This window comes from Gymnoscopelus braueri (genome assembly GCF_963280865.1).
Source record: "Gymnoscopelus braueri genome assembly, chromosome: 1".
Classification (NCBI taxonomy): Eukaryota; Metazoa; Chordata; class Actinopteri; order Myctophiformes; family Myctophidae; genus Gymnoscopelus; species Gymnoscopelus braueri.
Window position 1 is genome coordinate 51,077,240 of NC_137603.1, and position 144,179 is coordinate 51,221,418.

The 144,179-nt window shown below is 42.5% G+C and overlaps 3 protein-coding genes across 7 annotated transcripts; 1 reads left to right on the forward strand and 2 right to left on the reverse strand.

Moving 5' to 3' along the window:
• Nucleotides 1-14,541: 14,541 nt before the first annotated feature.
• brd7 (bromodomain containing 7) lies at nt 14,542-38,411 on the forward strand. Of its 3 annotated transcripts, none has more exons than XM_080444517.1 (17): nt 14,542-14,655; nt 16,129-16,331; nt 17,022-17,115; nt 17,825-17,882; nt 18,097-18,241; nt 18,577-18,687; nt 19,648-19,847; nt 23,503-23,617; nt 24,495-24,570; nt 26,240-26,347; nt 29,159-29,294; nt 30,876-30,987; nt 31,387-31,431; nt 33,746-33,836; nt 35,795-35,938; nt 37,312-37,452; nt 38,242-38,411. In XM_080444517.1, the coding sequence occupies exons 1-17, from the start codon at nt 14,607-14,609 to the stop codon at nt 38,307-38,309; spliced, it is 1,896 nt and encodes a 631-aa protein (XP_080300643.1). In that variant the 5' UTR covers nt 14,542-14,606; the 3' UTR covers nt 38,310-38,411. The 3 variants fall into 3 exon arrangements, with proteins under 3 accessions (XP_080300643.1, XP_080300644.1, XP_080300645.1); XM_080444518.1 differs by having other exon boundaries at nt 30,876-30,975; nt 31,384-31,431; XM_080444519.1 differs by having other exon boundaries at nt 30,876-30,975.
• A 3,748-nt stretch (nt 38,412-42,159) lies between these two features.
• On the reverse strand, nt 42,160-96,862 carry adcy7 (adenylate cyclase 7). 3 transcript variants are annotated; one of them, XM_080438078.1, is made up of 26 exons: nt 96,695-96,862; nt 89,260-89,457; nt 88,470-88,637; nt 84,890-85,039; nt 78,768-78,928; nt 75,225-75,336; nt 73,764-73,891; nt 73,079-73,237; nt 71,365-71,497; nt 71,021-71,200; nt 69,797-69,834; nt 66,078-66,137; nt 63,699-63,776; nt 63,098-63,167; nt 61,921-62,018; nt 61,087-61,171; nt 59,149-59,286; nt 58,452-58,556; nt 56,142-56,338; nt 55,537-55,651; nt 54,030-54,188; nt 51,609-51,755; nt 50,761-50,868; nt 50,502-50,616; nt 45,037-45,161; nt 42,160-44,116 (listed from the first exon to the last, which is right to left on the reverse strand). In XM_080438078.1, the coding sequence occupies exons 1-26, from the start codon at nt 96,857-96,859 to the stop codon at nt 43,970-43,972; spliced, it is 3,339 nt and encodes a 1,112-aa protein (XP_080294204.1). In that variant the 5' UTR covers nt 96,860-96,862; the 3' UTR covers nt 42,160-43,969. The 3 variants fall into 3 exon arrangements, with proteins under 3 accessions (XP_080294204.1, XP_080294205.1, XP_080294206.1); XM_080438079.1 differs by lacking the exon at nt 66,078-66,137; XM_080438080.1 differs by lacking the exons at nt 88,470-88,637; nt 89,260-89,457; nt 96,695-96,862 and adding an exon at nt 88,309-88,323.
• An 11,142-nt stretch (nt 96,863-108,004) lies between these two features.
• LOC308089033 (nuclear pore complex protein Nup133-like) lies at nt 108,005-111,313 on the reverse strand (the record flags this gene model as incomplete). The annotated part of the gene is made up of 1 exon (XM_080433612.1): nt 108,005-111,313. The coding sequence occupies one exon, from the start codon at nt 111,311-111,313 to the stop codon at nt 108,005-108,007; it is 3,309 nt and encodes a 1,102-aa protein (XP_080289738.1).
• Nucleotides 111,314-144,179: the final 32,866 nt, after the last annotated feature.

The window sequence follows — 144,179 nt, forward strand, 5'->3', positions numbered from 1 at the left end:
CACAGTTCCACACGATTCTAAGATGACCCTATGGTATTTTCAATAGGAAAAATTATTCTGTGACTATGTCTGCAAATTACAATTGAAAATTTGATAAATCTACCAGCATGCCCCCAGAAAGTAAACAATCACACTCTGTCAGCAAGCAAAGGTTGTTCCTTCTGTAAATACTATTGTTGCTCCTGGTTTTGTTGATGATATGTATTGTATTGTATTGTATTGTAAGTCTGATGAAATGAGTACATAGGCACAATGGAAACAAGCCCTTTTTGTGTTATCCTTTTAGCATAGCTTTTTTTTTTATTGTACTTGCCGTATTGTTTGCAATGTGTTAATAGGTAGTTAAAAAAATTCAATCAATCTATCAATCAATAAATCAATCAATCAAAGCTTAGAGACTTATATTAAACTCTGTCTAGCCTACTTTGATGTACGTCGCAAGCAAGCTCCAAGCTCCCAAAAGAGCTTGTAGATCTGCAATTTTTGCAAGTTCTATGACATGAAAGTGTCATATCGCCCCATCCCTAATTATGACGCCCAGAATGGAGATGCCAGGGTTCATGTGGTTAACAATGTTCATTATTGGACAAGAACAGAAAACATTTAAATGAAGACAGGATAATATACTGTATTGTATATTTTTGTCTGTATTCCATAAATCATCTTGTCCCCCCCCTAATTGTTTTAGATTATTCCTAAGCATTTGCATTCAACATCTCAGAACTTTAACTACATCATTTTACTTGATTTATTTTTGTCAAATTTTGGCTAAATTCCGTTTTTGGTGGAACCCATGAACTTTCTCTCGGTGGCTGGCGCTCTATGCGGTATATGTTTGGCCTGCAAGCTGACAAGCTAACATTTCCCAGTGCTCTAAAGCAATCAAAGCCATTCACATGGTTACGAATAAAAGGGACCAGATGAAAGTGATTTGCTGGACGTTGACAAAGCAGGAGAAAATCTGAGCTGGCCATGAGGAGATGATCGATCTGTCATCATCTTTCAACATCATACAAGCCTATTTACAAGCTCATAACTCATAACTTGAGCTGGTAAATTATTTTCAGCAAAGAGATTTGGTGTAGAGAGGAAAAAAGAGCGAACCAAGTACAGAGCTAAAGGTCAGTTTTACTAACTATTTAAGTGATTAAATGTCTGAAAATACACATGAACATAATCCAAGATTAATAGAAAAGATAATGTGTAAACAAACAAACATAAATGTACACAACACTGATGATAGTGCTGTCAAACAAGATTTTTTGGAAAAACAATTGTCCTTTTTTGAACGTTGAAGAGCCCTGTATATGAATCGGTTTGCTGTACATGTGGGTGTGGCCCGGGGGAAACGTTCTGGTGCCATGTCATTATTCCGATGGCCATTATAACTGACCCTATCCCAACCCTAACCTCACTTACCTAACGGTCGGAATAATGGGATGTCGGAATTATGAGTGGACCCCAACGTTCCATGGACACATACAGTACGTATGATAAAACAGGTACATTTTAGTCATGTTTGGTATGGTGCACGTTTATGGTAAGGATGTGGGAATGCACTGTGACATACATGTATGCCTGTACACCCAAATCCATCCATTCTTAAATCTATGCCATAGTGTTATGTATTTAACTCTATGGTGTACACTCATAGTTACTAATTATTACATATATTATTAAATATACATTATATTGTGGTGGGCAGTGGTTAAACCAACCAAACCCGTTTAACCAAACAGTTTCATATTGTTAACACATACATTTGTTTACATGTCTTTACGGCATATGGTTTTGTGTGTGCTAACCGTATGTAAAGCTGCTCTTTGATGATTCCAGAGTTACTCTCTAATATGTTGAGTAACAGGGAGCAACAAGCTCCAGTGTGGTTTGCTGTATAGCCAAGGCTCAGTTTGCACTACCACGAGACATCAGCACGATTGACCCGAAATACTTCCACATATTGTCACGTCACTCAGCAGCCCCACTGTGGCCAGGGTGGTGAGATTGCTTACAGACCGCTCAGCCTGTGACAACACTGGGACTTACAGCACTGTTTCTCAATCAGAATCAGAATTGTCACAACTTTATTGTCACATCATTGGTTTACAGGTGTAAAGAAGTGGGTGTAATTAGTTGTGTGAGTAAGCTCCAACTATGTATTGGAGGTTGTCCACGACTTTGTGTACCTGGGTTCAACAATCTCTGACTCCCTCTGTATTGACCAGGAGCTCAACAAGCGAATTGGCAAGGCAGCTACCACCATGTCCAGACTTACAAACAGGGTGTGGACCAACAGTAAGCTGTCACAGCAAACCAAGATCCTGGTCTACAGAGCATGTGTCATGAGCACCCTCCTGTATGGCAATGAGTCCTGGACATTGCACGCTCGGCAGGAACGTAGACTTAATGCCTTCCACATGCGCTGCCTTAGAACGCATTATGGACATCACCTGGCAAGACAAAGTGCCAAACAACACAGTCCTGGAGAGTGCTGGAATCCCCAGCATGTACAGCACTCTGAAACATCCCTCCACTAGCGTTGCCAACTACCACAAATTCTATAATATGGGGATACCCAAAATGATTACCTGAATTATTATTTTAGTGAGTAGGTCCATGAAGGAGAGAGGAAGAGGTCTCCCCAGGACTACCATGTCCACTTTGACGTGATTCATCCTGTGTATAAAACTCACAGAAACTGGTCGCAGCAAGAGTGAGAGTGAAGATGTATAAGACGGTATTGAGACCAGCCATGCTGTACGGCTTGGAAATGGTGGCACTGATGAAAAAACAGGAGGAGAAGCTCGAGGTGGCAGAATTGAGGATGCTACGATTCTCAGTATGGATTGACAAGGATTGACAGGATCAGAAATTACTACATTGGAGGATCAGCCCAGGTTAGAGGGTTTGGGGATAAAACAAGAGAGGTGAGGTCGAGATGGTTTGGACATGTGTAAAGGAGGAGGGATGAGGGGTACATTGGGAGAGGGATGCTGAAGATGGAGCTGCCAGGCAAGAGGAGAAGAGGAAGGCCAAAGAGGAGGTTAATGGATGCGGTGAGAGACGACAACCAGGTGGCCGAAGTCACAGAAGGAACATGCATAAAACAGAAGCAGATGGAAACAGATGATCCGCTGTGGCGACCCCGATGGGAATTAGCTGAAAAAAAGAAGAAGTAAAGCTGGTCGCAGTTTGTATGGATTGGACTGTGGAAGGATGTCCGAGGTTGTTGGGCGGCCTGTGGAGCAGTGAGCAGAGATTAGCCTTCACATCAAAGAGCCATTAGGATCATTTGAAGTGTCAGAATGGCATTTTGATCAGTCAGGACCAGCAGGTGGCCCCGGGCTGTTCCTCTGATGTTGATGAACCACTCTGGGTGCTGTGATGCTGTCTCAGACGGCTGTCTCTTTTCCTCCTGGTCAGCATCCCTCCACTATAGCGTTGCCAACTACCACAAATTCTACAATATGGGGACACCCGGCCGGCGTCCATTATTTCCAAGAAAATTCCATGCATCCATACTCTGGAGGGATGGGCATTAGCCAAAAATAGCCGATCTACAAGCTCACAACGCATCGCGACACGTTGTGAGCTTGTAGATTGTCTATTTTTGGCAAAGAGATTTGGTGTAGACAGAAAAAAAAACGGTCCAATTCGACTCGAGTCCAGTTTACTAAGTCTAGATGATTTAAGTGGTTAATAAACTGTATTATAGTATATGAGCTGTCAATGTGGGTGTTTTTGTTTCCTTTGACCCCCCTCCCTCTCTGTATGTGTGTGCGTGCATCAGTCTAGCGATGTGTGTAATAAAAGTGTTTTTTTTTTTACAAATGTCTCACACAAAAGTAGTAGAAAATAGCTGATCTACGAGCTCACAACGTGTCACACTGTAACATGTCTGTAGATCTGCTATTTTCATTGGAACACAGGTTATTTTTTCCTCAAAAGTAACAGTTTTGGGACATACAAGGTTTCGACCCGACAGAGACAATAAAGGAACCATATGACACAGCTCTGGGGAAAGGTCATGGTAATTGTCTCATTCACAGATGTGCCCACAGGTACTAGGAGTAATTATGGAAGACTATTATTCTCTGCTGTTGTGTGTGTATATGCGTGCGTGCGTGTACGACCACGCGCGTCAGTATCTGGGTATATGTGTTTCTGTGTGCCGCGGCAGCCAATAATCTCTCTAAGGCAAAGGAAACCGGCAGGAGATTACAAAGGTGTGGCTTCTGCTGCGACACCCAAACGCGACACATGAAAGACAAAAGAGCAAACAGGATCAACAGAGGGCACACGGCATGCCCCCGCGCCATTCCGTTGCTGCGGCATCAATCCCCACAGATGGCAACGGGGCCTTTTCTCTGAAGCCACCGGCAATGAGGAGCGCGTGGCTTCAAAGGAGCCCCTCTGTAATCTGCTGGAACATCACAGACCGGCGAGGAAAGTGACTGTGTCTGTCCTGTGGCACACCGGCTATAGCCCCGACTTCGTCGTACAGTACGACGGTGTAGCACGGCCACAAAACAGCCGACCTACAAGCTCACGACGCGGCGCATCCGCAATGCGTCGTGAGCTTGCAGGTCTGCTGTTTTTGGGGAGCGCGACACCGCCCATTCGATGGAGCCTGAATGAAGCGCACAAGAGACGGGCAAGGAAGGCACTAATGAAAGGCAGATAAAGGTATCATGGGCAGAAGCACGTGTGGGGAAGGCTTTTCTTTCACCCCCCCTCCCTTTCCATTCCTTTTCCTTTTAAGAATCTGGAGATATAAATGGTCTAGTCAGTTCCTTTGTATCTGCCGAATGAAAAAAGAAAAAGAAAAACCAGGACACACAATAAAGAGAGTCTATCTTCAAAGCAAAAGTCCCGGCCGCTGTTGAGAGTGACTCAATTCAGCCTAAATGGCCAGAGCTGGGTATGTATGGGGTAAAGTTTAGTGGAGATGGAAGAAAGAAAGACAGAGATTGTGTGTGGGTTTGTTTTATTTATTTTTTTTTTGCTGGAAATGCCACCAGTTTCCATGTGTTTGTGGTTTTCTCTTTTTGCTTTTATGTGCCAGTCAGGCCTGGCACTCGCTGTCAGCCCCCAGTACTAATCAGAGGAGAGCTGCAGTCCCTTTGTCACACCCAGATGCTGGATTCATCTACCCCCCCCACCCCCTGCATGCACAGGAGCCACCTCCCTTCATTTGGGCTCATTAAATTCTGTCCTCTGTTGAGTACGTCTTTCTTGGTTCACTGCAAGTTCACATCTCATCCTAATGATATCAAAGGCCTGATGTTTTCTTTCTTTTTTCTTCTTTGATCAATTGTTTTGTTGTTGTTTTTTTCATTTTCTCTCCAATGTAGTCATTGCCAACCCCCCCCCCCCCCCCCCCCCCCCCACCTCCTAAGGGAGAGTGTAGACAACCACACTATGTCTCCTCCGATACACAGGGAGTTGCCAGCCACTTCTTGTCACCTGACAGTGAGGAGTTTCACCGGGGGAACATAACATCCGTAGAGAAACCACCGCTTGGTATGGGAACCAAGGGGACAGCTCAGCTCATCGTAGGAGGTGAGCTTCCCTCGCTCCATGGAATACGCAAGAAACGATTCGTAGCCAAGGCTCAGAGTATCATCAGGGACAGACATCACCCCAGCCACAGCCTGTTCACACCACTGCTGCGCCCTCGACCTGGCAAGCGATACAGTGGTATCAAGAGAGAGCCATAACCACATATACTATACTGATGCACACAAAATGTGATTTAGAGATGTGGGACTTTCTAAGCTAGATACTGTGTTTGTATGGTTACGTTTAGGCATGGGTTTGGTATGGTTGGGGTACGGATCTGAGGGCCTTCATGCATGCCCAGCGAGTGCATTTATCTCACCAGGCGTTACAGTGTGCACAGATTCAGCCGTCTGTCTGAATAGCCAAATAAATCTAAAGTGACACAGATGCGTTCCCGGTCTTAATGGGTTAAACCCTCTATACTTGATCAAATAGACCTGTAAAGAGCGCATTTGGTGCGCTCTTATTTCACTCTACACAAATCGATTTGCCAAAAATAGCCGATCCACAAGCTCACACTGCGTATTTTTGACGAACATTCCCCCAGAATAGGGATGCTGGGAGTTCAAATGGTTAACAAAAGTGGCATTTTAAGTTTTAAGCCTATTTAAATTATCACGATGATATCATTAATCGCAATTATTTTTGCCACAATAATCTTGTCATTTTCATATCGTCCCATCCTTACAAGGGATTACAGTACAAGGGGAAACAACAAGAATTGTCGAAAGATCTGGCAAAGTATTTAAAAGCATGAATAATGTGAAAGATTGGTCAAAAAACAGCTGCTTTGCTTACTCCATTTAAGAAGGTATACTTTGATTAAAATTTCCCTGTAAAATCAATGTGTGTTGTTCAGTGTGTGCACCTTTAATGGCACAGACCTAACTGTTATGTGCTGGTATAATCTACCAGCTTGTCACTGTCTGTCGTGTCGGGTCGCAAGTTGCAGGGAAGCATCGAAAGCCGGTCGGCTTTTGGCCGTCGGATAGCAGCGGGCTTGTTGTTGAAAAAGACATCAAGCCATATACAGAAGGCTATTTTTAGCATCATAGTAGCCGTTTGTTTGTGTCGGCTCTCAGGTGCATTCAGCAACTTTTTTTTCACACCTTCCAACCGACTGATCTCCCGACTTCATTCGACTGCCAGTCTATAGTAATCTGTAGTAGTCTGTTTGGTGGAGAGCTACCGGCTCTTTAGAGTCTTTCCAGTCTCTCCCCACTGTACTGGAGGCTACTATCCACTGTACTGGAGGCTATATCCAGGCAAAGCAAAAGTTTGCCATCAGAATCATCTCCAAGATGGACTACAGCAGGAGTGTTGTTCCAGCACAGACATACAACTGACAATCAAAGCATTACATGGGAAGAGTTTTTGGCTGTGGATAAAAATAGAGTCAGTCAGTGTATACCCATCATGCTTTGAGTTGAGATGCGTGATTGATGCTCAAAGATGGTTGCTGTGGCAGACTGAGAAGGGCAGAGAGAAAATCCTGAGACAGAATGATTGGCCTTCGCTCTTTGATGTTCCCTGTCTGTCTCGCTTTCTGACAGCTGGCTCCATCTTCAAACCCCGTTCTGTGTTTGTCAGCCGTAATGACCCCTAAACATTTCATCTGTCTATATCAGAGGGGGGCTTCTGCTAATTTCCAGTCAAAGTAATTACTTCTCTGACCAACCCACGCAAACTGCTGTGCAATTTATTTTTAGGAATTTGGCCAGTACTTTAATCCATAGCAATTTACAATGACAACACCAGGAGATTTAGTGCATGTTCCTCGGTTGTGAATATGAATAAGCAGCCAATAATAAGACATGCATGGGGGTGAAAGTTCCATTGCCCAGACAAAAGATGTAGCAAACATTTATTTAACTTTCTCTACTGCAACTAAGAATGTTTAGAAGTGCTGGGTAAACAAAAGCCAGGGGGAAATAATAGAGATTTTTTTTACACAAGGCAGAAACAGTGCAAATTGAACAAAGGTGAAAGAGAAAGGACTGTAATTTGATTAGCCATCATCGAAGTCAAGGTAATGTTTTCTCTATTCATTAAAAAAAAACTATTAACACAAAATAAATTGATGATGAGGATTGTCACAAAATCTATTTCGCAAATATCTTGAACATTTATGTTTAGTTTTTGTTACATGCTAACCCATATGTCGTCTCTGTCAGACCTGTGGAAACCTCATGTCCAAAACTGTTACTTTTCAGAATTCAAATTCGAAAACAGCAAAAGTAGCACACTGACAAGCTCAAAGCGTGTTGCTTCACGCTGCGTTTTGAGCTTGTATATCTGCTACTTTTTATGGTTTTGTGTGTCGCTGTTGTATGATCAAGTTGGGCATTAATTTACGGGGAAAAAACACTATGTTAAAATATGGAGATAAGAGGTTTCTGCCTGACAACAATTATTTGCAATAAAGCCTCTAAAAGGACATTGATCAATAATATCGCACATAAAGCTTACAGTGTGTGCGAGGTCGCCCCGGCTGCAAAGATGGAGGCCCTGCAAATTCCCAGACTGCATTTGACAACGCAATTCAAACTGGATTGTTCCAGTGCCTTAAAATGGCCTGTGATCATGGTGCCGTGGCTTAGTGGCCAACAAACACTGTGCATTAGGTTGAAAGTCGGCTCGGTCAAACCGTGTGCAGGACAGATAAACTGCTCAAAGCTCCTCCTCTCTCTCTCTCTCTCTCTCTCTCACACATGGCCATCTCCCCGGCCCCCCCCCTTTTTTGTATGCCTGTTTGTGTTTTTGTTGTGTATGTGCGGAAAGAGACCAAAAAATATTCAAATTTGGTCCAGGCCGCCGAGCGGGAAGCGGTTTCTCGTGGTTCCGCTGGGACGGCACTTTCATGTGGAAACAGAATCTGTGGATCCCCCTCCTCTGCCCCTCTGTTGTGACAGGGGATAATGAATTTCACAACATCTGCCATTTGTTAGCCCTGTTTGCTGTAACTGATCTCCTTTTAATCCTGAGACCTTCATGGATCTTCCAGAGCGTGTGTGCAGCTCTGCAGGCTGAAATGAACCAGATGGATCTCGTGGCCTCGGTGGGTCTGGGAGTTAACGGGATGCTAGCCTAGCAGGCCCTGGCAGAGGCTGGCACGTATTCACTCAGAATATTTGGCTGCGGACTCCCGAGATGTTGTCCTCGGGACCCCCATAACAGAATGAACATTGTTAGCATCTTGGAAAGAGTTGTCAACATTTTTCGAAAGTATTTTCCTAGAGATGAAAAATAAAATAGGGTGTAAAATAACTACAACTATTAATAATTTCCTGGGGACACCCTGGAACCCCATCAAGGACCCCAATGGGGGTCCCGGAAACCATAATGAGAACCAGTGCTCTATATCAGTGGTTCTCAAAGTGTAGTAAAAAATATATAGCATCACTATCATTTTAACCAATTTATCCATTTACTGTATATTGTCTATAGAAACATTTTAAATCTCAAAGATGTTTGGAAAATATTGAATCATTTTGATTTGTTTGAACACAAATCCTCTATTCTGGGGGTCCCTGACATAGAACATTTTCAGATGGGGGTCCACGGCCAAATACATTTGGGCGTCCTTGGAACAAAATGGTTTGAGAACCAGTGTTCTACATGTAGTGATGTGGAGCTGTGGCATTGACCCCTGCCCTCATGACTCATGGTTGTTGTTGTTGTTTTTTAAACCTATCATTACCTAAAACCTAATGACCTACCTATGACCTAGGTAAGCTTCTTATAGCAATTATAAAATGATATGATAATAAAAACCTACACTGATTCCCATGGGGGTAAGTTGGGTGAATATATGCGAGGAAATAGGGTAGGGAATAGGATGCATTTAGGGTATGTATTTTAATTATCTTCATATAATTGGTCCTCAATATGGTGACATTTCTCTCTACTGTCTGTGTCTCAGAGCCAGAGGAGGGCTGTGGCAGTTCAGAAACCTGCCTACTAGTGGTAGGCAGGTTTGGTTTTATCTTTTATCAATGCGAGAACAATGGCTTTTATTATAGCATGCTAACTATCCAGGAAGATAAATTGTGCAGTTTCTATTAGCTTGGATTCCCCATCGATGATGTCACTGGTAGGTGGGTTTCGGAAATGTCCACAGCCCTCCTCTGAGACACAGACCGAGTAGACAAAAATGGTACCATATCATAATGACCATTAGTGAGGACCAATTTTATGAACATATAGGTTGAAAATGGGTGAAGTCGTCCTTCAATAAAAATACAAAATAATAAACCTGGTCAGCTGGGTGGGCCGTAAACGCTTTTGGGATTTTCAAGTGGGCCCAGAAAAGGTTGAAACACTGGTGTAGGAGAAGCGAGGAGAGGAGAACGTCTGTCCCCAAAGTTATCTGAATAACCCAACCATGAGATGTCATGAAAATTAAGTTTCAACAAGCTTCAAAATGTTTCAAAATGTTGCTCACGACGTGTTGTGACGTGTCGTGAGCTTGTAGATGGGTTATTTTCGATATTCGTCATCCGACAAATTAAAATGTGTATCATCACCGTCGGGTTTTAACCTTGTATGTCCAAAACCGCTCCCTTTTATTATTGTGACAAAAAAATGGAAATAGTGAAATTAGCAGATCTACAAGCTCACAATGTGATGCATTGTGAACTTGTAGATCTGCTATTTTCACTACTTTTGTGCGACTCTCTTGTATGATGACGTAGGGCATTCATTTACGGGAAAGGACACATAAAAAGTTTAAATAATGGAGATATGAGGTTTCCGCCCCGACAGAAACGAAAATAAAGCTGAAGTGGTTAGGTCTAATCGCTATGGAGGAGCTCCAGGCCTGATGATGATTTTGCATCTTATTTATGTGGCTTCTGACTTTGGAAGACATAAGAGTTGTTCACAAATATTCAACGAGCGTTCCAAGACCACGGGAACAACAAAGGGCCAGTAGGAGATTTGAAAATCTATTGCCTGGTGGGGATCCCCTGTCACTGCGTCCAGTCACAACTTGCTTCATCACTCACAGAAATGGAAGGCGGAGTGGTATTTGATGACATCGGGGGTTGATTCTTTACCCCGATAGGAGTGGCACATACAGTAAACAGAACCCTCGCCTCTACGTTTGAAGGCTGGAATGGTCGGAATTGCAAGATTTTTGCCTTTGTTCCTTCGAAAAACATTTATGCCCCCTTTCTCTTGCCTCTTCATAAAACCTGGAATGTGGTTCAAAGAATGTGCAGAATTCTTCTGCCATGAATAAAACATCTGTCATTCATCGGGCCTGTAGACAAAAGTGATGATTTAACACAGTGCATAACAGTTGAGGATTGAAAGCACAGAGGGTCTTATAGTAGGCTAAACCATAAATCGAGCGTTTCTGGTCTGTCTTTCTGTGAACCAGTATAGTTATTATCAATGGTTTTCACATTGGATTTGCGCTATAGCCATGAAGTCAGGGTCAGGCCTATTAAATATCCATGTCATCAAAGTTGTCTAAAACCCTATTACTATGCAGAGAAGCATACTGGATTCATACTCTTAATACTTTGGAGCCCTCTCAGGCCTAAATGAGGAACTAAGCCTATCATGCATTTTATATATGCATTTCTACCGATGCTCCCGGTCCCTTAGGCTGTGCTGCTGTCCTCTGCTCTCGTCCTCCCAAAGGGGTTTGTAAATTGTGCTGTCTGTCCCTGGTCTTGCAATTCATGCTTGGCCCTTAACTAGCATTCTATTCCCACATTGTTGGTCTTCTGCCCTTAGTATTTTTTTCTTAATAATATCTGCCTTTTTATATAATATCTGTAATAATTTTACATGTGCAGTTTAATTTATTATATACAGTTAAAATATACAGTTCATATTCCAGGTTTTCTTTTATACTGGCCAAACTTTGGCCCTTATATTGTTGGTATTCTATATGTTGATTGGTCCCATTCAGTTTGCACTTTGCATGTCATATTAATAGTGATCTGTAACTTGAATCTTCCACGTGCAGAGAGGTGCACCTCCCATTATTGTTGGCCTTTGGACTAATTGGCTAATTATGGCCTGCCCCTGCCTCTCACCTCACCTGTTTATGAATTACTTGTGGCCTGTATCTCTTTATGACCTGATGAAGAGGTAATAGACATCGAAACGTTGTCGCTCTTGCCTTGCACCCTGTTGCACTATTAAAGAGAAAGGCTCCAATCGTCCGAGTTGCTCCAGTGCCCTCTTTATTCAGCTTTTGTCTAAAACCTTGTCGGATCATCTCCTCCCCTGGGATGGGGGACGATATGGAAATGGATTTCCTTTGATTCCAGTGTATGACAATTTCAGGATAAATTCAAATGTCTGCGATACGATTATTGTGAGCAATTCTTATAATTTTTTTGTCGAAAAACAATAAAAACGATTATCGTGTCATCCCCACTGGGCCTTGAGGAATACTGCTCCAAACCAACTGTAGTGACTTTACCTATAGCCTACCTACTACTGGATTGACTTGAGTCAGACATGTGCACAATAAAAAATCAATCTCCAGAGCTGTTGCTTTGGATATCGTTGCTGTCGGGGCAGAAACCTATTATCTCCATATTCTAACTTTTTGTGTTTGTTTGTAAATGAATGCCCTACTTGATCATACTACAGCGTCACACAGAAGTATCAAAAATAGAAGATCTACAAGCTCGAAACGCGGCACAAAGTGACGCGTTTCGAGCTTGTAGATCTGCTAGTTTTGCTGTTTTTGAATTTGAATGCTGAAAAGTAGCAGATTTTGACATATGGTGTTTCCCACCCGACAGAGATGATAATGTCAATCAATTTATTGCGATCAAGCAGTTCAAAACTGTTTCTTTTCCACCATTCACATCCGTAAAGATGACAAAGACAAAAACTCACAAAAATAACATGGCACGGTCAGAAACTGTGGCCTTCCCCCATTGCACACCTGGCTCCCATCACCCACTGGCCACTGCCAGGTATAAATTAGAACCACCCACTGTGATTAACATAACGTCATCGTCATTATTACCAAGGCCACACATATGCACCATTAATTTAAATAAAACAAAACTAAATAAACAGAAAGGTATTTTGGATCCAACACCAACGCTGCTGAGTTCTCAGAGATAGTGCTGAAGTCATTGGTTTGTGGCAAAAGGCTCGTAAAAGTAGCACAACAGCATGATGTATCAAAAGTTGCACTTTAAAGCAGGTGTCCGGTTCAAGTGGCCTCTGTCTGTAACTCTAGTGAAGTTTATTATGCAACATGATGAAATGTAGCCTATGTAACCCTGAAAGAACAATTACCATTATGCTTTTTAATATCCTACATGAGAAGGCATCATTCCCTAATGAAGAACATGGAAGAGAAAGGCATCCATATAGAAAGAAGATAAAGGAAAAATATTGAATACATATATATATTTTAAATCTGTATGTTGTTGTATGGACATACAACAACATGCAGATTTTAATTAAATCAAATGCGATCGTGATCAACTGGTTGTTTACCACTGTCCTACATCATGGGGTAAACACTGGTGCATACAGGTGCTTTTTGCACCTGTGTGCACCAGTGCAATTAGAGAGTGCAATTAGAGATTTAAGCTACTTTAATGAGTTAAAGAGTATGTCTAAAACTTTGTGAGCAGGGTGTGTTTTATTAATCTTAGTATTATCATCATTATTATGTTATTATCATTGTTTTCATTGTTGGCTTTTGTTGGTTGGGAGGTGAATTGTAGCCTTAGCCTGTATGTAAGTTTGAGTACTATCTAAAAAAGAGGCATATGGATATTACCCTTTCCATAATTGTCCTTCCCCACTATGCTCAAGATTAAAAAAATGGAGGGAAAATTGTTGGCTATATACTTTTAAATAAGACTACCTACCTAGTAATTGTTATTAATACAGCAAACATTGTTAATACATACTATGTATTTGTGTAGCTGTGTGACACACCTGTTGTCAACAAAATAGCCGAATCTTAAGGTAATTGGCAAAGTAAGGATTAAGATGGATTGAGTTCTAAGGTAATTACGCACCCTACTGTCCATAATGGTGAGATGTATTATAACACAACGTTTACACCGCCTGGCCTCCAGAGAGCGCTGTAACTCCCTACAATCACCGGGATAATGAAATAACGTGTTACACTGCAATTGGTTACCCTATCGCATTCTGTGACGCCAGGGGTCGTTAATTTGCAATTTCGCAAAGGTGATCTGAAAAGACGGTTGCCAAAACTACTAATAATACGGTAATCGTCGACATAAAATATTGTATGGCAATATTAGTAGTGGTGGGAAGTAACTAAGTACATGTACTCAAGTTTTCTCAGATATTCGTAAATATTATTTGACAATTATTTTAAAACTTTAGCTACTAGTTACTTTATAGATTTTGATTATTATTACAAAACATAAATTTACCACTTCAGCCCTATTTAAACTTTGGCTATTTTCAAAAGATTTTTTTATACATTTGAAAACTTGTGAAATGGGACATTCTGCACCATAAGTAGGCCTACTTTAGTATAGTATATTTCGATGCTGATACTTTTGTACTTTTACTCAAGTAACATTTTGAACACAGGCCTTTTACTTTCTACATTGTGGTATTGAAACTTTTACTTAGGTAAAATATCTGAGTACTTCTTCCACCACAGAATATTTGCATCGAATAAACTCTGGGGTCACGGCATACGATGGGTCACCAATGTAAGTGTAACACCACTGTAGGCCCTCTTGCAGGGTTGCCATGTCTTCTTATTATACGCGACTTTGGGTTTATTTTTCCTGTAAAGTTGCTTGTAAATATTGGTGGTTGCGGTTTTGTGGGACTATTTCTATGGCATGGAGGGCCACATGAGCACTTTATGGGTGTGGCTACTCTTGGGCTTGTTTTCATCCATAGATATATGTTTTCATCGCCCTGTCTCCTTGTTTCTCTCGCAAAATCTGGCAACGCTCACTGCGGCTCAGCGGCGGTGTTTCTTCTTCCGGGTTACAGAGATCACACAAAGAACCAGCAGCCGGTAGACAGTGTTGTTGATTTATTACCAAAACAAAACAATGGGCAAGAAACACAAGAAACACAAGTCAGAGAAACATGGATACGAAGGTAAAACACTATTTAACACTCTTCTTATAGCTGTCTTCATTCATGTTTTCTATTGGTGTGTGTGTGTGTGTGCAGGATAAGCGCTTGTTAACATGCTAAGCTAACCCCTGTTAAGCTACTTGGTCCTTTTCTGCAGGTTTTATGAACTCTAAAGTAACTGTTTTCTGCTCATATGACGTGCATACCTCATCTAAATGCATTTAAATTGAAATAACAGCACCCAACTGAAGTGGTGTTTATTTATTTCGGGTAAATAAAAACTGATTGCTTTTGGTCCTTGAATGATGGATTGAATACTCAGGACCACAATGGAAACAAGCTCTTAGGGCTTTCCATTTGTGTTATCCTTTTTAGCACGATTGTATAATTGTACCACTGCACTATTTGCAAACTGTTAATTAAGTGTTTAACAAATCTATGAATCCACAGATAAGATACTACTTTCATCATGACTGGTTTCTTTAACCTTCCTGCTAGATTTTTAGTTCACTGACAAGAAAACAAATCAGTATAAAGCATAACAAAACAAGGGGAGAGAGAGAATATTTGGTAACACTTGCTACGCACCCCTTGTCTATAATGGTTATAAACATACGAATGATGCAATCTGCTTATAACACTGTATAATTAATTAATAGTTTATGAGCACTCATAACGCATAATTATTTACAACAATAATCATACATTTTGTAATGACTTATTAAGGTCAAATATAAAATGCATGCACTAAAGCTGGTGTTAAGTTGATTGTTTTCCTGTTGTGTGTGTGTGTAGAGTACGGAGAAAGGCCGCAAGCAACTTAGATGCTATAATGCTATCTGGCATCTAAGTTGCAAAGAATACCAACCCTTCGACAGCCCATTCATTGATACCGAAAAGTCCCATCTGATTGTGTTAAACGACGTGAAACTCACCAAGATTGCAGCTTTACGGGAAGCTTGTATTATCTTCTTGGTATCTGCCAAGATTTTGTTTCTTAAACATCCACGTAGACATGTTATGAGCTACTTTCTGTCAATAACTTCCGTGCAGGTGATTATTTTTTCTAAGTCTTGGCGTTTTCAATAACGCAACGTCCTGCTGCCTCCTGCATTATGTGCAGTTTAGAAACAGTCAGGTGGTACGAAGGACCGTTGAGTGATGAACAACGACTAGTGCTTCCACACTCGAACACAAAAATAATCACTTGCACGGAATCTATTGACAGAAAGTAGCTCATAACATGTCTACGGTGGATTTGTATGAAACAGACTTAACAGATACAAAGAGGATAACCTAAGCTTTATGACAGCTGCAATCTTGGTGAGTTTAACGTTGTTTAATACAATCAGATATGGGCTCATTGGGCTGTCAAGGGTTCGTATTGCAACCTAGATGCCAGATAGCATTATAGCATCTATGTTGCTTGCGGCTAGAGAAAGTTCACTAAAGCTGTTGTTAAAAGTTGTTTGTTTTCCTGTTGTGTGTGTGCAGAGTATGGAGAAAGGCCACTGAAGCTGGTGTTAAAAGTGGCTGGAAATGAAGTGACAACCGGGAGCTCCAGCCGTGACAACTCCTTCTACGAGGAGAAGCCGGCGGTGGTGGACTACGACAAGCCCAAGGAGAAGAAGAAGAAGAAAAAGAAGGACAAGGAGAGGACCTTTGGATCGCCTCCCGACGACAAAGGGAAGAAGAAGGTAAAACCAGTGAGAAAATCTTGGGTAACATGTTACTTCAAGGTCGGGTCTATAATGCAGTGGTTCTCAAACTTTTTCATGTCAAGGTCTCCTAAATTGATATACGTATCCCCCCCCCCCCCCCCATTTGAAAAGGTTATGTGCCAGGGACCCCCAGAAGAGAAGATTTAAGTTCAAAATGATTCCAAAAATGACTATTTTTCAAAAACATCTAAAAGATAGATGTATACAGTAAGCGCGGCACAAAGTGGGGGAAGTGAGTCCTACTCCCACCCGCCTATGAGCACTCATCCTGGGCATAGACGTGAAGTCCTTAACTAATGATATATTACACTTGGTTAAGTTGATGGTGAGGACCAGGAATGAAAGATGAGTCAATGATGAAGTTCATGATGAATTAAATGCATCAAGCGTTAATTAATTGTGTGCAGGATGTGCATTACGTGTGACCCATTGCGTGTGTCGTTGTCTCTCCATGCTGGAGTGTCTCTGCCAGCCTACGTAAACTGCAGTGCTTTATACAGCCAGCTGTCGATACGTACAATGCGTTGGCAAGTCTCAGGTCAGATTTCCACATGACTCCCAGCGCTAGGGTTTACGTAAAAAAAAAAAGAGCTGTAAACTTATCCTTTATACATCTCAATTTTGACCTTATCAATCGTCATTTTCTGTGATTTATTTTTTTTTCAGATGGGAAAGAAGAAGAAAGGACAGGATGGAGATTGGGAGGAGCGGGAACAACAGAACAGGACTCCCATCCGTGCAGAAATGGACAAACTAGAAGGTAACACCACACTGTTGAACTGGAAAAAAACGTTTGCAGTTGTTCAAGGAATGACAGCCTTGGAGAACTAGCATAATGCTACAAACTATAGTAATTAGAATAACTGTAAAGACAGTCATCAGTAGAGTGCACACATCCACCAGCACTATGCAATTGTGAACCGCCTCTCGATTATTCGATTAATGGAAAAAAGTAATCGATCAAATAATCGCTGAGAAAATAATTGATAGTTGCAGTTCTCAAGTTATTTTGTTAACAGCCAAACAAACAACAGAATGGGGGGAAAACATAAGCACATGACAAGCATCAGTCTGCAGATGACAAGGAGTGCTCATCTCCCATTTAAAAAAAGTATCTTTGCACAAAGACGTTCACGGTTCTCAAACGTATTCTTGTCAAGGACCCCCAAAATTATATGTATTTGGTCGCTGACCGACATCTCAAAATATTTTGTTCCAGGGACCCCCAGAAACAAAGATTTGAGTTACAAATGTAATTCAACTTTTTTAATGCTTAAAAAACATAAATATTCAAGGATTTGCACAAATGTTCACGGTGTTCACAGATGCATTTCCGGATTTAATGGATTTAAAGTGTCAATATATGGCCAAGATCTTGGCCATATATCTACATTCTAAAGCCTTATGTTTTAACCTTCAACCATTTCCTTTGGTTTTGATGTGGTTTATAATTGTATTTCTCTTCCCAGAAAAAGATCAGAGCCCTCTCCAGGAAGCTTTGAACCAGCTCATCAGGCAGCTACAGAGGTGATTATTGTTAATTGGTAGGGATGGGTCCAAATAATCGACATATGTCGGCCGCTAATCTCACATAGTAATAGGCCGATCAGCACCATATTTATTGTACACACTGCCCGTGCACAGTCATATTGGAGAAATGTATGTATTGTGTGTGTGTGTGTGTGTGTGTGTGTGTGTGTGTGTGTGTGTGTGTGTGTGTGTGTGTGTGTGTGACACATAGGAAAGACCCCAGTGCGTTCTTCTACTTCCCAGTGACTGACCTCATTGCACCTGGCTACACTTCTGTCATCAAGCGGCCCATGGACTTCAGTACTATGAGGGACAAAGTCAAGAAGAACTTCTACCAGTCTCTGGATGAACTCAAGGTCTCTCATCACCCCTTATCACACACACGCACAGGGTTGAGGAAAGGGCTAAAAGGATTGTGAATGACACTAAGCTCACACTGATTGGTCAATTACTGTATCTTCCCATGGGGCTAAATGGCAGCTGACAAAAAAATGCACGCAGCTAAACTTCCACCTCACACTGAACCAGCACCGTATGTGACCTCGCTACGTGTGGAACTCACCATGTCAAACATGGATGAAACTTATTTACAACTTACAATGACAAAGATAATGTGTATGTGATCTGTGTGCATTCTTTGTTCCATTGACCAGTATAAATATCTAACATGGCTTTTTAATCGCTGCTGCAGGATGATTTCAGAGTCATGTGTGAGAACGCCATGAGGTACAACAAAGCTGAGACCATCTACCATAAAGCTGCACGCAAGCTGCTCCACTCTGGAATGAAGATCCTGAGCCCGGTAGGAACAGAAAAGGCCATTTTAAGTAAAAAATAAATGAATTTGTGTACATACGTACCTAAAAAAACATCACATGGACGCACCTGGGACGTATCATCAGTGTTGTAGGGAGTACAAACATAATCTTTTCTTTTTAATTCTAAGAACTCTGTGGCCCTGAATCGTAAGTGTTTTAATTTGTGCAATAAGTACAGCTTTGACTTTTCTGTTACACTTTGTAGTGAATTCAGTAGGACAAGGTCATTATTCAAAATTAACCTGTATTGTGATTTGTATCGTGAGGTTAATGTAGACAATACCCACAATGGGTCGCATATGAGCTTGTAGATCAGCTATTTTTAAAATGTTTTCAACAGGGCTTAAGTTGTTAAGGAAGATGTTGCTTGCAGTTGCCACAGTTCTACAGCAGGGGGTGGTGATGGCTCCAAATAATACTCCTCCCAAAAGCTTTCAGTCATTATCACTGTTTGTCGTTAATGTGTTTTCATTAGTAGTTAGTAGTAATTACACTGTCACATGTCAAATTGTAATTATTTGTGATTAAAGCAAAACATTAATGAATTGTAATGTACAGTTAACAAAGCCTATAATGAAGGGTGCCATTAGGGATGGGACGATATGAATATTTCATTTCACGATTAATGCGGCCAAAATAATTGCGATTAACGATATTAGCATGATAATCAAAATATGCTTTAAACTCTTAAAATGCCACTTTTGTCAACCACTTTCACCCCAGAATTCATATTCTGAGGGAAACATTAGCCAAAAATTTTTGGTGAAGAGATTTGATGTAGACGGAATAAAAGCGGTCCAAGTACAGAGCCGCCTCAGGTCCAGTGTATGACCTGAACAATTATTGTGAGCGTTTGTATCACGATAATAACGATTATGGTGCCATACAGTACTGTAATCTCGTCTCTCAAATGGTTCCCCTTTTGTCTTTTCCCTGTGTCAAAGGAGAGGCTGGACAGCCTGAGGCAGAGCATAGACTTCATGTCGGGTCTGGACCCCTCTGGCAAGCCAGGCAAGGTGGAGGAGGAGGGGGCGGCCTGCAGTCGGGACCACTCCAGAGACGGGCACGCCGTCACGGATGCCAGTGAGAGCTCCCAGTCCCCCACCGTTGGCAGACCAAGGTTCCCTATCATTGGCACACCAAGGTATCTTTATCTATTTGTCTCTCTTTTAACCCATTTAAGGTCAATTCTACAGATGCCTTCTAAATCAGTAGTTCTCACACTTTTCAAACACTTTCAAGATTTTTCGAAAAAGTTCAAAAATAGCAGATGTACAAGCTTGTACATCTGCTATTTTTCAATAGCCAATGCAAAGAAAAAATAAATGACACTGATGCTTTAGGAAAGTAGCCTTGGGAACATAGGGGACCCAGAGGGCAGGAGCCTATCTCCTGTTACTGTAGTGTGTGACGGCTTGATGTACAAGACCCCCTGGACATGTTGCTAGTATGTCGCAGTATGCCGAGTGCCAAGCAGGGAGGCATCGGGTCCCATTTTTATAGTCTTTGGTATGACCCGGCCAGGGGATTTAACCCGTACCTCCATATCTCAGGGCAGACACTCTAACCACAAGACCACAGGGCTGGAGAAAAAAAGCATGTCCACAAATGGACATACAGTAGTGCACACACATAGGGTGCCGGGATGGGGGGTGTCTTCTTCACCATTAATGATGGCCTTGGAGGCTGACCTTAGGATTGAATCCAAGGCCATCCATCCAGAGCATGCATGGAATGCGTGTCCACAGATGGACATGCTTGCCAAAAGTTTACAGAGAACGCACGCAAGCCACGCACTGGCTGCCTCCCCAATTAAATCATGATGAATCGTTGGATTGAACCATCGTAATAAAATATTACACCACACTGCAAAGAACCTGGTAATGAAATAAAATGCAAGATGTATAAAATTTGACCCTTGAAAGGGATATATTTGTCTGTCATGTCAGAGACCACCACGGTACATAGAACCGAGCAGAACCACTGAATTTTACATGACTAGAGCAGTGTCAAACAACAATCTCCAAAACAGGGTTGAGAGTCCGTACCACAGCGGGCCCCCTGGTTCCTTTTTACTTTCCTCTCGTTCAGTGGTTCTCAACCAGTGGTCCGGGGACCACCAGTGGTCCTTGGGGGAGTACTAGGGGGTCCCCAGCAAAATGAGTTAACATAGCGTCACAATCATTTTAACCACTTAGCTTTGGCTCGGTGCCGCGCTATGAGCTTGTAGATGTGCTATTTTTGAAAAATCTTGAAAAGGTGTGCAAATCTTTGAAAATATATATATATATTATTTTTTTTAAAGCAAATATTTGTATTTGCTTCTGGGGGTCCCTGGCACAAAACACTTTCAGATGGGGGTCCGCGGCCAAATGTATATAAATTTTAGGGGTCCTTGGCATGAAAACGGTTGAAAACCACTGCTCTAGTGAATCAGTCCTTTAAATTGTGCCAAGAAGCTGGAGGCAGAGAATGTACGGAATGCCTCGTGTGAGCTGAGCATGCTCTGTCTTGCAGTCAGTCAGTCAGTCAGTCAGTCAGCATGTCTCCCATGTTTTCATGCTAGACGTTCAATGCTCTCACTCTTCTAAACCTGGGCGTTGTCCCCAAAGGTACAACACTGACTCATAACATCCTCAATACACTGGGAATGGACTGGGAACTTATTACCAGTTGTTCTCAAACCTTTTCATATCAAGGACCCCCAAAATGATATGTATTTGGCTGCAGACCCTCATCTCAAAAATATTTTGTACCAGGGAAGCAAGGATTTGAGTAAAAATATTTCGCTTAAAAAAATATATAATTTAAAATATAATATATAATATAAAAATATAATGTTCACTTTGGCTATTCAAAAATAGCAGATATACCCCCCCCCCACAAAATGTTTTGACTGATATTCTTTTTCCAAAAATTACAATATTGTATAACTTTGTGATACATAACAATAAACCGATGAAGAAGTTCATTTTGCTTTAACCACTACGACGCATTGTGAGCTTGTAGATCTTTTTTTCTCTTCCCATTTAGACCTGAGGCCGATTTTAAAAACGCCTTCTAAATGAAATACATTTTCAGAAAATCTTTTATTTGGTATTTTTTTATTCCTGCTGCTATATACATAGCAGCATCTAAAATGACACAGGTGCTGTCCCGGTTTTAAAGTTATAACAATGTATAAGCTTTCCCGGTCTTAATGGGTTAATAGAATGACATACTCAAAATGGGTAACAAAAGTTGAAAGGGGTTAGAAATAGGCACACATTGGCTGCATAATTGCCGAATGCAGATACCGTCAAAACATCATATAAAATAATGACTGATGTATCTGTTGGGGTCTAGTACAAACTGTCAATTTTCAATTCAGTTTTATTCTCATGCCAAATCACAAGTTGTCTCAAAACACTTTACATAAAGCAGAGACCCGAAATTGTCCCACCCTAAGTAAGCAGAAATTATGAGTCCACAAGCAAAGGGCACAAACAAGGACAAGATAAAATAGCTTTTTTTTTTATTGATTGATTGGTTGAATTAGTCAAAAATGTAAACAGCATGGAGGTACAGTAAAACATTTAGGGCCCTATTTTCGCTGGTGCCTTACCCATTATCCCTAAACTTCTTTGCCATTTTTTACTATTTTTAAAAACATTTTCAAATAGCCAATCTACAAGCTCACTACGTGTCGATGCAGATCGGCTAGTTGAACTATTTGCCATCTTTTACATTAACATTTTCAAAGAAGTTTAGTTTAGGGATAATGGGTAAGGCACCGGAGAAAGTATGGCCCTTAGGCTAAAAGGATGACACAAAAAAGTCTGGTGGACTTGTTTCCATTGTATGCTATGTATTTCCTTTGACTCTCATTCCCAGTTAATATGTTCAATAGACATGCCGTGCAGTGCTGTACCTGATGAATAAGTGGTAGGAATTCACATTAAAGTAATGAAGGGCAGATGGGATAAAAGGCCTCATGGGCAAATTCTTTGTGGTTCTGGGCATTCTGTTGCCTCGCCCAGAGGGCAGCTTATGAAACTCATTAAAATTGGGATATATGCGTATACTGTATACAGAACCGAACACAAATGACCATGAAACATGAATTCAGAGACTTGCTGTGTTTGTGAAAAATGAAGTTTATTGTATGCTAACTGACTGATGTCAGAGGATAGAAATGGAAGGTCTACTCTGCATCTCACATCGACTCTTTCGCATTCACACAGCTTTAACCACATATTTTATACTTTTCAGCAGAGAGGGAAAAAGTAGAAAGATGCAAGAAATTGCAAGTGTGGTTGCCCCGACGCGAGTCGTGGGTTGCGGCCACCGGGACCTGAGGAATATGCTGGGAGGAATAGCGTTGGAGGCCATGCAACATGCGATTCAAATTTGGTGCTGATCGAATCCTGCGTTTGTGATATACGTTTAGTTATTAGGAAATAGACCCCTCCCACTCATTTTGCAATTACATTGTCACATCACGCTTGAGATCATGTGTATTTCATTTTGAAGAGATTGACCCCCCCCACAAACGTTGACATTTTGCACATTTGTGGTGCCCCCTATGGGTCAAAGTGGAAATGCTTTTGGTGCTGCATTGAGTACACAACCCTCAACGTGTGATTCAAATTTGGGGTTGATTAGACATTTCGTTCATGATTTTCTGGGCACATTTTGTAAACTAACCCACTAACACTAATTCATAGTTTCAGACCCATTTTCATTCTCAAAATAAAATGGCAATCCTTTTCATCGGAGGCCGTCATGTGTGAGCTTCCACTTTGTGTGTTCATCTCCAGACAGGACAAGGACTCCAAAGAGGAGGCCCTGAAGGCTGAGAAAGAGCTGCTGGAGATCCGCAAACTCATTGGAGAGTCTAGAGGCAAGCTGTCTAACAGGGTGTTCCAGTGTGAGGTGAGAGCTGTTACACAACACACCAAAACTAGCTGTCTAATAGGGGTACTCCAGTGCCATGTGAGAGCTGTTGTCACCAGAGTAGATACATGGGTTTTGTTTAACCCAAGACAAAAAAAGAGACTGGCTTTTACTTCCCGTTTCTGTGTGACGTACAGTAGGTGGCTGCCTCTTTAGGAGACCAAAAGCAGCTTGGAGTCTATTAATTTCAAAGGGAGAGTGAACAAGAACGCAGTTTCTGACCCATTCTTTAGCCCCATGGTCACTGAACTAAATATTGGACCCAATCGGCTCAAGTCACACAATTTTCCCAACATTCACACTCAAATCATGAGAAAATCTTTTTTTTATTGTCGTCCTTTCTTTGTCCCAGCAACACACTCACGAGATCTAGCACCGGTAAACATAGGACGTTTGCGAGATCTGCCGTCATACGGCGCCCACTTACCATTTCTTACATAGTTGCGAAGTGCGGGTTGGGCTATCTTCCTAAATTAAGCATCTTTGGTTTAACCAACTGAACCCCAGCATCCATATTCTGGGGGGGAACATTTTAACTTCAAAGGGGTTGTGCACCGAGTTGATTGATTGGGCCATTAAAGTGTCAAACTCGTTCTGTGCTCGTTAGTGCTCTCTCTAATCAATGAATGCATCCAAGACAGTAATCACTTTGATACCTGTCAGAGGGGAGGGAGGTGTACACACACACACACAGATCTGCGATCTTACCTAGTATACCTTTAATGTGGGAAATATACCCTAAATTAGTCTCTTAGTACTCTGGTATTTGTTTTACTGAATTGCAGAAGAGTGAAAATGTTATTTGGATATTGTCCCCCACTGAGAGTCGACCCATGTCATCAATGTTTTTGCGTAGCTGGAGTTTGTCAGAAGGACGAACAACGGTTCAACCACCCTGGGCATCCTCAACCCAGTGGACCTATCAGTTGGAGGTAGGTGACACAAGCTGCGAGAGAGCGGCCTAATGTATGCAGGACGTCACGTGACAAAAATAATAGATCAACAAGCTAACAACACTTTGCACTGTGATACATTGTGAGCTTGTAGATCTGTTACCGTAAAGGCGGTTACACACCGGCGAATATACGCAAAATTCGGACTCGTTCCGAATAATTAAAAGACACTTTTTCGCTTTGCTTTTTCGCTCCATGTAAGCTTGCATTGACTTTATAAGGTTTTTGAAAAAAAACGTATTATTCGCATGAAAAAAATCGCCCCGGTGTGTAAGGACCTTAACTCTTACCCTGCCAGAGTTTTTTCAGAACAGTCTGTAGCCTCTGCCAGGGTTTTGACCGATTTTGGTACCTTTTCGCATAGCCACAAAATATTTTTCTCAAGTATGATTGATCCCCAGAAAATTTCTAATCACAGATGAGATTCAGGTGTGGTTTCACAAATGTCAACGAGGTCAATTTGACCTTGTTGTCATGTGTTGTTTGATGTTTGAAAATAGCTCAAAACCAGTGGTTTCAAACCAAAAAACATTGTGAATTGTTTGTCCGTTTCAATTTTAACATCGAAGTGGATGGAGCAGCAAATCTTTGGAAATTGTTATCTCCTTATTCGTTTGGAATATCGAAAAGGTGTCAATACTAAATAAATAGAGAATCTTTTTAGATTTTTTTTTTTTTTTGAAAAGTTTTTTTTTTTTTTTAAACGTCTTTGGCAGGCAACAGCTAATTTCTCAAAGACGTTTATAAACGTCTTTGGCAGTTATAGAGTTAAGTGTTTTCACGTGTCTCCTTCGCTCGAGACTGTCTTCTTGGGGCATAGCACACTGGAGTAGAAGCCTCATTATTGCACCATATGAGTGCTATAGGCCTTGAAATGGGGGGAATACTTTGGAAAGGTTTAGAAAATTCATTGGTAAAAATGTGTGAGTATAAACTCCCAACCATAGTTAAAAATACCGGATATCCCCTCCCATCCACTTGCATTGAATTGCTCACCCAGCGCATGGGCCGAAATCACCCCTTCTTCCGGGTTGGGAAATGTGATGGGCGAGGCCTATTTGGGGCTTCTGCGACACGTTTCTGTGACGCGTTTTGCGTCACCTCTGTGCGCAGGCCTGTTCGCAAGCTTGTGCGTCGAGCCCATTGGTCGAAACCGTTTTCGCTCGTTCATGTACAGTGGCCCCAGTTGCAGTACGTATGAATGGCCAGCATGTCCAATGCGCTTCAATGCAACCTCTGGGTTCTGGGTGCTTGCTCCCAGTACCAACGTACTTTTATTTATTTTTTTCTAGCACCTTAACTAACGTTCATAAGTATATCATACACAGTATACATCTGCTGCTATACTGACGCACCTTTATATCTTATCTCAGGTACTATAGTACATATAGTGTGAATATGTAGATGACTAGTTTGTTTGTTTTTTCTCTTGTTTGATCTCCTTTCCCACTTGCCCCCCCCCCTCTTCTTCTTCACCCTCTTTTCTTCTATGGAAATAAAGATGGGAACTATGCACGAAAAATGAATTTCACCCACTTTTTTACTTCTGTAAACCTGTGATGTGACAATAGAGCTGATTCTGACGTGTAGTTGGTAATTGTGTGTACATTTGTGAGAGAGACTAAGGTGTTGTATGTGTGTTGTACAGATGTGGGCTACTGTCCGGTGAGGCTGGGCATGATGTCCAACAGGCTGCATAGTGGAGTGAACAGCCTGCAGGGCTTCAGGGAGGACAAGAGGAACAGAACCACTCCAGGTAAACACATGGACCATACAGAAACCTCTTGGCTCCATATTCTAACTTTTTGTGTTTTTGTTTTTTCATACAGATCTACAAGCTCGCAACGCGTCACATCCTGACGTGTTGTGAGCTTGTAGATTGGCTACTTTTGCAACTTTGGTATGACATTATAGTATGACAAAGTAGGGCATTAATTTACGGAAAAAAAGACTTAAATCCAGCCGCTGTGAATTAAGAGCGTCTGCTAAATGCCTAAATTGTACTGTGTACTTGATCATACTACCGCGTCACGCAAAAGCATCAACAGTAGCAGATCCACAAGCTCGAAACGCAGCGCAAAGCGAGCTTGTCGATCTACAAATTTTGCTATTTTTGAATTAGAATCCTGATAAGTAACCGTTTTGGACATATGCGGTTTCCACTTGACAGAGACCATTTGTAATGGTCCCCCGTGGGAACATACGTAGGTAGACACCTTTATTCATCTCCCGCTTTCAGCTTCACCCGGCTGGCGGTTGCTCAGATGGTCACGCTTGGGGGGGCTCTGTAAGGGGCCAAGTGTCTTGCTCAGGGACACATAATGGTGGCCCAGGGGGCAAACCCATAGATGGGCATAATATATGTAGACGCCACATTGCCCAGAATGCCCACTGAATCGTCTGTCACCACCATATTGGTCAGGGCAACTTGCCATACTGTAACTCCACCCCAAGAAACTAAAACCTTTTTTCTGTTCTATAACCATTGCTGTTACTATCTAAGTAAGATAACATATGAACCATTTGTACATTCTCGGTTACAATTCTCAGTGCTACAAAGGAATTGTTCTGTGTATGAACACGGACACACACACACACACACACACACACACACACACACACACACACACACACACACACACACACACACACACACACACACACACACACACACACACACACACACACATCTGCATTAAATCTTTCACTGTAACCCTTGAACCAGCTTTCTTGTAATTAACAAAAGCGGGGACTATCCATACATATGAGGTCTTTGTTTTAGACGTCTTTGTTTTAACTTCTTCAGGGAGGGTTTGCAGACTAGATGATATTTGTTTTCCCACGACAAGACTGAAGTCATGTTTATTTGTATAGCCCTCAATCACATGTACGGTCTCATTCGCATGACCACATTTAACAAAGAATAAATAAACATTGGTAAACATTGTAAATGTTAAGACCGGAGCTTTTCCTCTCTGCCCTTTTCTTTGTCACCACTTTATTCTATGGAGGAAAGCATGCAAGTCTTTTCTCTGCCACCATTCATTCTATGGAGGAACTACTATAAATTACAAGTATAATTTGTAATTTATACAAATTATACTTGTATAAGCACTAAAATTCAAAAATGTGGTTGACCTTAAAACAGTGCAAATAATGTATAAAGCAGAAAATAGATTATTACCAAACAACATCCAAAAGTTGTTCCAAGCGAGAGAAAGTCATTACAATTTGAGAGGAGTCTGTATGTTTGATCAGCCATTACTGAGGACGAATGCAAAATATCACTGTATTTCTGTTAAAGGAGTTACTTTGTGGAACAAATGCAGAGATGAATTGAAACAAAGTGCGACATGGAATGCGTTCAAGCTAATTTTTAAAATGGTCATACTAAATAGATATAGAATAGAATAACTACATAACAAATGTACTGTAGGTTGGAACTGAGCATAATTTCGACTGTCTAGTACAGGGGTGGGCAACTTTGTTGATGGTGAGGGCCACAAAATTTCCGCACTCACTCTGGGGGGCCGCATTGTTTATCGCATTGTTTACCCCCATTGTTTACCCCCCCCCCCCCCCCCGTTGACAAAACGGACCCCCCCCCCGCGTTCGCCAGGGCTGAATTTTGGTCCCAGCCCGCCCCTGTTTATCGGCACTCTCGCCTGTAGTACCCCATTACTCAAAAAGCCCATAATAGTCACATATGTGATAAATAAGGGATATTAACTATTATTATTTGTTATAACTTTGTTTTTATTTAGCATATAGTAATGCTTCTATCAACTTCCTACAGCTGTACTGCTAAACAAAACTTCACATTCCTGAGTATGCCTTTCAGAGTATTGCTGTAACCTTGGCTTAAAAATATACAAAAATGAACACTAGAATTATAGTTAATAAGGCTTCTATTAAAATAAACGAGAGCGCGCTCTACTGGTGGACTGTTGTAACTAAAATGGTTCATGGAAAGTTGCATGTTTGGAACAGCTGAAGGCAATAGTTCACCTTTTCGGATATGTTTAGATTACTTTGTTTTTCTTTGTGATTTCAAAAGTGGAAAAAAAAAAAAAAAAGTATTATTCTTTTATTTTTGGGGGATTTTGGCCTGGGGCCGCATTGAGTGACAGTGCGGGCCGCATGCGGCCCCTGGTCTAGTATGTTTTTTGTTTTTTTTTGCTTTTTTAACTTGTTTTTGTTGTTTAAATGAAAGTGTGTAAACACTGGGGCGGAAAGCCAAAATATATTTTCTTAAGGTTTGAGATATTTGAGACATAAAGAAGGGGTAGGACCTGATAAGTTTTCACAAAACTTCTTCCTACTCCTTTTTCGAACATGGACTATAATTTAAGGATGTTAAAATAATTTTGGCGCTGTTTTTTTAATTTTTATTATCAATTCTTTCTTCTTTTTTTCTCCTTTGTCTTTTCTCATTTATATTTTTTAATATGTTCGAAATAAATAAATAAATGAAATGAGTATAAAACACTGATATATATACAAACAATCTGGAAATAAATAAAAATACACATTTTCAAATGACATTCCTTGTGTCCTACGTCCTCAGTGGCCTACATGAGCTACGGGCCGTACACCTCCTACGCCCCCACCTACGACTCCAGCTTCGCCAACATCAGCAAGGAGGAGTCGGACCTGGTCTACTCCTCCTATGGAGAGGAGTCCAGCCTGCAGGGCTCAGAGAGGTATGGCACCTCAAATAACACACTCTATATCAGTGATTCTCAACCTGCTGTGGGCCGTGAGGATAATGCAAGTGGAGAACCGAGGACCGTGTGTGTCTTAGCTCCCAGTAGAACACTTTATTTAGCTTGACAAGCCAAATAAAACTTGTGGGGAAAAGACCCAAGACAATTAAAAGTTGATTCGTTTTTAAAATGGGGGTTTGCACTTTGCAGCCAAATGATTATGAATTTGGGGATCTTTGCTATGAAAGTGTATGAGAACCACTGGCCTGAGGCATTCCTGTATGATTAGCCTTCAGATGACTCTTTAGTCTTCCTGGCTTTGTGTAAGGAGGAGGAGGAGGAGGTGTTTGTTTATTATTGTTGGGCTTTGGCTCCGACCTAAAAACCACACGTTGTGTCTGGTTTGACCCCAGTATTCTGGGAAGATAGAGTCTGCTTACTTTCTGTGTAATTACCTTGAGGTTCAACTGAAGCACTGCAGTGTGTCTCAGCTGTTGTTTGGGTCTGGTGGTGGACTTGTGGCCCACAAGTGAACCTCGGAAGAGGGTTCATGGCCTGACAATAACATCTATAGGGGAACACTGGGTTATTTCTCTGTAACTGTGATGTTGTGATCGAGTGGAGCCTGGAGGCTGGAAAGCAATCAGCAGGGGTGTGCAACCTTAAGGGCCCATGATCGGTGTTGCCATGTCCACGTATTATAAGCCACTGGTTCTCAAACCTTTTTGTGCCAAGGACCCCCAAATTGATATATATATATATTTGGCCACGGACCCCCCATCTGAAAATGTTTTGTGCCAGGGACTCCCAGAAGAGAAGATTTGTAAAAATAGCAGAAGTACAAGCTTGCAGTGCGGTGACGCGCTGTGCTTCTAGATCTGCTATTTTTGAATAGCCAAAATTGATAAAGTGGTTAAAATGATTGTGATGCCATATTAACTACTTTTGCTGGGGACCCCCTGGAACACCCCCAAGGACTCCACTTTGTGAACCACTGTTATAAGCAACGTTGGGCTTGTAAAGTTGCATGTAAATATTGGTAGTTGCGCGTTGTGTTTTTTTTGGGGTGCTTGTTTCTAAAGTGTAGTTGCTTATTTGTGGTTGCTTCCTAATGTTTAAAACCAGTGGTTTTCAAACATTTTAATATCAAGGACCCCCAAATTAATATGTTTTGTCCACAGACCCCCATCTGAAAATATTTGATTCCAGGGACGCCCATACAAGATTATTGTTGTTAAAATGTTTCAAGATTTAAAAAAGGAAATATCTGACCTATAAGCTCACAACCCGTTGCGTCGCATTGTGAGCCCAACCTAAAAGACCTGTATTACTGAACAAACACTCTTATAGCAATGACTACAGAATATTCAGCTCTATATTCAGAATAATGTCAGAATATAGAACTATTTAACACTTCCATATTCCAGGAAGAGAAAGGCTGTAGTTTCCATTAGCTTGATGTCTAGCCAATGATGTCGCTGACAGGTACATTTATCCACAGCGTACTTTTGAGACTCTGAGCACGTAGAAAGAAATGCAATGAAGAAGTTATAATTGTGTGTGCGTGTGTGTGTACAGCATCTCTGAATTCCTGACCAAATCAGAAGAGTACACGTACAAGCTGGCAGACAACCTCCTGGATGCCATGACCAACGGAGAACATTCAAAAAGCCTCAAGGTAACCGAGCCGGTATGTAGGGCTGTGCAAATTAACCGAACATTTAGTCAAATCAGGAGAGAGTATCCATCTTTTTATCAGCCTCAATTTAATAGTGTTCCAATTTATGTCTGCACATTTCATGGGGTCGTCATTCATCATGTATCCTGTATGAGTTCTCTCTTCCTCATTGGATGAAATTGGTATCCTGACCTAAAAATATATTTTCTGTTTACTAAAGAGCTGGATAGACCTGGAGACTCCTGTTACTGAATGTCAATAAGTACATAGAATATAGTCCGAATATAGAGCTATTTAACACTTATTTTAACTATCACTTACCCTACCTTTAAGAGACACGTGCAAGGCCAAGACAATTATTATTATTTTATTTTTGTGTTAATCATTTTGTTTCTCTGACTACCCCAGCAGGCAGAGGAGCCAAAGAAAACACAGAAGGACAGAGATGACATGGAGGTAATGTTACATTTCAGTCTTACATTGCACTTGATTATTGTCACTTTATTTATGTGTTTATAAAACCCACAGACACACTTTACCACTTTCACTTACAAAGTGTTTTCCAAAAATAACTGATCTACAAGCTCACAACGCGTCAGGAGGTCTCTGCCCGACAACGACCGGTCTCTGCCCATCTCCATATTCTAACTTTTTGTGTTTTTTAGTAAATTAACGCCCTACTTGATCATACTACAGCGTCGCACAAAAGCATTAAAAGTAGCAGATCCACAAGCTCGAAATGCGGCGCAAAGCAACACCTTTTGAATCCTGAAAAGTAACAGTTTTGGACATGTGAGGTTTCCACCCGACAGAGACAATATCAAACTGGGGGTCCTTGAACTTAAAAAGGTTGAGAATCACTGCCTTATTAGACCACATGAACCTAAGCGTTCCCCTCATCGACTGTAAAGAAAAAAAGGGAACAGTGACGTCACCCATTGGTTACTACAGTTTCCAGTCCCAAAAAGCAACTGGAAACGAATGCTATTGGTTGGAACGGCAGCGAACCACTCAGTAGACCCAGTAGAAGCCCTAGAAGCATTACCCTACTTTATCATTTTATTCCCATTAATTTTAAAATGAATGGGACCATCATTTACAAAAACTCTTATCATGATAATTGAAAGAAGACTTTAAACTATCGACTGAAAGCATAAAGTATTTATGACTGCGAATGTTTTCTAAGGTAATAAAATCAAATGTAAAGTCTGGTCAAATACCCATTCACTTGAATGGAGTATTAGTGCTTCTTCTGTGGCCAGCAGGAGGGGAAATGGCGATTCCTGCGAGGCCATTAATGAGAACTGCAAGGAACTCGGCACTTCCATATTGGCTTCATTTTAAAAAGCGGATGCTTGCCGCCTGGTTCACCGCAGCCCAGAGGTTGTGTAAGGCCATAGTCTTCATCTCCTGACAACCCCTCTCTCTCTGGTGGATTGTTTTAGTGCAGGTAAATAAATCACGGTTGGTCTTTGATTACGTTATCATGTGTAGAACAACTTTTTAACTCATTAAGTCACCAGACTGCTTGCGCACATGGCACCCAGCTGTGTCAACACGGCGTGACGTCGGGTCTTGAAGCAGTGAAACAAATCCAACACGTGGAAAGAACATTTCCCCTCACCTCACCCCATGAGAGCGCCGCTGCTCAGACAGCCACTCTCAAGCAGTGTTGACAGATTTTGCGAGAGAAGCAAGCAACCAGGTCTTACGAAAAAACTGCCCAAAAGAAGCGACTAGACTAAACATCATTAGGAGGCAACCCCAAATAAGCTACACTACACTTTAGAAACAAGCCCCGAAAAAAAACGACCAATATTTACAAGACACTTTACAGGAAAACAAGCCCAAAGTTGCGTATACAAAGCGGACATGGCAACAATGCTCTCCCCCAGGGTCGACGGGAGATGGTGGAAAAGGCAGTTGTGTTTTTCTTTTTCTCTGCCTCTTCTTGGCCTCCGGCCGCTTGAATCGCCCCTTTGACACAGCGAGGGCAGGAAGCAGACGCACGGGCCACTCAGCCCAGGCACACACACAGCAGCCCCTCTGTCCTGGGCTGTTTGCTGTGTTTGGTGCCTGTCCAGTTCAGCCTCCACTCCCCCCCCCCACCCCTCCCCGGGGCGCCTGCATGGATGTTAGAGCCATTTCATTACATCTTCATTTTTGTTGGAGAGAGCGAGGGAGCGGCGATGACTAAAGAGGTGCTTCACACACAAGGCCTGGCCCGATCCCACCGAGTGTCAGCTGTCCTTCTGTGGAATGCACGTCAGTGACTGACGTGTGCTTGGCAGTGTTGCCAAGTCCGCTTATTATAAGCGACTTTGGGTTTGTTTTTCTGCAATGTCTTGTAAATGTTGGTTGTTGCTTTTTTTTGGGATTGTATTTAAAGTGTAGTTGCTTATTAATATTAACCCATTAAGACCGGGAAAGCCTATACGTTGTTATACCTTTTTAAAACCAGGAAAGCATCTGTGTCTTTTTTAGATGTTGCTATGTATATAGAAACAGGAAAAATTGTCATAAAAAGATTAAGATTTTCTCAATTTAGGATTTAGAAGGCGTTTTTAAAAATCGGCCTCGTGTCTAAATGGGTTACGGCTTGTTGGGTTGGGTTAATGTTGTTTTAATCAGTGGTTCCCAAACATTTTAATGTTAAGGACCCCAATTTCTTTCCAATATCGCTGCTGTGCATAGAGCCTATTGTAATCAAATTTGGTAGAAATTGGTAATCTAATTGAATCCTTTATGATCCTTCTTCCTTGATGTTCAGGTGGTGGAAGCTGCAGCAGCTAAGGGCAGTAGACTGGAACCTGTGAGCGGGCTGGGCTCAACTGTCTCCACTGGTGACCATATGTCTGGAGGTGAGGCTGTGCTACTGTAGGTCTAGGCTTGTGAAATGACTTCTCCATTATTTGATGAATGGAAAAAGTAATCGATTTGAGCTCTTTTTTTTTTATTGAATACTTTATTAGACATGCATGTAAACAGCCCGGTGTACAGTCAGACATTTGAGCTAAAAGGATCACACAATAAAGTCCTGGGGACTTCCATTGCGGTTCTATGTATGCTATCACCTTTCTATGGGAAAAGTGAGTTTACCTCCCCTTGTGGTCTCCTGATTTTTCAGGCCAATTTTGAAAGAAACCAGTGTTACACATCCTTTAATCATGGATGGTGTGTCAGGGCATTCCACATTTTGGTGGCAGAGCAGTAGAATAAGAACTTTCCCATGTTTGTTCTAAATGTGGGTCTCCATTTCTTGTCTGCCATGTTTCAGTAACTTGAACCAGTTCTACTCAAGACGGGGGAAACCCTTCCAATAAGCGTGGATTTTTTTTAGTTGGGAGAATGGTTAAGTCGAGGTAGTGATTTAAAACCACAGAGAAATTAGAAGAAAAGAAAAACTATTTATAATTTTGGTTCAAGTTTTGATGTTTTCTTTTTTTATTAGACTTGGGAATAAAGGTGCTTGCAGTTTTATAGGTTCATTCACATGTCACGATGCGATGGGTAAAAAGGTCAAATCATGATTAAGCAGCACCTTGTCAGACTTGTCGTGGGTTGAATTACCTGTTACCTGAAACATCCTACTGTCTGCCAACATATGCTGAGCAATGTGCCTTGAGAAAACAATGGAGAAAAAAATGTAGGCAAATTTGGGTCTTCACTTGTCAGAAGAGGACTACATTAGGGAGGGGACGATATGAAAATGTCATGTCACGATTAAAATTTAAGCCGAGGTTAAGGTTTTTGCCTGACGCTGATATGTATGGTTTCGTGGGGGAAATGGAGATATTCGTTGAGATATTTGTTTCAGAAGGATATGAGAACAAACAAGCTTCTAACTGCGGTCGGCGTAATAAATTAGTCCTAAAGTCCTAAGTTGTCTTTCTATCGTCCGAAATCATTAAATCAGCCATTAGTCAGAATGCCTCATTATGCATCCTGCTAGACTAGCCTAGAGCAGGCCAATAATGAGTGGTTTCTTTTAAAAGGTTGTGTGGTTTGTCAGTGTTGCCAGAGGCGGATGTAGGAGATGAAAGAAAGCAGCTAGATTGAGAGCATTAATATTCTGGTTGGAGAATGGACTTTTTGTGTTCAATACATCATAACCAAGGACAGGAGAAATGGGCTGCCTTTGTACAGTAGGTGCACTCACTGAAGTGCATGTGTGTGTGCAGTTGTGTGCTGTTTTGTTCTTGTGTGTATCAACATTTGCTGTGTATATTTGGGAGATAAATATTGACGCTTATAGAAATTATTATTATTTACACACAAGATTTTGAGAAATGATCATTGGTATCATGATGACAGACAGTAGATGTCCTTTGGTCATTACACAGAACAGTCTATTATGTTTCAGTCATAACTAGCATTTCATATCACCCAAGAGAGGCTTTGGGGGCTTGGAGCTGCCCCTTTCGCCACCCCACGTGCCCTTGATTAGGGCCCAACAGCTGTGGCCCTTATCAAGAAGGACATTTGAACAAATAATTAATATTTTTTGATTTATTTTATAATCAATAATTTATAACATAAAATAAAGAGAAATTGAGCTGGTTGCTGTCAGTTTTCACCTGATTAAGTGACGGGTGCTTTGCAGCCGCAACTACTTTAAAGTGTATGATTTACTGTTTAAACATATTGTTTGATGTGCCCTTTCTGTTGTAATTTGAGCACCTGCCCCCTGCAGTGGTCTCTGCACGGCCCTGGTTAAAGGCTGATACATTTTGTAGTGTAGGATTAAGGCTTGACTGTAGTCAAAATCAGCGGTGCTCACAATGAAAACAAACCTCTGTGTGTTTTTCAACCATCACAGAGGCCCTGCACTTCCAGAAGAAGTTGGACGACACCACAAAGCTCCTCCGTGAGCTCCAGGAAGCCCAGCGGGAGCGGCTGAGTGCCAAGCAGCCTCCTAACATGATCTGTCTGTTGGCTCCCACTGCCAAGGAGCTGCAGCTGGGTAAGTGACTCCTCTACTCCCCATGCATGGGTCCCTTTGTTTGTCCCCCTCCTCTCGGGGCCCTCCTCCATTCATCTGAGGACTATCAACAACACTTTTCTGTTCACCTCTATCCTTACAGATGGGGGAATTTCCCCTTTTCAGAAGGGATTCTTTCATATCGTCCAGGCAGAAACCTCTTATCTCCATATTCTAACTTTTTGTGTTTTTATTTTGGTAAACTAATGCCCCACTCGTCACACAAAAGCATCAAAAGTAGCAGATCTACTAGCTCGAAGCTTGTCGATCTGATACCTTTGCTATTTTTAAATTTGAATCCTTAAAAGTAACAGTTTTGGTCATATGAGGTTTCCACCCGACAGAGACGATATTAAGTTGAGGTAGACCTTATATAGTGCCCAGAAATTTGATTGTGGTAAAAGATGCCTGCCTTTGAAGCCATGCGTCTCCCTCTGTGGTTTAGAATTGAACTGATTGTACTTGCAAAGCCTAATTCTTTAACCCTATTTTTGGCAAATTATATATGAATAAAAAAAGCAGATCTACAAGCTTACGCTATGAGTTTCACTATTTGTAGTACAACGATGTATAATTATAGGGCTTAAAGGTAGGGTTAAACAAAATTGATAAAAGGTTAAAGCTCTATATTGTGATATTAGTAATTGCTATAGAGTGTTCAGTAACAGGGGTCTCCCCATCTCACCAGCTCTGTAGTAAACAGAAAATACATTTGCAGGGGGATTGCCAATTTCAGCCAATCAGGAAACGGTACCCATTTATCAGCTTAGATTTTATGGTTTTCCTTTTCCAATTTTGTCTGCTTATTTTTTTGTGTCATCACATCCAATTTCACTTGTTGTCAAAACAATGTTTTGCACCCCGCCCGTCCGCCCTTGTGTCTGTGTGTCAAATCGGTACACATTATCTCTATGGTCATGTGATCAAGATTGATCTGTCCGATTATTCATATTCCATCAACATTGCTGGCCCACAATAACCTACCTGACCTGACGGAGACCTGTGTTCCGAGGAGCACTTTTACACACTGATACTCAACAGCAATGATTACTATAATCAGGATATAGAGCCATTTAACACTTATTTTAACAAAAATAATGTCACTTACCCTACCTTTTAACAAAAGTGGAGTTTAAAGCAATATGGTACATCTTTACATAAAATAGGACTAAAACTAAATGGTCTGTTATTCAAAAGACTATGACTAAGACTAAATCAGAATTTGCTGTCAAAATGAACACTGCTTTACATGTTTTCACGTCATGTGAAGTTTTTCTTTTATAGTTTTACGTAATTGATAACTACGTGGAAAACATAAAAGTTTAATGTCTTTGAACGTTTGTCTTTGTCTGTAGCTGAGAAGGTGACGGGGAACCTGGCCCAGCTCACCAGCCAGGTTGCTCCGTGTGACGTCAGCAGTGTGTGGGGCATCCGGAGGGCCATGGGCATCTCTCTGCCTCCAGAGCCCAGCCAGCCTCTCATAGACCTCACCACAGGTACTGCACAACACTAGGGCTGTCCCAATTACAACATTTAAGTTGAACATTAATTGTCACACAAATAATGGCTTTTTTGGCTTTGAACATTGGAACTTATGAATAAAAACTACATTTCTGTCGGGCCTTTCAGGCTTCGTAAACAACAGTTTCACTGGGCAGATATGACAAATAACTTGCATATTGTCACCGTCGGGTGGAAACCTTGTATGTCCAAATCCGTTCCTTTTAAAAAAAAAATATTTTAAAATATTGAAAATAGCAGATCTACAAGCTCACAACGCCCTATTTCCACCTATTTTGAAAATAAATGAACATTTTTCAACATGGAAACGATTTTGACGATTATGCAAAACTCTGCGATTATCTCAAATAATTGCGATTAGACTATTATGTAATAATTGTGACAGGCCTACACAGCACAGCCTCTCATAGACCTCACCACAGGTACAACACAGCACAGATTTCATCCCAGCTAAACGTTTCTCGTGACATGATGGTTGTGTATTGTACTGGTATTTCCAATGCATTTATGGGTAAGGTCTTTGCTTTGGTACGTCCCGTCCCCCCTTGGCTATAATCAGCCCCTAACATCTCTAAATGTCGATTGTGACATATACATCTCTGGTCAGTTTTTCTAATGGGTAAATGATTGTCCCATTGCTGTTACTCTTCATATTGCTCAGTATAAATTGATGCATTTTTTAAATTCCAATATACTGTCATTTACAAAATGCCAATAAAAATAAGCAATTACTGATGACGTTCTTGGTATTGTTCCCCTTTCAGTGCAGGAGCTGGCAGAGCCCATGGACACCATGTGTGGTCAGGAGGGAACAACACTCGTCGCTGTTTAATTAAATCCTATTAAACATCTGGATTGTTTGATATTTCATGTTTTGTACAAAAGGTGCTTTTTGTGTGACATTTGTATGCATTTCAGTCAATAAACCTTTTTATAGAAAGAAGATTTTTGTTGTTTTTTTAGGGCTTGCCCAACACCTGTGGCCCTTATAAGAACATTTGAAAAAGAATAATACATTTTCATATAACCGCGACATATTGCAGATACGTCAGCATTGGAGACTGTGCAGAAGGCACAGAATATTGGCCAACAACAGTTCCCAAGCATTCTTGTGGAGAGAACCGATGTGATGACCCAATCCACTGGCAGGGTCAATGACGTGACGCTCTTTTGTATTGTTAAATTTAAACGGTACACAATTAGAAAACAAACATACTTCATTCTGTTTGAGGACCTAGTCAAAGATTTCTGGTTTAATTCAGTATTGGTAGAATATTTGGAGGAATGAAGTAGTTTTATTATATTATGTAGTGTATTTTATATTGACCTGGGGCCTATTACACGAAAGGAGAATTAAATAAGCCTGGATTTAAGTCAAATCCAGGTTTGACAAAGTCTGGTCCGTACAGCCTGGTTTATTCCGTTCCATGAACGCCAAGCCAGGCTGAAAAGGAGCGACTTTGTCGAGCTAGACCTTGTCAAGCCAGGCTGTGTCGAGCCAGGATGGTAAAGCCAGGCTTCACGTATTCTTATAAAAGACCAAGAAAGTCGAAATCCTTGAACTTGACCAATCAGGGAGCCCAAAACCAGAGCGGCGTTCTTCTCTGTGGCTGAACAGCAGCACTGCAGCAGCTCATGGAACAGTGGCGTTCCCAGGAATTACATTTAGGGCAGGCGAGATCCCCCCCGAAGGGGGAGGGGGGGTGGTACTCGGGGAAAAATCTCGGGGGAAACGAGTTAACAACACTACACTGACTACAAAACTGAAAAATGTTAATTAAAACAATATGCAAGTATAATCAATCAATGAATTCTTCAGCAGTGGTCTCTTCATGTTGTAGTTTAGTAATAAATGGCTCAAGCTGCTCTCAGAGCCCCTTTTTATGCCAGGTGAGTACAGGTGATGGCCCAGACCCCCACTCCTGGCACTCCTGGTACCCCATGAAGTCAAAGGCATACATTTGCATCACTATATAGGCGAGGGTCGCTCTGCTGAATGGATATGGTGGTGATTAGCTGCCTGCCCGCGTGAATGGACGAGGAGGCGGGCTAATGGTCCGACGGCCACTATTCTGTTTGGATTTTTTTCACTGCCTGTTTTTCAGTCAGTCTTTTACTTAATTTTCTAGGGGAGGCGAGATTTTAGTTCCTGCCTCTATGGTGGGTACGCCACTGATAGCGTCACAATCATTTTAACCACGTAGCTTTGGCTGTTCAAAAATAGCAGATCTACACCGCGCTATGAGCTTGTAGATCTGCTATTTTTGAAAAATCTTGAAAATGTGTGTATATCTTTGAAATATATATACATTTTTAAAGCGAACATTTTTAACTCAAATCTTTGCTTCTGGGGGTCCCTGGCACAAAACATTTTCAGATGGGGGTCCGCGGCGAAATGTATAAATTTAGGGGTCCTTGGCATGAAAAAGGTGTAAAACCACTGTTCTAAATGGCAGTGGTTCACAAACTTTTTAGCTCAAGAGTCTTGAGTCCCAAGACTCAAGACCCAAAAGAGTCTTGAGTCAAGACAGAGGCTCACAGGGAGACATCAAATTTCTCTTTTGGTCTCTTGAGTCTAGGGACTCAAGACCCAAAAGAGAAATTTGATGTCTCCCCGGGATCCTCTGTCTTGACTCAAGACCCAAAAGAGAAATTTGATTGTCTCCCCGGAATCATACGAGGAAGTAAAATGTATTATAAGCAAGAAAGGAAACACGCATCAATTTTTTGTTGAACAGCATGATGAGACATTATTTCCCCATTAGAAAAGTTATGTAGCTACTAAGCTTTGGGACATACTAAAAAGTAATTTGGCATAATACTAAATAGTATGCAAGTATGTGATGACGAAGCCATGGTCTTCTATGCAAGTATGTGATGCATGCAATGGATCCAGGGAGAAAGCGTGGCAAAGTATTGCCAAATTAAATGCACAAGTCGTCCAAAAATATATACAATTTATATACAAATCCATACATATGTAATTCAGTTAGGCTTAAACATGAGTGTATAGTGAATATTGGAATTATTGTATTTTTGGGTGAACTATTCTTTTAAGTGTTTTGTTCAGGACACTTTGACACATTGCTGAGGCTTGGGATTTAACCTGGAATTTATGGCTTGCCAGGCAGGCTCTCTAACCATTCAGCTATGGCCACATCATCAGCAGAGATTCTAAGGCAGTTCTACATTGTAACAGTAAAGGGGTTTCAGGGGAAACCAGCAAAATGAGGAATAATATAATAAAAGACTGCCTTGCTAAAAAAGCGTCATGTCTCTCATTTTTTACAATGTATTTGATATTACCTTTATATTATTTAATAAATTATGCATTTCATCCTCTATTCTCTTTGTCCAGCAACCTTTATGATAAAGGTTAAAAAAGATAGTAGACCCATGGGAGCCAGATTGCTCAGATGCCTGTGCTGGGATTCGATCCCATGATCTTGTGGTCTGAAGTGAAGAGCTCTTCCGACTGAGCTATGGATAGAGCAGCCGCAAAACCAGAGGCGTCAATTGGGTATGGCAGGGTATTGCAGCTGCCATACCCTGGCTCCAGGAGAAAGACATTTTTTTTATAATTTTTTTTTTTTTTATAAAAATAATTCCATGAATGTCTCTGTCTATCTGCGTTGATTATTCTGTTATTAAATTTCAGTAAAATAACTACCAATGCAAAATGATTGCTTTCACAGGGTATTTCATTCTTCACAACTGCTTGTATCTCCCCTATCTTGTCAAATGGTATATTCCCAGGCCCAGCCTGGGAATCCCAGGTTCAACACAGGTGCAATGCATTATTGTTAATTAGCAAGCAGCAGAGGTGCGTTTTTTCAATAGCAGACAGGCTGTTTTATTTACTTGTGAACAGTGAATTTGAAACAGTATGCCCTATGTTGTTATTTAACATTTCTAACGCTATTGTATATTTGTCTCATTCTCTTGCATTGTTGGCATGGTATGTGGATATAGAGGGGCTGAGACTGCATGCATTTGAAAAGGCTCATGTCACACAATACATATCTGATGTATGGCTGAAGCATTGCATTTAATTTCCTTGTGATTATGGTCTGAATAGAACTTGTTACAACCATGTTACAGTAAGTGTGATGTAGTAGCCTGTGATGCAGGTGTAAGACCATTTGTGTTATAGGTATAATGTATAGTTTTCTATGCATTTTGGGAGTGTTTTAGCAGGGGCCCCCAAAAATGTATTCGGCCGCGCGGCGAGATAGTTAACCCTGCCATACCCTAGCTTTTACTGAACTGACGCCACTGCGCAAAACAAGCAGAAGTCACACTTTCAACTCCCACCAAAAAGCAACGATATGGGGAATAATGTCAGTCAAGTCAACTGAATTGTCAAGGTGGTGTAACCACCATTCAAGGAACCATTTTGTATATTATGCAAGAAGACCATGGCTTCGTCATCACATACTTGCATACTATTTAGTATTCTGCCAAATTACTTTTTAGTATGTCCCAAAGCTTAGTAGGTACATCATTTTTCTAATGGGGAAATAATGTCTCATCATGCTGTCAGTTCAACATAAATTGATGCATTTTTATATTCCAATATACTGTATACAAAATGCCAATAAAAAAGCAATTACTGATGACATGATTGGTATTGTTCCCCTTTCAGTGCAGGAGGGAATAACACTTATTGCTGTTTAATAAAATCCAATTAAACCGCTGGAGTTTAATATTTCACGTTATGTACAAAATGTGCTTTGTGTGTCAGTGTGTGATATTTGTATGCATTTCAGTCAATAAGCCTTTTTTATAGAAAGCCTGTTTTCTCAGACGTTATACGGCAAACTTATGAAAACATTTATTACATCGCGTAAATGTACAAAATTCACAAATTCTTTGTTCACATGAAGGCAATATACTAGTACAGACATGGCAGTGGAAAGACCGATTTTGGGAGGGCAATCTAGCGTTCAGATGGTTTTAAGGCAGTGGCTCTCAAAGTGGGGTCCCCAGCAAAATTAGTTAATGTACCATCACAATCATTTTAACCATTTAGATGTTGGCTATTCACAAATAACAGATCTACAAGCTCTGTTATGAGCTTGAAAATATCGAAAATGTCTGGATTTTAATTTTTGTGTTCATAAATCTTCTTTTCTGGGGGTCTCTGGCAAAACCTTTTCAGATGGGGGTCCACCGCCAAATACATATCAGTTTAGGCGTCCTTGACATGAAAACGTTTGAGAACCACTGGTTTAAGGCTAAAGACAGCACAGCATCAATTCCCTCGTTGCAGCATGTATGCAGACGGGCAGCAATAAGACACGTTGGAGGTCGATCATGTTGGCTGATCTACGCACAAGAAAAAACACTCTACAGCTAACAGATGGCTTGTATACCGCACAACACAGTGTATTTCTATGTCAAACTACAACTAAAATATTTCCATATATTATGTAAAAGTGAAAAGCAATAGGTTCTGCCTGGCCAAGCTGCAGTAATAATATTTTCCCACAAATTGATGATGTAGCTCGATAAATGTCCATTTCCACTGAAGAGTGTTGATGCAAGGCGCTCTACAACACCAATTTCCAGTTCCAATTATAATCATTTCTGTCGACAAAAATATGACTGAGCCTGAAAAACAAGAAAATTGTCGTATTTTTTTTATGTAGATGCAGTTGTTTTCAAATGTACAGCTTGGCCAGCACCTAAAAGTCAGTATTAAATTCACTCTTCTTTTTTGTTCAGCGCCAAAAACATTGAATAAGCAAAATACTATTTAAATCCCCCCCTTTTCTGTCCAGCACTTACAAGGGGCATTATAATTGTACAGCATTTCTATCAATGCATCAGGCCTCATATTTTGCCTATTACACAGTAACAGAGCATTGTGATCCAGCCCTTAAATTAGAAAACGATCGACTGTGGGCTCCAAAACACCATCCAAAACGGAATCCAATGTATTTTGGAAACCAGTTCCTTATAGGATCCTAATGGTCAGTCCAAAGGGATTTAATTACATGTACTGTACATCTGTATTTGGCGTTTAATATTACACACATCCCTTCACGTAAAACATCTAACGAGAAAAACGGGAAAAAGTAAAGCGACCGATCACTAGACATAAGTGTGTGTGTGCGTAAACACAAAAAAGATTCTGAATGTATGTACATCGCTCCAGCATGCATGCAGTCCACCAAGACTGACAGATTGTGACGGACGGACGGCTCCCCATCATAGTGCATCGGAGTTGGGGGGTCCACCACATAGCAGCGCAGAAGTTCCTCAAATTCCTCGTCACACCTCAGCATTTCAGTCAGTAACACTACCGTCATCACTACCATGACGACTTTAACAGTCAGCTCCCCCTCAACATCCATCCATGGTGCGTGGGAGTTTTGTAAACTCTTGACTTGTGTGAGTCTATGTAAAATGTTTTCCGTGTGCCATAGATCCCAGTTTGCTGACTTTTTTTTGGGGTGGGGGGGTGGTGGGGGGCAACACCTAAGCCTATCAGCTCAGGCCCATGCCCTGCTGCTTGCTCATGTCTGTGCACAAGAAGAAGGTCTTCAGTTCTCCTTTGCCCTTGACGTTGATGAGGCCTCGGCACTCACAGGAGTAGCCCAGTTTCTGAAGGACACCCGACGTCTCCTCGGTCACCTGGAGGTTTGCGGGGGAACAAATGTTTCACACTTTAAAGGGATAGTTCACCCAAAAAAACTTCCCTTTTTTTCTATCGATTAGTCACCCCCCATGGAGACTTGAATTCCTGGATTATTATTTTTTTGTCGCATTCCTAAGCCAATAATTTGATGACCAGAATCAGCATCGGTAGGCAGCGTTTCCAGTAGGAGACACAAAGGAGACTCTTTGTGTCTCCTACCGTAACCACTGCCGGTCATCAAATTATTGGCGGTGTATGGGGTGACTAATCTATAGGAAAAAAAGTCATTTTGGGGGTGAACTATCCATTTAAAACGGAAGTCACAGCAGTTAATGTGTCATGTAATCAACAACATGTCTCTATTCCGGGCATGATGTGATAGGCAAACATTTGACAACAAATAGCAGATTCTACAACTTCACAACGTGTTGTGACCCGTTTTGAGCTTGTAGATCGGCTATTTCCACTATTGACGTACATCTAAATACACAAGGGATGAAGGGATAATCATATCAGTGGGGAGCCGGTATTATTGAGAAATAAACCCAGACAGGGTGATTGATCTTCTATAATGGAGGATTTCATTGCTTACATTCTTGGGTGTACCGTTTAGCTGTAAATTACATTGTGTGTTTGTTTACATGGCTGCCATGTTGGAATACGGCAAAAATCAAGCAACGCAGATTGGTATGAGCAGGTTCTCTTGAGTCTTTGATCAGACGTCGGTCTGTTATTGAGTTCGGCGGTCATAATTGAAAGATTACAGACCGATTAATTCAGTGATTGAACAAATCAGAATCAAGCGTTCAACCAAGCCGTGTAATAAATAGGGCTAATTGGTTAATGGGATTTGTGCAGGACAGTTGTCCATTGTCTGTGTGTGTTCATTCAGCCATGGTTGTGGTGAGCTGTGTACCTGGATCTTCCCCATCTCTCCGGTGCTCTCCATTCTGCTGGCCACATTGACAGTGTTGCCCCAGATATCATACTGAGGCTTCCTGGCTCCGATCACTCCAGCGATGACAGGACCATGGTTAATACCTGTGGGATGAGCACACAGTGTCATAAGGACCGTGGTTAATACATGTGGGATGAGCACACAGTGTCATAAGGACCGTGGTTAATACATGTGGGATGAGCACACAGTGTCATAAGGACCGTGGTTAATACATGTGGGATGAGCACACAGTGTCATAAGTTAATACCCAGACATCCCATCTCCCGGGAATTAGCATCCGCTCCCGGACAACCGCAAGCGGACATAAATCTCCTGCAAATACCGACCAGATGGTGGATTTGCAGGAGAACGGTTCCTATTTACTGCTCATTGCTCAGATCCGGTCTGGAGCCCGCCTGCGGTCTCTGTACTTTACACACATTAAGCACACAGACCGGATCTGCAACCTGCAACGGCCCTTTTACCTCGTCTTGTTTACGTCTCATTTGTCGCTGAACTGTCAATCAAAGCATTGTCAAGCTAAATGTATTGACCACTTTAACCCGGATTATTATCACTATTTTTGGCATTATAGATGGAAAGAGTCACTGCCATTTATGCGTGTTGTGAGTTTGTACTTTTGAAATAAGTTGTTAATGTCAACAGTCTGTATGCTACAGTATTGTCTGCTCTCTGAAACAACAGGAAAGTCTATTGTAAACACTGAAGCATTCCATGGCCTCATGACACTGTGTGCTCATCCCACAGGTATTCAGACATCCCACCCTGGGAAAATCCATTTCCGAGAGGACTCGTATCTGTCGAGCGGGGGGGGGGGGGGGGGGGGGGAGACATTAACTTGTTCACTGCCAGAATAAATGAATCATCCACTGCCAGCAATTTTTTAAATTTTCGTGCCGTTTCAAGTAGTCACAGAATATTTATCTCCAGTATCATCCTGGAGATAAGTTTCACTGTGCTTCCCCGTTGGCTTGCTATGGGCCGTTGAAAATACTGTGGCATGTCTCGCCAAAAGTACATAGTAAAACACAGGAGCCGAGATACAGGCGATTTCCCAAAGACGTTAAACAGGAAGTAGATGGAGTAGTAAATATTGGGATCACGTGATCTCCTGCATCTGGGGATAAGCGGTCACTCATGTGTTAGCGAAGAGCGCCATCTTGTGGAACCCCCCCCCCCCCCCAAATTGTTTATGTCAAAATCGTTCTTGGCAGTCTGGGCCTTTGGAAAAAAGTCGTCAAAATCGTCCTTGGCAGTGAATGAGTTAACTCTCTCAGTGCCAATAAAATAAAAAAATATGTTCATACTGTGCCAGCAATTTTTTTTTTTCAAAGTAAAAAAAAAATCACACTCAGTGTGAGTAAGTGGTGCCTACTCTGTTTGATGAGTGTGTGCTGTCATTCAGGCGGTATAAATCTATTTGATGTGTGGGCGCTGGCATTCAGACTGGTATTGAGGCGGTACTAAAAGAGCATTTGTACTTTTTTTAAATCGACTTTTAAATATTTTTACTCATTTTAACCATGTTTAGGTATTTTTACTCATTTGAAGTACTACTGAGTATTTTTTTACTCAATTTAAGTACTCTTAAGTATTGTTACTCAATTTATTTTCTTGAAAGTATTTCTAATCACTTTTATTAACTTTAAAGTATTTTTTACAAATTTTTACAACTTTTAAGTATTTTTACTATTTTTATCAACTTTTAAGTATTTTTACTCTTTTTATCAACTTTTAAGTATTTTTACTCATTTTGAGTACTTTTAAGTATTTTTACTCAATTTAAGTACTCTGAAGTATTTTTACTCAAGGTATTTCCTTTTAAATATTTGTACTCACTTTATTTACTTTTAATAATTTTTACTCACATTGTAGATCGGTCGTTTTAGTGTGTGTGTGTGTGTGTGTGTGTGTGTGCGTGCACACGTGCGCGCCAGTCTGTGTGTGTGTGTGTGTGTGTGTGTGCATGTCTTTAAGTGGCGCATGTTGCAACGGTGCGCCTTGCAAGTCTGCATGTTACGTGTGTGTGCGTGTGTGTGCGCGCGTGTGCGCGCACACGCACGTGTGCAGTGCTGGCTTGTGTGTGTGTGTGTGTGTGTGTGTGTGTGTGTGTGTGTGTGTGTGTGTGTGTGTGTGTGTGTGTGTGTGTGTGTGTGTGTGTGTGTGTGTGTGTGTGTGTGAGTGTGTGCGTGTGTGTTTGTGTGCATTTCTTGAAGTGCCGCATGTGTTGCATCTTTGCCGTCTGCAAACATATGGACGGACGGACGGACACACAGACACGGCCAAATGTAGAGCAGCTGGCACCTCTAAAAAGTGCTTAGGAAGCGAGATACAGCCTTTTTCAGTTCTAAGTTAAACAAAGAGTGGATGGAGCTGCAAATCTTCAGATAATGATATCTTGGGTTCTGAACATTTTTTTCCCTCAGTTCTGGCACTGAGGGCATTCAGAAAAAACTCGGGATAACTCAGGGCTTGGCACTGAGAGAGTTAAAATGAAGCAACAGTGGATTCCATATGAAGTTGTTGAGTGCTAGCCTGGGCCCTATTCCTCGAAAGGTGAATTAAATAAGCCTGGCCTTAAGTCAAATCCAGGCTTGACAAAGTCAGGTCCGTATAGCCTGGTTTATTCGGTTCCATGAACGCCAAGCCAGGCTGAAAAGGAGCGACTTTGTCGAGCTAGACCTTGTCAAGCCAGGCAAAAAATCTGTAATATATTATCAAACATCTAACAACAATATGAACTACAGTGTTAACAGAGTGACAATGACATGAGTCATTGTGAAACAATTATCCGCCATTGTTTCTGTGGGCAGTTAAACTTTTTACTTTCGGTTTTAAAACGCTCTCAAACTTCTTTTTTGAGCCACAGAATTTACTTTTAAGATATCGTTTGGATAGAATTTAGTTGTTTAACTTCATATATGTGGTCAATTAATCATGACAGAGCCTATTTAAAAATAAAAATGTAGAGAACCGGCAGGGGCGGCAGTGACACGCATGTATCCGAATAAGGCAACCTATTTTGGGCATGGCCGTCTCAAAAGTCCCGTTGCGTCACATTAGTCTGGAACTGGTAAAAATGCACTGGCTGAAGTGGGACACTGCTGATTGGCTGAAGGGGTTGTCAGTCAACGGTATTACTCCCGCCCAACTCCAGCCCACAGCCAAAATTGCAGAATGGGTGATCATGCCAGACTCACTCCTGAAATAAATTACAAATGAGATTTCCGGAGGGAGGGTTTATACTGATGTAATGTAAATCAGCTACAGTACATACTGCTCAGTGGGAGTTCCTCTGCTACCCCTTTCCCCTTCTTTCCCACAGCAGTTGGGAAAAATATGTACGTCAAACCTCAAAGAGTTCATGGCTAAAGATATGGCCCGTAAAAACCAATTACCATCATATGGCTTTTTAATAAAAATGTCTGTGACAGGATATTTAGTGGGTTTCATTCCTCATTGTTTTGACACAGCTGTGGATATAAGTGCTCTGCTGCTCCGTCGGAAACTGTTTATGCAGTCACAGTGTTCTCTCCGAGGCAAACTTCATGTGTTTTATGGCCAAAAAAGTTATTATGTGTCTCTTATCGTTCTGTTGAACTGTAAATGTTTCTTTTCTCTGTTGAAAGCTGCTATGAATAAAACAGTCTGGGATGAAGAGCATACATGTCCGTATCATAAAACAACAAACGGAGGACGTCTCTAAAAGGTATCTATGGTATGTAAATATGACCACTGATTATGTACATTAGTCCAGTAAAACGTGCCAAGGACCCCCAAATTGAAATGTATTTGGCCACGGACCCCCCCACCCCCCAACCAGGTTTTGTGCCAGATGACCCCCAGAAGAGAAGATTTGTGTAAACTAAATTCTTAATACAGCGGCACGAAGTTACGCGCTGTGAGCTTTATTTTTGAATAGCCAACGTATAAAATATGGATAAAGGGGTTAAAATGATTGTGATGCTTGTTAACAAATTTTGCTGGGGACCCCCTGGAACCCCCTCAAGGACCCCACTTTGAGGACCACCGCATTAGTTGATTGGTGTAATTCATTGGATTAAAGCAAGATAAAATGATAACATGTTTTAGAAATATTAGTCCTGCTGTTTTACATATACGGCCTAATACCAGGTGAAGAAATCACAGACTGAGGCCTTAACCTTTGCTTTCATGAAATATCCGAGACCATTAGGGTTTAATGGAAAAATACTTCTAAACATATTGCTAGTCTGACCACTTAAAATGCTCTACTCTTTAACTCATTCAGTGCCAAACTTATTTCTGGCTTTATCACCCCTGTGCCAAGGCAAAAATACATTGTAAAAAAAAAAGTGCTTAGGAGCCGAGATACAGCCTTTTTCAGTAAGAAGTTAAACAAGAAGTGAATGGAGCGGCAAATCTTCAAATCATCATATCTTGGGTTCTGAACATAAAAAAAAAAGATCTAAGTTTTATTTTTTTTGTTTGTTTTTTGTTATGACGTCGGCGACGTCAGTGGCACTCTGGGCTTATGAAAAACGTGACGTCGGCGACGTCATTAGCACTGAATGAGTTAAAACAAATGACCAAAAATAGCCTATCTACAAGCTCTCAATGCGTTGCAGACGCATTGAGAGCTTGTAGATAGTCTATTTTCGCTGAGCAACATGCTTTCATAGAAGACATGCTGGCTTCTATGGAATCCAAAAGACTGAATTCAGTCGTGGCGAATGATAACTTTAATCCATGTGTAATATTAATGAGGGTCAGTTTATGACCAACACAAAGTTGACAAGTGGCTTTTACCACTGCATGGGTTCATCTCAAAACCATATGATGATCCTCTGTTTTGACAACTACTCTTTTTGTTTCCACAAATTCCATAACGATGAGAAAACGACCAGGAAAATAGCCAGAATCCACACACACCTAACATTTCTATGGACTTGCGTAAGTTTTAAAAAGCACAGATGTTCTCCATTTCTGAATCCAAAGATCTCACCTTTACATGAAATGAAAAGCTCTTTCTTGTATTTATTATAAATATGCATAGTCAATATGTTCAAGTGTGGGAACACTATGAACACCAATAAGCGATCGCTTAACAAAACTGCTATTCTAAAGCAAAACAAAAACGTTTATAAAATGTGATGGTACCTGCTTTTGCTTAATAATAATTTATAATTACACATACATTGAGCTGGCTGCTATCAGTCATATCGTTGCTGTCAGGCAGAAACCTCTTATCTCCATATATTTTATTATATTTTCATAAATGAATGCCCTACTTGATCATACTACAGCATCAAAAGTAGCAGATCTAAAATATTGTTTGATGTACCCTTTTGATGGAATTTGAGCACCTAGCCCCTCCAGTGGTGTCTGCACGGTCCTGATAGTGTCCTTGTGGGAGAAAGGGTGTCGTGGGTATGTCTACTCACCCACACGGAGCCGAAAGCTGTTGAAGGAATGTCTGTTGATGCCATCCAGCTTGCCGATGAGAGCGATGGCAAACTCCACCATGTTGCCTATCTGGGCCTGCTGCCTCTCTCTGTCCTGAACCAACATTAAAGACACAAGTATAGACCACATCAGAATGTTTGTAAACAAACAAACCAACATTAAAGACACATGTATAGACGATTATTTACAATCTGACTAGGTTTAATGTTAGTTGGAACATGGAAGTAGCATGTCTACCTGGTTGTTCTCCTGGCCGGGCGTCCCACTGAGGCCTGCTGCTGCCATGTAGGTGCTGCCTATCGTCTTAATCTTCTCCACACCACTGAACTTAGGCTTGGACAGAAGCTGTGACCAGGAACAAATAGAAATAAAAGATTTAATGGATTTAAGTTCTGACTGATTTCAGTCATTTAGATTGCTGGCTTCTATGGACGCATGCGGCACACAGCAAAAATAGCCGATCTACAAGCTCACAATGTGTCGCGTTGTGAGCTTGTAGATCGTCTATTTTCGGTTATATGTTATTTTGAGATTGAAGAGTATTTGAAGTGGTCATACTAGCAATAGAATAGATTAAAGAGTGTTTAAATTGATCACTCTAGCTGTAGAATACATGATCAGGAAGAATCAATAAAACCCCAAAGGTCTCGGATATTTCATTAAAAAAGCAAAGGTTAAAGCCTTGCTCTGCGATTTCTTCAACTGGTTGGCCGTGTGTAGAACAGCAGGAACATGACTGTAGGTTTAGAATGATAAAACCTAAACATCATTCTACATATTGTGCTAATTGTTTGTTTATTAAATGTAACTCTAGTGGCTCCTTTCATGCTTTACACAAATCACAGATCAGGACCCGGCCTGACAAAACCTTTCAGTCGCAAGATTTTATTTTGCTTCAATAAAAGGAGATTTACAGATTCTGTGAATATGCTCACATCAGTAGGAATACATGTAGAGAGACAGTACTTCGCCTTCAGCACAGCAGGGATGGGAACAGTTAATGAGACGAAATAAATGTGCTAGTTAATGTAATGAGAGGTAAGTCGGAAAAAGGTGCAATTAAGTCTCCAAGTCTTTGAACCTACCTCATCAAAGTCGGCGATGATTTCGTTAAGCAGCCTGAGGCATTCCAGGCCCTCCTTGTTGATGTCACATTCAGTGTAGAACTCTTTGAAATCTGGCACCGAGGCGAACATCACGCACACACAGTCATAGGACTTGTAGTACAGGTCCTGTTGGTCCAAAGAGAGATGAAGCACAATGGTGGTTAGGTAGGATTCTCCTAGGAATGGGTAGGACAACTCATGTACTCCTACCCAAGATGTAACAAAAGAAAAGCGTGAATCTTCTGTGGACCGAAGTGGACAATCACTTCCTCGTTAGTAGTATGCACTTTTTCATTTATTTTATTTTAGAACAAACATGGGAAAATTCTCATTCTCCTACTCTGCCACCAAAATGTGGAATGCCCTGACATCATCCATTAAAGGATGTGAATCACTGTTTCTTTTCAAACTGGCCTGAAAAGGCATCTATCAGGAGACCACAAGTAAATGCTGATTCCCATCGAAAGGAGGTGTCATTCACTACTATGTGTTGTATTTGTTGATGACATATATTCTTCTGTACATTTTTTATGACATGTTGATGAATAGAATACATAGGACCGCAATGGAAAGTCCCCAGGACTGTTTTGGGTTATCCTCTTACTGTACCACGTGCTTTTTACATTTCAGACTAATAGATTAATTAAGTATTCAATCAATCAATCAATTTGACTTTTTTTTCTTACTTTTGACCCCAAATGGCATATATGAATCTTCACTGCTACCGAAAGTTAGGATGGGTTAAATTAATACTTCATGTAGTCAGGACCCCTGACTGTGTGTTTGATCATATGACCTATAGTCACTTCTTTTGGGCTTGTTTTCATAGATCTGGTTCCTTCTCTCGTTAAATCTGGTAACACTGTACAGTGTTACCAGTACAACCTTCAACAAAACATAATTAACATGACAAGACTGTGACAGATGCTTTCACCTCTATGAGAAAGTCCCTGTCGAAGAATTATCTTGATTACTGTTACCAGGAAACAGCCGTCCTGTACGTTTCACTCGCTCTTTATATCATATTGCACCAGGAGGGCAGAAAGAGAAGACGACCGTTCGCTCTGGGTTTCCTGTAAATTCCCCACATCTGAGATACTGTTCATGTGATTTGACAATGTGAGCATTGTTCCTCATGGGTAAATAACTCCACGACATACCACTCTGGAATTACATAATGCATGAAAAGCACACATTGCTGGGCTTTCCATGAAATGTACACCTATAGTCAGTGGGAAACAATTTTGTAATTAAAAAGGTCCAAAGTTCAGTGTCAGCTAATATTTATAGCAACTTCTATTTTTAGTGATTTTTGTTTACCTTATCTGTTGTACTGGTTTATTTTAGTTTTGGCACTCACTCAAACAGGCATGAGCTGCAAATTGTTGGTGTGGCATGTTCTGTGGCCAACATGTTCTGTGTTGACATATCCTGTGCTAACAATGATTTTGGTAAATTGTTCTTCCTTCTATTGAAGCATAATGTATCCTGTTACTGGCTGCTGCAACAACACATTCTCCCATCAAACATCAATCAATAACTTTAATTTAGTAAATTTTATCGCATCAATCAGCCATAGATTGTTAATGTCCTTGTGACTAACAGCACAGTGTCACAGAGTGGACGTGATATCCCAGTATTCATTGTCTTTTACAGCTAGTGGCTACCATAATGTTTATTTAAAAGAAAACACAAAGGACTTAATACAGTTTTAATTAAGTATTCATTCAACATTTATTATTGTCTTCTTTGGTGTGATGCAATGGAAAAAAATTGTAATGTGCAGACAGAAAGCAGGAATGATTTACCAAAATGTATCCTCATGTGCTTTTCATCAACACGGACAATGTGATGATTTGACAGCTATCATAAAACCAAAATAATGACATATGTTTCACTCCATTGAAGTGAATGAGGTATTGGCCGGACTTTACATTTGATTTTATTACCATAGTAAGCATTTGTTTTCAATCGCTAGTTTAAAGTATTTTTTTCCCGATTATCATATGCGTTTAATAAATTATGGTCCCATCATTAAAAAATAATAATGATAAAGTCTATGGTATGGGTCCCACCCACCCAGCAGTTGAAAACCTGTTCACATGTTGTACTGGGTCGAGTGTGAAGTTGATGCAGCATTGAAGTTTCAGCCATGCTGATGTCAAAATGCTTTACCACTCTGATGGAGGAGATGGTTCATGGAACAGCAGAGTGATACTATTAGACTGGGTCTAATAATCATCTTTTTTTTTTGGCAACACTGTGCACAGGGTTGAGGTGGTGACGGTGGTGGTGGAGGAGGAGGCGGGCCAGGCAGGGCGGCATAGAAACGATCGTACTAACACATCTGCCTACCTTGTACTTCGCATTAAGGAAATAGTGTGAGCAGCGGAGTCCCACCTCGTTCTTTTTGTTCTCTCCCACAAACAGTGAGGCCACATGGGCAGGCAGCACGTTCTCCAACAGCAGCCGGTTCAGGTTCTCCCTGGTCTCGATCTCGTCCTGCTCTGTGCGGTTCTTGTTCTTCAGCAGGAAGTCCTGCCGGAAGCAGTACTCGTTCTACAAAGAGAGCAAGATGGAAGGGAAGGATGGAAGAATGAATTCGGCTCAATAATGGGTGAAAATGTATTTATTTTATTTGTATTGTATCGCATTGTATTGTCTGTATTATATGTATTACTGATTAATTGAGTACAATGGACTACAATGGAAACAAGCCCCTGGGGGGTTTTGTGTTATCCTTTTCCTTTTAGCATAACCTTTGACTGTACTAGCTGCACTGTTTATAAAGTATTCAATCAATCAATCAATCAAAGAGAATATTAAGAGTTGTTTCAGACAGGTCTTGCTCAGATCAGCGGGAATCGATTGTTGTTTTGTCCTCCTGCGCGTAGCGGGGGGAAAAAAAGCTGACCACAATCCAGCCCCCCACACAATAGAGCCTTAACTATTAGCTCATTGAGTGCCATTAACGTGTTTCACGTGTTTTAGCGCTATGCTGCAACGTGCCATTAACGTGTTTCACGTGTTTTTGAAAAAAATAGAAAAAAAGTCAAGATATCATTATCTGAAGATTTGCAGCTCCATCCACTCCTTGTTTAACTTATAACTGAAAAAGGCTGTATCTCGCTTCCTAAGCACTTTTTTTTTTACTTTGAAAAAATATATATATATATAAATCGTAATGGCCAGAAATAGATAATAATAATTTGGGCACTCAATGAGTTAGCATAACTAGACCATACCCGTAGGGGGATATGAGCACCCAAGCCCCGGTGAAGGGCGCAGGCGAAAGTACAGACCTTGCTGCTTGTTTCTCGCGCGAAACCCGCGAAACCTGGCAACGTTATCTCCCATTGTTTGACACATAATGGCTAATAAAAAGCTGAGATTTGATAAAATTGAGAAACGGGCTTCGCAGTTAAGTTCAGATGGTAATGGGCAATGGCTGTGTGCAAAATCAGATCAAGTGCTCCAGCCAGCGAGGATAAACGGGCACACACCCATGGCCACAGAGGTTAGCCAAATTATAGTTAGATATGTAAAATTATGTTTTAGCGATACTGTTCTGAACCTATGTTCTTGCTGTTCTACATACAACTAACCGTGGATTGAAGTCATATAATAATGTAAAAGGAGCAGCTACTGCAGAAAGAATAAAAAGGCTAAACCTTATTTTTATGGCCGAATACTGTTAGTTCCTTCTTTTTCTAAGCTCTGTACTTTTTAATGTTGATGTTGTCGTGGCAGTGATGTAAAGTGAATGTGTATACTTTTTTAAACGATGCATAACTATTTCTATTTTTATTTAACTTTTGAAGTTTTTTTGTCATTGTTGTTGCTTTTGTTATACTGTCTGAGTGATTGTATGTCATAAAAATATTGTGTGAGAGCAGGCACAGCTTACTTGTTGTGAGATGATGAACATGGTGAGGAGGAAGAGGGTGATGTACACACAGCTCATCACCTGGGGGTCTTTCACCAGACCCAGCCCCCTCAGCACCGACATTTCCTCATCAGGACTGAAACACAAAACCAAATCAGTGTTGATTTACAGCACATTTTTATTTAGTTTTAGTCCATAGTCTATAAATAAAATTCAATTTTGGTTTTAGTCACATTGTAGTCATCTGAAATGTTTTAGCTTTAGTCTAGTTTTATCATAAGATTTTAGTCGAATAAATCTTTTATTTATTTTTGATTTAGTCGACTAACATGTATTTTGCCAGGCCGTGATGCCGCCGCAATGCCTGATTTACACTTGGCAGCAAAATAGCCGATCTACAAGCTCACGACGCATCACAATGCTTCATAAACTTTGCTACAAGTTGTTATGTGCATAATTATAAACACTAGACCATACCCGTCGGGGGATATGAGCACCCACGCGCGCGTCATGGTTCGCTTGTTTAAAATGACACGGATGCTTTACTCTGTCTTAATGGGTTGATATACAGTCTTACTGCTCAAACTAGAAATGGTAACAAGGTTCTTTGTGAGCCCCCCACTCACCTGCTGCAGTTCCAGGTACTATTGATGTGGGTGTAGAGCAGGTTCCCATACGCCATGAACAGCTCTCTCTTGGAGCTGAGGATGATGATGTAGTAGGCCGTGGAGGCCAGGGTGAGGAAGAGCACCTTCAGCTCAAAACTCACCCGAAGGAACACCCCACACGCCACCAGAGACAGGATGCAGCTGAACACAGAATACTGGCACACACACACACACACACACACACACACACACACACACACACACACACACACACACACACACACACACACACACACACACACACACACACACACACACACACACACACACACACACACACACACACACACACACACACACACACACACACACAGAGAGAGAGAGAGAGAGAGAGAGAGAGAGAGAGAGAGAGAGAGAGAGAGAGATTATTGGGCAGGTATAAAGAAACCTTGACCATTATAAATATATAAATCTTTGGCCTACAAATATATATGCTTGGGTCAGTGCAATGAATGGAGGAGTCTGAAAACCTTCCCAGAGTAAAACTTCTTTGGTAAGTATATTTGGTACCCAATCTACTTCTAATATTTGATAATAATATCTAATAATGTGATCCTGATAGCATTATTGCGGACGCATGCGCTGTTGCCCACTACAGACGAACACCAAAACTCTCGCCCCAAAACAGTCACCCCGGGGGAAATCCGGTGGTATTCAGCTGGTATTCCTAAACGTAACCTCATTAAACTATGCCTAAACCTAACCTTATTCCTAAACGTAACCTCAGTCAAACTAATAATATGGCTAACCCTAAACTTATTTCTAACCTTATCCTCAGTAAAACAAATACAGGAATATAAGAACCGCTGGTCCGCGAAAAGGAATGGGGGCGAGCGTGTTTTGGGGCGAGTTTTCCGTTTATGTTATATCGACGGCTCCGCAGCTTTAAGTTGCAAGCGATTCTCTCCGTGGAGGAGTAATTAAACACCAAACTACACGGATTACGTTGACACAAACACACTGGAGTGATTTAGAAGCACTTCATAAGAAAACTAACACTTATGTGGATTTAACGTTAGTAGGCCTGTATGTGTTTTATTGTTGGACATGCGGCAGGTAATGACATGGGTTTTTGACAGCCCCATTCCTTCCCGGTTTGGCGGATCTGCTGAACGCCGTATCGGCCCGTTCCTGAGTACCAGCCAGGGGAGTACATGTGATGGCCGCATGAAGACAAAGCCACACATTTGCATTCCTATGGGCGAGGGTCGATGACTCGATTGGCTGTGCCTGCGTGTCTGCGACAGACTATGAGCTCAAGGCAGCGGCAGTGGGGGGGGGGGGGGGGTGTTCCTTTTCACACCTTCAAACGGCGCGGCACACCGTAGCATTACCTTCGGCCCAAAACAGGTCCGATTGCCAGGGTTGATAAACACTGGCCTAGCCCATACTGGCGGCCCGGAGGCCGCATGCGGCCCCCACCTTCACTTAATGCGGCCCGCAGGTTGATATCGGATTACTGATATATTATTGATTTCAGCTGTTACAATTGGAAACATGACCCGCTTTAATTACTTCAGTCTATATTAGTAGCTTAATGACTAGTATTGAAATAGTAGTGTCTTTTGTATGTCCAATGTATTTGTATTTAAGTTTAAGTTAACATAAGTATAACTAAATGCATTTGAAATAAAAAAAAAATGTAACTTTTCAGGATTCCAATAAAAAAAATAGCTAAAATAGCAGATCTACAAACTCAAAACGCGCTTGTAGATTGGCTATTTTTGTTACTTTTGTGTGACATAGAATGGCGAAAAAAGTTTAAAATACGGAGAGACAGTATATGCAATGTGGCCCTCTGGAGTGAGTGTGGAAATATAGTGGCTCTCTCCATCATCAAAGTTGCCCACCCCTGGCCTAGCCTATACTAGCCTTGTACATTAGAATAACATGGCAATGCTAATTGAACAGAAAAATTATTACAACCTTACTAGGCATACTCCAACATGTAGTTACTATGGGCAGGCTTTGGATGACACTAGTATAACCTTTTTACAAAATATATATATACACACAAAGTGTCGCTTGTAGATCTGCTATTATGGCTGTTTGTTGTACTAAACCTAAAATGTTTATGTCTCCACAAGTATAGTAATAAAAACCTGTGTATATGTGTGTTTATGTGTGTGTGTGTGTGTGTGTGTGTGTGTGTGTGTGTGTGTGTGTGTGTGTGTGTGTGTGTGTGTGTGTGTGTGTGTGTGTGTGTGTGTGTGTGTGTGTGTGTGTGTGTGTGTGTGAGAGAGAGTGAGTGACCAGGCCAGCACTCACAGGCAGGTAGATGAGGTCTCCCTCAGCTCCCTCCTCATGGGACTCATTCATGTGAAGTTCAGCACGATAGCCTGGACATTCTGTCACTTCTGTCTCAATGAAGCACTGGGTGGGGGAGCGGGGGGGGGGGGGGGTGGAATGGACAACAATAGACTTTGAAATTTGGCACGTCAGCTTGCTTGCTAAAGTGTGACACAGGCTACAAATAGCTGGAACTTTCAATGCGCACTTAATTATACGCACCTTCACAATGGGTGCTGGGCCAAAAAAAACTAACATTTAGAGAGGTAAAGCCCGCACTCCAACTGTATGGTAAAGAGCAACTTTATTAGAATGAATTTGACAACATTACATTTTGGATCTTCTTCAGGTCCGTTTAAAATTCCCAAATCCCCCAAAAACACTTAAACCCTATATATGGTTGACCGGAGACCCTCAGGGCTCTATACAGTAATAGTGTCTTTTCTGTTTTCTGTTGTTGTGGGGAAAGCTGTATTGTCGCTGTCGGGTAGATATGTCTCATATGTCCAAAACTGTTACTTTTGTTGTGGATCTACTACTTTTGACACTTTGTTGTGATGCTGTAGTATGATCAAGTAGGGCATTCATTTAAATTCATTAAAACACAAAAAAGTTACAATATGGAGATAAGAGGTTTCTGCCCGACAGCAACGATATATTCTGGGAATAACCTTACCAGGTTGAAAACGGCCAGGATAACGATGACGGCGGTGGTGATGGTGGCCAGGGGGAGGCGCACACACGGATTCTTCACCACGGCCTCGGACACCACCGACAGCCAGCGGCAGCCGGACAGCTTCTCTGGAAACAACCGCTGTGGAGACAGAGAGGAGACCAGACCAAGATGAGAGGGGGGGCAACGGTTCATCAAACTCATTGATTTAAACTGTTATAGCATGTTATTTAGACAGATGCTAGGTTCATTTGTTTACCTGGCATCCTATGGTTTCTATAGTTTAAATGTACAGTGTACCAGTGGTTCTAAAAACGATGGGTCGCGACCCAAAGTGGGGTCGCGGGAAGGTGCCGTTGGGGTTGTGCATTGGCAACCAAAAAACTTCCCTCATAATATGGGATTGTGGTATAAAAAAGTTTGAGAACACCCTGGTTTAGATGATACTAGGTTCTTGCTTTACCTATGATCTTACTGAGGCACTACACTGTCTCTCTGCATTTGATGTATGTGTTTACCTTGCTTATTGTGCGAACCTCTGGATAAAGAGCGTCTGCTAAATGCCAAAAGTGTAAATTGTATTATAGATTATAGAAGAATCATTCATCAATTTCAATAATAAATAATAAAATCGACCTTTTTTTATTATTTTTTAAAAAGTGCTTCTGGATTATTTCAAAAAGGTACATTATGTAGAATAATCATCTATACTTGCAGCCCTAATGTGTTTCATTTGAGCGATGGACACAGTGTCAGGTATGAGGAACGTTGTGACATTTAGTCTGTCAGACTAAATGTCTGACAGACTAAAAGTTGTGTGTTGGCCGTGGCGCCAGGCAGCAGTGCATCATGTACGGTAGCTGGTGGCTATTTTCACTGAAGGAATGCGAGTCTGAATGGAGACTGGCTGCCTTCACCATTCACTGTGTCTGTCATGTCACTACATGTCAGTGGGGTCAGTTAGAAGGTCAGGCCTATTGGTGAATGGAATGAATAGCTGTAACTTTAGAGCATATTCGCACACACACACACACACACACACACACACACACACACACACACACACACACACACACACACACACACACACACACACACACACACACACACACACACACACACACACACACACACACACACACACACACACACACACACACACACACACACGGCAGGATAGCCCAAACATCAGAATTCAGTAAGGAATTCAACCCTTAAAAGGACACTTTACATTAAAAACAATGAACAACCAACAAACAAACAACCAAATCAAACAACAACCGACTATTCGCCATAAACCTGAGAGAATAGGTGTCTTTTCAAGGCAGCCTTAGTGTGAATGAGGGTCTCAGCCACAGAGTCGGAGAGTGAGGGACGGAGCCTAGAGGTGTTCTTGAGGTGGTAGATGGCCGATTTGGTTATGGACTTGATATGTGACTGGTAGGAGAGGGTTGAGTCCAGAATAATGCCCAGGTTGCGGACTTCCAGAGATGGAGATATGGAGCTGCCATCCAAAAGGAGTAGAACATCTCCAACCTTCTGGAGCAGTGCCTTGGGAGCCACAACCATGAGCTCTGTTTTTGAACTGTTTAGTTTGAGAAGGTTAGTGGTCATCCAGGATTTTATTTCAGTGAGGCAGTTGACTAGGGACTGATGGGGGGAGCTGACTGGAAGGTGTGAGTATCATCAGCATAGCAGTGAAAGCTTATTCAATGGTGGCGAATAATCTGACCCAGGGGTAGCATGTACAGTATATGGTGAACAGTAGTGGACCAAGTACGGAACCTTGTAAGGAATTCAACCTGGTAAGGAATTTGTCAGAATGTTGAATGAACGCGACACGGCGTGTGACCAAGTATAAAGCAGGCTTTTGCTCTGAAATCGGAGCGCTAGCTAAATACGGATGTCATAACACACACGCGCACGTATGCACATACTGACCTGAAGATGACCTGCAAAACAGATGGCCAGGGTCAGGATGAGGACACAGACCAACACGCCAAATGACATCCCCAACGTGGACGGTCTGAGGGACAAAGACAAGAGGACAGTCACCACTAGAGGACTGAGGGACAAACATACAGCGAGGACAGAACATTTTCAAGATTTTTCAAAAGATTTCAAGAATTACAGATCTACAAGCTCACAGCACGTCCCACAGTTACGCACTGTGAGCTTGTAGATGTGCCATTTTTGAATAGCTAAAGTATAAAATATGGTTAAAGCGGTTAAAATGTTTGTGATGCTGCCTATATTAACTAATTTGGCTGGGAACTTCCTGGAACCCCCTCAAGGATCCCTGGGGGTCCCCGGACCCCACATTGAGAACCACTGGGTTAGAGTGTTCGACTTGAGATTGGGAGGTCAGGGTAGTCTTTGGCATCATACCAGAGACTACCAGTGCCTCCCTGCTTGGCACTCAGCATCAAGGGTTGAATTCGGGGGTAAGCCTCAACACTACTGCGTCTTCATCAGAGTCAGGCAGCAAGCATTCCGTCTTGAAAATGAAGCCAATGGGGAAGTGACTCTGCAGTTCTCATTAATGGCCTAGAAGGTTTACCATGCCATCTATTACAAAGGGGATTTGACTGGACACACACTTCCCCCCCTCCTTTATTAATGAATCAACGTTCACCTTCATCAGGATTAAACAAAAAGGTGATATGGATGCCTTTTTAAACATCCCCAAACAGAGGTGATTGGATAATTGGGGAATCATCCGATTCCATCTCCATTGAAGAGAGTGTTACGTTTCATTTCATTTTGGACACTTACTCGTTTGTGACAAACATCTGAACCATGAAGATGCAGAGGAAGATGAAGGTGGCACAGCCCACGTAGTGCTTGAACATGGGCAGCTCCAACGCTCGGTACTGAGGAGAGAGAGAGAGAACACAACATGACACAATGTTTTGTTTAAAGTAATTTGAAAACAATTAAAAGCAGTGGTTCTCAAACTTTTTCACCCCCCATCTCAAAAATATTTTGTGCCAGGGACCTCCAGAAGCAACGATTTGAGTTAAAAAAAATATATATATATATTCAAAGATTTGCAGGAATGTTCTCGATCTTTCAAAAATAGCAGATCTACAAGCACATGAGCTTGTATATGTCCTATTTTTGAATAGCCAAAGTATAAAATATGGTTAAAGTGGTTAAAAATGATTGTGACGCTATATTAACTAATTTGAGCTGGGGACCCAATGCATTAAAGGACCACTTCGCCCATTTTCAACCAATCTTCATACACAATTGGACCTCACTAATGCTCATTATAGTATGGTACCATTTTTCGTCTACTAACTCTGTGTCTCAGAGGAGGACTGCAGACAGTTCAGAAACCCACCTACAGTGCAGTGAGTGAGTCCTCAGTAGGCAGGTCAAACAAGATTTATTAATTTTGTTAATGCGAGAACAATGGCTTCTGTCAATAGCATGCCAACTTTCCAGGAATAGAAAGCCTGCAGTTTCTATTAGTTTGGGATTCCCCCAGCGATGATGTCACTTTGATTGATTGAATACTTTATTAACAGCTTGAATTACACAGGGAATTACAGTTCAATACAAGGTCTGTTAAGAGGATTTTAAACCCAAGAAAGCACTATGGCTTGTTTCATTGGGGTCCTTTGCACTCAATTCATCGAAGACTGGTAGGCGGTTTTCTGAACTGTCCACAGTCCTCCACTGAGACACAGGCAGAGTAGACAAACATTATGTAATAATTTACAATTTAGGCATTTAGCAGATGCTCTTAATCCAGAGTGACTTGCAGTAAGCAAGGACAAACAGTATAATATGAAATAAGTCATAATCTGTACATTGAAACTGTACAAACTATAGGATGCTGACCGGGTCAACAGATGAACCTGGCATCTGTCTAATAACATCTAATTTACTAGAGGCAAGGGCAAGTGCAAGAGGCTAGGGCAAGTGCTACGGGCTACAAACTAACCTGCTTCTCCAAGTCCTTCTTTGGGAACCAGACAGCTAGGCTGCTCGTCTCCTCAGACTTGAACCACTGCCTGACAGACAGACAGACAGACAGGAAGGCGGGGAGGGGGGACAAAGAAAATGAGCCTGGGTTAGAGTTATTGCCCTCGAGTCCATTAACATGAATCACATTGACTTTTACTAATTGTTGGCGTCGGGTGAAAACCTTGTATGTCCAAAACCGTTCCTTTTTTTATTACTATTTTTTTCTCATTCAAATAGCCGATCTAGAGCATTCATTTACAAAAAAAAAGAAAACATAAAATGTTGAAATAATATGGAAATTGCGAGGTTTCTGCCCGACAGCAACGCTTTGTAAATCGTCTATGTCGGGTGGAAACCTCATACAGTATGTCCAAAGAAAACTTGTGACTTTTCAGGATTCAAATTCAAAAATAGCAATAGTAGCAGATCGACAAGCTCAAAGCGAGCTTGTCGATCTGCTACTTTTGATGGTTTCGTGTGACGATCAAGTAGGGCGTTAATTTATGGAAAAAAACACATAAAGTTAAGAATATGGAGATAAGAGGTTTCTACCACCGACAGCGACGAAATGAACCTACTTGCTGCTGAGCTCATCGATGGTGGTGGTCATCTCGTTGTGGAGCTCCTCGTCAAAACGACTCTTCTGGGACTTGTTCCTGTTGCCACCCGGAAAGCACACAGACAGTTAGACAGACAGACAGACAGACAGACAGACAGACAGACAGACAGACAGACAGACAGACAGACAGACAGACAGACGGGCTAACTGGGGGCAGATGCTATGGGGAGTCCAGCAGAGGTCATGCAGGTTATTGAGGTCCAGTAGTATGCTGTACTGTATTGTGCAGGGAGGAGGCAACTGGTTGTTAAGGCCATTCTCAGCATTAGTGGGGGAAAAAAAGAAGTGTGTGTGCGTGTGTGCGTGTGTGTGTGTGTGTGTGTGTGTGTGTGTGTGTGTGTGTGTGTGTGTGTGTGTGTGTGTGTGTGTGTGTGTGTGTGTGTGTGTGTGTGTGTGTGTGTGGGTTTGCATTACTGTACTTGTGAGGACTCAATGTCCCCACAAATATAGTCGAATTTGAGAAATAAGACATTGTGTGTAGGAAGTGGTGTGTTAACTGAACACAGGGCGGATTTGGCGAGACTGTGTCTCTGCAATACCCTTATTATATACATCCCAGGACCATCAGGAAGAACACACACACACACACACACACTCACACGTCCAAACCAGGTCAAATGGCATTGGAAAATAATGTGCTCATCAGGTGGAGTAGCAGACAGTAGGGGAAACCCCACAGGATACAATACAATGAGTACTAGAAAGTGTGAGCAGCACATGTTTCAAGATTAGGAATTGTCCTGGTATAGCTCTGATACTCCTAATACTTAACACATTAAAACCTGAGGCTGATTCATCAAATGACTAAATCAGTAGTTCTCACACTTTCAAGATGTTTAACAAATGTCAATAAATACAGTACCAGATTTACAAGCTCGCAGCACGGCATGAAGTGACGCGCTGTGAGCTTGTATATCTGCTATATTTGCATAGCAAACGCTAAAATCTAAAATGACACAGGTACTTTCCCTGTTTTAATGGGTTAAATTTGTATTCATGGCTTTTGTGCACCATTTGACCCTGACCTTGCACACACGCACGCACACGCACGCACGCACACACACACACACACACACACACACACACACACACACACACAGGTCAGTTGTTTAGTAGTCCGTACTGTAACTCCACATAGGCCTGTCACAATTATTACATAATCGCCTAATCACAATTATTTGAGATAATCTCAATGATTTTGCATAATTGTCAGAATCAATTCCGTGTTGGAAAATGTTCATACATTTTCAAATATATATATATATATAATTTATATAAAAAAAACAGAAATTCACGACACATTGTAAAGCTTGTAGATGTTCATTGCCAAAAACACAACTTAGATCGTTAATCGCTATTATTTGTGTGACAATTAGGAGCCATGTCCACAGAGGGCGCCGTTTGAGCTGTGGGTGTCAGTCTGCCATGCATTTCTATGGTAAAGAAAACATGCTGTAGCGCTTCTCCTCTCAGCACCCGGCGCATCACGCTTCAGCACTCCCGACGCCCGGCGTCAACTTGTGACTGTAATTGTCAAGTAAAATGTCATGATCGTGACAGCCCTAACACCACAGTGAGCAGTAGAAGGTACAGTATATACTGTACACTGCAGTTACAGACATCCCAGGTTAACCCCGTTACTTCTACACAGTGGAAACGCAGGAAGAGAGACCTACAGTACGGAGGAGAGACCTACTGTAAGAGTGCTAGTACAATCTGAGGGGGGGGTTAGTGTTCAAACTGCAAGGCTGTGTGCTTCTCAACCCCATGGGGTCGCGACCTCCCGGGCTGATCGAATTTAACCACATAAACCCTAGCGTCCACCCCCCCCCCCCCCTATAAACCAAGTCTCTTTGCCGGAAATAACCAATCTCATTGCCAAAAAACTGTCGATCTACAAGCTCAAAACAAGTCGTTTTGTGACGCACCGTGAGCTTGTAGATCTGCATTTTTTTTGCAGAATGTTCGCCTCAGAACAAAAGTATAAAACTATACAATTGCATTTGTAGGCTTCATCAAAGAAATGACCACTTTAAACCCTCAAGTGTTGATGAAAATGGACTTGAGCTGGCGTCGGACCGCCTTTTTTTTCCGGTAACGCCCAATCTCAAACAGCCGATTGACAAGTTCATGTTTATTTTGGGGCGAACGTTCCCCAAAAATAGACATGCAGCTGGGGTTCAAGTGGTTATAAAGAAGAGGGGGGGGGGGGGGGCGCAAGGTGGTATAGAGGTGGGTTTGGGAGGTCACAAGCCAAAAGCGGTTGAGAGTCACACTCTAAACACCCCAGAGGAGAAACCCTGGTCTGGTAGGAGGAGACCCCCACTCACTCACTCACTTATAGGAGCTGAAGGGAGGAGCGGGCAAGGAGAACGGCTCCTCTACCGACTCATCAAAGCTGTGAGGAGACCCAAAAACACACACACACATTCATCACAACTCTGGAGTTCTCTGTAACTTCACCCTGCCTCACACACGTAATGAGTCATGATGTGTTCCTCCTGGTTCACCGTGGTTTGCATTGTGCTGTCATTTCACTATCGTTTGTATTGTTCAGTCACCGTGAATTGTTTGGTTTCTATGCGTATATCACTGCTGTCGGGGGCAGAAACCTCTTATCTAAACTTATACTACTTATATTTTAACTTTTTGTGTTAGGAGCTAGCTTAGGTGGTTCGGGCGTCTAGTACGGATGCCGCGGGATCCCCCAGGAGGAAGTTGCTCTGGAAGCTCTCTGTTGGCACTGTTACCGCCGTGGTTACTGTCAACCCTGTGGTTGAAGATGGATGGATGGATGGAGGTTGGTGTTTTTTTTTGTAAATTAATGCCGTAAGTGATCGTACCACAGCGTCACAAAAAATCATCAAAAGTAGCAGATCCGCAAGCTCGAAACTCGGTGCGAAGTGACGCGTTTCGAGCTTGACGATCTGCTGCTTTTGCTATTTTGAATCCTGAAAAGTAATAGTTTTTGACATATGAGGTTTCCACCCGACAGAGACGATATTATGTTCATCGTTCAAATTAACTAATTTAACGAGAACAAAATGTGTGGGGCCATTAACCACTTAAACCCCAGCGTCCGTATTTTGGGAAAATCTTCGAATGAATAATAGCAGATCGACAAGCTCACAACACGTCGCAATGTAGATCGAAAACAGAAAAGTCACTAGAATAGAGCCCTGAGGGACTCAGGGCTCAATGTATGGGGTTTAAGTGGTTAAACAATTACAGTGAAGGTTCATTATAAAATGTAAATGTTACACATTGTTTCATTCTTGTCATATGCATTGACCTTTTCCATTATTTATATAATATATATATATATATATATATATATATATATATATATATATATATATATATATATATATATATATATATATATATATATATATATATCCCTATTTTTGACATGTAATTATGTAATTACATGGCAAAATTGTCAGCTGGAAGAGATAGGGGGATATATTGTGGCCAACATCTGTGTTATTTGTGCTGGTCAATATCTTTATTAATTTATAAAACATATGCATGTTTATGTGTTGGATTGGTGTAATTCAGTTGTTTGCCTTTTTGTGCCTTAGCCAGTGGCAGCTAACAGGTATACATTTGCATAGATTTAGAATTTCAATCTGTGTGTGGGGGGGGGGGGGGTTTGTGTGCCTGTACCTGTTATTCTTCTCCCGTAAAATGAAATAAAAGTTATTAAATGTGACACGTTGTGCGGCTGTAGATCTGCTATTCTTTAAACAGGGCTTCACAGAATTCACACAGTTAAAAGTCATGTCAAGCAAAAGTTGACTTATAGACCCAAGAAGAGGCCAAGGCTCATTTTTGTGACGTCATCAAAACATGACCAAACCTGACCCAGGACACCACAAGGATGGCAAGTGAAGATGATGCAAGCGGCAGAGCTAGCACGCCTCTTTGTTCTCATAAACCTCCTTTCTCATATAAACCTCCCTCTAGAAAACCTCTGTGGTCCAGCGACCACCACAGCTCAGACTTTGGCTTTTAAAAAAAGGATCATTTTCTCATTTCCCCGTCCCAGTCTGCTGGCACTCACACACAGCCGCTTGTCCGCTTTGATGGACAAGGAGAAGGCCAGGCGGAACCGGTTTCTGAGCTCTGGTCTCGCCACTTATGCTAAAGTGGGGCCAAACAAAAAAAGCCAGTGTGCTTATTTTGGGATATTTGCGCAACGTTGCGTAAAAGCGTGGCTTTGGGCATGTCACTGTACTATAACTAGCAGATGTTGTTCATATTTTTTTGGGAAGGCCTTTAAAAAGAAACAGCGTTAACACATACAGTCCGGCATCCGCCAATGAATCAGACTTCTATCTAAAGGATAAACCTGAGGTCATAGAGGTTTACATGGTGGTGACCAGGGCTCCGTCTTAAGGCCTCTCCTCCAGCAGTTACTTTTTAAATACTGTAGTAGGCCAGTGGTTCTCAACCTTTTCAGACCGCGTGACCCCCAAAATAATCATATTTGAACTGGGAACCCCCCACCCTGACAAGCAATGTAGGAGATGAGGCATTCAATTTTGTTCGACTCTATTATACAGATAAATGTTGTGAAAATAGCAGATCAAATCTGCATTTTTTATATATCTTTTCTTTCTTATATTATTTGACAATTTAACAACACGGCGCAAAGCGACGCATTTCGAGCTTGTAGATCTGCTGCTTTTCCTACTTTTGAATTTGAATCCCGAAAAGTACGAGTTTTGTTGTTTCCACACGACAGAGACGATAATACAAAAATATACAGAAACACAACCAGAAGAATGGTACGGCACAGAGTGTAACGTTCTGTTCCTTAACTGAATTAACCACATGAACCTTAGCGTCCCCTATTCTGGGCAGGTCATAATGATTCGGGCAATAAATTGCTGATCTACAAGCTCACGGCACGTTGTGAGGGAAATTAGCATTCTTGCTAAATCCGGCGTATTACATTGCATTGTATGTGTGGTGTTCATTAATATGTACTGTCCCTCCCAAATAAACGTATAAATAAATAAATGAAACTCCCTTCTTCATCTGAAGAAGTGATTCTAAGATTATCTCCATCTGAATAGAAACATTTAGCCGGACACTGATATTTCTTTATGTTTTTTGGTTCTTTAATTTGTTATGTGTGATGTCTATGATTTGTATGTACTCTATGGACCCCCTGTGTGTATGGAATAAAGTTTGAATTGAATTGAATTGAACAACAACATCTCCATCGACACAACCATTATTTGCGGGGTGTCTTTATTGTGATGTTATTCTTTTGCATCCTACTGTACTTCTATGCCCTGTATCTCAAACCTTTACTGCTGTGCTGTCTGCTATTTTTGAACATTTTTGAAAAATCTTGAAAGTGCTAGGAACATTTTGCAATTTTTAAAACAAATCTTCTCTTCTGGGGGTCCATACATATCAATTTGAGGGGTCCTTGGCACCAAAAAGTTTGAGAACCACTGATCTATCTAACCACAGTTTACATGAGAGGAGCATTAGGGATTTGTTTCAACAGAGCCAGAGGCCTGGCTGTCACACGCTGTTTGGACAGTGGTTAACGGTAGGAGCATGTGGGACACAGCGATACGTTTGAGGAGTGAGGACAAAAGGAAAGACATTACGGCCTCCCTGACAGGACGGTGGCAGGGGAACAACTCTCCAAACATCCTGCCAACATAAGGGCAGCAGGCCTCTGAATGTGGGCAGGAAAGAAGCGTAGAGCCCCCCAGATCAAGTGGTGCAGTGGGTATAAGGTCTCCGTCTCTGGAACCAGGGAAGTTCCCTGGTTCCAGAGACGGAGACCGTCTCTTATGGCAGTCATGGTCCATGACTGGCATAAGACTGGCACAGGACCAAACCCCACAAGGGTCCTCTCTCTGTTTTCCTCCCTATGTTGTCTCATTGTCAGTCCTTCTATCGTCTTTTTCAATGAAAACTAAATACCAAGATAACCAAGGGTGATGGACTGAAAACATTTTTTTCAAACAGTTGGTGAAGCGAGTGGAATCGGTATTGAACATAATGAAGGTTCTTCATGTTTCTTACCTCTCACTGATCTTAGGAGCTGGTCGCAGAGGAATGTCCTGAGTCAGAGAGGAGGAAAAAAAGGAATAAGTAAGTCTTGCAGAGCCCTGAGGCCCATAGTGCAGGAGCCAATCTCCTGTTTCCTTAGCGTGAGGCAGGATGTCACAGGGAATTACCCCAATCCAACCTTTGATGCTGAGCGCAGGGAGGCATTGGGTCCCATTTGTAGAGTACTTTGGTATGACCCGGCTGGGGGTCGAACCCCCCCCAACCCTCCCAGTCTCAGGGCGGACACTCTATCTACCTACCTCTCACAGGCAAATGTTCCACTTTTACTCCACTATAATTATTTGAAAACTTTAGTTACTAGTTACTTTGGAGAGTTTGATTATCATTACAAAACCACTTCAGACCTATATATATATATACTTTGGCAATTTGAAAATAGCAGATCTACAAGCTCACCAAGCATCGCTTTGCAACGCGTTGTGAGCTTGTAGATCTGCTAGATTTTTTAATACATTTTATACATTTGAAAAATTGTGAAATGGGACCTTCTGCATAATATTGAGTACTATTACTTATGGTACTTTAAAGGTAGGGTAAGTGATATTTTTTGGTTAAAACAAAAAGTATTTTGTTAAAAGGTTAAAATACTATATTCTGATAGTAATCATTGCTATAGAGTGTTTGTTCAGTAACAGATGTCTCCCTGTCTCTCCAGCTCTTTAATAAACAGAAAATACATTTTTCGGTAGGTGTCAAAATCTCAGCCAATCAGGAGAAAGTACCCATTTTTAAGCTTAATTTGTATAGTGTTCCAGTTAAAATTTTGTCTGCTCATTTCTTAGTGTCATCACTTCCAATTTCACTTGTTTAATCTATATCCTGATTGAGTTCTCTGTCCTGGTTGGATAAAATTGGAAATGAAACTACAAAAAAAAAAAGAAAAACTACAAAATACATTTTCTGTTTTATAAAGAGCTGGAGAGACATGGAGACTTTTTATATGGACAGGACACTCTATAGTAACGAGCACTATCAGAACATAGACCCATTTTGCAATTATTTGAATAATTGCAAATCACTTACCCTACCTTTAAGTACATATGATGACAATGCTTTTGTACTTTTACACAAGTACAATTTTGGATACCGAACTTGTACTTGTAACAGACTACAATAGGGTATTGATACTTTTACTTAGGGATTTTTTTTCTCAGTACTGGTACAGGCCACACTGACCTTGCCGCGCAGCTTGCCGTTGACCATGCTGTCCGTGGTGAAGCCCTCGCGGTTCTGCAGGTGGGCGAAGGGCTTCACGGCCCCCCAGGACTCCAGGTAGCGGGTCATGCGGACGGACGCGCGCATCTTCAGACCATCGTTGACCCGGGGCTTGCGGCTGTTCAGCGTCGGGTCCTTATACTGACGACACACATTTTACAAGTTACAAATTGTAGGCACTTACTGTAAGCTCACAATGCGTCACAGCGCGACGTGTTGTGTTGCTTGTAAATCTGCTATTTTCACTAGTTTATGTCCTGGGAAGACATGAAATTTCTCGAGCTAAAAAGAGACGGGTCACTCACCCGTGGGTCGATGACCAGGTAGGTGCGGACGTTGAGCTCTTTCAGGCAGTTGTCCCTCAGATGGCCGTTGCCCTCCTCCACCTCATAGGCCTTGTTCAGGTGCTTCAGAGTGGCCTCTGTGATGTGGACCCGCCTGGACAACATGAGAGGACCAACCAAACACACTGTTATACCTGGCTTGTTAGTCAGCTAGCCTTGGATCCAGACAGACTGATTCTCGTTCTCACTTCGCTACTCAGTAAACATATTATTTCCAAGGGGCGGGACAGGCACAAAGGAGCCACGGCTTTTGACTTGCCTACATCATTGATGACGTTTGGAAATACGGGTCAAATAGGACTATGGCCAGACTGAGAAGAAAAGTGAGGGGGAAAAAAAGTCAGCTGAACAGAGGGAATCAGTCTGGATTCCAGGCTATTAGTCAGCTTTTATCAGAGCAATTCCCCGCTCTCGAAGCCATTAACTTCTCTCAGCATTTGCTTCTGAAATTAGAATGTAGTTTTTCTTTACTTAGTATTATATAGTAGGGACATTTTACCAATTAGCATTAAGCTATTGATGTTTATCTGTAAGGTCTTTTATATTTTTTTATTTTTCGTGCTTTAAACGTGAACCCTGTCTGCCAACCAAATCTTCCATGCAGAATAATACATCTTTGAATTATCTTTGTCTTTACATTTTCTTTAAATACATTTGTATTCCTAGGAATGTCATGTTTAAAAGTTTAAGAACACAGAGCACATAAATGTATAAAATTCCATGTCACATGGAGTGGGTCAGGTGGTGGACAAAGTACTCAACGCCAGTACAAAGTACAGTATAGATACTGCTCCTGGTCAAATATTACTCAATTACAATGAAAGTTGCTCTGTCAAATTTCTACTTGAGTTAAAGTACTGGAGTACGTGCTTTTAACAATGCTTAAAGGGATTTTTCACTTTCCAACATGTTTGGGGTCATTTTAACGTCTACTCAGGCTTTTGTGAGCACCCCATACAGTTTTTAAGTTGCTTGATTCAGTATTTAGATATTTAGATATATATTAGATATTCAGAATTATAAATTTAAATAAAATAAATGAAAAAAGTAATTGAAAAAACAGACCCTTCACATCTTCATGATGAAAATTTTTGTTTGAAGTTACAATGGGTTTGTATAGGAAGGGGCGTGTCTGACATCAATTAATATCAAATACTGAATTAAGCAACTTAAAAACTGTCTGGGGTGCTCACAGACACCTGAATAGACGTTAAAATGACCCCAAACATGTTTGAAAGTGAAATATCCCTTTAAGTATTCAAAGGCACATGCTTTTAAAGATACTTAAGTATTCAAATGTACAAATTATTACAATGTAAATTTAATTACATTTTTTATATCAGCACTGTTATATTTTCCATAAATTGTCAAAGAATATATACAATGATAGTGGAAATGACAGATCTACAAGCTCACAACGCGTCACATCGCGATGCTTTGTGAGTTAGTATATCTGCTACTGTATTTTCACATTTGAAATCGGGCTTAAGTGGTTAATTTATAGTGTAACTTTTCCCTTCCTATAAATGTCAAAAGTACATTATTTGTCTTTGAAATGTAGTGGAGTGAAAGTAAGTGTCCAAAAATACAAATACTCAAGTAAAATTCACATAACCATGAACAGGTGTCATGAACTGCAATTACAGCAAGTGATTGCTCCTGTATATACACCTACCCTGGCAAGCCTCCAGACTCCATGTGATTGGCCAGGCTGACGTCATGTGACCACACGTCAAACTGCCACTTGCGAAGGCCAATCACCCCACAGAGGACGTTACCGGAGTGCACGCCCACTCTCATGTTGATGTCCACTCCTGTGGCCTCCCGCACCTGCCTGACCATCAAACACAGCGTGTGAGAGTGTGTGTGTGTGTGTGTGTGTGTGTGTGTGTGTGTGTGTGTGTGTGTGTGTGTGTGTGTGTGTGTGTGTGTGTGTGTGTGTGTGTGTGTGTGTGTGTGTGTGTGTGTGTGTGTGTGTGTGTGTGTGTGAGAAAGAGCGGGAGAGAGAGCTCTACCATGAGATACTGGCACTGGTGTACTGCAGTGATAGGCATGAGGGCAAAGTGCCATTATTAGAGATAGTGATGATTATCATTAGAAAGCAATGCTACCTTGTTACTACAGCTGGCAGCGTCCGTTTCTAGGCTACAGGTCAGGGTAAACAAGGTGGATATGTTCAGAGTGCTGTTATTATCGGGACTTAATCATTTGTCATCAAAATCACAATCCCAGGTCCAAGCCAACTGTGATGTAATAATCTTTGACCAACTCTGTAGCACATGTCTATGAACTTAAAAGGGTGATGAATAACGTTGCACGTGCGTGCGCGCGTATATCTCTGTGACTGCCAGATAACTCACTTGATAGCCTCACACATGTCCAGGCCCATCTTCACACAGTTCTTGGCGTGTTTGGGCAGTGATACCGGCAACCCAGACACACAGTAGTAGCAGTCGCCCAGGATCTTGATCCTCATGCACTCGTTCTCCTAAAACGGCAATAAAACACATTACGTTCAACCGGTTGTGTTTTCCCAGTTATTATTATTTCAGGTTATTCATGAACTAATTTGATCTATACCGGTATGTTTAAACTCTTAAAGCAGACACGCTGACTAAGAATGCCTCGTTGAGAGCCACAACAGCCTATATGGAGTATAAGCATGGGGAGGAGACAAAGGTTACACACATACTGTATGTACTCTGTACCTGTATGCCAGTGGTGGAAAAGTACTCACATTTCTTACTTGAGTAAAAGTGTCAATACTGTAATGTGGAAATACTCTGTTACAAGTAAAAGTCAATGCGTGGCATCGCAACGCATTGTGAGCCTGTAGATTGGCTATTTTCAAATGGCCGAAATGTATATAGGGCTGAAGTGGTTAATGTGTTTTTGTGATAATAATCTAAATCTGCAAAGTAACTAGAAACTAAAGCTGTAAAATAATTGTAGCGAAGTAAAAGTATAATATTTGCCTCTGAGAGTAGAAGTAAAAGTACTGACATTTGGAAATACTCCAGTAAAGTAAAAGTACCTCAAACTTGAACTTAAGTAGTTACTTTCCACCACTGGAGGAGACAAAGGTTACAGACATACTGTATGTACAGTACTGTCCCTGTTTGCTCACACCTGGGAGAGCTAGACACAGTCTTGTACAAATTATACCTGATTTACACTCAGTTGCGTTCTGCACTGTGACACGTTGTGAACTTGTAGATCGGCTATTTTCAGTGCATGACACCAGCGCGCAACTAAGTATACGTCAGCCTTAAGAACTGCAGAAGCCCTATTCATGGGAATGTTGGGTAGATATCGTTGCTGTCGGGCAGAAACCTCTTATCTCCATATTCAAACTTTTTGTGTTTTTTCGTAAATTAACGACCTACTTGATCATACTACAGCGTCACACAAAAGCATCGAAAGCAGCAAATATACAAGCTCGAAACACGGTGCGAAGCATGCGTTTTGAATCCTGAATCTGAATCCTGAAAACCCTTGTAAGTCCAAAACCATTATTATTTTAAAAATATTTTAAAACAGTGAAGATAGCCGATTTACAAGCTCACAACGCCTCGCATTGGGAGGCGTTGTGAGCTTGTAGATCTGCTATTTTCACTGCTTTTTGTGTGACACTCTTGTATGATGAAGTAGGGCGTTAATTTACAACAAAACATTTAACAGATACAAGGTTTCTGCCAGACAGCAACGATATATAATAGAATAGAATAGAATAGAAAGTCAATTCTAATTTGAAGAAGTCTGTGTTAACGTCATTAATAATCAACCTGAGAATCTATTGGGAAGCATAATAAACAACTCACCTTGGCAATCTGGTCAAACTTGCCAAACAGTTCATTGAGCATAATGACCAGCTCCTTGGGTGAACAGTCACTGGCCAGTCGTGTGAAGCCCACTATATCAGCATACAGGATACTGAAGGAGACAAATGACATGACAGAAATTAAACACCGACTCTCAGTGGTTTTCAAACCTTCTGTGCTGTAAGAGGAAGCACACAGGTGGGCAAGTAGAAACCTCACGACGCACACCTGTATTCATAGAAGAAGAAAAAAAAAATCACAAAAACCCAAGTCACACCTGGACTTGTCTCACGGAAAGCAACACCAGTGTGCCTCAACGACATCTTTTTGGAACCACAAGTTGTAGGAGATATCTCTAAACTCTGAAATGTCTGCTGCATGCATACATGCTGTATGGGATCCTAACAGTTATAGCACAGTCTATGTAGCAGTGGGGCCATGCTGCCAGTAAGATGATTACCACGACTAACTGACTGTATCCTGTGTCCTGACCTGTGCTAGCCTGGAAACCACAAATCTGCCAGTGCAAAAAAAAAAAAGAAGCCCTCAGTAGATTAGCAATGGCCATGCCAGGGTAGACCCAGACTCAGCCAAACCGCAGCGACAGACAATGGTATACATAGCATGACCCATTACACAGATTGACTGACTGACTGACTGACTGACTGGCTGGCTGGCTGGCTGACAACAGCCAGGGATACACAATGGTATACATAGCATGACCTATTCCACTGACCGACTGGCTGGCTGGCTGGCTGACAACAGCCAAGGACACACAATGGTATACATAGCATGACCTTTATCTCTCTGTCATTAAATGTTTCGATGCATTGAGTACACAGGACCCCAATGGCAAAAAGCCATAGCGCTTTCTTGGGTTTAATCCTCTTAGCAGACCTTGTATTGGACTGTACTTTCCTGTGCTTTTTTTTGCAGACTGCAAATGAAGTATTCAATCAATCAAACCTATTCCACTGACTGACTGACTGGCTGGCTGGCTGGCTGACAACCGCAGGGACACACAATGGTATACATAGCATGACCGATTACACTGACTGACTGACTGACTGACTGACTGGCTGACTGGTTGACAACAGCCAGGTGCTTCCTGACACTCTGAGACAGACAACAGAGCTAATGACAGGCCTGCCGGGCATAATAACAGGGATGGATCAGAGATGCAAGCTATCATTCCACACCTACGTATTGTGGGCTTAATAGAACACAGCGCCAAACAACCAACCGTACGTTAACAGAGACCTCTCTATTGGCGGATAAAGGAGCCCATTCTCCCCAGGTTCTCTGAGTGGATATTAGCTATGTATCAAACTATGTTATCCTTGCCGTCGGGTGGAAACCTCATACGTCCAAAACTGTTGCTTTTCAGGATTCAAATGAAAAAAAGAGAGCAAAAAATAGCAGATCCACAAGCTCACTTGTGTGACACTGTAGTATGACAAAGTAGGGCGTTAATTTGCAGAAGAAAACACATAAGTAAGTAAATACTAAGTACATAAGTAAGTAAGTAAAAATAATAAATAAGAGTTGAATTACGGAGCCTGCCCGGTGACAGCAACGTTATTAAATGTCATTTCTGGTGTAAGCCTGGAGGGAAAAATATAGTTAATTGAATGTCCCCATTTAATGGACTGAGAATACCACTATAGCATCCATTATATTGTTCCACTAGGTAAGGCAGATAGGGTACCTTACTGGCAATTACTGAAAGGAGAAGAGGAAAAAAAAGAAACCTTTATTCTGTGTGAGCCATCTGCCAAAGTTCAGTGTAAGGCAACCCAACACCTGTCAACACGTTCTAAATTAATAAAAAACCCCAGTAAAAGCTGTGTGCTCTGCTGCCAACACAATATTACTAATTTCTCTTTCCTTGTGTCCATGAGAAAGACACTACAATCTGGATTGTACTGTTGTACTACTTTCTTTTTCCTAAAATTTTGAGTAGCCAATTACTTTTTACCCCCTTTTTCTTGTCGTTATTCCAATTAATTCCACCCCACACACATTTCTGTGTTGTCATTGCTGTTGCATCCTACTGACTCACCTGCCAGTGAGGAGCCCCCATCGGGAGGGGGGCCAACACTCCCTGCTGACAGGTGCCGTCCTCAGCCCGTAGGAGTACATGCAATGACCAATATCACCCTTCCCTTGTGTTCGCATAGACGCTCGACAAAGCCGGATGTATACCACGGTGGATTCGAACCCACAACCTCTGCGGTGGTGGGCAGGGACTTCAGCACTGCGCCACCCGAGCGCTAACCGTTGTACTACTGTATGAATATAAAAAGTACAATTGAAACCCAAGTTTCCACAAGAATGACTAGAGCTTTTGTGAGAGTTGCACGCATGCAGCAGATCGACAAACGGACATACTGTACGGGACATTTAATTAATTCAATAAAGAGAGCGGAACTTGGCCCAGCTTCGTTGTGAAATCACAATGCATGGGACACCGGGAAAAACAAACTGAAGAAGGCGAAGAGAGGTCAAACGAAAGCCACACAGGGCTTCAGGTGAAAGAATGAATTATATTTTAAGGGAAATTAAGGAAATTAAATTAATTCAATAAAAGAGAACTGAACTTGACCTTGCTTCATACAATGTACGAGATACAGGAAAACAAATATAAGAGAGTCAAGAGCCAAAGGCTTGAAGGCCAAGGTACCACGAGAATAGGCAGAACGGTTTCATGGTTTGGGCTAGATTCATTTTTTCCCTTTCAGATTAATGTGGAGAGGGAAATTTAATTTAACCACAAGAATTGCAGGTTCTTTTGACCCACACCTCACTAATAAGAAAGCCTCCAAAAGCTTCCCTTTAAAAAGGTCAGCATCTTATACTAGTTAATAAAGGTCTCTGAGGTCCCTGAAACATGTCTTTGAAGTTGTTTTGCTGAAAATACCACTCAGATTATGCAGTAAAGCCATGCCTCTCTACGCCTTTGTGTCAGTCCCTTTCTGGACAGGCTGTTTCTGTGTCTAGCCAGTCTCGCCAAATGATGTGAGAGAAACAAGCAAACAGGTTTACAAAAACAAGCCCAAAAGAAGCGACTATAGTTTGCATGATTATTATTTTACGAGAAATGTGTTACGTGTTTTCGATTTTTTTTTTGAGGTTAACCCATTCAATCATTGTCATTTTAGATTTCTTTGGCTATTCAAAACTAGCAGATATACAAGCTCATAGCGTGGAACCGAGTGCTGTGCTATGAGCTTGTAGAACTGCTATTTTTGAATCTTGAATCTTTGAATATATATATTTTTAAAGCGAACATTTGTAACTCAAATATGTGCTTCTGGGGGTCCCTGGAACAAAAATATTTGACAAATGTTTGCTATATATATATATATATATATATATTCAAAGATTTCCAAACATTTTCACGATTTTCCCAAAATAGCAGATCTACAAGCTCATAGCTAAGAGCTTGTATATCTGCTATTTTTGATTAGCCAAAGAAATCTAAAATGGCAGAGACGCGTTCCCGGTTTTCATGGGTTAAGAGGAGCAGGGGATTGGTGCTACCTGACATTCTCGTGTCTCTTCACGTAGAGACTGTGGAAGTTGTTGTCTTTGACCAGTCTCTGCTGCTCCTCCTTGTCCTTGCAGTCCTGAAGACGCTCCATGATGGCCAGCTTCATCTTCATGGAGATGTAGACCGGCAGGACGGACTGCAACAGGTTCTCCTGTGCACGCACGCACACACACACACACACACACACACACACACACACACACACATATACACACACACACACACACGAAAAGGTTCGTTTTAGCAGGAGTTTTGTCCACTCAGCCATTGCAGCGTTAAAGGAGTAGTTCATTAAAAAAGATTCTTATTTACACACCCCATGACGCCGTGGGTCATCAAATTATTGGCTTAGAAATGCGACAAAAACTAAAAAAATCATGGGGTGTGCAATTGATAGAAAAAAATATTTTTTTTGGGTGAACTACTTCTTGCCTACTCACTAATATGCCGTTTGTGTACTCTGGGGACTCATTATGTTGTATTATGCATTATGTATTATTATATGTGTTTTTGTGTTGAACAGGCTTGTGAATGATAAGAATATACCTCTGGGACAAATAAAAGACTGATCATGACTACCTTCAATCATTAAATGATTGAAGGTAATCATAATAAGTATTTATTTGTCTAGAGGCGCACCATGGGCTGTACACACCCCATTAGGCTGGACCTTACAGGGTGAGTAAAGTAGAAATACCTCAAAATTGTACTTAAGTAAATTACTTGAGTAAATGTTACTTTACACCTCTGCCTGCTGCTATGTCGATGCACCATGTCTAACCTCATGTACATACTATACTAAATGGATATCCTATGTCTAAATATATACGTATATCTTTTGTTTTCTTTTTCTTTTTCTCTAACCCTAACCCAGAGGATCAAGTTAACGTTGAACTATAGGAAAACCAGAGACAGAGCATAGGAGGCTATCATCCACAAATCCCTCCACAATCAAATTCTCCAAGAAAAAGCAACTCTTTCAGTTTCATCTGCCTCTGTAAATAGTTCCAAGCAGAGGGAGCAGACTACACCAAGCCATTTTGTCCAAATTCAGTTCAGCCCTTAAAAACCCATTAAAACCGGTAAAGCATCTGTGTCATTTTCGCAGATATACAAGCTCAAAGCGCATCACTTCATGCCGCACTGCGAGCTTGTACTGTACATCTGCTTTTTTAACGTTAAAAAAAAAAAGATTTATAGGATAGTAGTCTGACAGGAAATGGGGAGAGAGATGGGGAGTGACATGCAGCAAAGGCCGTCGTGATCGGGACTCGAACCCGTGACACCCTGTCAGGCTACTTTGGAGCCTAGGTGCCTGGACCGCTACGCCAGCTGCCCAGGCAAATTTTATTTTTTTTCTATCCGTTCCGTACCTGTATTCTGGCCTATTATGAGTACAATATCAGCAGATCATTCGCCTTTCCACTGGAATCCTGTAAAAGGATGTAACCCTGCCAGCACCTGCTGTAAACTAACACCACATACTGTATAAACCCAACTATCATCGTCATGACCTGAACCGGGAACAATAGATCAGTGGTTCTCAAACTTTTTCATGCCAAGGACCCCCACATTGATATGTATATGGCCGTCGACCCCCATCTGAAAATGTTTTGTGCCAGGGACCACCAGAAGAGAAGATCTATGTAAAAAAATTAAGAAATCCAAAAACTTTCGATATTCTAAAAGAATCCTCAAACATAGCAGATGTACAAGCTCGCAGCGCGGCACAAAGTGACACGCAGTGAGCTTGTAGATCTGCTATTTTTGAATAGCTAACAGGATAAAGTGGTTAAAATGATATACATATAACTACTTTTGCTGGGGACCCCCTGGAACGCCCCAAGGACCCCTGGGGGTCCCCGGACCCCACTTTAAGAACCATTGCAATAGATAACAAGAAAGACATGCCATACATAGTGTGAAAAAAAAATAATACTTTTATAGTCAGCTTGCTGGTGAAGCTATAGCCTTGAGAGAACCTTGGCGTATTGAGATAGGTATCCAATGAGGCTGCGCCTGAAGAAATCACTCATTCCTTTTCATCCGATCATAACTGGAGAAACAGGAAGGTGGGGTCAAATCTGAGAGAAGCATACCCTACTTTATCATCAATTATTTAAATTAATGGCACCATAATTTACAAAATGCATATCATGATAATTGAAAGAAGACTTTAAGCTAGCAACTGAAAACAAAGTATTTATGACAATGTTTACTAAAGGTAATACAGTCAAGTGTAAAATCCGGTCAAATACCCATCGAGTTTAATGAAACATATTTTGCAACCAGCAGGAGGGGAAATACATAGCGACACCTTCTAGGCCATTAATGAGAACTGCAGCGGTTTAACGACTTCCTCATTAGCTTCATTATCAAAACCGGATCCATACCGCCTGGTTGGAAAACACCGGAGGCACTGTAGATTGGAGGAATCGAACACTAATCTCTAGAGTCTAAGCGGTAACGGGCAGAAACTTTACCCCTGCACCACCCGGATGCTCCACTATACCCAAGTATTTAGGTTCAGAGAAAACCAGAGAAAACATGTTACAGATGTGTGTGTGTTCCAAAAGTATATATCATCTTTTTCTGGGCAGAGCATGTGTGTGTGTGTGTGTGTGTGTGTGTGTGTGTGTGTGTGTGTGTGTGTGTGTGTGTGTGTGTGTGTGTGTGTGTGTGTGTGTGTGTGTGTGTGTGTGTGTGTGTGTGGGGTCTGCTGTGACCTTATCTGCCCCCGTTCCATCTGCATGACCTCCTGGCAGCTCTCTGATGACCCCGTCTATTTCCTAATGGCTCTGAAACATCTCATGACTCTTGTGTGTGTAGACAGACAACCACGCTATAGAACTGTAGCATCTGCTTTATGAGGCACAGCTGCAGTAAATATCATCCCACACAGACCTTACAGGTCATGTTATATTGCCTTGAATAGCAAACATTCAGCACACGCATGTGTATGTGTGTGTGTGTGTGTGTGTGTGTGTGTGTGTGTGTGTGTGTGTGTGTGTGTGTGTGTGTGTGTGTGTGTGTGTGTGTGTGCGCACACATGCGTGTGTGTTTGGGAATAATAGAGGCATTGAGTGCCTCTTCCATCTAAAACAACTAATTTATCATTGGGTTTTGACAGATGGTGTTGAATTAGTGTCGGAAACTCTTAACCCATTAAAACCAGTTAGCGTTGGCTATTCAAAAATAGATCTACAAGCTCTACAAGCTCAAGATCTACAAGCTCACAGCACATCTGTTTTTTTTAAACATCTGAAAAATGTTTGGATTTTTTTTAAATAATTTTGAATTTTTTAACACAAATCTTCTCTTCTGGTGGTTCCTGGCACAAAACATTTTCACAGGGGGGTCCGCGGCCAAATAGATATCAATTTGGAGGTCCTTATACGAAAAAGTTTGAGAACTACTGTAATAGCTTTGAGTGCCCCTTCTATCTAAAACAACTGAAGTAGCGTTGGGTTTTGATAGATCGGTGTTGAATTATGCCGCCTTCACAGAAAAACCTTTTTCCATTTGGACAACAAGAAAAACATTTCTGTGGCACTCTGCTGCTGCTGTGCCGTTTCCTACAGCCTAAAATAAATGTGGGAACAGGGGGATGAGGTTTCCCATTAGGACCTGTTGTTACACTTCCCCACTGACTGTCCCATTATGTGCCTGTTGCACTCTGGCTAACCTCCGTTGCACCGCTCTCCTTTCAGAGTTTCCACCAGGCTCCGTTCAGCCTCTCTACACAGAAGGATCGAATGTTGAACGATTACGTATCATTCCTTTCTGGGCCTCTGCTAGGCAACGCAGGGCCGGCTTCACTAGTCTCTCACGCCACGTTTTACGTCCAGTGGTGGAAAGTAACTAAGAGCATTTACTCAAGTGGTGTACTTTTTCAATATATTATAGCTACTTCTACTCCACTACATCTCAAAGGCAAATATTGTAGTTTTGTATACCGGACTTTTACTTAAAACAGCAAGTATTTCTACATTGTGGTATTGATACTTAGTAAGTAAAACATTTTGAGTAGTTTTTCCATCACTGTTTATGTCTCCTCCTAAGCAACAGTCAAAACAAAACGACCCCGAAAAAAGAAAAAGAGGAGGAAAGAGGAGAAAAATCGTTAAAAGGCCATTTTGAAAGTCGATGTCTTACTATGCCAGCCGAGGGGACACAGACCCATCTCATTTAAAAATCATTATGGTAAAATCTAATTTGCCAGGGATTTGTTTGTCATAATGAAAACATCCCTGGGAGAGTGCACATGAGGCCTGCTGATGATGGCATAAACGCTGAAATTCAATCATTTACTCCATGGAAAGAACCACTATTCAATATGGGTTTTTTCGTCATTCGTCTTTAATGTTCCTTCGGCTAAGTTTCATACATTTTGTTAATGGATTTTGAGTTGTTTTCATTTCAGGATAAAAAGCAAAGGAACAAAAAGCGGGTTAAAACTTAATTCGGGTTTCTAAGATTCTAAGAGTCTAGCCATGGAAGAAGTTAAAAGTGTCAAAATGGTTTATCTTGGAGTAATGTTTTATCAGAGGTCTGCGGTGCACATTTCAACGTACAACAAAATTCAACACAGCAGCAATGGGTCTTCAACAGGGGTCTGGGAGTTACTACAGGGGCTGCCAAATCTTTCTAACCACTTAGCATTCCTATACCAGTGAACTTAATTCATCTACCGGGTGAATGGATGAATACAGAACATGATGATACACAAATAGATGAATGAATCAATCAAGTAGACCTCTAAGTAGACCTTTATAAGCACTTTGGTTCTCCCTGTCCCCTTTTTCTGCATATTGGAAGTTCTATTATGTTAAATGGACCTGACCACCTGTACCAAGGACGTAACATTTAATTGCACTGTTGCACACATACAGATATTTTTTTTTTGGGGTCCAAAAGCCAAAAATAAACAGAACTGCAGAACTGAATCCTCAGGGAAGAAAGCATAGGAAACATGTTTGTTTTTGGATCATTTTAACCTCAAGAATCCTCCCCATTCCCTCATCCAAACATCCAAACTCCTCCGAGGAACAAAGGTCAGCAAAGAGCCATACGGCCTTACAAAAGGTCAGCACAGAGCCATAAAGTCTTACAAAGAGACATTATTATCTGCACAACCCTCGTATTTTTTGTATGTGGCCGTAGAGTGGATGAGTTGTGTGTGACCAAGACAGTACAGTACAGAGCGAGTGTGTTCAAAACCTGTCAACTTCATTTAGCTAATTCTGTAGACTAAAACTAACTTCCTATTTCAGTGGTTCTCAACTGTTCTCGAGACCTAGATCAGTGGTTTTCAAAATGGGTTTTTTGAGAGATCCCCCTCCAGGGGTCCTGAAGGGGAGGCGGGGGCTATTCATGCAGCTTCAGGCATTTTGCGACAGGCAGCTCATCTGACCTCGTTCCACCAAAAATCCGACTCAAACTCGGGGGATAATGCATTCTACTATGCTGCCACCAAAATGTGGAATAGCCTTAAAGCCATTAAAGATCTCAACTTAATTACCCCTCTAGTGTGAAAGGGCTCAATTTTGCCAGCCCCATGCACCCCCCCCCCCCCCCCTTTGACTCCCCAAGTGGATGACAAAATCAAACACCTGATTTAGTCTGTAAACTCTTGGACACAGTTGACTTAGTTTGTGTTGGTCAAAGACTGAAATGTGCAGCTACTGTTCAGACCGCTTGCTGAAGTCTGAAATACCTTCATCAGCAACAACGTGCACAGTTCTGAAACATGCTCAAGAAGTTAACCATTCATTTTACGGGTGATTTCACAGCTAGAATGAAAACCAGCAGCAATCTCCATGGGTGGAGTGGAGAGCTATTCTAGCTTACAGTATTCTGTTCAGTCTTAAGCTACAATATAGTGTGACTGAATCCTGAAAAGTAACAGTTTTGGAGGTTTCCACCCGACAGAGACTATATGTTATACTGAAAAAATTGAGTCCAATTGACCACAATGGAAACAAGCCCCCTGGGGCTTTTTGTGTTATCTTTTTAGCATAACTTTTGACTGTACTACATGTACAGTTCACAAAGTTGTTAATAAAGTATTCAATCAATCAATCAAAACAGGCACCACGGCAGAGCGACCAACCTGCTGTCTCTTTTCGATCTCCAACTTCATGCGCATGCTCAGGCACCTCAGTGTGTCCTGGAAGGTCTGTCGGAGTGTCCTCTCCATCAGAACCTTATGGAAGGCCCCCACCACGCTACCACACAGGAACACCACTGCATTGGACAGAAGCTGTAGAGAGAGACACACATCCATCAGAACCTTATGGAAGGCCAGCACCACGCTATACCACACAGGAACACCACTGCATTGGACAGAGGCTGTAGAAAGAGACACACAGAGGGTCTGAAACCTCTATTTTTAACATGGGCGTTCCCTGTGGAAATCAATCACATTTCCCTGGTAGTGCCCTATACTGTACAACAGACTGAGCTACACAAATGGAATTAAGAAAGAGACCAGAACTTTTGCTATGCGGATGCCAACAATCTTATGATTTTTTTTGTATTATTGTTTACATCATTTTCTTTTTAAAATATGTACTGTATCTTAAAGTTTTCCATGGCCCCCCAATCAAAACCCCTGTGTTAATATACAGTACAGTGCCACAGATATAAATTCAGTACCTCAGATAAATAAGAGGTCTAATGGATCCCATACTGTACATGTTTAATGTCTGTGAGTTAAGACTCATCAGTATGTAAATATAAAAATAATGTTTAAATATAAAAAGATAAAGTATGTAGCCCTGGTCATAACAGAGCTGAGACAGGGTTTCAAGAAAGGAAGTTGGGATTGGATTGGGGGGTGGAGGACTTAGAACTGTGGTTTCCAAACCTTTTAGCTCGGAACCAAAACAGAAAGATCTACAAGCTCAGCTTGTATTTTCATCTACTTCTCTAACATAAAAAAAATTATATCTCATTTATGAAATGGGTCCCGACCCACTGTCGGGGAAACAATCTGGCTTAGAGTAACGATGTTGTTTCTGTCCAAGAATATTAAGTTGAACGGAAAACAGATCTGAAAATGACAAAATATTATTATGCCTGCATGACGTGACATTTATTTTCTTTTTAGTTTTGACACCTGTGTTTTACTACTATGTTTACATGCACACACCAAATCAGATTACTTAAGTAATGTGGTTAAGGCAGGAAATCAAAGAACGTGGTTATGTGTGTTGTTAGTGTGATTCCTTCAGTTTAGTCAGAGCAAACATAATAATAATAATAATACATACAATTTATATATAACCCTAACCCTAGCTTTATTAGGACAAACTAGTTAAAAGGTTAAAAGCTATAGAAGTAAAGGTAAAAAAGGGGGGATTAGGATTAGGTAGGGAACGCAAGTCTGAAAAGGTGGGTTTTGAGTGCGGTTTTAAAAAGGATGTAATTTTCCCCAAGGTTTTTAATATCCTCCTGCTGTTGTAAAGCAAGACAGACTGACATAGAGCAGATTGTGAAGCTTTCAACTCGCAAATCAAAAACCCTTAGCAACTGCTGCTTAGGTAACGCAAATGTTTATATAGTTGTTGTCGGGCAGAAACCTCTTAGATTTCTCATATTTTAACTTTTTGTGTTTTTTTCGTAACATAATGCCCTACTTCAGGGGTGGGCAACTTTGTAGATGGTAAGGGCCACAAAATGTCCACACTCACTCTGGGGGGCCGCATTGTTTATCGGCGGGGACCCCCCCCCCGTTGACAAACAAACCCCCCCCCCCCCACATTCCTGAGTATGCCTTTCAGAGTATTGCTGTAACCTTGGCTTAAAAATATACAAAAATTGATCATACTACAGCGTCACACAAAAGTATCAAAAGTAGCAGATCCACAAGCTCGAAGCGCGCCATAAAACTACTGATTTAGAAGGCATTTGTCGAATCACGCTCAGGTCTTAAAGGGTTAAATCAGTCGTGGTGACTGATAACTTAACTAGTGTGGATTGGGCTCTGTTAGAACTGTCTGGTCAGGTAAGGGCCCTCCACTGATTCGGTGTTGTGTTAAGAGGACCATGTGTTCCATGACATCACGCCAGTCTGACACTGACATAGTGTTGCTTGACACTGAATCCATGACTGTTCCCGCATACACACAATTGTATGACCTAATGACACTAATACAGGAAAATATTTCCACATGTGCCATGCCAGTTGCATGTCAAGGAGGGAAAGAGTAGAAATATAGGCACACACATGTTTTACTTATTTCAAATTAGACACAGAGCACGTTTTCCAGGGGACAATAGAGGGGACACGGGGCGTACCATCAGGGGGCGCATTAGAGCTCGAGCACTTCCTAAGTTTATAGAATGGCGGCATACACCTCACAACCATCACCCCCATTTTTGGGGAGCAAATACAGAGGAATCCCAATGCACACCCCATAGGCAGTGTAGCGTATCGCCACTTGGGCCCCCATGCTGAACTCGACGAAGAACCTCCTTGCACCATTCTGGCACCCTGAACTGTTGATCAAGGAGGGCGCGGAACTGACCGGAGCTGGGAATGGGGGCCCCTATATATAGTCAAGGGGGCCCTGGTCCCCAGCAACGGAAAGAAAACCCCCTCCCGCCAGGAGGGTATGGATTGGACTGGAGCCTGGGAGCAGGACCCCTGTATATAAAAGGGGGGCCTGGTCTCGGGCACTGGAAAGAACCTCCTCCAGAAGAAATGGATACACACATACGCACATGTTAGAATAGTCGCTTGTCAGGCAAACATAGGGGGACTGCCCCCCTATAGTGATCCTGAAGGTTAGCAATACACACATATTACGCGTGATATTAGGGGACACCAAAGTTCCCAAGCTTGTTTAATCAAATGAAAAAATTATGTGATTGTCCCCAATAAGAGCTCATGTCCGGATGATAGGCTGGGACTGCCCCAAAGCCTAGTTCAAAGTTTCCCCTTCAAAAGAAGGTTTCCTCGGTTCACATGACTCAATAAAAGAAAAATAATGGGACCTGCAAAAAGATTTTTTTTAACATATGTTATACTAGATGATACTTGCTATAATGTAATGTTCAGATTTTAATCTTGTGTTGTGGGTACTAAATTCGTACCCAAGGAGGGGTTGATGGTCCATTGTGAAACCTTGGGCCGTCAACCTTTACGTTCTAGAGTGTGGAGCACAGAAGCTGTGCTCCAATTAGAAGGCCGAACGTGCCATCCACTGTTTTTGATATACTGAATGCTAAAGATAAGAACGTCAGAATTCTCCAGGCGCTCAACCGAACGCTTGTTTGCATGCAGACCTAGATGTGGAACGAATTGCCTTCGTAAAATATCAGGTCGTATTTTGTTTTATCATTGAATCTGCTGTTTATGTAATTCACATTTCATAGAGGGAACTTCCCATGTAATCAATAAATTGCCCTTTTAACTGGTTGATTATGTTCTCTGTATTGTCGTCTATAAACTGGTCTTTAGGGTTTATTGAACCTTAGCGACAGACCGTGTACGGCACATCAGGGACTAATGGGGGTTGAACTCACCTGTTGGGCCAGGTAAGGGACTAATGGGGGTTGAACTCACCTGTTGGGCCAGGTAAGGGACTAATGGGGGTTGAACTCACCTGTTGGGCCAGGTAAGGGACTAATGGGGGTTGAACTCACCTGTTGGGCCAGGTAAGGGACAGACTGGGGGTTGAACTCACCTGTTGGGCAAGGTAAGGGACGGTCTTGTTGTGGTTGAAGACGGTGAGGCGCAGGGTGAGGACCAGGATGTGGGACAGGGAGGAGATGACACTGAGCACTACGGCATACCACAGCTGGAAGGGCAGCATGGTGTACACCGTGAAGATGATGAAGAGGAAGAACGGCACCTATAGACAGACCAGGAGGACAGACGGTAAATCGTTGCTGTCGTGGTGGAAACCTCATTATGTCCAAAAACTGTTACTTTTCAGGATTTCAAATTCAAAAATAGCAACAATAGAACCTATTGTGTTGGCCTATACCATATACCAGTGTTGATTTTGTCTACTAAAAACTATGATGAAAAATGTCTGTTGACATGAAATAAAAACTAAGCTATGATCACTAAAACTGTGACTAAATATACTGACAATTTCGGCAACAAATAAAAACTAGACTAAAATCTTTGAGAGGGACTAGGGGAGAAGAGATCCAATAGAACTAAGACAAGTCATCATGGGTGCGCGCGGGTGTCAGACCGAAAATAGTTGATCTACAAGCTCACAACGCGTCGCAGCGCGACTCGTTGTGAGCTTGTAGATCGGCTATTTTCGGCATGCAGCCAAGTGAAAATCATTTCGATGCCATCACGCCCAGCCAAAAAAATATTTTTGTCGTAGATTTAGTCGACTAAAATCTTATGATATTTAGTCAACTAAAACTAGACTAAAAGTAAAACATTTCAGGTGACTAAAATGAGACTAAAACTAATTCAAAATTTGCTGTCAAAATCAACACTGGCCTATATACCTGGTCCCAGGGGAGGATGAGTTGCCCGCTGAAGATGAAGGTGTATCCCATGGTGAGGTGTGTGGCCCACACCACCAGGCCCAGGTGCCTCCTCCATCGCTGGGTGAGGGTCTCTGTGCAGACCAGCACGAACACAGCCAGGAACACACACAGGCTGCAGCTCACCACACTCACAAACGCAGTGTGGTCCTCCGCACTCTGCAGGAGACACACACACACGTTTGTATTACTATACTGTTGTGAGGACATCCTAACACAATTCAATTCAAAGGAGCTTTATTTGGCATGAGAAAACATACTTTTACATTGCCAAAGCAAGTGTCAAAATATAATAAAAACAGTTTAAGAAAATGGGGAAAGTATACACAGTTGGAGGGGGTACAGCATTGTGTAAACAGAGCTATGTCACATTGTGTCGTTATATACATGTTATATGTACAGGTTGTAAAGCTTTTTGCAGCAATCTTTTGCCGTCACTTTGGGAAAAATGGCAGCATTTTTTCTCAAAACTATTTAAAAATAGTATACAAAAAAAAGCCTCAGATTTAAAATGTGTTTAGGGTAGCAGCTCTGTTTATAATTATGTGCAGTAGGTCTAGAGGTCTACTTGGTACAGATACTCAATGGTTAGTAGTCCTTAGGGTGGTTGTACTCCATTGGCTAACCTTCTCTTATCGCAACAGTTCACACATCTTGCTGCTGTGTTGTGTTCGCACATTGTTGTATTTCTCCCAGTAGATATGGGAGTTTTTTGTCGTTGGTCATGTTTTCAAACTCACTTTGGGTTTATGTAATCTGTGGGAAGTATGTGTCTCTGATGTCTTGGTATAGTGGGCAGGTGGTTAGAAAGTGTAGAATGTGTTTCCACACACATTTTGTGTGCAGTGGGTGCATAGTCTGTCTTCCCTCGGGAGCGGGGTCTGTCTGTGGCAGCCTTTCTCTAGTGCAAGGCTGTGTTCACTGAGTCTGTACCTAGTCAAAGCATTCCTACGTCGTTCACCATGCTCAGGTATTCTGCCGATGTGTATTCTCTATTAGTGCTAGATAGCATTACATTTTGCGTTGGTTTTGGGTCTTTTTCCAGTACTTTCTGTCAGGTAGCTTTCTTTGAATTTTCTTATAATCTGGTCCAATGGGTTTTCCGTCTGTTAGTTCTGCTTGTGTGCTTAACTCACCACACTTACAAACACACTCTGCAAGACATACACACACTCACTTGTATTGCTATACTTGTGAGGACATCAACATTTTAGAACGGGAATTTTACGAATGCCATTCGTACAATCCGAAAATAGCAGATCTACAACAAGCTCACAACGCACCGACAACTACGTATCAATCAGGCATAACCTCTAAATGCCTAATCCTAACACTATCCTGAATCTTTTACTAATTGTAATCCTAGCTCCAAAAAAATATGTTTGAAGCAGAAAACAACCACTTCTCTTGTGAGGACCAGGAAAATGGTCCTCACAATGTCTATTTCTCAAATTCTACTATACTTGTGGGAACATTTGGCCCTCGCAAGTACAGTAATACGAGCGTGAGCTCGAACACACACTAATAGTCCTGGCAGACCAGAGAATATGGGAACAAACGGAGGATGAACTGTAGGAGACAAGGTTGTAATGGTGAGGTATTGGTTATGTTTGGACGAACGGACAGAAACACCCATGCATGCACGCACGTGCGCACACACACACACACACACACACACACACACACACACACACACACACACACACACACACACACACACACACACACACACACACACACACACACACACACACACACTCTAACCCATTAAAACCGGGAATGCATCTGTGTAACCACTTAAACCATTATTTTACACTTAAAACCCCTAACCCTAAAATAGCAGATCTAGTACAAGCTCATAGCGCGGCACAAAGTGCAAAGCGCTTTTTTTTATTGTGAAAATGTGTGCAAAACCTTTTACTCAAATATTTGCTTCTGGGGACAAAATATTTTGAGATGGGGTTGGCGGCCACATACATATAATTTTGGGTGGTCCTTAATATGAGAAAGTTTGAGAACCACTGATAATAGCAACATAGGTTTTTCAGAAAACCTTAATTTAATGGGTTAGCACACTCATATTTTTCAATTGGAGATTGAAACAAAACAGATGTCAAACTAAGCACTGGGTTTAAAGAGACTGACGTACTTTCTTCTCTTTCCGTGTGCAAACTAAACAATTTTTGAGTGGTGCCAACCACTCCTACATTTGACCGTGTCTGTGTGTGTGTGTGTCTGTGTGTCCGTCTGTCCGTCCGTATGAGCCCGGCCTCTCTGTATGTTTGAGCACAGCCTCAACAGCTGCGGCTGATTGCAACACAAAGATGCAACCATACAGGTACAGTACAGTACAGACCATACAGTACAGTACAGTACAGTACAGGTACAGTACAGTACAGTACAGTACGTACAGTACAGTACAGTACAGTACAGTACAGTACAGTACAGTACAGTACAATACGTACAGTACAGTACAGTACAGTACAGACCGTACAGTACAGTACAGTACAGTACAGTACGTACAGTACATTAAAGTACGTACAGTTCGGTACAGTACAGACCGTACAGTACAGTACAGTACAGTACAGTACAGTACAGGTAGAGGTACAGTACAGTACAGACCGTACAGTACAGTACAGTACAGTACAGTACAGTGCAGTACAGTACAGACCGTACAGTACAGTACAGTACAGTACAGTACAGTACAGACCGTACAGTACAGTACAGACCGTACAGTACAGGTACAGTACAGTACAGTACAGTACGTACAGCACGTACAGTACAGTACAGTACGTACAGTACAGGTACAGGTACAGGTACAGTACAGTACGTACAGTACAGTACAGTACATACAGTACAATACAGTACAGACCGTACAGTACAGCACAGTACGTACAGTACAGGTAGAGGGGAGGTACAGTACAGTACAGTACAGTACAGTACAGTACAGGTACAGTACAGTACAGACCGTACAGTACAGTACAGTACAGTACAGTACAGTACAGTACAGTACTGTACAGTACAGTACAGTACACACACACACACACTTTTGAGTAAAAATACTTAAAATGAGTAAAAATACTTAAAATGAGTAAAAATACTTAAATATTAGTAAAGATACTTTAAAGTTCCTAAACTGAGTAAAAATACTTAATATGCGTAAAAATACTTAAAATGCGTAAAAATACTTAAAAGATGTTACAATGAGTAAAAACACGTACAAATCTGTACAAACATTTTAAAGTACTTAAAATGAGTAAAAATACGTTGAAGTCATCAAAGTCTGTAAAAAGTAACTAATGACATGAACTCATGAAAGGCACCACTCTCTTCACACTGGGTGTGGTTTTTTTTTCTGCTGTAGAAGTCATGTGAACTCTTCTCCTATACTTTAGTGACTCAGAAGTATCATTTCAACCAACAGATCCACACATGCATTCAGTAGAACCTAATTTGCCACACACACACACACACACACACACACACACACACACACACACACACACACACACACACACACACACACACACACACACACACACACACACACACACACACACACACACACACACACACACACACACACACACACACTTTGTATTAATGTGTTAATATTCTATGCTCTGCTGATGAATTGAATACACAGGACCATAATGGAAACAAGTCCCCAGGAAGAACTACATTCCTTTCCGGAGGTTGGCACCCCCCTCATTCTACTGGGTGACTTCAATCTACCTACTTCAACCTACACTATTATTACTGTTTAGACTGATTATAGGTTCTTGGTTTACCTATGAGCCTAGATTACTATTTCTATGCATTTGATGTATTACCTCATGTTTATCTTGCTTACTGAAAGTCGCTCTGGATTTGGAGCGTCTGCTAAATGCATAAATTGTATTTTGTAGAGCCAAAGGACTGAGTTCCAGTACAGCAGGTGGGTGTGTGCAGTGTGTGCATGGTCATGTGGGTGTGAATGAGTGAAACAAACAAAGGAGAAAGCGAGAGAAAGAGTGGGAGGCAGAGAGAGAGAGAGAGAGAGAGCTGGAGGGGAAGTGATAAAAAAGAGTGAGAGAACGTCGGAAGGTTAGAGGCAACGGAAGAAAACAAAGGATGAGAGCGAACATATGCCTGAAAAGGTCGCACGTCAAGCATTCTAGTTGCCATGGCAACGGTGGAAGTGCACTTTTGGGCTCAAGAATCTCATATCAGCCTTTCTTTCACTTCTGGCCTGTCAATCAAACAGCAGCCAATCCAGGCGGAGGAAAAGTGGACAATTGCAGTAATACTGCCAAGAGACAGTGATGCCAGAGTGAGAGAAACAGGCAGACAGGTCCACAACAACAATCCTGAAAAGCAACAGTTTTGGACATACTGTAGGCTTGGCCTCCATCCACATCATTTGAAAGGGCTATTCCAAAATCCATTCTGGAGTTTAATGGAATTCAAATGCCCACAAAAAAAAGGCCCTCAGCACCTTCTCTGTTGCCCAATCCTAACTGTAGTTAAAATGTCATTTCACTGCTTTGGAGGTGGGCTGGTTTGGAGGGCCACTTGGGAACAATGGGCTTGGCCTGGATTCCTGTGCACCGCTGCCTTTCATCAGGTGTCTATGAGTGGCAGTGGAGACAGTTATATAAGTTGTCAGTGACCTCCTGACAGCTGCTCAACCTCGTGTGTGTGTGAGAGAGAGAGAGAGAGAGAGAGAGAGAGAGAGAGAGAGAGAGAGAGAGAGAGAGAGAGAGAGAGAGAGAGAGAGAGAGAGAGAGAGAGAGAGAGAGAGAGAGAGAGAGAGAGAGACACACAGTACTTTTAAAAGATCTGTGAATTTGTTTTGTGTATGTGTAAGCGATGGCAGGTAAATGATCTGTGCGTGTGTGTGTGTGTGTGTGTGTGTGTGTGTGTGTGTGTGTGTGTGTGTGTGTGTGTGTGTGTGTGTGTGTGTGTGTGTGTGTGCGTGCGTGCGTGCTGCTGACAGTGAGAGCGGTGGATTCATTTAATTGAGTAAGAGATATGGAGAAATCAGCAAAGACAAAGACAGAGCGACAGGAGTGATGGAGCAGCAACAATGGCAGGAAGGTGACGACAGATCTTCCTACAGAGCATAGTAACATAATCTGTGATGGCACAGGCTGCATTTTCCACTGGGTGGACGGGGAGGGCATAACCTGACCCATGCAGGGTATGAATGCACTGTAGTTGTACCCCATCGCCATGCCAACATCAACAGTGCGACAGCTAATCGTCGGGAACTCACCGAGGTCCCGCCCCTTCCTGTCGGAGATACAATAGCGGCTTTACGCCGAGGCCAACAAAAAGGCACATGGACCGAAAAGACACGCAGACACGCGCACAAGAACGTTGAGAGAGAAAAGCACACACAGCCATTCCTTCCGTTGCACATGTAAACCACACCCTTGATGTTAGATAAGGTAGTTTATCGGAATAAGACTCCCATTAGAGGACCCCAGCCTCTTCTCCTCCCTTCCTCTCCACATACTGACCACTTAAGCCCTATAGTGCAGTGGTTCTCAAAGTGGGGTCCGGGGGACCCTCAGGGGTCCTTGAGAGAGTTCCAGGGGGACCCCAGCAAAATGAGGAACAGTTTAATTGCATATGTCTGCGGCTAGACGTTAGCCCAATGCGACGATGTAAAAATCAAAACAAAAACTATTCAGATTCACTCTCTCCACCTACACAGTAAAAAGTAAACTTGTTACTCGCGACCCATAAAATTGACCCAAACATGGGTAATTTATAGGGTCATTTAGGGACCGTATAAATGAAGGAGGTAGGGAGGTTTGAGCTCTAAATTCAATACTTACTATAGGGCTGAAAACAGGTGCGAGAGGCCAGCATAAAAGTCCATAAACAAAAAGAAGGGGCTCGCACACTGAAGGATGAAAACTGAGAATGAGGCAAAAGTGCAAAAAGTGACCTGGTGAAATAAAGTGACACAGAGAGTGGATGTTTCGGTCCTCAGTGTTGATGATGGTCTGAGGACCGAAACGTCTACTCTCTGTGTCACTTTATTTTCACCATGTCACTTTTTGCAATTTTGTAAGTAAAGACTCAGTTTTCATCCTTTAGTGTGCGAGCCCCTTCTTTTTGTTTAGGGACCCTATGAATGACATGCCCAAACTAGGCACACCAGGGTTCATGTGGTTAGAGGCTGATAGAACACTCAATTCAATTCAATTCAAAGGGCTTTATTGGCATGAGAAAACATACATACAACACTCACGCGCACGTGACACACAAAGTGTCACACCAAACAGCTAGATGATGATGATGGATCTACAGATCTACAGCACAACAGTGTCTTTTATGTGCTAATTGCCCTTATCCCTGGCAACCCCCTCAGGGCTCACATTCCTCTCATTAGGACAATAATTAAAAGGGCTGCTCTGTGTGTTTGTGAACGAGTGTGAGTGTGAGTGTGAGTGTGTGTGTGTGTGTGTGTGTGTGTGTGTGTGTGTGTGTGTGTGTGTGTGTGTGTGTGTGTGTGTGTGTGTGTGCGTGTGTGTGTGTGGGGGGGGGGGGGGGGGTCATCTGGAAGTGGAACTGGAAGGGATTAGTGTTCCCCGTATGTATTAATGTCAATTGTTGATTAATTTTATACATAGGACCACAATGGAAACAAGTCCCCAGGACTTTTTTGTGTTATCCTTTTAGCCTAAATGTCTGACTGTACCTCGTGTTGTTTACATTTCTGACTAATAAAGTATTCAATAAATCAATTTATAGTCCACAAACTCTTGCCTCGTTCATGCATATGGAAGGCCTCCACTGGGGTCCGCAGAGACTGCAATGATGCAGTGTGTGTGTGTGTGTGTGTGTGTGTGTGTGTGTGTGTGTGTGTGTGTGTGTGTGTGTGTGTGTGTGTGTGTGTGTGTGTGTGTGTGTGTGTGTGTGTGTGTTTTGACAGATGCTAGTTACATGTATACATACAGTGTATGTTCACATACGTATAGTATGTTTTGTTACTTAGATTTGTTTTTCCTTGACGACAAATGCTAAGAATGTTATGTAGACAGCATGCTGTTTAGACAGATGCTAGGCTCATTGTTTACCTGCCTTCCTATGGTTTCAAATGTACAGAATGTTATGTAGACAGCATGTTGTTTAGACAGATGCTAGGTTCATTGTTTACCTGACCTTGGTTCGTGTCATTTACTCCGATGTCGCTCTGAATAAGAGCGTCTGTTAAATGCCTAAATCAGACCCAAAAGATATTTTTTATTTTTATGGAATTTGTTTCATTATTCTATTTTTTTGTTTTTGTTTTATTCATGAAAGTTTTTGTCATGGTCTGACCCACTGTTTGGGAAACACTGGCCTAAATTGTGTGTGTGTGTGTGTGTGTGCGTGCGTGTGTGTGTGCGTAGAGTCTCACCAGTTGCAGGGCGAAGAAGAGGATGAGCAGAACCGCACAGCAGAGCATGGACAGGCCCAGCAGCAGCACCAGAGGCTGGTACTGGCTGATGCAGGAGAACTTGCGGTAGAGAGCCTCATGCTTCAGCTCCTGGTCATTCAGCAGGTACTTCCCCTTGGCTGGCATGATGGCTGACACAGCTGCTGCTCGCTCACACCACGGGCATAGCACTAGTGCCCAAAGACGTCCTCTAATGCCAGCCTGAGGAGTGTGTGTGTGTGTGTGTGTGTGTGTGTGTGTGGGCGTATGGGGTGTGCGCAGGAAGTCTATGTAGGTGTGTGGGGAGGGAAGGCGTGTGTGTGTGTGGTAGGATGTCTCTGGCGCTAAGCCTAGTTGTAAGTAGGTGTAAGTGTAATACGTGTGTGTGCCCTTGCATGTGTATGAGCGAGGGTTTGTGTGTGTGTGTGTGTGTTGAGTGTGCAAAGTTCCGTTGAGTAGAAGCCACAGATGCTGCCGGGTTCACCAGCTCACAGAGCTCAGGTGAAGCTTGTGTTTTTCTCTCTGCGCTGAGGCATCTTAAACCAAGTTATGGCTCCTCTAAACAGTTTCACTGTTGTGCTCTGTCTTCCCCCGCCTCTCTGTCTCTGTCTCTCTCTCTCTCTCTCTCTCTCTCCTTGTTGTCTCTCTCTTTTCCTTTATCTCCCGTTGGGTGTTGGCAGGCGGACCTAGTTCATCCTCTGCCAGCTAGCCGCTAGTGTGGCTGCTCCCTCCAAGGGGTTTGAGTAATAAGCCTGGGGGGTGGGGGGAGGCTGAGAGACGGGGAGGGGGGCTTTAAGAAATGGGAGGAGGAGGAGGAGAAGGAGAAAATGGGGAGGCCACAGCAGGGACGGGTCATGGAGAGGATTCCTCCAGGATTCAGGATGTAGCAGCAGCAGCAGCAGGGGAGAGATGCTCACCATCCAAGCAGCTTCAACAGCTATAAGACCTGAGGATGAGAGGAGGAGAGAGAGCGTGTGAGAGAGAGGTGGAGACCATCATTAACCACTTAACCCATTAAAAACCGAGAACGCATCTGTGTCATTTTAGATTTCTTTGGCTATTCAAAAATAGCAGATATACAAGCTCATAGGGTGGCACCGAGTGCCGCGCTATGAGCTTGTAGATCTGCAATTTATTTTTATTTTTTTTCGTGAAAATGTGTGCAAATGTTTGAATATATATTCTTTTAAAGCGAATATTTGTAACTCAAATCTTTGCTTCTGGGGTCCGCGGCAAAATATATATCATTTAGGGGGTCCTTGACATGAAAAGGTTTGAGAACCACTGATATAGCAACATTAGTTTTTTCAAATAACTGTTAGGATTTAGAAGACATCGGTAGAATCCCCAGAAGCCAAGATCTGAGTTAAAAATGTTCGCTTGAAAAATATATATTCAAAGATGTGCACAACTGTATGTTTAAAAAAAAATAGCAGATATACAAGCTCATATCGTGTATATTCAAAGATGTGCACAAATGTTCATGATTTTCAAAAAAAATAGCAGATATACAAGCTCATATCGTGGCACTCGATGCCGCGCTATGAGCTTGTTTGAGCTCGGCTATTTTCAGCAAAGATATTTGATGTAGAGCCAAAACAGAAAACACACTAGTGTAGAGCCCTGAGGGACTCCGCTCAACCTATGGGGTTCAAGTGGTTAAGACAGCTCCCCAGCCATCCCACCCCCCCCCACCCCCCCTCCCCGGGCCCAGACCCAGCCCGCTTTGGTGCGGCGGCACTGCCATGGAAGGCAGCCATGATGACAACAACCAGCACCAGCCTAATGAATAGGTCTCTATGGCGTTGTTTAGTAAAGAACACACCACCGTTACTGGGGGATGAACTCATGTACTGTACTGTACTGCCTCAAACCACACTGGGTTCACTTTTGGCCTCACTTTTAACCCATTCAAAACGGGAACGCATCAGTGTGACCATTTAAAGTTTAAATGGTTACACTGAAGCGTTAAACCATTATTTTATACTCAAAAATAGCAGATCTACAAGCTCGTAGCGCGGCACTCTGTGCCGCGCTACGAGCTTGTAGTTCTGCTATTTTTGAAAAATCGTGAAAATGTGTGCAAATCTTTGAAAACATAAGATTTTCCAATCTTTGCTTCTGGGGGTCCCTGGAACAACACATTTTTTAGATGATGGGGGTCGGCGGCCAAATACATATAATTTTGGGTGGTCCTAAAACATGAAAAAGGTTGAGCACCACTGATATATAGCAACATAGGTTTTTCAGAAAACTGTTAAGGATTTAGAAGACATTTGTAGAATCCCCAGAAGCAAAGATTTGAGTTACAAATGTTTGTCACACAAATGTGAGCTTGTATATCTGCTATTTTTTGAATAGCCCAAAGAAAAAAAAATGTACAGAGATGCTTTCCCGGTCTTAATGGATTAATGACGAACACACCACCGTTACTGGGGGATGAACTCATGTACTGTACTGTACTGTACTGCCGCAAACCACACTGGGTTCACTTTTGGCCTCACTTTTAAGTCACTTAACCGAGCAGGAAACTTGGGTCAAGGGTGGATCCATCGCCGTTTTCAGCTTATAGGTTTAATGATTTTGTTTCAGTCGCCGGGCAGAAATCTCGCACAGCATCTCCACATTTCAGCTTTTTTCGTAAATTAAAAAGCCCTACTTCGTCATACAAGAGTGTCGCACAAAAAGTAGTGAAAATAGATGATTTACTAGAAAAAACGTCTGCTTCTCGATTGACAGAAAATCGACAGAACAATCAACAGTTGCAGCTCTAGTCTGAGTAAATGCTAGAAATGGAGTATTCATTCAGAGCTTAGAAAGGTGGGCTCTGTTGTAAAGGAAAGTATATATTTTTTTTGTGTAAGAATGTTGGGAAGATTGTGGGGCTTGTGACGATTGGGTCCAATATTTAGTTCAGAATGGTTCAGAAGCTGTGTTCGTGTTCACTCTCCTGCTTCTGGTCTCCTCATTCACTTACATTGTACGCTGAAACAGCTCTCACTCACTCACAGTCACTCTTTTAGCACATAAACGAACACAAACAGTTGATTCAGACAATATAGAACATCACCAAAACCAGTTCTGTTTATTTTCTTTATAAAAATGTTAACTTCCTGTTGATTTTACTATTTGAAGATCCGGATCCACGGATCATTATGGCAAGGTAACTACACAACCCAAACCTCTACCAAAGTGGTCTTACCATTTAATAACAACACACCAACAAAGGTACTCGTGCTTGTAAACCACCACTTGGCTCGCATTCACTATTGATTGTGACCTCACCAAGCATCAACTACAGTATGGAGGGAATGTAGCCAAGGGTGGATGGTTTCACATCAGCATTAGTCACCACTTCAGCGTCCACTTCATATGAGAAGTGGAAACGGGGGAGCGATCATCAAAACATTACACGTTCATTTCCTTCAATCGCTTAGTGAAAGAGGCACTGCAATGGCTTTTATTTTGACACCGTACGATGTTCAAAACAGTCTATATTATTATTAATATAGACTAATATTAATATTAGCTTCAATGAGGACAAACAGACCTCAACGTAAACAAAGAGAAACCCACTAGACGTCAATTAGAATCTTTTCTAGACTTTTTTTAGAAATTTCCACACCACAACTATAACGACAACTATAGTCGTGGACGATATGGTTTGGATCACTTTCAGTACAATAAAAAATAGAAACATTGACAGACATTCAAAATCCACCTCTAAAATACAAAAAAAAAAATAAAAAAAAATAAAAACATTAAAAAATTGTCAAATATTACCCAAGAAAGAGGCAAACATTGTGAAAATAGCTGATCTACCTGCTCATAACACGAGGCATTGTGAACATGTAGATCAGCCATTTTCACATATTTATGTGTGGAACCGGGTCAAACTAAATTGCCTCAACTCCTACAATTCCAAGTGCTTGTCAGGGTGGGAGGTACCAGTTCAAATATGATTCTTTTGTGGGGTCGCAGCCTGAAAAGTTTGAGAACCATTGCTTTATCGTACCGTTCGATATATTGCCCTGCAAGGATCCAATCCCAGTCCCCCTGTGCCTTTGTTCTGTGCCTACACTTTTGTGTCTCAAAGAAAGAAACAATCCACTCTCCCCTTAAAGAGAATAAAGTCACTCTGACTTGTAAGACAACAAACCACTCCTCCTTTGTTAACGACACCAATGGAGCTTTTTCATGGTGGCCATATTGGCATAAATAGTCATGTAATGTTACTTCCTTCACCGGTGTTACCACGGATACTAATTAAGAGACTCTGTTCCATTCAGGTCAACCGGAGTCAGGATGCTGCTATTGTGCACGTTGGCTCACTGGGAAGGCTCTGCTACACTAAATGGAACAGAGCCTGTTTTTTGTTTTTAAAACAGGCTCTGTTTTAATTAAACAAAAGTAAAATTTCATATCATCTTTGACTGAGACATTTTTGACAATAAACACGTAAAAACATAAATATGTTTTTTGACACTATTTTTATGATGTAGACACCGGAAATGTACTACTATAGTTATTTATACAGTTTTTGACAACCTGGGGCGCAACATACATTTTTGAGCGGTACTTCCGTATAGAAGTAACAAAGTATGTCAATATGGCTGGTGCAAGTGCCAGTTTGTGGGTTTTCTTAATCTTTCAATACAGTGGTCCTCAAAGTGGGATCTGGGGACCCCCAGGGGTGCATGAAGGGGTTCCAGGGGGTCCCCAGCAACCTTTGCTAATATAGCATCACAATCATTTGAACTACTTTAACCATATTTTATACTTTGGCTATTCAAAAATAGCTTTATTTCGGTTAATTCGGTTCCAGAACACATATTGCACTAAATCCCCCCCAAATAACGACCAACAACAACAGGCACATAATGCAAAAAGGTTTTTAATATTTTGTTGTCGTTTTTCATACATTATTTTTAGGGGGTGCTGCAGCCCCCTCAGCGCCCCTTCTTCCCACGGCTATTGGCTATTTTTGTACTACATTGTACTTTCTCTTCTGTCCCTGGCACAAAATTGTTTTAGGTGGGGGTCCGTGGCTAAATAATACACATCAATTTGGGGGTTCCTCACATGGAAAAAATACTGTTTTAAGAAGTAGCCTAACAATGTTACTAACACAGTGAGCACCATGACCAGTAAAAGGTATTTCTTACTGCTGTCTACCCTCTGGCATACAGGAAGTTTGCTTAGTGAATCACATGCTATATGCTATTTACACTTCAGACATGGATGACAGGCTCTGGGAGGTAGGATACTGTCAAACACACAGACCTGCACGCAAGCACACACATACGCACATCTGCAAGCCCCCATGTCTTGTTTCTTCTCTGTTACTGATAGACTTCAATCATAATAGCCACCAAACACCAGGTCAAACAAGAGTCAACAGCAACAGCAGAATAAGACGTTTTGACGGAGAAGATTTGGCAGATTTTTCGTGGGCGCAACCCACATACTCAGCTGTGCTGCATATCCCACAAATGAATGTTCCATACAAACGGTGCACCATTTTAAAAGGGGAATAAACAGGCTTTACAACAGTATAAAAGTGATTGCCAAGAAGCATTATTGTTACAACAGAAACATAATGTAGCAAACATACATTTCTGGGGGGTTTTTGTCCGACCGACAGTTTGAGAACCACTGCTCTAAATACTAAGCTTGTAGATCGTCTAAAAAAACACCACTCATCTGCCAGGAGACTTGGGTGAGGTGCCGGAGCCAAAAGGAAACACAAAATGAATTAAAGGGAGCCTCCGCGCACTCAAAACTGTGCAAAATAGGGGTTAAAAAAATGCATATGTACTGCAGACACCTGTCTGCTTGTTACTCTCACAAAATCTGGCAACACTGACTGGCAGTAAAAATCAGAAGTGGGGGAAAAAGCCAAACAGGCAGGGTGGGATGTAGTCAGGGGAGCCTCCTCACATAAAGAGCACAAACATCTCCCCTCATGAAAAGATACACTGGCTAGGTCATTATTCACCAACACTGCTGTCCTCCATCTACAATGGAGATTGTATGTCATTTACTCTGCATGCCATTCCTACTAAATGCCACGGCCGTACGTCAAGTCGGATCACACTGTGGGGAACTATGTAAAAAAAAAACGCCTCGGTAGACACTGCCCTAAGACAGTGAGAGTAAACTGTCACGATTATTGAGGCCAAAATAAATGTGATTTGCGATATTATCGCCATAATCAAAATACGCTTAAAACTCTTAAAATGTGATTTGCTATAAACGTTTTTGGGCCCAATCACACTAACAATTGATCCTACGGATACACACACACCCACACACACAGACGGACGGACAGGCGGAGACGATGTCAGATTACAGCAATGAAGGACAGAGGCAGTGTGGGTGAACTCCAAAGAGGATCAGATCAGAGCTTGATGACATATAAAGCACTCAGCAGGACCGAGACACAGACGGTTGAGGCAGCCTGTACTGTACGTACAGTATGTGTGTGAGACAGTAACAAGTGAGCCGTTATCTTCCCAGTTCCCCCAGGGAGGTTGTTGTTATCACCAGAGAACACCACAGACCTTCTCCTTTTCAACCAGACAAACACCATGGAAATGACCCTAAAAGGAGCCGTTCTATCTGCTCCATCTTTGCAGTGTAACTGTACTGGTTTCTTCTGCTGGTGTGGCTCTGCAATAGGCCAGAGGGTCTGTGTGTCTGTGTGTCTGTGTGTCTGTGTGTCTGTGTGTCTGTGTGTCTGTGTGTGTGTGTGTGTGTGTGTGTGTGTGTGTGCGTGCGTGCGTGCGTGCGTGCGTGCGTGCGTGCGTGCGTGCGTGCGTGCGTGCGTGCGTGCGTGCGTGCGTGCGCGTGGGTGGAGCGATTCTTGCAGACCGCTGTACTGATCAGTGCTGGCAAACTATGACTATGCACACTGTCAGTAGGCTGACGTAATACCAGGTTTTTCAAGTTTTATATTTTCAGAAAAATTTAACAAAAAATGTTATAATGGAAGTCAATGAGGGGAAGAGATTAGGCTGGAACCTTGACCAAAATCTGGTCATACGTCATAAACACGTCATGGCTGACATCACAGGCTGGTCACAAGGAAGTCCACTGATCTCATTCCCCCCAGATTCGGCACAAACATAGGGATGAATCAAAAAGTGTGACTCCCTGCCCTCCTTCAAAACCACCATAAAAGAGCACCTGTCTGCAATTTGCAACTGGACAAGTCTTCTAGCTTGCCAAAAAGAACCCCCCACAGTTTGTTCTGTAAATATTATTGTATTGCACCTAGTATTGATGATTTCTTGTATTGTATTGTCTTATATGTCTTGGTGAATTTAATACAAAGGACCACAAATTAAGCCCTCAGGACTTTTTGTGTTAGCCTTTTAGCATTATTGTATAACTGTAACTCTGTACTTTTTTCAAACTGTAAATAAAGTATTCAATCAATCAATCAATCCGCGATCCACACCGATCCCATGTGGATCCTGAGATATGCATGATTGGACTAGACCGACCGGCAGTGGTGGAAAGTAACTAAGTACATTTACTCAAGTACTGTGCAATTGAGGTACTTTACTGGAGTATTTCCAATTTCAATACTTTTACTTCTACTCCACTACATCTCAGAGACAAATATTACTATTTTTACTCCACTACAATTATTTGAAAACTTGAGTCACTTTTGATAATTAAAAAAACATACATTAACCACTTCATCCCCATTAAAATGTTGTCTATTTGAAAATAGCAGTTAAGCACACAACACGTCACATCTGCTATTTTTAAAATATGTTTTTATAAATTTTACACATATGATAACTCGTGAAAAAGGACATTCTGCAAAATGAGTACTTTTACTTTTGGTACTTTAAGTATATTTTGATGCAAATACTGCCAGTACTTTTACTCGAGTACATTTTGATTACCGGACTTTTACTTTTAACAGAGTGTTCCTACATTGCAGTATCGATACTTTTACTTAAGTAAAACATGTGAGTACTTCTTCCACCACCGTCGACCGGTCAGTTACTGAATAAATCGATGTGTTTGATTAAATGTTGCACCTCTAGTTTGAAGCCATGGTTCCAACAGGGATATACTGTATTCTAACCAAAAAACTGAGGAGTTATGAGGTCCAGGAGATATTTTTACTTACATGGCAGAGAGGGTCCAGGGTGTTTTTAGTCTCCAGGCAGTGATCTGAGTCTACCAAAGACACTTGTTTTCCCAACAGGCAGTCTGACATTACAGCTCCCTACTTGACAACGCTTTATACTCCACTTCTAAAGTTGCCATGGCATAGATCTGTGTGTGTGTATGTGCACGCATGTGTGTGTGTGTGTGTGTGCGCGCGTGTGCGTGTGTGTTTGAACACAGTTCAGAGACAGGGGGATAAAACAGAAGTCTGAGATCTCTGCTTCAATGGGGTCTGAGTCTCTCAACGGGGCTGTGGATGAATGGCTGTAAAACTGCACCACATTGTCTGTCAGACCTTTCTCTTCTGAAAGGCCCCAGCAGCAATTGAGGGAATGGCAGGCAGCACAAACGGCCTTGAAAACTGCCGTCATCCATCCACTCCCGGAGCGGCGAGCGAGCTGCACAAAGGCCTCGCTGACGTAACCGTCTGCCTGCCGACTGCTGACGCAGCAGCGAGCACACAGAGTCTGTCGCAAACTGGCAGAGTTGGAGCTCCGCAACAAAAGGAGGAAAAAAAAGGAAAAGAGGGATGAGAAAGGGATCAGTTTTTATTTATTTATAATAAGTTCTATATTGTATTAAAGCCTTGCTAGAACACTGATGTGGAAAGTCGACCTTGCTGTACTGCTTTTCTAGTTGTTGCCTTCATGGCAATTTTGTCATTTCTTTCACTGTGCAACTTCACATATCTTCCATTTGCTCAATGAAGGCAATATCCAAAAACAAAAAAACAATTATGACTTGCAAGGATCATGCCAAAACTAGAAGTTTTGGCATGATCTTTAGTGAAGGTTTGAGCACAAAATCCCACTAATGATCCAAGGTAACCAAGTAGGCCATTTCTGTTATTTATTGACCTAGTCTTTAAACTTTATTTGAAAGATTGTCTAGACGCGCATCCATGCTTGAGTATTTAACTAATAAAGGAATATTACAGTGTTCCTTTTATCTCTTGGCAAAATACTTCCAGATTCTGGGCCTGGCTGAGAGCCAAGCTCATGCTTTGAGCATTAAATGTCAATTTTAACAGCGTCAGAGGGAAGGTCCCTGAACTGATGAGTCAGATGCAGGAACGGAGCCAGGCTTTTAGAAATACTGAGGTCATGAGTCCCAAACCCTCTTTGTGGGGTTCCGGTGCATGCCTGAAGTCAAGTAATATGTATGCAAGCATGCATTTGCAGCTTATTCCAAAACATTGAAACACCATGCAAAGTGAAGGTTAGGGATTCATGGAAAGTGTGGTCAAACTTTGAGGAAATAGACTGTGTTTCTACATTGCTACACATTCTCTCTTTTTTTTTTCAATTGCATTGCACCTTATTTATATATTGCCATTTCTCATATTTTCAGTCTGTGATGCAGTCTATACATGCAGTATATAACCCGTTTCCTTTGTTTCTAATTATCTATTCTTTACCTTTTTAAAAAAAAAATCTGTAAACCTGTGATGTGAAAATAAAGTTTAAGGGGTAAGCTATTCAAACTCATGAATCAGGTCAACGCAATTAGTCCAGACAGACCTTCACCAAAGCCCTGACCACATTTTAAAGCCTCATCATGCAGAGAGCAAATATGTTGGTCTGCTCGCAAATCACTTGCAACGTTTATGGCCGTCTTTGTGCTGCCCTTCAAACTGGGAGGCTGGCAAGAGGAACAATGAGTTTCTCCTACAGCAGGAGACAATGGAGCTGCACTATTCACATACCCTTAACCTACAAATGCCTTCTAAATCAGTAGTTCTCAAACCTTTTCGTGTCAAGGACCCCCAAATTGATATATATATACACACACAGTATATGACCACAGACCCCCCATCTGAGAATGTTTTGTGCCAGGGACCCCGAGAAGAGAAAAAAATGCATAATTTTCCAAATATTGTCGATCATTTTCAAAATAAAATTATCGAGAATAAAATAATAAAATAATCAAAAATAGCAGATGTACAAGCTCACAGCGTGTCACTTTGTGCCACTCTGCATGCTTGTACATCTGCTATTTTGTTCTAAACCAATGTTCTAAATCCTAAGAGCTTTCTGAAAAACGTTTGATGCTATAGCTAAAATCTAAAATGACACAGATGCTTTCCCGGTTTTAATGGGTTAATGTGTGAAATCAGCTGGTCTACACATCGATCGATACGTGGGGCTGGATATTCAACACAGTAATTGTGAAAAATTATATTGATTGCTTATTGCACAGCCCCATCATATACTGAAGCTGATTTCATTCATCGGAGCCATATTATCAGATTTGATTTCTGTCTCTACAAAATATGGCGTTAGTGGTTAAGATTACAAATTTCTTGGCATTTCTGCTCTATTTTGTATAGGGGAGTGATCAGAAAGACAGTAAATGCGGGAGACAGAGGGGATGAAGTGAGGTTTGTAACTCTAAGAGATGAATAGCACTTGTACAGCACTGTATCTACAGTATATTGCACTTTGAATGTTGTCTGCTCTCTCTACTTTTTAACCTTTTTAAAAGGCTTTTCCTCTTTTTTAATGCGTCTATTGTTTTTTAATGTGAAGCACCATGCGTTGTGGAGAAGTCAATAAAACTGATTCTGATAATGGTCCTTGAAATACACGTTTGAGAACCACTTGTATTGTAATTGTATAGCAGACGTGAAGTCCACATACCAGCTCTGACAGTGTGATAAAGCCCGTTCCCGAAACGGTTTCAAATATGATGGGACCGATTCCGGTTCCTCAATGTTGGATCAGATTCCTTCCCAACACTGTCTTCCACTCACTGTTAGAAATACTGCACAATGATACAGTACATAAAAGATACCCATGTGTAATGGGCTGAAAATGTGACTACACAAAGATGTTTATTTTTCATGGTGCATATAGCATAATGCAAGAGTTACATTGTTAATTGTTCAGTTACAGTAATTCTATATTATTTATTACATTTTTTGTCATAGATCAATATTGCCTCCATTATGTTACCAGCTACAGCAGTTGGGTCTAGTGGAGAATACACTGTGATCAATTGAATTGGTCTGTCAGAGTTGTTCCCGAAGGGGATGCACGCTGTTTTGTTTTACGATAAAAAAAGAAACTAAAAAGCTTAAGTTCAGTGAATAAAGGTGGAAGATCAGATCTGGGCTTGAAGGTAATGTTCAAAATTGGCTCGCAGGACAAACTCAAAAGAGGGCTTGGATTTCAGACCTGCCAGCTCATCCAAGTCCAAGAGGTCTTTGACATCTGGAAGATAAGTCTGCAGATGTACACCTTCTTGTATGAGCTCGAGGAGGATCTTGACGAAGACACTGTCTTTGGCTGCTTCCAGTGGGTCATCGTTGCCGTCAGCAGACGACCAGTCGTCTTTCGCGAGGGCCTTGCCAAAGATCTGGCATTTGAGAGCGTTTGTGTCCACAACATCCTTCTCATCGATGTATTCAAGCAGATCCAGGGCCTTTTTGAAGTCGTGTTCGTCAGCTCGCCTGTTGTCATCGCAAACATACAGTTTGATGAGGTTGTAAGCAGTGAGCACAGGCATGACGTCGGGGTTCATCTGCCTCTCCTCCAGCAGCTGTTGGGGCAGAGTCTCCTGGTATAGGAGGACGTGTTCCTGCACCAGGATGTCATGAACCTGTTTCTGCATGGCATCCTCTGGCACGTCAGAAGCCAGAGCAGACAGTTTGCTGAGGGCCAAAAGGGTCTTCTTCTTGACAAAGCGTGTCTCTTCACTGGCTTGGTTGTACAGTGTTCTGTGGGCACTCTGGAGGTCTTGGATGAGGACATGTTGCAGCCACCTGTCGGGATGTTGATGGGCTTGCAGGAAGCTGGCTAGCTGCTGGTTCTGGGCACTAGGCTGGGACAACAACGTTCGCTTCTTCCCCTTCTCCACGTACCACCGGAACAGGAAGTCTGCAAAGTTCTGGTCAGCAAACTTGGTCACGTAGTGCTGCAGACGGCTCTGGTCGTCTGTCTGTTCACATAACTGCACCAAGGTGTCAAAGTCACGGTATTTCTCGGCCAAGAGTGCCACCCATTGGTACTGACGCAGTTTCAGTAGTTGGGCCAACAGCTCGGAGCGGCGCTGACTGTATTCCATCTCCAGGCGGCTGTAGCGTTCCTGCTGGGAGCGCGGCAGGGAGGTCAGCTGGGAAACGTACCCACCGAAGTAGACGTCCAACAACACCACCAGCTGCTCACACAGCACGCTGCGCAGCTCGGGGTCAGCAAGGGGGTAGACCGAGCGCAAGATGAGCTCGTACTGGCGGGAGATGATGCCGCGCACGCCTCTCGCACCTCCAGAGGCTGTCCATGGAATGTACTCTGGCTCGGTGGCAGCATTCCTTGCAGGTCTGTACATGGAGGCCTTGGACTCTCTGTAGTGACAGGCAGCCTGAAGCATGTCCTTGATGACGTTGTTGACGGTGACCACCACCTGTTTCTCCTCCAGACTCCTCTCCTCCTCCACGAGACACTCGAACACAGAGGAGATCTGGGACACCTCTCTGAAGAAGACGTCTGCGGGCATGAGGCCGGGAGGCACGACAGCATTGTTCTTCTGCAGAGCACTCAGGATGGCTCGGTTGAGCAGCTCGGCGTGCTTGGTGTGGTGGTTCCTCAGAACCATGGCCGCCTGCAGCTTTTCGCCGTGTTCGCACAAGAGCAGACGTGTGGCCATGGGCGCACAACGCACCGTCACCTGGCTCAGACGATCCAGGAGACCCGTCCGGAGCAGGAAGTCGATGAAGCAGGCGTGGGCCTTCATCTTGTCCTCTAGTTGGTGGAGGATGATGAGGGACGTGAGCTGGGGGAAGCCTGAGGAGCTCTGATCAGGGACAGACTCTGCCCAGCGGGGGTCAGAGGTTGGGTAGCCGTCCACCAGGTCCAGGCTGATGTGGGTGACCACGCTGTCCAGCTCGCCCTCCTCCTCCGCAGGGAACAGCTCGTCTGTCAAAATCTGAGCGCCCACCACGTCATTACGACAGAACTGCAGGAACGCCTCGAGGAGCCTGGTTTTGTCTCCAGGAGTCCCCATGGCTGAAGCCTTAGATGAATGAATAGCCTTTGGTGTGGCTGCCAGGGAGGAGCACAACAAGTCCTCCATGGTCCCAGGCAGAACGGAGGCACTCTCCCTGGCTAACACAGCAACAAGGCCGCTGTTCTTGGAGAAAAAGACCGGCAGGTTGGTACAGCAGCCCCCGCCACACACACCGTCTCCGGGAGATTTGAAGGGGATCTGCAGTCCTCCCCTGCCAGTGCCGGCGGAGCAGGCAAACACCAGCTCCTCGTTGTACAGGAAGGCAGCGCGGCCGGAGGCAAGTGGCAGCACTAACCTGGTAGCACGGAGGGCCTCCTCATCCCGGAAGGGTGGATTGTGCTTGGTGAACTCCACTGAGAACCGGTCAGAGATGGTGGCTCCGTTATCCTGCAGGGTGACTAGGCAGTGGTAGTCCAGGCGCGGCTCGTCTGAGCAACGCCACACTGCTGCCAACAACACCAGCCGGCCGGCCTGGCTCGACTTCACATCGAGGTATGTGATATTCACTTCTTCCTCGTGTGCGTCTGCGATGTGCTTGGTCAGGGCTCGGCCGGCATCCCAGCTGAAGAGCTGCCGCTCAGAGTTCTCATCCACCTCCCACTTGCTGAGTGTAGAGCCGATCAGCGTGTAGAGGCAGCCCAACTCCCCCGCCCACAGCACGCTTTGGAGGACTGGAGGGGGCCGCATGGCAAACAGACGGGACACATAGTGTCTGATGCCGGACAGCAGCACCCCGTGACCCTGCTGTAGATCTCTGTGCTGGAGCCTCCCAGATGAGTCCACACTCACTCTCAACAGCTGGCCCGTGGAAGAGCATACAATGAAACTTCCACCGTTTACAGCAACAACAAAGTTGCAGAGTTCTCCCATGTCAAGGGCAGTGTCAGTGTAGCTGCCCGGGCGGGCCAGGCTGGGCCAGAACCTAGCCACTCCTTCCGCTACCACTGCCAGGACAGAGACGGACTGGACCGGGGCCGTCTCCAGAGGCCCGGGTGAGACTATGGCAATACGGTCTGCAGTGCAGTCAAACTCGCTGTTGGGGAGATGCAGATCCTTACACACAGACATCTTGGCTACAGCAGTCTGGCATATTTTCCAAATGATCACTCTCCCTCCACTCACCATCCAGGCCCAGCCACTCTCCTCCACTTTAACCGAGATCTGGTCATCATCAGTGACAGCCGTCGTCCACGCCTCCACGACTTTGACGGGTGTCAAATTGCCGAAAGGTCGCACCTCAAGGGGAACAGACTCTGCGGGGGTGGACCCGGCGGCCGGATTCGTCCTGCTGCGCGGGGAGAAGAGCAGATCAGACGGCGTAACGGTGATGCTCTTTCTGCCGGTCATATCTGACGTCTGTGTGCGGCCCGAGCCAGTCGGGGTTCCATCACCACACGGGGTGAACATTCTCTACAAAATCCTGTAATGATCTATTAATAGTTGTGAAACAAAAAAAACTACCGGAAAAAAACTCCATGAAAAATCCAACGAAAAACACGTGTGGTCACAGCCTTCTTTATGTAGTATATGCACTATTATTCAGTGATCTACTGGGGTGCCTCGAATTCCATCTACCTTATAAAGGCAAGTTGTATGTCTGCGTCTGGTAGGGCGGGCAGGTGCATTATGCCCAAATATGGACGTGACTGACGCCACAACACTGGCGTTGAGCAAATCAGCGTTGTTAGGCGACGGTTTCTGTCTGTGTGATGACAGAACAGACCAGAAGTCAATCAGAGAGAGAGAGAGAGAGAGAGAGAGAGAGAGAGAGACTTAAAATCGATATCACGACTATTTCAAACCTTTTTCCTCAAGTAGGATTAATGAACGATTATTTAAACAAGCTATTGTGAAATTAGCTAATCTACAAGCTCACGGTGCGAAACATTGTGAGCTTGTAGATCGGCTATTTTTGTATGCCACCACTGTACATCAAAGTATAACATCGGGCTTAAGGGGTTAATCAGACTAATCAATTCGTCGATTATAAAAACAGAATTGTGGGGGTGTTTAGGCTGTATATAAGGGAAAAAATGGAAAAGAAAAAACCCTGGTTCTCGATAATTCGATTAACCTACATTAGCAACATTAAGTAATTAAGAGGTTGTAAATGAATTTTCAGTTAATTGTCCAGCCCTGCAGCAAACCATGCTCATCTCTAGCCTACACCAGTGTTGCCAAGTCTGCTTATTATAAGAGACTTTGGGCTTGTTTTTCCTGTAAAGTTGTTTGCAAATATTGATGGTTGCAGGTTAAGTTTTTTTTGGGGGGGGCTCATTTTTAAAGTGTAGATGCTTATTTAGGCTTGATTCCTAATGTTGTTTAACTCAGTGGTTCTCAAACATTTTCATGTCAAGGACCCCAAATTAATCTGCCCATGGTTGTTGTGTTGTTAGTGTTATAGTAGTAGAAATAAACACAGAAGCACCCGGGAGGAAGTGAACTAAGAAAGGGGAGGAGCCAAATCGAGTTCCTGTTTCTACACAAATAAAGAGACAAAAATCAAATGGGTTCCCAGATTGCCCCAAAATGTATATGCAGATTAATATTTGTCTGCAGACCCCCATCTGAATATATTTTGTTCCAGGGACCCCCATATCAAATATGTGTTATTAAATATATTTTTAACTTTTTTATTTTCCAAGATGTTTTGAAAATAGCAGATTTACAAGCTCACAATGCGTCACATCGCAATGCGTTGTGAGCTTGTAGAGCTGCTATTTTCTGATTTATATAGGGTTTAAGTGGTTTAACTGATTTTGATGATATTTTAACAAATTCTGCTGGGGACCCCCCTGCCTGTGCTTGCGTGCGCACATGCGTGTGTGTGATCATGCGACCTAGTAGTCCCTTCTTTTGAGCTTGTTATCATAGACCTGTCGGCTTGTTTCTCTCACAAAATCTGGCAACACTGGCCTGCACGCAAACAAACAAACACACGTCTGACATTAGAAAGTTCACACACGACTGAGAAGGATCTCCCATCTGCCCAGGATGAGCCAGAGCACAAGGTTTTAGCGTGTACCACAAGAAGAAAGGCCACTGCAGCCGCCCACAATTCACATTTTCATTTGAGTGGCTCAGTCTTTGCTCTTCTCTTATTACACATAATGCTTTGTGCATTGCCTCAAGGTATGCCGTCTATGTGTAGGGAGATCTATGAAACAGCACCGAAGCAATGTTAATTTTGGCGACTAAAAAACTATGATTTATTTGTTGTTGACTACCTTTTTTCACTGACAAAAACTAAAAATGGAGTCTATGATTAACAAAACTATGACTAAATATATTGACAATTTCGCAAACCAAAAAATAGCGGATCTACAAGCTCGCAGACGCGTTGTGAGCTTGTAGATTGGCTAATTTTGGCGCACAGACACAGCCAAGTGTAAATCAGGCATTACGACGCCATCAAGGACTGCCAACATGCATTTTAGTCAACTAAAACTAGACTAAAACTAAAACATTTCAGATGAGTCATATGACAGAATGGAATGGAATTCTATTCAAAAGACTATGACAAAAACAAAATGAAAATTTGATGTCAAAATTAACACTGCACCGAAGTTGTGCTTGTGTGTCTTGTCGTGTAACAAAATATTAGTTACTGCACATGTTACAGTATGTTTTGTTTAGCTAATGTAGTCATTGTAGATATGCAAACATGCTTTCAAATACGAAGATGACACAGATACAAACAACAAGACATATAACAAGACTATATTTTGAGACAAAAGTGCAGTCACTGCCATGACCTAAAGGCATAGTATGTAAGTTTGCCCTGTGTTTACAAAACAATAGATACTTAATTTCATAATAATAATAATGATAGCTCAGATTTAAAAAGGGCTTCTCAAAGTACCCAAAGTCGCTTGACATAAAGAAAAAGAAGGAACCAACTTTATTAGGAAGAAAAACAATAAAAGAATATAGCTGCAAGCAGCGATAAGCGGGGCCAGGGAATGCAGAAAGAAAAAAGAAAGAAGCAATGATAAGTAATATGCACAATAAGCCATAGAAACATAGAAGAATGAACTTGAGAGAAAGAAGACCATGCAATTAACAAATGAGCATTTTAAACCCTCACTAACCCTAACCTCAGTAAAACAACGCCTAAGCCTATCCTCAAGAAACACTATGTGTAAACCCAAGAATGCCAAATCATGATCACCTCAATACATTGTCGCGGACAGAGATCGAACCAGCGATCTACGGACTCCGAGGTTGCCCCTCTTCTCATTGAGCTAGATATACAGTATGGCCTCCCTGGTAGTGTCTGTTGATATTTTTTAAGTATTTCCGTCCATTATGAACCAAGCCTCTGTGTCCCGAACTACTCTAGATCACTGGTTCACAAACCATTTACCAATAAAGGCATTTTTGTGTCTACTCGGAACGAAAACTAGTGAAAGTAGCCGATCTACAAGCTCACAAAACGCTGCTACCTGAAAAGTTGTGAGATTGTAGATCGGCTATTTTCACAATGAAGTTTGTCATACATTGCAAAAACATACTCTCTCCAAGAAGCATTTCATGTTACCTTTAACAGTTGCACATGCATTAATTGATACAGTCATGTTTTGTGCGATACAATTGAAAAGTAGCCAGCAAGAGGTGAGGCTTGAACCGGCGACCCTGCTATCCAGAGGCTGATGCTGAAGCGAGACGCCATTGGACCAACAGACCAGAACTAGTGAAAAAAGAATTCACACTAACACTAACACTAAGATCACTCGTTCACAAACCATTTACCAATAGAGAAATTGTATGTCTCCTCGAAACCGAAACCAGTGAAAGCAGCCGATCTACAAGCTCACAAAACGTTGCTATCTGAAAAGTTGTGAGATTGTAGATCGGCTATTTTCAGAATGAAGTATGTCATACATTGCAAAAACATACCCTCTCAAATAAGCATTTCATGTTATCTTTACCATTTGCACATGTATTCATTGATACAGTCATGTTTTTTGCAATTCAACTTAAATGAGTCTGCATCAAGTGAGGCTTGAACCGGCAACCTTGCGGTCGTGAGGCACTCGCTTAAGGGAGAAGCCATTGGACAAACAGACAAGATCAGACCTGTGAAAAAAGAGATCACACAGATGATACAGTTTCACGCAAATAGCTGAAAAATCCTGGGTTTAAGTGTTTTTCAAACTGCTCAAAATTGCGGACAATCTAAGGGCGGAGCTTACTGGTCAACGTGATAGATGTGTTCCTCATGAGTCAAGGCACATGTGTAAGCAGGTTTAATGGCTGTCGGCCAAACGAGGCATGACATTTGCCTGTTTAAAGTTTGCATTTTCAAAAAATCGCTCTAGCGCCCCCCTTTGACCAATTGGAGTAATATTGGTTTCAGTGATATTTGGAAAGACCCTCAACATTACCGCAAAGTTTCAAAGAAATGTGAGTCTGCATGTATGCGTTAGGGGCAGATGAATAATTGTCATAAAACTGCAATATTCATTGGCTCATTAAAGCTTCATTTGTTCACTTATGGAAAATCCGCTGCATCAGTTTGTCGGCATAGGTCCAAAGTTCATGTGTAAAAAGTTTCGTGCAGATTACTCAAAAATCCCAGGAGGAGATAGGTTTTAACAGTTTTTCATATAATTCAAAATGGTGGGAGATCTAAAGAAAATCTATCTTGAAGAGGTGGGGTTTGAGTGAGGTTTTGAAGGAGAGGAGGGAGGAGGCATTTTTTAGGTGGTTGGGGATTGCATTCCGGGGGGGGGGGGGGGCAGCAACAGCGAAAGCCCTGTCCCCCCAGGTACGGTACTTGGCCTTGGGGACTTCCAGGAGGTTGGCTTCACTGGACCTGAAGGAACGGGAGGGGACATAAGGTTCGAGAAAATCGGAGCGGTAGGGGGGAGCAAGATTATAGAGTGCCTTGTAGGTGGTAAGCATCAGCCACTGGAGTAGTGTGGTGGTGTTTACCTACAGAAACACATTGCACTCTTGCTGTATTGTGGCGTTTTCACTGTTTCTTTTGGTAGACAGGGATGTTTTAAGTCTACCAAAACAAACAGTGAAAACACCCAAATACAGCTAGAGGGCAATGTGTTTCTGCAGGTAAACACCACCACACTACTCCAGTGGCTGATGACTGCTGGTATAGAGGGAAATGATGTAAACAAAAAGTATTTATTGTTTTGTTATGTAGAGTAAACACAGGGCTAAGTTAGGCATACATACTGTCTTTAAAACAAAAAAAGACGTTTATTTTTTCTCCCTTTTTCCCCCCAATTCTAAAATAATAAAAGAACATTCAATTCAAAGCTCTGAGTCTTCTGAATTGATCCACCGCACCCCGGAACTGCCCTCAATCTCCTTTCCCTGCAGCAGATGATGTATGTGGAGCAATGCACACAGGCCCAGATTGGATTAGAACCCTCCATCCTTCCACCCTGACCTTCCCCCTCTTCCCCTTCTCTCTCTCCCATCCCACCGTGCTATTGAATTAGCCTGGCGCTCACTAGAGGGACCTGCTGAAAGCTAACCACGTTAACAGGATGCTATCTCCACTGAACCATTTCGGCTCCTGCGTCCCCGCTTCTGTTTCTGCCATTGTTTATATGATGAACACAGGAAGTGCAGTCAAGAGCCCGCCACGTGCTCGGAAGCCTGGGCGCACCCCCACTCATAGCTCAAGTGTTCCGTATTCACTTCCACAAATAAGCGAGAGTTGCAACGACCCCACAAGTGGGGGCCATCCATTTTTCTGCCTGACAGGCAAGCCAACCGCCATCAAGTGTTTTTTAACTGGCGTTATTGATTTAAAAGACCAGACAATTTGAATGTGAACACATATCCGTCGTGAAGCAAACCTGATAGTTATACGACGTTGATTGGATTAGGCTAAGCCATTTCCTGCGGTTGAGCTGCAGTTTGGATTTCAAATGACAGGAGGAAACTGTACAGTACACACGCGCGCACACACACACACACACACACACACACACACACACACACACACACACACACACACACAACTGTGCTTTCAGCTGTCAAATGACAGCACAATCAGTGTTGCCAGATTTTGAGAGAGAAATGAGCGGCCAGGTATACGAAAACAAGCCCAAAAGCAAAAAATCTGTTTAATCACTTTAACCCTATTACATGTTTTCTTGGTAAATATTTGGAAAACTTTTGAAACATTTTAACTAGACAAATCTTGTATGGAGGGGGGGAGGGGGGTCCCCAGGAACAAAATACTTACAGATGGGCGTCCGTGGACAAATACATATTAATTTGGGTGGTCCTTAACATGAAAAGGTTTGAGAACGACTGGTTTAAACAACATTAGGAAGCAAGCCCAAATAAGCAACTACACTTTAGAAACAAGCGCCCAAAAATGCAACCCGCAACTAACTACCAATATTTACAAGCGACTTTACAGAAAAACAAGCCCAAAGTCGCTTATAAGAAGCAGACTCTGATCACAACTGTCAGCTGGTCAAGGAAAATCATTTGAAGACTGGTTACAAATCTACTCCTCTTACATAAATTACTGAGCACAAAACATAAAACAATTGCAATTATTTGTATACTGCAGAGAAGGTGGGCAGAATTCCAACACGCCACAGAATGGATTGCATTTTAATTGCCATATCATTCCTAAAATGTGTTTTGTTAATTAACTCCACAATTATAATAAGAGGCAAAGTGATCGTAAAATGAATGTGCTAAAAACAAATACACTGTACTACAGGAGAGGTTTAGAAATTGCATGAATTATTACAGAAGCTGAGAGAGAGCAATAGAGCAAGAGAGAGAGAGAGAGAGAGAGAGAGAGAGAGAGAGAGAGAGAGAGAGAGAGAGAGAGAGAGAGAGAGAGAGCAATAGAGCAAGAGAGAGCAATAGAGCAAGAGAGAGAGAGAGAGAGAGAGAGAGAGAGAGAGCGAGAGAGAGCATTGTTTCCAGTCATTGCAGCCAGCCAACCACATCCCCATTTCAGGTTTCATAAGCCCACAGTTAGCCTGGCATGTCTCTCTGGCCCCTTCCATCCTGCACACTGCTAAAAGTCTGGGGGTCCCTGGCACAAAACATTTTAGGATCGGGGGTCCGCGGCCAAATACATATCAATTTGGGGGTCCTTGACACAAAATAGTTTGAGAACTAACTGTTGTACAGCATTGCATGAGAGAGACATGTTTTGCAGTGCAGGGCTGTCTGTGAGGCTCTCTGTACCCGACCCTGCTCTAGAACAACCAGCAGCAGCACATCAAGAACCCATAATTAGTCGTCAGCGCGCCAGCCAAGATGCTGCCTACTACCCTAACCCTCACAGAGAAACCACAACATCTGCACAATATGAGCCATAAACACACCACACACACACACACGCACACAGAGAGAGAGAAAAACACTGGAAGCAACTGTAGAACAGTGTTGCCAGATGTTTGAGAGAGAAACAAGCCCAAAAGAAGCGACAGGGTCAGAGAGAATTGAGTTCATGTAGCGTCATAATCAGTTTTACCACTTTAAATCCATATATACATCAGCAATTTGAAAATAGCATGTGGCGATGCAACACTTGAGCTTTTTGATCTGCTATTTTCAAAAAGATCTGGAGAAAAAAAGGGAAATATTTTGGACACATTGGCACAACATATTTTCAGATGGGGGTCCGTGGCGTGGACAAATACATATTAATTTAGGGGTCCTTGACATGAAAATGTTTTTTTTTGGTAACAGCAACCCGCAACTACCAAGATAAGTGTCTTTACAGAAAAACTATTCCAAAGTCGATTATAATAAGTGGACATGGCAACACTGCTGTCGAGGTCCTCTGCTTTAGTGCTGCTTTCTTGAATGTTGACACCAGTGCCTCTTAACCACATGATCCCTAGCGACCCTATTTTGGGCCATGTCATCATTATAGGTGAACATTCCGCGAAAAAAGGGGTTATGCAAGTGTTGCATTGAGACAGAAATCACATGTATGAAATCGGAAGGTTCCTGGTTCGATCTCTGGCTCCTTCTGGCTTTATGTTGAAGTGTCCTTGAGCAATACACTGAACCCCTAACCAACCACTTCATTTAACTCGCCTTGCATGGTTGCCTCTACCGTTGGTGCCTGAGCAAGACACTTAACCCCTAACTGGCTGCTCCCCGGGTGCTATGGATTACGATGGATAAATGCTAAAAAAAGGACAAATTATACATACTGTATGTGCAAAATGTACTGTAGAAAACACCCCAACAACAACTAAAGGGGGCACACTTTTTTATTATTATCGTAAAGCGCTTTGGATAAAGAAAATATAGAAATAAAGACCATTAGAACAGGTCATAAAGTGCAGGGTGTTGTAGACAAGGCCATCTGGCCCTTGTTTCCTATGTTCAACAGCCATATATCGTTGCTGTCGGACAGAAACCTCTTATCTCCATATTTTTACTGTTTGTATTTATTTGTAGATTAACGCCCTACTTGATCATACTACAGCGTCACACAAAAGCATACAAAAGTTGCAGATATACAAGCTTGAAATGCGCTGCTTCGCGTCGCGTTTCAAGCTTGTAGAGAGAGATTTTTTTTATCCTGAAAAGGTCACAGTTTTGGACGTAATGGTTTCCACCCCCGACAGAGACGATATACTGGTGTTGTGTTTTAATGACTCATACTGTGGACTATGGACCAATAAGCTATTTGTGGGACAGGAGGAAATCAGTATTTATTGAGGCGGCGGCGATTCATATGCAAACCATCCACAGTGTTTAAAAGCAGTGTATAAAATGTAAACTGTAAACTTTATTTTTTTTACAGCAGTTGTTCTCAAGGTGGGGTCCGGGAACCCCCAGCAGGGTTCCTTGGGGGGGTCCCCAGCTAAATTATTTAAAATAGCATCGCAATCAGTTTAACCACTTTAACCCTAGTAAACCCTTCTTTTATTCAAAAATGGCCAATGTACAAACTCACAAATTGTGAAAACATCTTGAGAACAAAATTTGGAATAATTTTGATAAAAAAAAGAAAACACGTCTCTGGCACAAAACCCTTTCAGAAGGAGGGTCCGTTGCCAAATACATGATTTTGGGGGTCCTTGAGAACCTCTGGTTTTACAGTGGTGGCCTGCCATGCTTAGGGGGCTTTCCACACGGAAGAGGGCCCTTTGATGTTACTACAGAAAGAGAGCGTCCATTAAATACTCCCCAGAGGTCACTGCCAAACCCTCCAGAAGGAAACGTACTCCTGTTCATTAACACAGCCTGTGTGTTGTCTTTGGGAAACCCCACACAATGGAGGCCGTGGCAGCAATGGACCAGACCTGTGAGAGGCTGGGAAATCCCTGCTGCGCTGCAGTCGTTGACCTGTGTGTGTGTGTGTGTGTGCGTGTGTGCGTGTGTGTGTGCGTGCGTGTGTGTATTACTACACTTGTGAGGACCATACTGTATGTAGCCACAAGTAGAGAAACATGTCGCAGCATTTTCAACTCTGTCCTAAACTTGTGATGTCCTCACAAGTACAGTGATACAAACGTGTGTGTGTGTGTGTGTGTGTGTGTGTGTGTGTGTGTGTGTGTGTGTGTGTGTGTGTGTGTGTGTGTGTGTGTGTGTGTGTGTGTGTGTGTGTGTGTGTATTTACACATTGGGTCACCCCACCACACCCTAATCTGTCATCTCGGAGGGCCACCCTGCATCCTGTGAATGGGAGGCTCCCAAAGACTAACTACTGTACTGCATGTCATCTGTGAGCAATTTATTACTGGAAACTTTTACAACAATCATTAATAAATGGTATGAGTCAAGGGTCTTCAACGTTTTTCAGGCCAAGGACTCCTTAGCCGAGAGAGAGATGAAGCAGGGACCCCCACTACATATTGTATAAAATCGTGTTGCAGATTAAACTTTTCCATAGATTTCGTAGCTTCATAGACTTGGACAGCAGTATCAGTGGGAATTACGGGTTTTTTGTTTGTTTGCATATTATCTTTTCTATAAATATGTTGGATTCATGTTAAATGTGTATTTTCAGACATTTAACCCACAATACTAAGGTAAGCTTTACCTTTGGCTCTGTACTTGGTCTGCTATTTTTTCCCCTCTACACCAAATCTCTTCGCTGAAAATAGAAGATCTACAAGCTCAAAACGCGCTTTGAGCTTGTAGATCTGCTATTTTCGGTGGGGCCACCACTATAGTTATTCTGAGGACCCCTTAGGGGTCCCGGACCCCCTGTGATGAATAGTGCTGAACAGTACTGAACATTAGTGTTGTGCAAAGGGAAAAGATTTGAACCAATCAGCAGGAAGGTATAGTTCTTAAGGCCAGTCCACACCAATGCAACTTGTCGCAACGCCTTGCAACATGCAACTACTTGCAACCATTATCCCCAACGGCAGTTGTTGCAAGGAGTTGCATTGGTGTAGACTGGCCTTAAAATTAAAAATATGCTCCTCATTGACTGTACGCTGAAACAGCTCTCAAAGTCACTCTTTTAGCATGTAAACCAGGGGTGGGCAACGTTGATGATGAGAGGGCCACTATATTTCCACACTCACTCCAGAGGGCCACATTGCATATACTGTCGGGCAGACACCTCTTATCTCCATATTTTTACTTTTTTCATCATAAAAACAAGCACTCCTCTTCCCCAACACTCCGCTGAACGTGGAGAGGTGTTGTTTTGTATGTGTTAAAACCGATAATCGGCTGACTCGTTAACCAGATCCAAAGCCACTTCGAGAATATGCTTTAGGCTGTGCTAACCAACTATTACTGGATTCTCTTTGATGCTTCTTGTCCTTGTATATGCGATCCGTGATTAACTGGTTTGTAAGGCCAGCTAATCGTCCTGGTACTCTGGAGAGAGTTAAAGGTATCATGACATTCATTTTCACTTTTTTTATATTCAATGTTTTATTTGGGGTTTTATGACCTCAATTACACCCAAAAAACCTGAACTTAGAACATTCAGTGGATTTTCTGTGGTCTGGGGTTTTCTGAATAATTAGGCTGAAAAGTAATCTGAGCTTGGCCCTTCGACAGTGAGGTCACAGTCGATTAATCCCGCCCACTCTCCTCCTCGCCCCTCCCCTCCCCTATCCTTTCCTTTGGGGGGGGCGGAGCAGAGGCGATGATTGACAGGCAAAATCCCTCACCAGCGACACCCGCAGGCAAAGATTTCTTTTTTCATTGCAGTTGAAAAGGCTTTAGAAATGTGAGAGAAAAACACCTGCCATGGATCACTGGAATGGAATTTTCACTTAAAACTTTTTGTACACTTTTGAAGGACCAGGACAAAGACTTTGAATGTGGTGTAAAAGTGAATGTCATTAAACCTTTAAGATGATCCTCGAGCGTCGCTGAGGACACTGGTTTAACCAGGACATCCAGAGTCCTTTATACCAGGGGTTTTCAACCGGTGGTGGTATTGCAGGTGGTCCCTGGCCAAATATATATATTTTTTTAACTTTTAATAACTTATAGGAGTTCTTACTGTATGGTGTGTGTGTGTGTGTGATATGAAATGTGAGCTTACCATAATCACAGTAATCCTTAATCATATTCCATCATTCAAACAAAATCACTGTTTTTTATTAGATATTATATTGATATTATAGCTATTTTCTCCAGCTCCCTGTGGTGCATGAACCCCCACTATTGTGTGGGTGGGTCTATGATGGACCCACCACGCACAATAGTGGTGGTCCCCAGGTTGCTCTTAGTCAGGATGGTGGTCCCTGGGTCAAAATCAGTTGAAACCCCCTGCTCTATACTGTTGGCGGTGGCCCCTGATGTCACTACGGTGACGTCAGGTAGTGTCAGGCATATCCATATATGGAGCGGCTATGTCAGTTATGCCCAAATCTGGGACTACGATGTCAGTCCTGGAGGTTTCAGTTATCTCCATATATGGAGTTCCCAGGAGGGGTGTTCTGATGTCAGAGCTAGGTACGTTTAGGAATCTCCCTTTCTAGAGATTCTATGCTGTCAGATTTCGTAGGTCGATCGTCTCCATTTATGGGAATCTCCATATATAGGCTAGTGCTGGCAAGTATGCCCTGAACGTTCGCAACAGTATGGGTATGGTGAGTGTGAATATACTGGTGTGTCCATACAGGTTTTTCTCCCGTATGGACACGCTGGTGTCTTTTCAGGTGATCTAACCAAGTGAAACTCTTGTCACAATATTTACAGTGGAAAGGTTTTTTCTCCCGTGTGGACATGCTGGTGTCTTTTCAGGTGACCTAACTGAGTGAAACTCTTGCCACACTGTTTACAATAGAAAGGTTTTTCTCCTGTGTGAATACGCAGGTGATTTTTAAGGCTACCTAACTGACTGAAACTCTTATGGCACTGTTTACAGTAGAAAGGTTTTTCTCCCGTGTGGACACGCTGGTGTGTCTTAAGGCTACATAAGTGACTGAAACTCTTGCCACACCGTTTACAGTGGAATGGTTTTTCTCCAGTGTGAATACGCTGGTGTGCCTTAAGGCTACTTAACTGACAGAAACTCTTGTCACACTGTATACAGTGGAATGGTTTTTCTCCAGTGTGAATACGCTGGTGTGCCTTAAGGCTATTTAACTGACAGAAACTCTTGTCACACTGTATACAGTGGAAAGGTTTTTCTCCGGTGTGGATAAGCTGGTGTCTCTTCAGGTGACCTAACTCACTGAAACACTTCTCACAATGTTTACAGTGGAAAGGTTTTTCTCCTGTGTGGACACGCTGGTGTGTCTTCAGGAGACTTAACTTACTGAAACTCTTGTCACATTGTTTACAGATGTGAGTTTTCTTTCCTGTGTCGGTCAGACGATGTCTCTTTACTTCCGATTGCGTTAAAGTCTTGATAGACTGTTGACTACTGTAAGGTCTTTCTTCTTCTGAGTTTCCTTGCTGCTGGCTCGTTGTCGGGAACAGTTGGTTCATCGTCAAAGCTGCTGCTATGCATGGGCTGTAATGGTCCAAGAATGTAACTAATGATGTGTGCCCTTACGATAATAGTTCCTCTTCTAGGTGATGAAGACTTCCTCAATATCTCTCCCATATGTGTCCTTCACACTGTGCGGTCTGGTTTTAAGCTGAGCTGATTCAAAGCTCACGTCATCATTATGTTGTCACTATGATGTCAGCCATGCCCAAATATGGAGTTCCATGTCATTTACTGAGATAAAGTTTCAGCCCAGTTAAACCTCAATTGTCTTCCAGTATGAAATTAAGTTCTGACATGAGAATAATGGCACAGCTCGTGGCAAGTTAAACAATAACAACTGCAGTATTAAATAACACAATTATGCAACTCCTTTGAGACATACAATTACAATTCATGTTGTATGTCTCGTATTTGAGACATACTCTGTGTTTTCACAGAGTAGCGCTTTGGTGCCGAACACGGTCTGAACCGTGTTTTCATTGGTGTGGACTGGCCTTAAAACTATTTTATTGCAAGGAGTTGCAACTAGTTGCATTGGTGTGGTCTGGCCATAAGGCTATGTTCAGACTGGCCTCCCAAATTTGGCCTATCCACATTGGAATCAGATTGTTTTTTATCGAGACTGAACAGCAAAAATAAATGAGAACACATGGAAACACATTTTTGGAAACTCAGCATGTGTCTCAGTCTGGACACTCGGACACAGAAAAGCCTGATTTATACTTTGTCACACGGTGGTGTTGCTTTCCGATCTTCAAGCTCAAAATGCATCGCCATCAGCTCTTTTTGCTGATGAGAAATGATGCAGTAACCTATGTTGTATGTCACAATGTCTGAATACAACAAATCCGACCTGATTACTTTCAAAGAACAGTGTGGATAGTCAGTCCCTAAAAAAAATCTGATTTGAGAAACAAATCAGATTGGCCTGCAAGCCATGAACAAAGCCTTTAGAAAACCTACGTTCAAATCAAGTTCAAATCTAATAATAAACGTCAAGACACTAATGCCCTATCAGCTCACTTCCTGCAAGGTGCTCTTTTTTGCAAAAAGGAGAACAAAAACCCTGCTGCAAACTGTCTTCACTTGTACTTAACTCTGTTAGTTAGGTGCAACATTTCACTCACAAGACCTTCATCAGGCAAGACGTGGCGGAAATATTATGTTACTTAGTTAGCGGTGTCCTTTATCCCTACAGTCTATGACAATGATGTCCTTAGTTGAGAGGTTCTCTGAGGCCTGCTAGTCCACAGTCCCACTGAGCTTTAACTGTAGCAGTTCAAGTCAAGGACTCATTTAAGATGAGGGTTACAAGGTTAATGTCATTAATAAGAAGCTGCTAGAACAGAAAAGGTTGCTGTAGAGTCAAATGCACATATGAGATCAACATGCACTGATGTCAGACACAATATAAACCAAATGCACAGCGATTTGATTTTCAGCATGCACTGATGTCAGACTTTCTGCACAAGTTGTAGTCTGTCAGTGCTTTTCCAGACAGAAAAAAAGTGCATTACAGTAGTCGAGCTGTGAGAAGACAAAAGTGTGGATTAGCGTTTTTGCATCCTCCGCTAACAGAAAGGCTCTAATTCTAGCAATGTTTCTGAGATGAAAGAAGGCAACCTTAGGAACATTGCTTATGTGTGCATTACAATTTTACTCTGAATCGAGAATAACACCTAGGTCTTTTACTGTAGCATTGTTTTGTATAGCCAGGCTACCCAGGGTACTGGATATAAACTTGCTCTGCTCACTGGAGCCAATTATGAGCACTTCTGTCTTATCTTTGTTGAGCTTGGGATTATTTTCTTTCATCCAACGTTTGATGCTGGACAGACAGTTCCTCAGAGGGTCAAGAGCACTGGGGTCATCTGGGGCCACAGACAGATATAACTGGGTGTCATCAGCATAAAAATGAAAATGTGATAATTGATCATTTGTCCCAGCGGTAAGATATATAATGAAAACAGTAATGGACCAAGAATAGAGCCCTGTGGAATACAGCAAAAGATTGCGTGTTTGTCTGAGACAAAGTCTTCTAGACTGACTGAATAGCTTCTGTCCGTAAAATAGGAATATCATAACATATTATGGGTTTTCTATCTGTGGCACCACAAAATGGCCACCACTGCTATGCCATATAATGGTGTAAACTTTGTTAGTGTCCACAGTGTACATTTAATTTGAGAATTTTACAGTGTACTGTATGTAGGCTTATGACCTGAAACAGCCCTTTCCTGTGGAGCCTCTTCATTGGCGTAAAGTGTTTGAGCAACGGTGAGATCTTGATCCCTATCAACAACAAATTAAGATTAACTGGGGCCTGACGGCTGCAATTTATTCACCACACCAACAAAAGGGATTATATCATTTCAGTTTTTGTGTGATAAATGGAGGGTGACAACAGTGCTGCTCATACAAGCTTTGATCACAGCGGTTGGAGCAAACTTTTCAAGCCCAAGAGCACATTTTATTTCCATTTGTAAGCCATGATCTACCACTAAAATATGTTCCAAAAAAACCACTTGTCACGATTGCAATTTCTGACAGGCTTAATGCATGTGCATACATTCACCCAAAGACTAGTAGTTTAAATAAGAATAAACATGATAGTTATATAATCAATGCCTAAATATTAAGAAAAATAAATATGTAAATATTAGAAATATAAATATTAGGACAAAAATACAAATAAACTTTTTTGTTCCGTTTTTTTTCCATGTCCACAAAGGACATGAAATTAATTGCTTTTACAGATGTATTCTCTTCAATGCACAATATTTAGTTTCTCAGTTCGATGAATTTTCACATTTCTGTTCAATTGACAAAAATGTATACATGACCATATATTTGCACAGATATGGTGATAGATACAATACTCTCAGGATCAGCCCACCTTTAATGAGGCGTCTGCTTGAAGTATCAAATCTCCATATGCAGAGTCAGTGCCAGTGCTCATTGACATGACACAAGATTTTTTCCCATTCCAAGTGGCTATGACTGACTTCCAAAGTTTGCGGGCCTTGGGTAGACAACCCGGCCTGGCGGAGATTGGCGGAGATCTGTGTTCTGTGTTCTGAAGAGGCCTTGGAGACAAATGCTGTGAATTGTCGATGGCTGCCCGTCTGCCACCGGGCCCACCCCGTGATCTACTTAGAAGGCTTTGATGATCTACTCGTAGATCGTAATCGACTGGTTGGTTACCCCTGCTCTACAGTATCTAATAGACCCCTTAACTCATTCAGTGCCTGACTTATTTCTGGCAGTTTGGCTCTGAGTGCCAGAGCCAAAATTCATTGTAAAAGAAAAGTGCTTAGGAGCCGAGATACAGCCTTTTTCAGTAAGAAGTTAAACAAGAAGTGAATGGAGCAGAACATTTTCAAATCATGATATCTTGGGTTCTGATCTTTTTTTTTTTCAAAGAAAATAATAAATATCAACACATTTACATGAAACAATATTTTTTATTTATTTATCTAAGAATAGATTAAAAACAACTTTTTATAAAGATGATTCGATTAATGAATGAAAAAGTAAACAATAAAATAATCAATCGATAGTTGCACATGATCGGTAGATGCTTGTCTGCAGAACCACAACTATGCATGCTAACCCATGGGACTGAATCTCAGTAGAGAAGCTCTCCCTCTCAGCCTTCATCTGGTCTGTCTCAATTGAGACAATAACACTATGTTGAGTGTGAATTATGTCATCATAAACCTGTGCACATAATGAATAAATAAAACAATTAATCGTCTCTGGGGTGGAAACCTCGGGTGCACACCGCTACTCCGACGGCCCGTGGCTCTGACGCCCCGCGATTCCGACAGCCGGAGGGTCCCTGGCTCCAGAGGCTCGACCCTGGCCACTCGGCCGGTTGGCTCAGGCCTCCCCGGCCAGGGACCCCCAGGGACCCCCGGGGAGGCCTCGACCCGGCCCAGGGAGCCCCGAAGCTGGGTACTCGCTCCAGTCCGGGGGACCCACGCCTCTGGGGGACACCCGGCTCTCCAGGCTCTCCAGGCTCTCTTAAGCACCCCTCGGCGGTCGTTAAGTTGAGTGACAGGCCGCGGCCAAAGCACCGCAGGGACCTGGTGGTACAAACGGAGAGGCGCGCCCATGGGACTATTATGGACTTAGCACCTCGGACCCGGCCCACCGGCCGGTCCCGCGGACCCACTCTTAAGCACCCCTCGACGGGCGATAAGTCGGGGGGTCCCGCGGCCTACGGACCGCAGGTACCTGGTGGTACAAGCGCTGCCGCAAAGGTTATCATGCCCATTAGCAGGGTCTTGTTTCCTCGCTGAGGATTGTCTTCTTCCCTCTATGGCCTGAGCCGATAACATTTCTCTTGGCTATGGTTTCGCTGGGTCAGTGGGAATCTCGTTCGATTAACTCGGTACGCGACACAAGCAGGGTTTGAGAAACGGAGTCTCCGGAGCGCGCCTTCGCGCCCCCCGCGGCATACGGATCTCCTCGCCGAGCCCCATGATGGGGCTCGAGGCGAGGCCGACCGCGGGGGCCCTCGGGCGGTCCGTTGCAAGACAGTGGGAATCTCGTTCGATTAACTCGGGCGCAGCCACTGCTGAGTTACGGGACAACCGGGCCGCAGGGCACGACCAGCATAGATACGTAGCTGCTCGCAGGTTCATGTCAATTTCCCCCGCCGCCAACCCCATCAAGGTAACTTGCCTTGCGGGTCTACTATCGGGAACTCTGGTTAACTCAACTCCTGCGTGCGCCACCTATGTGGTCTACACCCATATAAGGTACTGTCCCAGCGTGGGCACTTGGCAATGCCTGCACGCCCAACTCACACAAGTCTGCAGCGCCCTTTAAGACAAGCATATGCTACTGGCAGGATCAACCAGGTAGGCCTCCTGTTCCGCCGCGACAGCGCGCAGCTGAGGCGCGCGCCGTGGGGTTGCCGGTCCGCGGAGACCGCCAAGGCCCCCCGTGAGAGGGGCGGCGGTGTCTCCCGGAGGCGCGCACTGCGTCGGTCGCCACTTCCTCCTTTGCCCCCTAGCCAAGTCGACGGCATGTTACGGGGGATCGGCGCCCGTGGCCCGCTACGCAGCTGTTTGGTCGGTCGCCGGAGTACGCGACACAAGCAGGGTTTGAGAAACGGAGTCTCCGGAGCGCGCCTTTGCGCCCCCCGCGGCATTCGGATCTCCTCGCCGAGCCCCGTGATGGGGCTCGAGGCGAGGCCGACCGCGGGGACCTTCGGGCGGTCCGTTGCAAGGCAACTAGGACAGACGGTGCGTCTTGGTCTCGCTTGGCCGGGGTCGGCCGCGGAGGAGTGCGGAGGACAGGCCACCGAGGCCTCTCCGCACGTGGTCCCTCCGCGCCTGGTCAGGCAAGCAGCGTCCGCCGAAGCACACGAGGTGCCGGCGGGGCCCTTGCAAGAGGCGGGCTACGAGTGCCTATCGGTCAGAAAACGGAGCGGGTTCCACGGCCCTTGCGGGCAGCGTGGTTCCTCGGAACACAGTGCGAGACTAGAGTGGCCACCGTGGCCGACGGCGGGCCCTGGATTCGGGCAGGCCTGCCGTCCGTCCCCAGCGTCCGCACGCTGGTCAATATAACCGGGATGGGAAAAGTTGCCGAGACTCCCGGGAGAGAATTTCAAAGGAGGGGGCCATGGCAGAGCTCAGATCCTCGTGGGCTCCACGAGGACCTCCAGGGCGCCCGTCCGCCCGGCCGTGCCCGACCGGAGGCCTCTCTCTTCCCATAAGCCCGCTGGGAAGAGGCCTCTGATTTCATGGTTCTCTCCCCCCTCGCGGGGAGGGGGGAGAGGGACCCACGGCCACCACCACCGGGCGCCCCGCTCCGCTCGGGTCACCCGAGACGGAGCCTCGCCCCAGGCTTCGTGACGGCCAAGCTCCATAGGTACGTTCTGGAACAAGTCGGCGCCTCGCCCGGGAGACTTTTTCACAGGAGGGAGGCAGGGACGAGCCAGACGCCTCCTGGGCCGCGGGGAGGGGACAGGGAGGTACGACGCGGAGATCCAGGAGGAGGGGGCCTGCGCCGCCACCCGATTTGATTTTCAGCATGCACTGATGTCAGACTTTCTGAACAAGTTGTAGTCTGTCAGTGCTTTTCCAGACAGAAAAAAGTACATTACAGTAGTCGAGCTGTGAGAAGACAAAAGTGTGGATTAGCGTTTTTGCATCCTCCGCTAACAGAAAGGCTCTAATTCTAGCAATGTTTCTGAGATGAAAGAAGGCAACCTTAGGAACATTGCTTATGTGCGCATTACAATTTTACTCTGAATCGAGAATAACACCAAGGTCTTTTACTGTAGCATTGTTTTGTATAGCCAGGCTACCCAGGGTACTGGATATAAACTTGCTCTGCTCACTGGAGCCAATTATGAGCACTTCTGTCTTATCTTTGTTGAGCTTGGGATTATTTTCTTTCATCCAACGTTTGATGCTGGACAGACAGTTCCTCAGAGGGTCAAGAGCACTGGGGTCATCTGGGGCCACAGACAGATATAACTGGGTGTCATCAGCATAAAAATGAAAATGTGATAATTGATCATTTGTCCCAGCGGTAAGATATATAATGAAAACAGTAATGGACCAAGAATAGAGCCCTGTGGAATACAGCAAAAGATTGTGTGTTTGTCTGAGACAAAGTCTTCTAGACTGACTGAATAGCTTCTGTCCGTAAAATAGGAATATCATAACATATTATGGGTTTTCTATCTGTGGCACCACAAAATGGCCACCACTGCTATGCCATATAATGGTGTAAACTTTGTTAGTGTCCACAGTGTACATTTAATTTGAGAATTTTACAGTGTACTGTATGTAGGCTTATGACCTGAAACAGCCCTTTCCTGTGGAGCCTCTTCATTGGCATAAAGTGTTTGTAGAACAACGGTGAGATCTTGATCCCTATCAACAACAAATTAAGATTAACTGGGGCCTGACGGCTGCAATTTATTCACCATACCAACAAAAGGGATTATATCATTTCAGTTTTTGTGTGATAAATGGAGGGTGACAACAGTGCTGCTCATACAAGCTTTGATCACAGCGGTTGGATCTAGCACTGAACCTGACAAAGCTACAGTATCTAATAGACCCCTTAACTCATTCAGTGCCCGACTTATTTCTGGCAGTTTGGCTCTGAGTGCCAGAGCCAGAATTCATTGTAAAAAAAAAAGTGCTTAGGAGCCGAGATACAGCCTTTTTCAGTAAGAAGTTAAACAAGAAGTGAATGGAGCAGAACATTTTCAAATCATGATATCTTGGGTTCTGAATTTGTTTTCCCAAAAAAAATAATAATAATGAATAAATATCAACACATTTACATGAAACAATATTTTTTATTTATTTATCTAAGAATAGATTAAAAACAACTTTTTATAAAGATGATTCGATTAATTAATGAAAAAGTAAACAATAAAATAATCAATCGATAGTTGCACATGATCGGTAGATGCTTGTCTGCAGAACCACAACTATGCATGCTAACCCTGGGACTGAATCTCAGCAGAGAAGCTCTCCCTCTCAGCCCTCATCTGGTCTGTCTCAATTGAGACAATAACACTATGTTGAGTGTGAATTATGTCATCATAAACCTGTACACATAATGAATAAATAAAACAATTAATCGTCTCTGGGGTGGAAACCTCATATGTCCAAAACTGTTAAGGTCATTACACACCGGCGAATATGCGAATATACGCAAAATTTGGACTTGTTCCGAATAATTAAAAGACGCTTTTTCGCTCCATGTAAGCTTGCATTGACTTTATAAGGTTTAAAAAAAAAACGTAGCTTGCAGGTCTGCTACTTTTGATTTTGTGTGATGCTGTAGTACGATCAAGTAGGGCATTAATTTATGAAAAAAGACAAGGTTTGAATATGGAGATAAGAGCTAGGAATGTAATATATATATATCCATATTCACCTAGGAATTAAAAAAAACATCACTAAATGTTCATAATGTCCAATGCAATGTTCAAATGTAGTTAACCATTAGTGCAGTGGTTCTCAAAGTGGGGTCCGGGGACCCCCAGGGGTCCTTGAGGGGGTTCCAGTGTGAGTCCCCATCAAAATGTGTTGATACAGTATAGAACGAAAATCAGTTTAACCACTTCAACCCTACATACATCTACAAGCTCAATTTCACAACACAAATATGGTATAGGGGTCCCCCCTGGCACACAATATCTTCAGATGGGGGTCAAAATACATGTTAATTTGGGGGTCAGAACCAGTGCATTAGTAAAATAGACTAATGCTTTTAAGATAAAGGGATTAGAATTCCCTGGGTGAATCCAATCACAGGGTTGTCACATCAATCCTCACTCATATTTAATTAAGTTAGTGTTTAGTACAGTACAGTACATCATATGATTTGGCAATGGAAACATTCCAAATAATTGGTCTGGAGCCAGGCCCCTGACCGGTCCACCTCAACCGTAGCAGGTCTGTAGTGTATTTGATAGAGGCTGGCTTTAGGGTCAGCAGCAACAAGGACAGAAGTACTCAAGTAAAAGTATCAGGTTTGAAAAATATATATATATTTCCACCGTGTTGGATAACCGGCAGTATCTCAATGAAGATTCAAATCTGTGCACCTTGACATTCATACCACACTGAAATAAAGGTAATGTCAAATATGCCGTGAGTCAACAGGCTCAACAGGCCAGACCCACATGGCATGGTCCTTATTATTTAGTTTGAGCGCCTCTGTCAACCACAGGGCCCATGGAACCTTCCTTAACTTTTCACTCCGTCTTAGATGGCTCATGTTGGCAATGAGAGCTACAGTACATAAAAGGCAAATAGCTCATTCAAAAACCCATTGGAAACATCAACATCTATCTGTGGGCAGTGGTGCACAGCTTAACCCATTAAAAGACTAGGTTAAGTCATTTTAGATTTCTTTGGCTATTCAAAAATAGCAGCTATACAAGCTCATAACGCGGCACCGAGTGTGTGTGTGTGTGTGCGCGTGTGTGTGTGTGTGTGTGTGTGTGTGAATACAGTATGAATGTAGGTCTTGCTGTGTGTGTGTGTGTGTGGTGGGGGGTGTTACTGACAGCAGGGAGGGGTCAGTGTGTCTACTGGGCTGGGCAGCAGGACACTCAGGTCCCAGCAGCTGTCTGGCCTGAGGCCCAACAACCAACCACCGAGAAGCAATGAGTCTACTGCTCAAACACGCCCTGTCACACACACACACACACACACACACACACACACACACACACACACACACACATCTGTATCACTATACTTGTGAGGACATCGACATATTAGGATGGCATTGAAAATAGCAGATCTACATGCTGACAAACGCGTCATGCTGTGAGCTTGTAGATCGGCAATGTTTCGGTGTGTGTGACATCGCCACACAACTAAGAATAAAAGAGGGAAAACCCCAACCCCCAACCCCTAAACCTAACATCTAAAGGTCTAATCCTAACCCTAAACCCAATCGGAATATGTTTTCTTAATTGTAATCCTAACTCAAAACATCTTATTTTGTACCCATAAAACAAAGTAAATGGGCCTCACAATTTATCAAATTCTACTATACGTACTTGTGGGGACAGTTGTAGTATAGTATTATATGTAAACACCAGTGGTGGAAAGTAGCTAAGTACATTTACTCAAGTAATGTACTTAAGTACAATTTCAGGTACTTTTACTTTACTGCAGTATTTCCAATGTTCAATACTTTTAACTTCTACTCCACTACATCTCAGAGGCAAATATTGTACTTTTTACTCCACTACAATTTTTTTGAAAACTTTAGTAACTAGTTACTTTATACATTTGGATTATTATTACAAATCATACATTACCCACTTCAGCCCTATATATAGTACATTTCGGCCATTTGAAAATAGCTTTTAAAAGTGAGCTTGTAGATCTGCTATTTTCAAAAGATGTTTATACATTTTATACCTTGTGAAATGGGACATTCTGCATAATGAGTACTTTCTACTTTTGGTACTTTAAGTACAGTACATTTTGATTACAATACTTTTGTACTTTTACTCAAGCACACAAGCGCGCACACACACACACACACACACACACACACACACACACACACACACACACACACACACACACACACACACACACACACACACACACACACACACACACACACACACACACACACACACACACACACACACACACACACACACACACACACACACACACACACACACACACACACACACACACACACACACACACACACGAGAGACAGCCAGACAAGAAGGACCCAGTCACAAGGCAATGACCTGCAGACAGCCTGACAGCAATGAGTGCCCTATAGGTGTATATTTAGACACCTCACAAAGAGCATGCACTGTATGTCACAAGTCAAGGCTGTATAGCCTTTAGTTACGTGAACCTCTGCACGTATGACTCCATGTGTGTCAGAGGACACGCGTGGTTTGTCTACATCAGATGGTGGTTCTCAAACATTTTCATGTCAAGGACCCTCAAAATGGATAGACATTTGGCCGCGGACCCCTCATCTGAAAATGTTTTGTACCAGGGACCCCCCCAGAAGAGAAGATTTATGTTTAAAAAAAAAATCAAAATTATTCAAGTTTCAAGCTTGTACCTGTGAGCTTGTAGATCTGCTATTTTTGAATAGCCAAAGTATAAATGGATAAAGTGGTTAAAATGATTGTGATGCTACATCAACTACTTGCTGGGGGGAAAAGGAGGGATATTTACTCAATCAGGAGTGTTTGGGAAACAGTGATCTACACCCTCCCCAACAGTGGGCACTGACATCGACAGAACAGGGACCACAGTAGTGTGTGTGTGTGTGTGTGTGGGGGGGGGGGGGGGGCATCTGGAGGTGCACAAGTTCCGAAGAAATGTTCTGAGACCGCCCATCAGAAGTTTGGAATGACGTCAGTTTGTAGTTATATATCACCTCCCTTTCTGAAGACAAGTTTGGACGTTGGGAGAAGGAACCTGTATTGGCATTAAGTTGTGGAGAACATGAAGGGACAGGTGTTCAAGGCTGGCTATATTTGCCAATGATTCCATAACACATTTCACCAAGATGAACACATAAATGCTTCAAGTACCTAATTCACAATACTAAAAGAAATATGCTTCTTAACCACTTAAAACTGACCACTATCCGTATTGTGGGGGAAAGCTTTCGTAGAAAATAGCTGATCGACATGCAAGCTCACAAAACGTTGCAACTACATTTGCTTCCACAACTCCTGTCAAAGAGCCCTGGAGCAAGGCACTTCTGCAGCGGAGCTGGCCAGTGGCCGAGGGGACAGGCGACAGTGGTTTGGTTGTACCAGGCAAAGTAAAGTAAACATGCATAGCAGGGCAGTGCTGCGTGTGGTGGGGGTGGCAACACCCCCCCCCCCTCCTCTCCCCTATGTATTCTACTAAGCCCTCAATTACAGCTGTGAGGCAGCGCTAGGATGCGTGCAGACAGAGGGAGTGACGCAGGAGCACCTCGCAAGGATCTCATTACCTCAAATCCCCTCCCAGCCAGGAAGACTATCTGTGGAGGCTCTGGAGGAAAAAAAGATGGAGCCTGAGGATTTGGGCTAATGCCATCCCAGGTATACCGTCTCTGGTCATTAACGCTGGTTTAGTGGACAAGCACTTCCTGTCGTGTGTTCCTCAACCTGTCTGTTTGGGCTGATATATAAATAGCACACGCACTTCATTTGTTTTTGTTTCCGTTTCTTCGCGGACCTGAAAGTTACTAATGCCTGATTTATACTTACGTACTTACGTAGATCGGCTATTTCGGTGCGCAAAAATCACCCTTAATACGCCAGCGGTGCAAGTCAGAGTGAGTTAGGTAGGCTGTCAATCAGTGTGTGGAACTGACTTTTCTGTGACTCTGATACCTTTATGATACTCACTGTATTTCAATGTGCCAACCCCCCTCTCGTCTGGTAGCTAGATTAAATTCAAAGCACGACAAGTATTTGACCAAGTATAGCCTTAATATAGTACCACGACTACTACCACCATTACAGTACTATTGCTAATATGAATTCCTTCATTTCAACCTCTGGGCAGCAAACAAAAAAGTGTTTTTGTTAAAAGGTTAAAGCACTATATTCCGATAGTAATCTCGTTTTTCCTTCCCAGTAACAGGGGTCTTCCCACTTCTCCAGCTCTTTAATAAACAGAAAATACATTTCGTGGGTTGCCAATTTCAGCCAATCAGGAGAGAGTACCCATATATCCTTTACCCTGTGTGAGTTCTCTCTCCTGACCGGATAAAATTGGTGTCCTGACCTGAAAATGCATTTTCTGTTTACTACAGAGCTGGAGAGATGGTTAGACCCCGGTTACTGAGCAAACACTCTACACCATTATTATTTATTTAACAAAAATAATTTCACTCACCCTTACCTAACTCCACTTCATGGCTGTCTGTATACATTTTGCTCAGAATGAACACCATAAACCTCCCCGGACTCCTGACAATACAGCCCTTGTCTTTGGCAGGCACATATGTGCGTGCGTGCATGGCTATACGGTTACACCATCTTTTTTAAAAGCTGCCTCCGTGTTTTTGCCACGCTGGGCTGAGGAATGTGGCCCAACGTGGCTGTGTGTCCAACCACCACAAGGCCAGGAATGTCCGGAGGGAACTGAAGCAGCAACAGCAGCAGCAGCACTCCTTCCTGGAGGAGTTTGTGGGCAGAGCGGGAACTGGGAAAGAGCTCTTGGCTAGAGCCCGACAGATACATCGTCTCTGTTGGGTGGAAACCTCATGTCCAAAACTGTTACTTTTCAGGATTCAAATGCAAAAGTATCAAAAGTTGCAGATCTGCAAGCTCGGAACCGCATTTCGAGCTTGTATATCTGCTACTTTTGAGTAATCTCTCAAGAACAGATTCTGCTCTGCGCTTGAATCTGTCGGGGGGGTTCGTCATATCGCGTACGCACTGGCCTACAAGTGGGCGTGCCTTCAGATCAGGAAGCAGGCCGCGCTTTACCCAATCAAATGTAGTGGGCGGGATTTACGTGTCCGCCGATCCTTCCCCACTCGAAACAAACCAAAACTCATTTAACAATAGCGTCCTCGGAGCAGACAAAACCACGGTAAGATATTCACATTTTAACTTTGTCTTTCATCATAGAAACAAGTGGGCTTACAACCAAAACGATCCATGTTCTCTGGGAGAAGTGGTGTTAGTGTTCCGTGTAGAAATATTGTTAGTGGGAATGAAAACATAGTCGCACCACCGGAAGTGATGCGCTGAAGGCAGACCAAAACCCCGGGTTTCCTTGCGCACGGGTGCTACGTCAACTTCCTCCCAGAGCCAACTGAGATAGTAAAAAACAGCAGAGGGCGCTGTTTTTCCTTTTCATTTGGCGATGGGTTCCCAGATTGACTTTTGAGTGACGCTGTAGTGTCTGCAGTCTGCTGGGAGTCATCAGCATGGCTGGCTGAGACGAGACAACACTTCCTCCACAGTGACTCACGGCCTCAGACACCAAAGTCATTCACACACACACACACACACACACACACACACACACACACACACACACACACACACACACACACACACACACACACACACACACACACACACACACACACACACACACACACACACACACACACACACACACACACACACACACACACACTTCAAGTATCAGCCTACGCAAACTGTGAAACTGACATTTTATTTTATGAGACACTCACACTTTTGGCATGATGAGACATAATGCTTTTAAAGCTCCACCTCACCGTACACTCACCCAAAAACATCTCCTGGCTGCCACGGTGAAACCATACAAAACAAAACCACTCCCTAATCAACAATACCACTACAACACCGTTTCCCTTTCAGCGAGCAACGACTGCACATCAGGATGATGTGCAGGTGTTTACTGTTAGAGTGGCAGACAGTCACTTTCAAACTGTGGTTGGTCTTATTGGCCATGGAACTCACGGTTGAATTACGAAAAAGTTTGAAAACTACTGACGTAGAAGGCATTTGTAGAATCGCAATTAGGTCTTAATGGGTTAAATAGTTATCGACTATATCTCTGCTCTCCATCCATAATGTGCTGACTGTGCTGACCTGCGAGACAGAATGCTGTGTCAGCACCAAGAACCAGCATGGAATTTCCCTCCTTCACGGGACCTGAACCACAAGGCTCATTGTTGAAAACCTCCCAACCCGTCACCAGCTACCTGGTGTTAGATTACCCCCCCCCCCCCTCTCCCACCACCACCACACACACACACACACACACACACGTTTGTATTACTACACTTGTGAGGACATCGAAATGTTAGGAAGGCATTGAAATTAGCAGATGTCACACAAGCCAAAAAATAGCAGATCTACAGTACATGCGGTGCTGTGAGCCTGGAGATCGGCTATTTTTCGGTGGGTGACATCGCCACACAACTAAGTATGAAATAGGGAAAACCCAAGCCCCCAACCTCAAAACCAAACCTCTAAATGTCTAATCCTACCCCAATCTGAATATTTTTCTTAATTGTAATCCTAACTCAATTTGTTTTTTTAACCATAAAACACAATTTCTACTTAACTTGTGGGGACAGTTGGTCCTCACAAGTATAGTATATTACACGTCAACACACTCACACGTCACATATGGTACTCATATAGGGACTCTCTTCCACTGTAGCCACTAATGTTGGAGCCGTGGCCTGGCTGAATTTACCTGGGTGGTTTGACTTTTTCTAAGCAGGCTTTGTTTCAAACAACATGTCGCTTATGAATGGTTATGTCATGGAATAATTCTGGTGTGTTTGTTTTTGTCTGTGTGTGTGTGTTCTCATCCCTGTGGTGTCAGTGGTTAAGAGCATAGAGCGATAACATACACGTGTACACGTCTGTCCTTTCAGGGCTGTTTTTTTGTGTGTCCGACGATGGTTAAAGGGATGGTATGTAACTTTGCCCAGTGTTTACATAACAAAACAATATATGCTGTAAAAAAAACAACAGTTTTCACTGTTGTTTTGGTTTACCCAAAACGTCCCCGTCTACCAAAACAAACACCCAAATACAGCGAGAGGGCAGTGCAGGTAAACACCACCACACTACTCTAGTGGCTACTGGTATAGAGGAAAAATGAAATGTATTTATTGTTTTGTTATGTAAACACAGAGCAATGTTACTAACTATGCCTTTAAATTCCTCTAGTTCCAGGACATAATGCCATGCCTATAAGAGCACAAAGTGAAACAATAGAATACATTTTGAGAAAATAGCAAAAATATATCAACAAGTTCACAAGCCGTCGCATCACAACACATTGTGAGTTTGTAGCTCGGCTATTTTCGCTATTTGTCATGTGACAAAGTACTGTACGGCTTAAATGATTGAATCACTATTTTCTCTCTCACTTCCTCTCATGCTTGTTCTCTCCCTCTCTCTCTCAGTATGTCTTTCTTCAGAGCGGAACAAAATGTCTAACATCAGGAATTGATTGATTGATTGATTTATTTATTGACAATTTGCACATAACAAAACAATGTACACAGGGAATAGTCAAAAGGATAGACACAAGAAAGCCAGAAGCTTATTTCCATCGTGGTCCTGTTGATCTTGGTGTAGGTGCGGGCGTGCGTGTGAGTATCTGGAAGAAGAGTCTTGCCGTGGCCACGAGGGCTCTCTGTCTCTTCAAGGCCGTCAGTAACCTGTGACATATACAGTCAGTCAAACCGCACGTCGTCTCATTTCCTTGGCAACTGTGACTCATTTCCCCGACTGCGCTGTAAAGAAGAAGACGGCTTCATAAAGGAGAACCAAGAAGCCATTGCAAGGCTGCTGCTATTCTCTCCTGGTGATGGATGGTGTTACGAAAGCAACGTGGTGATTTTTCACATGGCCTTGCTTCAAGTTGCCTGCGACGTCGATAATAAGATGAGACTCCATAAAATGTTGAGCGATTTATTGACTCAATACTGAGACTTTATTATTGTCCCCAAAAGCTAAATGTAGTGTAGAAATGTAATATTATAGTGTACTGTAACTACAACATACCTGGCTTTGCCAGCTTGTTTTGACCTACGGTATGTTGACATAGGAATCCATCCTCATCTTCCTCGTCTCTTTTTACCGTCTAATATAACTTAAATAAAATTTAAAAAATGCTTAAACCTATTAAGACCTGAGCCGATTCTACAAATGTCTTCTAAATCTTAACACTTTTCTGAAAAACTTATGTTGCTATATACAGTATCAGTAGTGCTCAGAATTGTTTCATGTCAAGGATCCCCAAAATGATATGTATTTGGCCGCGGACACCCATCTAAAATATTTTGTTCCAGGGACCCCCAGAAGCAAAGATTTGGGTTTCAAATGTTCACTTTAAAAATATGTATATATTCAAAGATTTGTCACACATTTTCAAGATTTTTTGAAAATAGCAGATCTACAAGCTCATAGCGCGGTACAAAGTGACGCGCTATGAGCTTGTGACCTGCTATTTTTTAATAGCCAAAGTATAAAATAATGGTTAAAGTGGCTAAAATGATTGTGATGCTATATCAACTAAAATGACACGGTTTTAATGGGTTAATGGGTTTTAATGGGTTAATAATGCATCTAGACAAGTAGACGTGTTGAAGACATGTTACATGTATGTTTTCCAGTACAGAGAACGGCCGTGTGTGCGACTGACTATGAGGTGGACGATCAATAATAGCTTGAATTTATATAGCGCCTTTCATAAACCCAAGGACGCTTTACATCAAAAACAATGAACAACTAACAAACAAAACAACTATAGCCTATGCCATAAGCCCGAGAGAATAGGTGTCTTTTCAAGGCTGCTTTAAAAGAGTCCAGTGTTGGAGCATGGCGAATCCTTATTGGGAGTGAGTTCCACAGGGTGGGGGCTGCCACATTGAAGGCTCTGTCCCCCAAGGTTTGCTTGATTGCCTTGGGGACAGAGAGGAGGTCTAAGTCTGTGGACCGCAGGGTCGCTTCAAGGTTTCTGCCCATGTGGTTCAGTATGGGTGACAATAGTAAAGGTTGTCATCTAGATACTGCCACTTAACACAGCTGCCATGTTAAGTGGTCAGATGGGTGGGCCGCATGCCATTTTCAGAGCATGTTTATGTCAATGATCAATCAATCGATTGTGTTCTGGCTTGTATCAGCGGAACTGACGTAGTATACTTACATTTATTGGTATTGCAATTTCAAGGTTTTAAAGGCCAACTAGGTAGTTTTTCTGATCTGTTTGTGTACACACAGACTCCCCCTCCCCTCTCTGACAGGTATCAAAGCGATTGCTGTCTTTAATGCATTAATTGATTAGAGAGAGCACTAACGAGCACCGAACGAGTTTGATACTATTATGGCCCAATCAATCAACTCAGTGCACAACCCCTTTGAAGTTCAAAGGGATCACTTAACACATTGACTGCCAGAGTTTATTCATAATGTACTCACCCCTGTGCCAGCAATTTGCGTGTTTTTTAATTTTTTTGTTTTGTAATTTTTCATTCAAATACATTCTCTGATTGTGTTGTCAAGCACCTACGATTGTTCCACCAGTAGAGAGCAGCACATCCAAACATTGATCACCTCGCTCACCCCCTCCCAAACAGGCCCACGTCATATCCGGTAATTCAAAGGATGTGACGTTTTCGACAATTCCCGTTCCGCTGATCAGCCTGAAAACGACGTGATACACTACGACGATCACTGTTAGTCACCCGGACCAAAGAAAATAGAAGTTGAGCTGTCCGTTTGTCTTTTATACCGTGTGAAAAACAGTGTTTTTCCTTATTCTGGCCGAAAATCTCCGGAGAAAAACAGCGTGACCCGGAAATGATTTTTTTTTTTTACATCCGGCTCCGGGTGAGTGTGACGTAAGTGGAAAACGAAAGTGTTGATGAGAAATAAACAAAGCCGTGCGATCACAGATTAAACAATGAAAATTCAAAAGAACGTGTCAACTCGTTCTTAGGAATCCTGGCACTCAAGCGATGGATTTGAAAGAACGTGTAGACGGGATCTTGGCACTGTATGTGTTAAGAGCTTCGGCCGACGAGCTTGCAGATCTGCTATTTTCAAAAGAAATCTTGGGGTGAAAAAAGTGAAATATTTTGAATAGTTTTGAAAAAAGTGAAATATTAAGAATATTTTTTACTCTCAGGGTTCCTTGAGGGGGTTCCAAATGGTCCCTGGCACAAAATATTTTCAGATGGGGGGTCCGTGGACAAATATATTAATCTGGGGGTCTTTGACATGAAAATGTTTGAAAACCACTGGTTTAAACAACATTAGGAAACAAGCCTAAATAAGCAACTACACTTTAGAAACAAGCCCAAAAAAAACACAACCCGCAACTACCTATATTTACAAGTGACTATACAGAAAAACAACACTGGTTGCAACACACACTCTCACAATACTGACATGTTTGAAGAAACAATGTTTGTCACAATTTATTCCTGTGCTACATTTAAGGCTGCAACTATCAATTATGTTCTTAGCGATAATTCTATCCATAACTTTTTTGATTAATCAAATAATCAAGGAGCTAGTTTTTTGTATATATATATATTTTTTTTTTAAATAAATTTTATTACCATTGTATTTATTTTATAATTGGAAAAAACTACCACTTCAATTAACTGTTGCACCCCTATGTGCATTCTTATCCAGTTTGGTTCTCAACTCTGTGAAGTGAGGAATAAGTAAGTAAGCCTTGCCGAGCCATGTGTGGCCCATAGGGCAGGAGCCGGGTTTCTGTAGTGTGAGGCGGCTTGATGTACAAGAACATCCCCCTGGACATGATGTACAAGTACACCCCCTTGACAGGACACTAGTATGTTGCAGGGACTTACCCTCAATCCAACCCCTGATGCTGAGTGCCAAGCAGGGAGGCATTGGCTCCCATTGTCATGGTCTTTGGTATGGTGAGGATTGAGGAATAGCATACAGTCAAAAGTGAAGGAATCATTTTCATCCCAAGATAGGTTAACGGCTAACTGACTCTGCCTCATCAGTCTAATACAATTTAGGCATTTAGCAGAAACTCTTTATCCAGAGCGATACAGTAAAGCAAGGTAAACGGCGATGCATAGATCAAATGCAGAGAGACAGTGTAGTGCCTCAGTAATCTATGGATCATAGGTAAACCAAGAACCTAGCATCAGTCTAAACAATATAATTATAGCTTTCCCTTGCCTATACAAGGTGCTCCATTCACCTTAAAAACTAAAAGGGAGATTCAAGCTCAGGTCACTCTGCAGGATACATGCAGGTACACTTGAGTGACTGCCTTCCAACACTGATAGCACTGGTGTGGGAGGGAGCTTACAAAGGATGCTCTGTTTGTACACGAGTGCATGAGTGCGAGTGTGCGTGCATGTGCAAGTGTGTGTGCCTGCAAAGTGCTGCGGGTCCCAGTCTGTCACGCCCACACAGTGCCAGCACCACATCAGCCAGGCCCAGGGCTGCACAAAGCTACCACCACTCCAGACACCACTCTTCTCTCCATATTTGTCTCCGCCAGGCCGAAAGGCATGGCGAGAGAGTATGTTTTCGCCCCTGTCCGTCCGTCCGTGTGTCCGTCCGTCCGTCCGTCCGTCCGTCCGTGTGTCCTGTCTGTGTGTTAGCACCAAATCTCAGGCACCGTTGGCCCGGTCGCTGCGAAACTGTGCACACCCACTCCCTGGATGCCAATTCAGAACCTCTGCCTCAAATTTTTCACATAGGCCTGTCATAGCGCCACCAGGAGGCCGATTTGTGCAAAACCCATTTTTCCCCATTACTCCTACAGTTTTTAACCAAACCTCATGCAAATCGGTACACAGTATCTCTATAGTCATGTGATCAACCCTGATCTGTCCGATTTCCCATATTCCATCCTCATTGGCTAAGGTTACCATCCAAAGTTTGCAGGATTGGTCCGTTTTGAACAAACTGCCTCAAACCATGAACGCAGCTTGCCATTTCCATAAAATTGCACACGCACATTCCCACTAGGCCGAGGAAGAAATGGCACTTAAAACTTTTCACATCAGCCTCATGGTGGCGCTATAACAGGCCGATTTGCATTTTTAACTATAACTGCACCGATCTGCGTGAAACTTTGCACGCCTACTCCCTAGAGGCCAAGGAAAAACATCTGCACTGCATTTTTCACATCTGCTTTTTACAGCGCCACCAGGAGGCCGACTTATGTCAAATACATTTTTGGATATTAATCCTTCAGATTTTATCCAAACATCACGCACATCGGTACACAGTATCTCTATAGTCATGTGATCAAGACGCATCTGTCCGATATTTCATATTCCATCCTGATTGGCTAAGGTTGACTTCCAAAGTTTGCAGGATTGGTCCGTTTTGAACAAAATGTCTGAAATCATGAACGTGGCGTGCGATTTCTGTGA

Excerpts from the sequence above, each read along its gene's own strand:
- brd7 (XM_080444517.1), top strand. The coding sequence starts at position 14,607 with ATGGGCAAGAAACACAAGAAACACAAGTCAGAGAAACATGGATACGAA. Across the intron at positions 14,656-16,128 it reads AGAGAAACATGGATACGAAG|AGTATGGAGAAAGGCCACTG; the intron begins GTAAAACACTAT and ends GTGTGTGTGCAG. Across the intron at positions 18,242-18,576 it reads AGTCTCTGGATGAACTCAAG|GATGATTTCAGAGTCATGTG; the intron begins GTCTCTCATCAC and ends TCGCTGCTGCAG.
- adcy7 (XM_080438078.1), bottom strand. The coding sequence starts at position 96,859 with ATGCCAGCCAAGGGGAAGTACCTGCTGAATGACCAGGAGCTGAAGCAT. Across the intron at positions 78,929-84,889 it reads AGATCGAAAAGAGACAGCAG|GAGAACCTGTTGCAGTCCGT; the intron begins GTTGGTCGCTCT and ends GTGCGTGCACAG. Across the intron at positions 55,652-56,141 it reads AGTACCTGGAACTGCAGCAG|TCCTGATGAGGAAATGTCGG; the intron begins GTGAGTGGGGGG and ends TTTGTGTTTCAG.